This window comes from Sorex fumeus, unplaced genomic scaffold (assembly GCF_029834395.1).
Source record: "Sorex fumeus unplaced genomic scaffold, SorFum_2.1 ptg000008l, whole genome shotgun sequence".
NCBI classification, from domain to species: domain Eukaryota; kingdom Metazoa; phylum Chordata; class Mammalia; order Eulipotyphla; family Soricidae; genus Sorex; species Sorex fumeus.
This window is the reverse complement of record NW_026606065.1, coordinates 73,299,051-73,443,229: the sequence shown is the minus strand read 5'-3', so window position 1 is coordinate 73,443,229 and position 144,179 is coordinate 73,299,051. Positions and strand designations below refer to the sequence as shown.

At 40.1% G+C, this 144,179-nt stretch overlaps 1 non-coding gene and 2 pseudogenes across 1 annotated transcript; all 3 read left to right on the top strand.

Moving 5' to 3' along the window:
• The first annotated feature begins 47,168 nt into the window (after positions 1-47,168).
• On the top strand, positions 47,169-102,842 carry LOC130018228 (protocadherin-8-like; annotated as a pseudogene).
• LOC130019509 (small nucleolar RNA SNORA16B/SNORA16A family) lies at positions 75,595-75,724 on the top strand. Its single transcript, XR_008791831.1, has one exon. It is a non-coding gene; the product is annotated as a small nucleolar RNA SNORA16B/SNORA16A family (small nucleolar RNA).
• Positions 102,843-103,437: 595 nt separating the features above from the next.
• LOC130018219 (histone H3.1-like) lies at positions 103,438-114,547 on the top strand (annotated as a pseudogene).
• The last annotated feature ends 29,632 nt before the right edge of the window (positions 114,548-144,179 follow it).

Below are 144,179 nucleotides of genomic sequence, written 5' to 3'. Positions count from 1 at the left end.
TTGAGATTTTAGCAGCCTCTCTTTACTCGTCCTTCCCAACAGTGCTTCATTGGAGGCTCTTTCAGGGTCAGGGGAATGAGACCCATTATTGTTACTATTTTTGGCATATCAAATACACCATAGGGAGCATGCCAGGTTCTGCCATGTGGCCAGGATACTCTCGGTAGCTTGCCAGATTCTCTGAGAGGGATCTATATAAGTTTTTTAATTTGTTTCTTCATTTGTTTGTTTGGGAGCCAAACCCAGCAGTGCTCAGGGCTCACTCCTGGCTCTGCACTCAGGGATCACTCCTGGTAGTCTTGGTGGACCATATGTGGTGCTGGGGATTGAACCCAGAATGGCTATGTGCAAGGTAAAATGCTCTGGCCTGTCCACCTGTCCATGATCTTGAAATCAGACATTGACTCTCATATTTAATGAAAGTTCACACCTTTACTTTCCTCGTCTCATACAGTACTAACAATCTCCAAAAATGTAGATTACTTAAATTTTTTTCTTGACAAATCAAGTATTGAATGAGGTCATATTATAGATCAAATTTTTATTATGGTTACCTTCATTAAGGAAGAGTGCCAAATATGTTTAAGCTTGAATATTGACGATACTTTATTTTGAAACTTAAAAAAATTGTTTAAAGGTTATAGATATTTTGGACAGGTCAGGAGAACTTGGAGGTAGGATGTCTATTTTGGTGACAGGGGACCATATACAGTGTCAGGAATTGATCCTGTGTTCAATCCCTAACAAGGCAAGCTCTTCACCCCCTGAACTTTTATTCCAACCCCAGAAGATAGAATGTTTTGATTCCAAGTTTATCCAGTTATGACATTAATTCATTTCCTGATTAAAGGAGGAGGAAGAAGAAGAGGAGGAGGAAGAGAAGGAGGAGGAGGAGGAGGAGGAAGAGGAGAAGGAGGAGGAGGAGGAGGAGGAGGAGGAAGAGAGAGAGAGAGAGAGAGAGGTTAAAAGAGTTTTACAGGTAGGAAAAGTGGTGCACTACCAACCAGCCAGCTGGCCAAGTGTGTGAGAAGGCACACAGTCCACACAAGGTGTGAAGTCCAAACTCACAGACTTTAATAGCCTTTTGTGTCAATAGCCTTTGGGGAGTAGAAAATGTTGTAAATAAGGTTCTATTCTGATGGGCAGGAATAGGGAAGCAAGACTTTAATAGAAACAAAATTAATAAAGAGTTTTTAAAAAATCAGACATGAGTCTACGCAGCTGCTAACAAGTTTATTCTGTAACTGTATTAGTAAGACAAATATAAGTAAATAAGAAATGAATATGATAAAATTAATAGAATCATATGGACTCTTAAAAAAAGAAGTATTTCAGTGGATATCTCTAAAAGATAAGGATAAAAAAATAGTACAATTCATACTTAATAATATCAGAGGTTTTTCTTTACTATCTAATATCTGTTTCTGTGTTTACGTTCCTGATTGTCTAAAAAATGCATTGGTTTGTTCAAATCAGCATCTAATCAAGGTCCATACCTGCATTTTATTATTCGTTCTCATAAATTCCTTACAAAATAATTTTTTCTTTCCTATATGCTATTTCCATGACATTTACTTCTTTTTTTTTTCAAAGTGATATTTTAGTCGATTTGTTCCTTTAGGTCTTAAGAATTTTAGCGGAAGAATATGACAGTGTGTCTATGAACTTGCTGATATCAATCATAGTAGGACCTAAATGACAGACTGTTGATGGAATAATGGAGAAACAACTTTACCCACCAGATTTGGAAAGTTGAGAACCACTGCTCAAAGGGCTTTCTTATGCAGAGAAACTTAAATAACAGTGGAGCAGAACACCAGCCTTGTCAGTGCCTCATTATTATAATTTTGATCCGAGCATAATTCTAGGGGTCTTAGAGTCTGTGAGTTTGTACTTCATACCTTGTGTAGACTGTGTGCTTTCTCACACACCTGGACAGCTGGCTGGTTGGTAGTGTACCACTTTTTCTATCTGTAAAACTCTTAAAGATTCCAGTCAATATATCTGAAGTATTTATCCACACACCTACTCTGTAGAGGCATAGGTGATGGGACTCTCAATTCACTCCCAGTTTCAAGCAGATTATCTTTCTTTACATTTTTAGAAACTATTTAGTTCTTTCATCTCTGAATTGACATGATTCTTCTAGGAGCTTGGAAAAGAAATTATTTCTTGACAGGGCCTCTGGGTTCATCTTAACCATAGCGCCATCTCAGGGTGGGGGTGGGGGGTGAAATGTAGGGACAGAGGAGTAGAGCTCTAGTTTCCTCCGCAATTTATGCCCATATGGTAAAGGTAAAGGCCCTCCCGTTGATCGTCGATTTGCTTGAGCAGGCCCAGTAACGTCTCCATTGGAGACTTTGTTGTTACTGTGTCTGGCATATCGAATACGTCACGGGGAGCTTGCCAGGCTCTGCCGTGTGGGCGAGATACTCTCGGTAGCTTGTCGGGCTCTCCAGGAGGGGCGGAGGAATCGAACTTGGGTCGGCCATGTTGGCTGCTTGTAAGGCGAACGCCCTATGAACTAATCAATATTTCTGGAACATAATATTTGATTTTCCAAAACAGGATACTGCTCTTTCTTTTGAAATGCGCTCCTTTTTCACTTCCATTTAAATCTTTTAAAGGTTTAGTTAAGGGATAATTCCTTTCATGAGGTGTCTTTCGAGTTTCTCAACCAAGTATATTTTCCTTTTTATAAACTTTCAAAGTGCCACCACTTAGTGGAACTGCTGAGACTAGACATTGTACATAGACCAGAGTTCTTGTCTAACTAAAGAAAAGAGAAGCACCTCTCTAACTCACAAACAGGAGACAAAAAAAAATAGTCACTAAATATAGTGTAAAATCATGACCTGGAGTGGTAATTTAGTGGCTACAATGCGTGTCTTGCACGTGGCTGACTTGGATTTGATCCCCTGCACCACGTATGTCACCTGAGCCCTGCCGGGAATGATTCCTGAGTACTAAACCAGCAGAAGCACTGATCACTGCCAAGTGTGGCCCAAGAAAAAACATTCCGAACATGTATAATCACAAGTACTTGGTGAATAATACCTCTGTGTGTCTGATTAGTGAGAGGAAATGTCAATTAGTTTAGGAAACTATTTTTAATTTTAGTGATGTCCATATGCAAAAAGGATCATGTTAGAACGGTATTAGTGCTAATGTTCATAATAATTACACTATGCTTTATGCATCAGTCTTTTAATAAAACTTTACAGTTTATTCACATAATCTTTAGAACAAGGCTCTAATGTTGGTACTACTGTTTTCTCCACTATGTTCTCATAGAGGAAGAATTGTGAGATTAAGCAACTCATTAAGTTTACATAATTTGCAACAGAGCTGCAATATTAACAACTACTGTAGCTCTGTAGCACTGTCCTCCCATTGTTCATCGATTTGCTCAAGTGGGCACCAGTAACGTGTTCATTGTGAGATTTGTTGTTACTGTTTTTGGCATATAGAATACACCATGGGGAACTTGCCAGGCTTTGCCGTGTGGGTGGGATACTCTTGGTTGCTTGCCGGGCTCTCCGAAAGGGGTGGAGGAATCTAACCGAGGTCAGCTGGGTTGGCCTCATGCAAGGAAAACGCCCTACCCACTGTGCTATCACTCCAGCCCAACTACTACTGTATGACTCAAAAAAAAAAGTCTCTGTGCTTTAACTTTTGGATGTTTACACTTTTAAGAGTTTTAGTGAAAGGGATATATGAGTCACTTCCAGATACAATTCACAGAACTTGATGTAAACAGAAGTGGGGTGCAAAATATACTCCTTGGTAAGGACATTGCAGATGTATTCAAAACTAGAGTGTGTCCAGGGGAGTTGTCCTTTGCCCCAGAAAGAGAGGCAATTATACATAAGGGCTGAGCTGAGAGTCTTACCGATGATAGAACCACACATGAGAGTTGTGTTGGGCATTATCTTTTAGACGTTGCCAAGAGAATTAGCTATAGGAAGAGACTGGTCTTTCTGGAGGAATTCACCTTTTGTTCTTGTTCAGTTCACTTCAGTGAATCTAGATGTGCAATACATTTTGTGGTGTGGACTTAGGACTTATTAAGAGCAGTTCTGAGGAGAACTCTACATAAAATAGCCATTTATATCATTCCTTAATCATTTCCTTCCAAAGCAACAGATCATATGGCAGCAATGCAACTCTGTTAAACAAAAGCTGCTTGGCATCCTAGCCAAATGTTAGCATGGCATAGCAGTCTCTATCAGCATTTCTCTGAGGGTTTGGGAATATTCAGAGTAGCTCTCCATCTTAAACACAGTGTTTTTTAGCCAAATGGGCTTTCTGAGAAAGGAGAGATTTTAAGAGCTTCTCTGGAGATAAATGAGCATATAATCATCTGCTCTAGGGGGAAATGGTTCCAAATCTCTGGCATAAATCTGGGAAGTTGTTGCCTTAGAAACAACTAATGTTGTGTAACTCTCTCCCCTGGACAACCATTTAGGATATCTGTAATTTGTTCACTTATATCCAGTTTCTAAACCTTTAACCCTAGGTAAAATATTTAATCTTGTTCTCTTGTGAGGGTGATAGCAAATACTATTCTCATGTTTCCTGTTGTCATGAATTTAATGGGCACTGATCCTTTCCTTTCTTAAGTGGGATTCTTAAGAAGATGGTGGAGAAAAGATTCACCCTCGCAGGACCATTAGAGACTTGATGATATCTGTCCTGGTTTGCTTAAGACTCAGGTAACTCAAAGCAAGTCACTTGGCTACATGGCTTCGGGAGGCTAGACACCTCAGTGTTCATCCCCCAGCACTGTTTAGTAGAGGGCAGTTCAGAGGAAAGTCTCTTCTGAAATGTTCACTGTTTGCTTTTTCAAGGGCTCTTCCCAATCTCTCCCCAGAGGTACAGAGTCAGCTACATATTCATACCACAGACTCAATAACACTGAATATACATGATCCAAACTACAACCACCATACTTCAAAATGTGCTTGTCGAGGTGGCAGACTGGGGTGAGGTGGGATGGGGTGGGGTGGGGTGGGGGGGTGGGAGGGAACTTGGAACACTGGTAGAGGAAAGTTGAAACTGATGATGGAATTGGTGCTAGAATAGTATTTGTCTAATGATGGACTATCAATAACTTTTTGCTCGAGCGGGCCCAGTAACGTCTCCATTGGAGACTTTGTTGTTACTGTGTTTGGCATATCGAATACATCACGGGGAGCTTGCCAGGCTCTGCCGTGCAGGCGAGATACTCTCGGTAGCTTGCCGGGCTCTCCGAGAGGGGCGGAGGAATCGAACTCGGGTCGGCCATGTTGGCTGCATGCAAGGCAAACACCCTACCACTGTGCTATCGCTCCTCACAGTTATTTAAATGATACATTTTAAAATAAAAAAGAGAGGGAGAAAAGAGATGTTGTTAAATTATACACAGCCAGACTCTATTTAGCACATTCAGTTTTACTTGATTTATCAAACCTAGGTAGCATTTTGATAAATATGTGACACTGCATAGAAACAGGGGATACAGAGACAAATAAGGCACATTCCTATTTGATAAATGCTCTTAAAACGAATGGAAGAAATAAAGATATAAGCAAATAAGCACCTTTCAGGGTGGAGGATGCTCTAATAGAAGTGGCAAAAGAGGTCTCGGAAAGGGGCATTATTAGAATAGTTGATGACTTGAAGAGGTCAAGTAACCTTCACAAATTGCAGCTTCAGTAGAGAGGATTGAAGAAGGGATTTGTCAGTTGGGCAGAAAGAAGACTATTTCTGGCTAAGACAAAAACACAGAGCAAAAACGGACACCAGAAATGATCTTTTGAACAGAAAATTCAAGGTTTATTTAGGGAATAGTCAAGAAAGGTACAAACATAAGATTTGAAATAGAAGGAAGGGTTGGAGATGAGGCCAGAAGCTAGGAACAGTAGACAGACTGTGAATGGAATCATAGCAGTCTCTGCTGGCACCTACCCTCTTGGCGAATTTAGTTCAGGTAATCTTTCTCTTGAATAGAACCCTGGGATTCTGTGGGAAATCACTGTTATTTCCCTTCTCTCAGAAGCAGCTCATTTTAGATTTGATCGAAAGAACTCCAATGGTAGATGTGGTTTGCATGTGTGAAGTCCTTGGGTTTGATCCATGCCACTATATTTACAACTCTTCACCCTGTACCACTGGGGAATTCCCCTGTAATAATCAAAAACATATGAGAGATTTTAATGGAAACAAGATTCTGGTCCCAGCTCCTATTTGAAGTGCATCTGTTGAGATCCTATAGGAAGAGAAGCCTTGTTCCCACACCCAAGCTTTTATGGCTGCACAGGTAGTAGCCATCTTGTGACCAGGGAGATAGCTGGCTTTGAGACAAGCTGACTCACCAATGATGTTAGATCAGAAAGATGAAAAGTGCATGGAGCCTTGGAGTCACATTCCCCTAAGACATTATGTTATATGAGGTAAGAATTTTATCTCACCGTTCTAGATATTTTGGAATTGTTTTTCAGTGCTGAAAATTGAAACTGAGGCCTTCCTCATACTTGCAAATCAAGAGCTTCACCCCCAGCCTATGTTCTAGCTATTTTGAATTACAGTTTTACTCACTGTATTTGGGATAATTTTTTAAAAGTTGAGGTGATAGAAGACATGAAGTAATTGTGACATAGTTTTTTTTTAAATTGTTGTTGTTTAGAACATTGAGTTCTGTATATCAGTAACTATGTTTCCTGCATTTAAATGCTAGATGTAGCAACTCATTTATTCAACTATCATTTTTTGAACCCATGCCAAGTACTATGCAGGATGCCATAAATACAGTGTCAAATAAGATATGCGAACTCTTGGGAATTTGCCATCTCTTGGTGGAGACAGATGGGTAAATCAGTCTCACAGAATATGGTGGCATGTACTTCAGTAACGGCACACCAGGAGACTGTTATGGTGCTATTGAACTCCTATATCAGTATGATGAGTTACAGAGTGGTAGTACTCTGAATGAATTGAAGACCCCTGAAATAGTAAATCATCATGCAGAGATCTCTGAGTTCTGAGAGGTCCAGAGATACTCTTGTGTTTGTCTTATGGTTCTTCAGACTTTAACCCATTTCTAGGCTTTGGTGCTTGCTCTGTCTCAGCTCTGCTAGGTTTGGTTTCTTGTTGACACTTCTCTTCATTGGCCAGTTTATCTCATCTAACTTGCTTTCTTATTGACTTCATGTATCTAGCCTCCAGACTCTTGTGTATAAGTTCATATAGACTAGATTTCACAGATTTGGGTCCCGATCCTTTGCTGCAGGGTATATTCTTGCTCTGGAGCCATTGAGTTCTGGCTTCTCTTATTTCTCCCTCTCCACAGCTTTCAGTTGGTCTCTTGTGTGGACAATGGCAGTAGTTCTCATGGCATGTGAGTCAGGCCTAGTCTAACTTGAAGGTGATGGAGAAAGTCAGACTGGCTTAGAAAGTGTTGGAGTTTCTCCAACATAGGAAATGATTTTCTTTTTTCCTTTTTGGCTTTATTTTGTTTCAAGACCTTTCAAACTTTTGGTGCAGCTGCCTGGGCATAGCAAGTGTAACATTTGTTAACTACAATTGTCTGCATTATGAAAGATACTGCTTACTGTGAGAAGAGTAACAATCCCCTTACAATTATGCAAAAGCCTTTCCTTTGAGGGTGAGAACTAAAGAAGGTTCTCTGGCTCAAGCAGCCTTCCTGAGAACTGATTAAATGCATCAGCCCCAGAGGATAAAGAACTGGGAAAGGTAAAATGGTTTCTCTGATGGTTCCCTGTAGGTTTAAAACAGCGTAATGTTTACCCTCTAAGGTCACTGAACTTGAAATTTAGTAGGTCGGAGGGGGTTAAGAGAACAACAAAGAAGTGGTAATATTACTTTTTTTTAACCTTACAGAGGTCAAATATTAAGCTGCTCTCAAATATTAAATTTTTAAAAAAGAATAATAACTATTGAGCTTTAAAACAATATAGCTCATTATTAAAAAAATGAGCAATAAAGCTACAGAGAGGGGAAGCAGTGATTTTTCAGGGCCAAGGAGAAAACTCAAAAGGCTGGAAGGATTCTGAGTTTGATCCTGGCCACAGAGGATCATCACTACTATTCCATATTATCAGTGCTTCTTTGTGCAGCTCTAACAGCTTCTAGAAATACCTGTCAAGGCAACAAACCATCAGGTCCAAAAAGCCAAGTTGAGTATTGCAGGTAGCAACCTTTGGGTTCTCTCCTCAGTATTATTGGGCAGCCTATGCCCCTCAAAAGGTGTTTACAAATCTAACCATATAGTAATATTGAGATTTGGGATCCTGAGTGGGTAGGATCTTTCCCTTGCATGCGGCCAACCCAGGTTCAGTTCTCAGCATCCTGTATGGTCTCTTGAGCACAGCCAGGAGTAAATCTTGAGCACTGAGCTAGGAGCAACCCCAGCATTACTGGGGGTGGCTCAAAAACAAAAGAAAAAAATATCAATCAACCAGGACACTGGGCAGCCCACCATCCCTGAGCCTCTTCCTGTTCATCCTGAACGCCATCCCTGGTTTTCTTCTCCTCCCAGGTCAGTCATTATTCGAACCCGGGGCCTTTGTTTTCTCCACATATATGCCCCAAGCATCCTCTAGGACCCTGGGCCGTCCACCACCCCTGAACCTCTTCCTGTTCGTCCTGAACACTATCCTGGGTTTTCATCTCCTCCCAGGTTGTACCCCCCCCCACACACACACTCACAGACCAGGTACTCGTAGGGTGCGTGGCCTCCCTCTGCCATAGTGGGCGTGGCCTCTGCCAAAGTAGGTGTGACCTAATTTCTTCCGGAGGTAAATTACTCATACCCAGCAACCTTGTGTAACATTTCAGTCTCCATACCACCATATCAACATGAAGAAACAATGCAAATCCCCACCACAAGGAGAGGATGATGAAAAGAGTTCAGAAGCTTCATTAGGTGTTACTCACTTAAGGGAGCTTTCTGAGAAAAAATTCAGATATAAAGTAATGAAGATGTTCAATGAACTCAAAGAAACAGTGAGACAGATATCCAGTAAATTAAAGGAGGACATGAAAGAAACCATTGAGAAAATACAGGAAGAAATGAGAGAAGAAATTAAAAAAAGCTACAAAAAGAAGTGTCACGAATAAAAGATTTGGGAGATGAAATAAAAAACTCAGTGTGTGCCCTTAACAATAGAATGGCTACAGCTGAAGACAGAATCAGTGAGCTGGAAGATGAGCTGCACGAAGCGTACAGGCAAAAACAAACAATGGCAAAAGACCTCAAAATAGCTTAAGAGCGAATCAGAGTCCTAGGGGATGATTCCAAGGGGAACAACATTAGAATCATTGGAGTAACATAATGTCAGGGAACAGTCCCAATGAAAAATCCACAGTTAAACAAATCATTGCTGAAAAGTTCCCAGAGCTGAACAATGCAGGCATCCAGATTCAAGGAGCCCGAAGAGTGCCAGCTAAAAGAGACCCTAACAAAAACACTCCAAGATATATCATAGTTAGAATGATGGATGCCATGAATAGAGACAAAATACTGCAAGCAGTAAGGTCAAAGAAGGAAATCACATACAAAGAAGCACCCCTTAGATTCACAGCAGACCTTTCAGAGCAAACCCTCCAATACCAAAGGCAATGGTGGAGTATATTAAAAAAAAAAACCTCACTGAAATGAACGCTTCACCAAGAATACTTTATCTGGCTAAACTCTCACTCAAACTCAAAAGAACGGTACACTATTTTGTGGATAAACAAAAGCTCAGGAACTTCAAAGACTCAAAACCAAACCTAAAAGAAGGGTGAAAGGGGCTACCATAAGGCAAGACAAACCCCTACAAGCACAACAAACCCTTACAGAAAGATGACACAAAACCCCATGACAATAATCTCTCTCAACATCAATGGTCTAAATTCACCAATTAAAAGACACAGAGTTGCAAAATGGATTCAGAGACAGAACCCAACATTCTGAAGCCTACAGGAAACACATTTGAACAGTCAGAACAAACACAGACTCAAAGTCAAAGAATGGAAAAGAATTCTGCAAGCAAACAACTCCCTCAGAAAAGCCAGGGTGGCCATACTAGTACCGACAACATAGATTTCAGGTTGAAAAAGATCAGAAGAGGCAGCAAAGGAAATTTTTTACTAATCATGGGATATGTACAGCAGGAAGAAATCACACTCCTAAATGTATACGCACCCAGTGAGGGGCCAGCCAAATACCTACAACAACTGCTAACAGACCATAAGAAGGACATTGCGAGCAACACAACAGTACTTGAAGACTATAACACTGCCTAATTACCTCTGGATAGATCAAGAAGGTTAAAACTCAGCAAGGAAATAATGACTCTGAGGGAAGAAAGAGAAGACAGAGGACTAATAGATCTATACGGGACTTCATATCCCCCCAAAAAGAATATACATTCTTTTCCAGTGCACATGGAACATTTTCTAGAATAGACCATGTGCTGGGCCACAAAGCATACCTCAACAGAATCAGGAAAATAGCCATTGTATCAACTATCTTTTCAGACCACGATGCACTGAAGATGGAAATTAAACATGTTCAGACACAGAAAACTAAATCAAACACCTGGAAATTAAACAACTCCATGTTAAACAACAAATGGGTCAGGAAAGGAATCCAGGAAGAAATCAGAAGATAGCTGGAAACAAATGAGAATGAAGACAAGAGCTACCAAAGCCTGTGGGACACAGCTAAAGCTGTGTTAAGGGGAAAATTTATAGCTCTGCAAGCATTTCTCAGGAAGAAAGAAAGGGACCACATAAACAACTTGACTCCACAGCTCAAGATATTAGAAAAGGACCAACAAAAGGAGCCCAACTAGGCAGAAGGAAAGAGATCATAAAACTTAGAGCAGATATCAATGATATGAAAACCAAAAAAAAACAATGTGATAGATAAATGAAATGAAGAGCTGGTTCTTTGAGAAAATAAACAAAATAGATAAACCACTAGCAAGACTCACAAAGAAAGAGAGAGAGAGAGAGAGAACCCTAATAAACCGAATCAGAAATGAGAACAGGGATATCACAACAGAAACTAAAACAATTCAAAAAGATCATCAGAGACGACTTTGAAAGTTTGTATGCCACCAAACAAGAGAACCTAGAAGATATGGATAAATTCCTGGATTCCTATAATCTCCCAAGGCTGAATCAAGATCTAGAATACCTGAATAGTCCTATTTATATCAAGGAAATTGAAACTGTAATCAAAAGTCTTCCTAAAAACAAAAGCCCAGGGCCAGATGGATTCACTAGCGAATTTTTAAAAAAACATTTAAAGAGGACTGATTTCCAGTTCTTCTCAAGCTTTTCCAGGAAATTAAAGAAACAGAAACGCTTCCAAACAGTTTCTATGAAGCTTATATCTCTCTAATACAAAAAGGAAACAAAGACACCACAAGGAAAGAAAACATCAGGCCTATATCCCTGATGGACATGAATATGAAGATTCTCAACAAAATACTAGCAAATAGACTGCAACGATTCATCAAAAAGATCATACACCATGACCAAGTGGGATTCATCTCGGGATGCAAGGATGGTTTAATATTTGGAATTCAATCAACATAATGCATCATTTAAACAAAAGAAAATATAAAAACCTTATGATCATATCAACAGATGCAGAGAAAGCATTTGACAAGATCTAGCACCGTTTATGATGAAAACCCTCGCCAAAATGAGTATAGAAGGGACTTTCCTCAACATAGTCAAAGCTATCTACCATAAGCCTATAGGAAAGCATCATCCTCACTGGGAAAAAAATAAGAGCCTTCCCTCTAAGATCAGTGATGAGACAAGATGCCCACTTTCTCCACTGCTGTCCAATATAGTAATGGAAGTATTTGGACTGGCAATTAGGCAAGAAAAAGATATTAAGGGCATTCAGGTAGGAAAGGAAGAAATCAAGCTCTCAGTATTCACAGATGATATGATACTATACTTATAGAACACTAAAACCTCTACCAGGAAACTCCTAGAAACAATAGACTTGTATAGTAAAGTTGCAGGTTATAAAATCAATTCCCAAAAGTCCATGACTTTCCTATATGCAAATAATGAGAGAGAAGAAATCCCGTTCACAATTGTGCCCCAGAAAATCAAGTACCTAGGAATCAGCTTAACTAAGCACGTAAAAGACCTGTACAAAGAAAACTAGAAAACGCTACTTCAGGACATAAAAGAGGACACAAGGAAATGGAAAGATATCCCCTGCTCATGGATCGGGAGAATTAACATTGTCAAAATGGTAATACTACCCATAGCATTGTACAAATTCAGTGTGATCCCTATAACTATACCCATGACATTCTTCAAAGAAATGGAGCAAACACTCCTGAAATTCATATGGCACAATAAGCCTCCACCAATAGCTAAAGCAATTCTTGGGGAAAAGAAAATGGGAGAAATCAACCTCCCCAACCTTAAACTCTACTACAAAGCAGTAATAATTAAAACAGCATGGTACTTGAACAAAGGTAGAGTCGCATACTAATGTAACAAGGTTGAATATACTGACATCTTCCCTCAAACATATGATCATCTAATCTTTGATAAGGGAGCAAGAAATGTGAAGTGGAGCAAGGAAAGCCTCTTTAACAAATTGTGCTGGCAAAACAGGACAGCTACATGCAAAAAATGGGCTCAGATCTCTACCTTACACCATGTACAAAAGTAAGATCAAAATGGATTTAAGACTTCAACATCAGACCGAAATCCATAAGAAACATTGAAGATAATGTTGGCAATACCCTCTGCGACATTGAAATGAACGGTATCTTCAAAGATGACACACCATTGGCCAAGCAAGTGAAACAGAGATGGACAAGTGGGGCTATCTTAAACTAAGAAGCTTCTGTACCTCAAAAGAAACAGTGACCAAAATACAAAGACAGTCTACAGAATGGGAAAGGATATTCGCCCACTACCCATCCAACAAGGAGTTGATATCAAGGATATACAAAGCACTGGTTGAACTCCACAAGAAGAAGACTCCATCAAAAAATGGGGTAACAAATGAACAGAAACTTTCTCAAGAAATTCGAATGGCAAAAAGGCACATGAGAAAATGCTCTACATTACTAATCATCAGGGAGATGCAGATCAAAACAACAATGAGATATCACTCACTCCACAGAGACTGGCCCACATCCAAAAGAACAAAAGCAACTGATGTTGACACAGATGTGGCAAGAAAGGGACCCTCCTTCACTGCTGGTGTGAATGCCTCCTGGTTTAGCCCTTTTGGAAAACAGTATGGATGCTTCTCAAAAATTAGAATTTGAGCTCCCATTTGACCCAGCATTACCACTCCTGGGAATACATCCCAGAGAGGCAAAAAAAAAGTACAGTTGAAATGACATCTGCACTTCTATGTTCATTGCTGCACTGTTCACAATAGCCAAAATTTGGAAAAAAACGTGAGTGCCTGAGAACAGATGACTGGTTAAAGAAACTTTGGTACATCTACACAATGGAATACTATGCTGTTAGAAAAGATGAAGTCATGAAATTTACATAAAAGTGGTTCTACATAGAAAATATCATGCTAAGTGAAATGAGCCAGAAAGAGAGGGACAGACATATAAAGACTGCACTCATCTGGGGAATATAAAGTAACATAATGGGAATCAAACATCCAAGAATAGTTGAGATAAGTACCAGGAGGTCTGCTCCAGGGCTTGGAAGCTGGCAGCACTTGCTGAGGGAAAGGCAGCTCAAAAAGAGAAGGGAACACCAGGTGAAGGATGTTTGGAGGACTTCCTCGGGATGCAAGATGCGTGCTGAAAATAGACTATAGACCGAATACGATGGCCACTCAATACTTCTATTGCAAACTACAAGACCTTGACAGAAAGAGTGAGCAAAAGGGAATGCCCTGCCACAGAGGCAGGGTGGGGCTGGGGCTGGGGGGTTGGGATGGGAGGGCCACTGTGTTCATTGGTCGTGGAGAATGGGTACTGGTGGAGGGATGGGTACTTCATAATTGTATAACTGAAACCCGAGCACAAAAGTTTGTAAGTCTACAACTGTACCTCATGGTGTTTCACTAATAAAATTAATTAAACAAATAAATAAAAATAAATAAAGTAAAAGGCAGCCAATCTTAGAGAGAAATATATTTTTACACACATATATATATGTATATATATATGCACAAAAGTCTCAACCTTAAACAAGATGTTAATGATCTCTTATAGAAGGGCTTAATAATCTTTGGGTGAAATATAACAATCTTCACGCATTTTCCTCTAAGGAAAATTTTTGGGTCATTTTCAGTGATTTTTCATAACAAACAATACAAAATAAGTTATTTCAGTTCTACTTTGGGGCAGGGGGTGGGGTTGGGGATGGAAACTCCTGAAATATGGTGGTGGGAATGTGTCATGGTGGTAGGATTGGTGTTTGAAAATTGAATGTAATCAAATAGTGTGAACTACTCTATAAAAATAAAATTCAATTAAAAAAAAGAAATATCAATCATTAATAATTTCAGGCACCAGGGCTGGTGCAATAGCATAGCAGGGATGGTGTTTGCCTTGGACACAGGTGACCCCAGTTTGATTCCCAGCATCCCAAATGTCACCTGAGCACCACCAGAAATAATTCTTCAGTGCGTCAGGAGTAACCTCTGTGCTTTGCCAGGTGTGATCCAAAAAAAAAAAAAATAAACAAAATAATAAAATGTCAGGCATCAATTGAAGGCTTCTCCTTAGGCAGAACTACAGAGAGAGGGGAAATAACTATGTTCATTTGCAATGGAATAATACTCAGCTAGAAGAGAAGATGAAATGTCACAGTTCACTGCTTTGTAGATGGAAGTAGCTGGTATCATGCCAAATGAAGTGAGTCATGGGGATAGTGACAGAATGCTCTTTCTCATATGTAGAATATAAATAAATATAAATAAATATAGTAAGGGTATCAAAAGTGACTAATGGTAACAGACCCTTAAGTGCATTTAAATGAATTTGTATTAAATATTTTAGTCCACAAACCTAGGAATCCCATTTTCATACTCCCTTTTTAATCATCAAATATCAAGATTTCTTTATTGTGAGGAGCCATGAAGATACTAGTAAAAACCATGGAGATTTAACGTTTTTAAAGGTTTGAATAACTCTTCTGAAGTTGTCTTCATTTTAAGATTTAAAGTTTACAGTTTAATAACTTTAATTTTTAAATTTATTTTTTAAACTGTGAGATACAGTTATAAAGCTATTCGTGATTTTGTTTCAGCCATAGAATGTTCCAACACTCATCCAAGTGTACATTTTACATTTACAAGTGTACATTTTCCTCTCTTTAGAAATTATGGTTTGCAATATAGGTACTGAAAGATTATTAGGTATATCCCTTTACCTACTTTAAGCACTCAGTACTTGTTCAGAGTGATCATTTCCAATTATTGTTGTCATAGTGGTCCCTTCTTTATCCTAACTACTCTATGATAGCACACACTTGTGTCATGCTTCCAACAGAGGACCAGTTCTCTGGGCCCTGTTTTATCTGTTCTTGGATATTAGTCTCATACTATGTTTTTCATATACCATAAATGAGCATAGTCATTCTATGTCTGATTTCTCCTGATTCATTTCACTCAGCACCATACTCTCTATGTCCATTCATTAATAAGCAAATTTTTTTTGGTCACACCTGGCAATACACAGAGATTACTTCTGGCTCTGCACTCAGTAATTACTCCTGGCCATGCTCAGGGGACCATATGGGATGCTGGGAATCGAACCAGGGTTGGCTATGTGCAAGGCAAACGCCCTACCTACTGTGCTATCGCTCCAGCCCTATAAGCAAATTTCTTGACTTATCTTTTCCATGTGGTTGTGTAGTATTCCATGTTGTAGATGTACTATAGTTTCTTTAACCACTTGTCTATTCTCAAACACTTACATATTATTTGGGTTATTTACATATTATAGCTATTGTGAATAGTGCTGCAGTGAATACACAAGTGAAGATGGTGTTTCTGCTGTTAGTTTTTGGGGCCCCAGGATGTATTCCCAGAAGTGGTATTGCTGGGTCAAATGGGAACTTAATTTGTAGTTTTTTGAAAAATGTACATATTATTTTGCGAAAAGCCTGAACCAGTCAGCATTCCCCTAATAATGGGTGAGAGTCTTTTTCTCCCTGTATCTGTGCTAGCACTGGTTGTTCTTGTTCTTGTCAATGTGTGCCAATCTTTGTGGTGTGAGAAGATATGTCATTATTGCTTTGATTTGCATCGCTCTGATGAGTTATGTAGAGCATTTTTTCATGTGCCTTTTGGCCATTTGAATTTCTTCTTGAGGAAGTTCCTGATAATTTATTCTCTTGATTTTCTTGATGGAGTAGGATGTCTGTTTCTTGTAAAGTTCTACCGGTACTTTATATATCTTTGATATTAACCTCTTACAAGATTGGTATTGGGTAAATATTCTTTCCCATTCCGTGGGCTGTCTATGTATCTTGGACACCATTTCTTTTGAGGAGCAGAACTTCTTAGTTTAATGTAGACCCATTTGTTTATCTTTGCTTCCACTTGCTTAGTCAGTGGGTTTCATCATTGAAGATACCTTTAGTTTCAATGTCATGGAGGGTTCTGCCTACATTTTCCTCCATGTGCCTTATGGATTTCGGTATGATTTTGAAGTCTTTAATCCATTTGGATCTGACATTTGTGCGTGGCGTTAGAAAGAGGTCTATTTATTTATTTATTTTGTAGGCAGCTGCCCAGTTTTCCCAGCACCACTTATTGTAGAGTCTTTTCTTGTTCCACTTTACATTTCTTGCTCCTTTATCAAAGATTAAGTGATCATATATTTGAGGGTCTGTATCAGGATATTCTATTCTGTCCCATTGGCCTGTGCGCCTGACTTTATTCTAATTCCTTGCTGTTTTAATTACTACTGCTTTGTAGTAGTACACTTTGAAGTTAGGGAAGGTGATTCCTCCCATCTTCTTTCCCCAAGACTAGCTTTAGCTCTTTGTGGGAATTTATTTTTCCATATGCATTTCAGAGTGTTTGATGTATTAACTTGTGAAAGTTAAACCATCTTTGCCACTGTTGGGTGAATCCTACGTGGTAATGGTGTATGATCTTTTAGATGAATCATTGGATTCTATTTGTTAATATTTGTTGGGGCTAGAACAATAGCACAGCAGTAGGGTGTTTGTCTTGTGTGAAGCCAGCCCGGCCGAGCTGGGTTTGATTCCTCCACCCCTCTCGGAGAGACCCGCAAGCTACGGAGAGTATTTCGCCCGCACAGCAAAGCCTGGAAAGATACCCGTGGCGTATTCAATATGCCAAACACAGTAACAACAAGTCTCAAAATGTAAACGTTACTGGGCCCGCTCGAGCAAATCAATGAACAACGAGAGGACAGTGAGAATATTTGTTGAGGTTCTATGCATCTCTGTTCATCAGGGATGCAGACCTGTAATTCCGATTTTTTTTTTTTTTTTGTGGTATCTCTGCTTTTAGTATCAGAGTAATCTTTGCCTCATAGAAACTGGGAGGTTTCTGTTTCTTCAGTTTCCTGGAAAAGCCTGACAAGGATTGGTTGTAGGTCCTCTTTAAAGGTTTGGAAGAATTCAAACTAGTGAATCCATCTGCACTTGGGCTTTTGTTTTGGGGAATACTTTTGATTACTGTTTCAATTTCCTTGATAGTTATAAGTCTTCCAAATCTTCTTGGTTCAGCCTTGGGCAGTTATAGGAATCCAGGAATTTGTCCATTTTTTCAAGATTCTCTTGTTTCATGTCATATAGATCCTCAAATTAATCACATAATCTTTTGAATTCTGTGCTTTTTATTGTGATGTCACCCTTTTCATTTCTGATTCGGTTTATTAGGATTCTCTCTCTCTCTTTTTTTGTGAATCTTGGCTAGTGGTTTATCTCGCTTACTTTTTTCAAAGAATCAGCTCTTGCTTTCATAGATCTTTTGGATTGTTTTTTGCATCCAGTTCTTTAATTTCTGCTCTAAATTTTATTATTTCCTTCCTCCTCCCTATTTTGGACTCCTATTTGAAGTTATTTTCAAGATCGTAAGCTGTGAAGTCAAGTTATTTGTGTGGACACTTTCTCCCTTCCTAATGAATGCTTGCAGAGGTATTAATTTTCCTCTTAACAATGTTTTAGCTATTCCACAACTAAAATATTGAACCCAGGTCAGCTGCATGCAAGGCAAGTGCCTTACCCATTGCACTAGTGTTCCACAAGTTCTGGTAGCTTGTGTCCTCATTCTCATTTGTTTCCAGGAATCTTTTGATTTCTTTTTTGATTTCTTCTCTAACCCACTGGTTGTTCAGTAGTGTGCTGTTTAATTTCCAGGTGTTTGATTTGATTCTCCATTACTGTGTGTGATTAACTTCTATTTTCAGTGCTTCATGGTCTGAAAAGATAGCTGACACAATTTCTGTCTTCTGGTTTTTTGGAGGTATGTTTTGTGACCCAGCATGTTGTCTAGATTGGAGAATGTTCCATGTGCAAAAGTTTTTAAAAAACTTTCTAAGACTTATAATACTGCAATTGATAAAAGTCATTTGCTACCCCAGTGGGGGAGCGGTTTTCATCTAGCACTGTGTAAGATACTTGAGGTAGAAAGGAAATGAATAAAGACATAGTTCTTGCCCATGTAGTTCAAGGTGCAGTGGGATAAAATAAATGTGGGCAAATTATAATAGTATAATATGACATGCACTTCTAATACATGGTGCACCCAATGAGAAATAGTCTCTGTCAAGTAGTTCATAAAAAAATATATAATTAGTCCTTGAGCATGTCTTAGGAAAGAAAGAGTGATCTTCTCTAGGTTTTTAAGCAAACTGCTTCTTAATAGACTTGCAGGTTTTTAATTTTTCTGTAGGTTAAAGTGGATTTCGGAGAGGTGGGAAGGCACAAGCAAAGCACAGCATAGAGATGGACTGGAAAGGTGACATAGAAGTCTCTAGGACTGTCACTCAGTGGTAGAGCAGCTAAGCCTGTGTCTGTGCATACAGTTCCCAACACTGAGTGCATCACTGAGTGTGATTCCTGCGCAACAAATGTGCTACCTCTGGACATTGCCAAATAACAACAGCAATAACAGAAGAAGGTTTAAAAATGTAAAACAAAGCAGAGGTAATGTGTGTGTAAATTCTCTAGATGGTAGGAGCCGAGGTCCCATTTTTGGTAGTTGAGATAAATGTTAAAAATTGTTAGTATGGGGTGATTGTATAGAAATTGGGCTTTAACATCTGTATGCACATCTGTGCATGTCCCACACCTGAGTGTGATCATGATTTACTCCTGGCTCTATGCTCATGCGGAACATATGGAGTACAGAAGATTAAACTCAGGTCAGCTGCATTCAAGGCAAGTGCCTTAGCCATTGTACTATCTCTTTGTCCTGGTTTTCATACCTTATATAATAGGAAGTGACTACAGGTTATAATGAGGGAGAATGACATTACAGAAGCAAGGTTGTGGTGGATTCGATGCTTTCCCCAGGCAGAACGAATTGCTATATGATAAATGCAATGGCACTAAAATTTATGCAACACCTGTTATGTACCAAGCTCTGTGAAGTTATTGCACTTTGGTCCTTAGGGATATACCCACAAGGAGATTATTTTATTTCCATTTCAAGGCTATGAGAACAGAGGCTCAAAAGATTTGTGAAATTTGACCAAAGTTTCAAAGCTAACATGTGAAAGAGCCTGGATTAGTTTTCCTGACTGCCTGACTTCAATGAACATGTGTTGATCTCCTTCATCCAAGCCATGAGGAGGGACTGGCCTCATGAAAAGTTCCTAATAATTATTATTCTTATATAAATGTGCTAAGATAATATATATATAGTTGGTTTATAGGACTAGAGAAGCAGGATGTGGATGACCCCTTTTGACCCAAGACAATCTCCCAAACTACCTGGTCCCCTGAGAATTGTTGAGTATATCTCTATAGGACACTGAACATTGTTGGGCACAACTCTTGATGCTCCTGAGCACTGCTGGAGAGTGCTTGGTGAGCCATGGGATTACAGATCCAAACAGTACAGCTTTCTTGAATCCCGTGTTGACCAGATGGTCTGGTTGACAGAATTGTTGGGTGGTGGGTGCCTGGACCCTTCTGAGATCCACTTGAGAGGACCCTCCCTTAACTCACTGTACCGTAAATTATGGTGCCTAAGTGAGGACTTTTTGTTTAAGTGCATAGTTCATTCAAGGTATACTGTACATCTAGCATTCTGAATTTGAAGAATTTGTTTTAATTTTTTTTCTTGGCAACTATGGAATAATAGGCTGTGATCATTCATTCAAATGTTGGTTTTATTTGTTTTGGGGAGAAGAAGGAGGTTCGGACCACAACTGACTATGTTAGGTGCTTGCTCCTGGCTCAGGGATCACTCCTGGAAGTGCTCAGGGTACCATTTTTAGTGCTGGGAATTGAACTTGGTCAGTGTGCGCAAGGTAAATTCCCTACCTGCTATATACTGTTTTTCTGTTTCTCATTCAAATACTGCTGAACACTTTAAAATAATGATAGATATTATGACATAATATGGATGATTAGAAAAGGTTCTTGGTTTCTATGGCGTCAGAACAGTATGGTAGAAATATGAGACAGTTGTAGGGGAAATGCTTGGTCAGAGGTGGGCATCTGACAATATCTAGGAGGTTGAGTTTGATCTCAGATGTTGTACTGTGCAAGTGAAAAGAAGAGCAAAGAAAGTCAGGTATTATTAGGAATTGTGTGGCCCTGAGGATGCTTTAGCTAGAGAAGAGCCTGAGTGAAACACAACTCTGGAGTTAGACTGGCTTTGTCCTAGTCTGGCAGATTAAGATAAATGGGTGTCAAAAGTAAGTTTCGTGGAAGGAATAACTTTTCTAACAATGACAAAATGGGCTGCCGTGGGAGGAAATGAGTTCTTAAGATCAGGAATGATCACATATATGTGCAGGGTGACCTTCTAAATAACCGATTCTGTGGTTTTATGGTTCCCTAGGGTCTTGCAGGTGACCATTTTATAAGAGCATGCACCAGTGTCAGCTTCTGGTCCCTTTCCTGTCCTCACAGTCACTTTTCAGTGCAATGGATGCCAGTTTCTGTTCCAGACACCCCAGGGAATGGGCCTATGCCACTTACCTGTATCAATGTCTTCTCTGTCCTTCTCTACCTGACTTTTATTTTTAGGAGATTTTTTTCAGAATGGCAGCTTCTGCTTTCTGTAAACATCATTCTCTTGGCTTCTGTGGCTTTATTCTCCTGCAGCGGTTTTCACTGACACACTGACACTCTTCTTTCTGCTCTGTCCAACTTCTCCAGGAGGGAATGCCCCAGGCTCTCCTCAAGTCCCTCCTCTCTTCTCTCTTTGGATTAACAATTTGTGATGTTTTTAATTTTTGGATTCCTCGACTCCTTTATCCAGAGTTGAAGTCAATGTTTCTTCCCCCTTAAGCCTGGGATGCGCTCAGGGACACATTTCTAATGATAGTGAGATTGATTTTTGACACCAGAGGCTAGATCAGTAGAGACCATGAGCTTCTACTTGAACCTCTGGGTATATTAGTCTTTGGAACCTTGAATTGCCAATACTGATGAAGTGACATTGTGAAAATGCTCAGGCCTCAAGGGAGAACATTTGTAGTACTTTAGGCAGAAGCCCAGCTGTGGACCATGTTTTGTGAGGTAGAAACATGCCTTCTCTGCTCAAAGACTTGACCTCAGAACCAGAGAATTAAATAGTCAAACAGTTCCTGTGTGCCACTAAGTTTGGGGATGATCTGTTATGCAGAAATATAACTGATATAACCCCTAAGGGCTTCATCCAGTAACAGGATTTAAAGTATCACCTATGTAGGCTCATGACTTCAAAATCCACTTTCCAACTTTCATCTCTTCCCAGAATGCCAAACTCTTAAATTCAGTTATCCAAGTGTTTAGTTGTTCTCTAGACTTGGGTGTTTAGTAGGCATTATCCCAAACTTAATATAACTAAATTTTTAAAAGCTAGACTTTAATCCTTGACCTGTAAAAAGTTCTTTCTTTTCCCTTCTCTTTATAAAACTGGTTTCCTAAACAAAATTTCTACTAATCTTGACATTCGGTATAAGGTGGCATCTAATGTAAAATCAAGTTCTGCTCACTTTTTCTACAAAGTATACTGGAACCTCTTGTCTTCTATCTGTATATATGTCCAAGATGCCATAATTTTTCTTTCCATCTACTACAAGAGCTACTTAAGACCAATTTTCCTGCTTCTTGTTCTCTTAAAATGCCTCATCAGCACAGAAGTCAGTACTTGTTATCTATTACTGTATAACAACCTCAAAACTTAGTGTCTTAATGCAACATTTGTTATTCCAGAGGTTTTGTGAATTGATAATTTGGAACGGTGTCCTTTGTCAGTGGGTCTCAAAGCTTGACAGGATGTCATCTGTCTTTAGCCATGTGGTTGTGACAAGACTTAGTTCCTTGGGGGTCATTAGATATAGATCTCAAGCTTCTCCTGGACTATTGTTTAGAGGTTTCCCTGTGTTCCTTGCTACATGGAGTTCTCCATAAAGCACCTCAGAACATGACAGATAATTTTACCAGAGTGAGGAAGGGAGAAAGAAAGACAGAATGAGAACAAGTCAGAAGATTTGTTGACTAATCATGGAAGTGACAGCTATCACTTTTGTTGTGCTCTGTTAGTCATTAGGGCAAGCCCAAACACAAGGGAAGGGGATTTGTCTAAGGCATGAGAACTAAGATATGGGAGTCATGAGGAGCCATATCAGAAAAATGACTGCCACATAGCCCCCAGAGTGATCTTTTATATCATAAATCACAGGGCTCAGGAGATAGCTTAAAGGGCTGGAGTATAGGCCTTATATGTGAGAAGCCCCAAGTTGCATCTCAGGTACCACATGCCTCCCCTGCAGTATTATCATGTGTAAGTCTGGGAGTCCCTGAACCCTGCTATGTATAGCCCTTGAGGCCCCTACATGTCATGGAGAGTCCCCTCCCCAGAATCAAATCAAATCATAGTTTGCATTGAGTACAATACTTCTTCACCTCCAATAGTGGCATACTTATCATTATACATCTGTCTAAATGCATACTTATAGGTGCCCAACACAAGGAATGAATCCAATTGTAAAGTACGTATTTGGTACAAAAATTATGAAGCAATAAGCAGTTGCAACATAATGTACCCTCTGGTGAGTGGTGAGGGATGTTGATGATGAGTGTTGATGTGAATGAATAAGGACAAGGAGATAGGGAAACTCTCTCTCTCTTTCCCTTTTTGATGAACCAGAAACTACTCTATGAATAATATTTTTAAATAGGGAAAAAATCCAATGACTTTTATTGTCGATTGCCTCGAGCAGGCCCCAGTAACATCTCTTTCATCCTAGCCCTGAGATTTTATTCAAGGCTATTTAGGAGAATGAGACCCATCATTGTTACTGGTATCTGGCATATTTGGTATGCCACAGGGAGTTTGCCAGACTCTGCCCTGTGGGCAGGCTACATTCGATAGCCTGCAAGTTTGTCCAAAGTAGTAATGAGACAATAAGATGTCATAAAAAAAAGTTCTGATAAGATGTATACATGTTCCGGAATCTGGATTTTATAGTCTCTGAGTCTTGGCCGCTGATGGGATTACACGGCGCCAGGGGGCCAGGTGGTGGGTGTGACCCCCGCCTACTGGAATTTGGAGGATCTGGGTGGAAGATGCTCAACTCCAATTCGAGTAGGCTTGGAGGTCTGGCCCCGGAACCGCGTGGCTTTGTCCCTCTGCCAGTACCTTCATGTGTGCGGAGAGTGGTCTCAGCATGGTGTTGGCTGGTCCTGGAGGTCTTCGGCTGCCGGAGCCCTGGTTATTGTGTTGAAAATAAATGCCAAATTTTATATGCTTTTTTTTTTTAACAGATGCAAATGTGTAGCCACTTTCTACCTTCCTTACTTCTTGTCTTATTGCAATTAGCCACCCTGGTTATCTTACAGCTCCTGGATTTCTTCAATTACACTTCTTCCTTGGGCTCATGCATAAGACCTTCGTCCCTTTGGACCACCTTCCACTTAGCCCCATCTGTGTAGGGATGGCCGATGCTTCGCACTCAAATCTTGCCTTGATTACCTGCTCAGAGAGGCCTGCTGATCACTCAGCTTTTCTTGTCTCTGTCACATCAGCATGTTTGGTTCGCTGTGAAATCTTAGCATGCTGAAAGTTGTGTGTTTGCGGGCTCTCTGGACGGCTTTGTCTCACCGCCCACGTTTGGTGTTCTTGAGCTGCTGTGTGTAGCCTGGATCAGGACGGCTGTTGGCCAAGGGCAGAAGAAGGAAGAAACGAGGGCTAGGCTGGTCGATATCAATTGTAGTTTATTACAATCGTCTTCACTCCTGTTTTTCTCTGCCTCCTTCTCTCCTGGGCTCCAATCTGGAACCTTTCTCTTTCTGGCTCTGACTCTGCATCTCTGGAGCCTGAGTTCTCTCACTTCTGACTCCCGTCTCTCCAAGCTTACATTTAGTTTATATAGCAATCACGTAGGGTGGTGACACAAAGGTGGGTTGAACATTAACAAATCAACAAAGAGAGGTAAAACCACTTCTCCAGAAGATTAACTCAAGGATAAAATCTCATCTAAAGAGATTACTCTAGATTACTAGGAGATCCGCTCAAGGGTAGGATCCTAACAAGGGTGTGTTCTTTCCTCATCTAGTAATCTACTTAAATAGTTGTAGTAAATCTACTTCTGGGCTGGAGCGATAGCGCAGCGGGTAGGGTGTTCGCCTTACAAGCAGCCAACATGGCCGACCCGAGTTCGATTCCTCCGCCCCTCTCGGAGAGCCCGGCAAGCTACCGAGTGTATTCGATATGCCAGACACAGTAACAACAAAGTCTCCAATGGAGACGTTACTGGGCCCGCTCGAGCAAATCTACTTTTAATATTTCTAGCAATGTCATTCTGTGTGATCACAGTCACTTGATCACTTGATCACTTGACTTCCAGTTAATTGTCAATTTGCTCGAGCGGGCACCAGTAAGTCTCCATTTGTCCCTGTCACGTGCTAGTGTAGCCCAATGCGTCTGTTAGCTCTAGGAACATGAAGAGCCTCAAACCAATCGTTCAGGATCTTGATGAAGTCTGACCATCCGGTAGGTGGGCGACCACGCAGTCTTTTGACATCCCGTGAAATCCAGTCGGTAACAGCTCTAGTCCAGCGGTTGTCTTTAAATCTCATTACGTGACCAGCCCATCTGATTTTTGACACTTTGCCAAACGAGACAGCGTCCCTGATTCTTTCTCTCATTTGAGTGAAATGTAATATTCCAAGCATAGCTCTTTCAATTCCTCTTTGGGAGACCCGAATAGCGTTCTCATCCTGTTTGCGTAGGGCCCAGGTCTCTGAGGCATATGTTAATGCAGGAAGAACAGTGGACCCAAAGAGATGTGTCCAGAGCCAGAGGTTCTTCATCCTCTTAGCTATTTCTTCAACACTCTTGAAGGTGTTCCAAGCCGCTCTCTTCCTCCTGCACAGCTCAGGTGCCAGGTCATTTGTCATATTGACTTCTTGACCTAGGTACACATAGCTGTTGCATTCGGAGATGGTCGTTCTGTTGAGAGAGAATGGGGCATCAGGAACGAGGCTGTTTCTCATAAACATTATCTTCATAAGATTCAGCTGTAGTCCGACCTTTCCACACTCACGGTCGAAGTCAACCAGCATTTGTGCCACTTGACTGATGTTTGGTGTTATTAAAACAATGTCATCAGCAAAGCGGAGGTGGTGTAGTTGCCGACCATCTACCTTCATTCCCATTCCTTCCCATTCCAGTCATCGCATGATGTTCTCGAGGGTGGCACTGAAGAGTTTCGGTGCAATAGTATCACCCTCCCGAACCTTTCTCTTGACATCAATGATTACTTCTTTGTAGAATGGTGAGATCCTGGTAGTGAATCCGCAATACAGCTCACAGAGGATCTTGATGTATTGAGCTTGAATGCTCTGATTGGCTAGGGCTTCAATGACCACTTCTGTCTCAACAGAATCAAAGGCCTTTGTGATCACAGCAAGAGATATAAACATCTCACCATACATTCCGCAGTCCTCAGGCCAGGTTAGTTTTCCTAGCTCCAGTCCCAGTCCCTAGTCTTGTCGTTACTTACTTCTGGATCATGACAGCATTATGATCATGCCCTCAACTTATAGTTGCGTATTGTGGCACTTTGACCTGGTCCATTTTGATGCCAGGGTAGTTCACAGTTTGCCCTGGGTCCATTCAGTCCCTCATTGGGACCCTGCTTTTGGGGTGCTAGGAACTAAGGGCAGCTGAGTCAAGAAAGCAAATGCCCAGGAGTAAATATTATTTGGAGTCAATCAACTCCCAAATTACAAAGCATAATATTAACATTCTTCCTTTGTTCATACAGAAAGGACATTGCTTACAATACAAGTTCAGTGTCCTTAGAAGGATCTGATCTTACAAGCTAACAAAATCTGATTAGGGAGAAAAGGTGATTAACTGGCTGGAGAGGAGAGCACAGAGAAGAGTGTACAGATAAACAGAGGAATGGGAGTGACCCGGGAGCACTAGGATGGGTGTGACCTAAGCTACCTGACAAAGGACAAAACAGTGTTATCCTATAGTTATCCACATCCTCTTACCATTTTTTAATGCTCTTCTTGTTTGTGTATTCATTAAGTAATTTATCTGACTCTCCTCTCCTTTCCCTCTTGCAGAGAGAACGTAGGCCCCATGAGAGCAAGGGCTGTCTCTGTCTCACCGTTATTCCTTTTCTATTCTCAGATTTCCATCTGGGTGCCTATTGTCTTCTGGGAGGTCATAGTTTCCTGGCCACATTCAGCCAGAGCATCCGTGTCCATGGGCATCATCTCACATCTCTTTACGTGAGCAGCAAAATAAACATTGTGCTATATTTATATGTATTACCTTTGTGGAGTGAAACTGCTATGAGTTCACTTCTTGTCTAAAACCTAGCTATCACATGGAACTTGCTTCAACAGCTCAACAAATCACAGATTGGATTTTATATATTGACTAGTTCCCGCCTTGGTTCATTTGCTCTAAATCTTCAGCAGTATCAGTCTCATTTAATAGAATTACCAGAGATTTTCTAATGAAGTTTTAACGGGAATGTGTAATTTCCATTCCAATTTCTGTGTGTAACAGTAATTTCCATTACTAAGTTTATGACAGTAGATAGCAGTTATGGGATACTTACATGGTGGCAGATGCTGTTTGAAATGTTTAATATGCTTAAACTCATTTAGTCATCACAGTACTCCCATTCTACAGATGATCAAAGTGAGGAAAAGAAAGGCATGAAGGTGCTCACTGAAAGTAAGTGGTAAAGCTATTTTAATTTGACCTCACAGATTAGAGTGTCTGCTCTAAACTAGAATACACCTCTCACCGCTCCTGGTTGAGAAGCTTTACAAACCCTCTCTGTCATTCTTGCTTAACACAGGAATAGGTTAGATCCCAGATTCATGCACACTTCCCATGATTATAAAATATGCAGAACTTCGAAGTCTTTTGTTTTGCTACTGTCTTTGCTAATAGAATTTTTTTCTGAGTTTTTGGGCAGGAAAAGTACAACAGGTTGGTTTGACTTTTAAAACAATTCCCTTGTTCCCAGCCCAAAGATGTTATTGGCTCTCAGGGATCCTTCCTGTGTGACTCTCAGGGAACTCTCCCTTAAATGCTTCATAGTCTAGGGCTTGGCCATGTAATGACTTCATTTACCCTTCATGTGGAGCGATATTTGCCTTGTTCCACTCCTTCATCTTCTTCCTCTGCAAATATTTCTCCACACACATTTGGGAATTAGATAGTCATTTCCAGTAAGAAAATTTCTCCTGCCCTATGAAGGCGAACAGGGGCCGACAATAGGGACACCTGTTGCCAAATACTGAGAGGCAGTAAACACCATCCAGCTTCTTATTCCTACCCCTCTGAGGAGAAGCAGCCAGATGTAGAAAGTCAGAAAGGCAAACATGACCAAATAGAAATGATTTGTTGAAGAATATCCGGGGATTCTCAGGTGGACAATCACTGATGTTGTCTCTGCAGGGAGCAGCCTCTCCTGCTGTCCCTACACAGAGGCCCTGAGTCCCGACGCCATTTTCTTCAGAACATGGTCTGTCTTGGGTAGGAAGAATGCTATTTCTTGTTTAAGCGGAACATTCACCTGAACAAATAGCAGATGTTGATGAATATTAATTTGTGCTTAGATTAATGCTTCAAAGTGTCAATTTAATTTCTGGTTTACTATTCAACCTCTGATTGTAATGAGCTACTTCAGGATGTGGGGAGCATACACCTGGCTTGGGGGCAGGGCTGGAGGTTTCCACGGAATAGTGCCAGGTCCCTGGGATGTTGATCTCTCTTCAATGAGACAATTCCAGTAACACACCTAGAGGTCTATAAAGCCACCCCACTGAGCACCCTGGCCCAGTGGAGAGCTGGCAGGTACACACACATACTCTCTCTTTCTCTCTCTCTCACTCACACACACTCACACATATACACACTCTCAGTCACACACACACTCTCTCACATACACTCTCTCTCTCTCACACACACACACACACACACACACTTTCACACATACTCACACATACTCTCTCACACACACTCTCTCTTACACACACACACTCGCTCTAATGCACACACACACACACACACACACACACACACACACACACACACCCTTGAAGAGAAGCCAGGGCTTTAGTGTACCGAGAAGAACTCTGGTTTCTGAGTGAAACTGGTTTCTGGATGACTCCTCATGGTTCTTTGGCCTTACTATGCCCACTCCAGTTTCTGAATAATTGGGATCCTGAGATAGTTCTTTCTACTTGGTGTCAGTCTGGTGCTGAAAGCTAGAGAATGTGCATTCAGAGCCGGCATGTTGACGTGTAAATCTTAGGACTGAATTTCACTTGGCTTAGGCCCCTTTCTTATCTTTTCTGAGCCACAATTGTGAAACTGAGCCTCTCTCGCTTACATCTGCGGTGAAACAGCATTTGATAAACGACACTCCCTCTCCTGCTCCTGTCAGTGGACGGACCCATTCTCAAATCATGCAAAAATTAAGCTTCCTCCTTGTTAGGTTTTCAAATAACTCTCTGTTATAAGTGATTCTCCCTGTTACCTGATTTCCTAATTCTGTCTGCCGTATTAGCAGCTTGGTAGGTAAATATGACAAATGTTTCTATTTTGAATTTTGTGCCGGAATAATGCAAATGCTGTGAGATTTTTCTTTTTTAAAGAATACCAGTGGCACCACATTCCATATTTGTTTCATTCCTCATTAACCTATGCTGCTGCCTCTCTGTTACTTAAACACATTTGAATTGATTTTATTAGCCTAGAAAAATCACCTTGTGGAACTTAGAGATGGATGGAGCTCTGATGAAAGTGCCTGCCTTGCAAACATGAGGCTACAAGTTCCGTCCCTGGTGCCCGGACACCCAGATGACTGTGCTGTGTGTGCGTGGCAGCTCTGTGTCTGTGACCCCAGGCCATTCAGCCATTTCTGGCCTCACCACAGTCAGTGAGTCAGAATATGTTAGGTGCAGGTCCCAGTGAGCAGGACAACTAAAATGGTGTGTGAGCACCTCCACTGGGAGTGTGACGCTCCCCCCACCCCCAACAGAGAACATGTATACAGGCACCACAGTTATAAAAGTGTGATTCCCCAGACGGCACCACAGCCAAATGGAAGTTTACAGCTAGGCATGTATGTGACCCTAGGTCATTATTGCATCATCAACAGCGGAAGGAAAATGGGGACCTGCCCAGCCTGCCTTCTAATTGACCTCATGCTCCTTTCCCCCTGTTCCCCCCTTTTTAAAATTGAATCACCATGAGCTACAGTTACAAAACTTTCATGTTTTAGTCTAAGTCATACAATGACAAGCACCCATCCCTCCACCAGTGTACATTTTCCACCACCAATGTCCCCAGTATCCCTCCTCTACCCTCAATTCCCCTCCACACCCTGCCATGGCAGACAATTTCCGTCTTTCTCTCTCTACTTATGGGTATTCTGGTTTGCAGTACAGATTACAGATAATGAGAGGTCATCATGTTTGGTCCTTTATCTATTTTCAGCACACATCTCCTATCCTGAAAGTTTGCTCCCACCACCATTGACTTAGTGATCCCTTCTCTGTCCTAGCTGCCTTCTCCCTCATCTCATAAGGCAGGCTTCCAACTATGGAGCAATATTCCTGGCTCTTGTCTCTACTGTCCTTGGGTGTTAGTCTCATATCACAGTATTTTATATTCCACAAATGAGTGCAGTCATTCTATGTCTGTCCTTCTCTTTCTGACTAATTTACTTAGCATGATACTCTCCATAGATGTCCACTTATAAGCAAATTTCAGGACTTTATCTTTCCTAACAGCTTCATAGTTTTTCATTATGTAGATGTACCTAAGTTTTTTTAACCAGTCATCTGTTCTCAGGTACTCAGGTTGTTTCCAGATTCTGGCTAATGTGAACAGTGCTGCAATGAACTTACAGTTGCAGATGTCATTTCTACTTGTGCTTTTTTGCACCCTTAGTATATATTCCCAGAAGCCTCACACTCCTTTTGCTTTAATCTTTTATTCTACAGATGCTACTTTTTAAAACTATTATTTTATTTATTTATTATCTCGCCCGCACGGCAGAGCCTGGCAAGCTCCCCGTGACGTATCCGATATGCCAAACACAGTAACAACAAAGTCTTCAATGGAGACGTTACTGGGCCCGCTTGAGCAAATCGATGATCAATGGGAGGGCCTTTACCTTTTTTATCGAATCACCATGAAATAGAGCATTAAAAGCTGTTATGATTGGGTTTCAATTATACATTGTTCCAACACCCATCCCTTCACCAGTGTACATTTCCCAGCACCAATATCCCCAGTTTCCCCTCCCCTCCCTGCCAATTTCCACTCTCACTAGCCTGCTCTTATGGCAGGCAGCTCTGTCTCTCTGTCTCTCTGTCTCTGTCTCTCTCTCTCATGACAGTTCATTATTCTCTGTTTTCTTTGGATTTAGAAGTTATTTGAAGGGCTGGAGAGATAGTGTGGGGGTTAAAATACTGGTGTAGCGTGCAGCTGTCTCCAAGTATATTCCTAGCATCATATGGTCCTTTAAGTACACTGGACTATCCCCAGAGCACAAGGCTAGGTATGGGCCTTGAGCCCAGTTGGTGTGGCCCAAACACTACCTCCATCACCATGGCCAAAATAAAAGTTATCTTAGTTTCTTTGAGCTGTCTTAACGAAGTGCCTGAAACTAGATGTCATATAATACAAATGTGTTGTTTTGTAGTTGAGGGAGGCAGAAGTTCAAAATCAAGGTGTTGTTGGTAGGAACATGCTCCTTGTGAAGTTTGTAGAGAAAATTCTTGGTTTCTTTTCTGTCTTCTAATGGTGGCCCTATACCCTTGCTGCTCCTTGATTAGTGGCAGAAAAGCTCTAGTCTATGCCTCCTTTCCACAGCGTTCTTTCTGTCCTTCGCATCTTCTCTTCCCTGTGTCTTCCTGTCTCCAGATTCCTCCTTTCTGTATGCATGCCAATGATAATGGATTCACTCTCACCTCAATGAGCTCATCATAAAATAGATAAATCTATTAGTCTCTAATCCCAAATAAAGTCACATTTTAACACATGTTAACTTCATATTTGGGTGGCTATGAGGGGTGTGGCAGCAGAAGAGATGCATTCAACACATAGATACACAAATTATCTCTTATTTCTGTCTTCTTGGGACTCTGGTCAACCCTTTTGGTCAACCTTACTTCCAATCAAAATCCACAAGCTGACCTTTAATTTAGTTGCTCATTCATAAAAATATTTAGTGCTTATATCAGTTCTGACTGGCCCTATGAAATTTATTGCCTCATTGCATTCCCCACCCCACCCCCTTTTTTTACTTCAGTGGGAAGGAAAATCAGATTTAACAGTGTTAGGGGTACCATATGCTGCTGGGAGTGAAAGTTGGGTCTCCCACCTGTGAAGTAAGCACTCCAGCCCTTTGAGTCATTTCCTCCACTCAACCTCATTAACTGTTCAAGCATACTAGAAATACATAGGCAACCCATTTTGCCCATTTACAGAATTGAAAATGCAAGCCCAAATAAGCTGAGGTTCTGTTGTCTTCTTAGTGTTCAGAACTCGGTGTTTGAGCTGAGGGCTCCTGACTTTGAGTCATTGCATCAGATCAAATGTTATTGACTTAGCTACTGCCTTTACTTTCTTTTCAAGGGATCTATCTCTATCCTTAACTCGGAAAACCCACCTGCCCTTGATCTTTTCTCTCCCTCAACATTCTCTGATCTCTCTCTGTTTTTGGCTATTCACTGTCTTTGGCCCTTGCCCTCACACTCAGACTAGCAATATTGGGCTCCTGCACACTACTTTCCCCCTCTGCCCTTCTGTTCAAAATCCCTTTCAAGGACTTTGCTCTTGCCTGCCCTTCTCCTTTCTGTTCCACTCTCTTTGTTCTCTGTGTTCTTTAAACACTGCAGCACCAGGACTCCTAGTGTCATTCAACTACACCTAAATTTAGCTGACAGTCTCTATGCATTCTGGACATCAGTGTAGTTCCCTTTTCATCTTGACATTCCTGTTTTTTTTCCAAAGTCATACATATAGCTTCTAATGTGTTTTAAGCAGTCTTAAGACTGTTTAAAAGCTTCATACTGGAACATAGCCTACCTCTAATACTGGAACATTCCCTACCTCCTAGCTCTCCAAACACTATTGGTCCTCTTGCCTGTTCTTTCCCAAGCACTGAGACGTGGCCTCCTGCTCATGTCATTGTTTGTTTTTTTTTTAAACAAAACATACGGGATCTACATATCTAATTTCTCTTCTAATGAGTCTGTGTGGGCCATTTGATCACATTTGAAATATTATCTTACCAACTGGTCAGTTGGTTAGCCATTCTTACCCAGAAAAAGAAAAACTTTGACATTAAATAAATAAACAGAAAAGGTGATTTATTCCCTCGATAAAATTAAAAACAATTTTCAATAACAAGGTTCCATATTTGTTTTTGTCTGTATTATATATGTTCATGTCCCGAGTGTTCTGATCTATAAAGATCTATAAAGTTATAAAAACTTTTTAGGTACTATTTATATGCTGGAAAATGTCAAGTATAATTTCCTTATCTTGTACCTTCCCCAAGATCCAGATTTATATTTTTAGCTGTCTGCTCTCTACCTAAGTGTCCCACAAGAAACTCCCATATAACCGTCCTCTGTCTCACTATCCTTCTCTTGTGGTCAGCATTTGGTCTGCATTTGCTGCATTTGGTGGCATACATTCCACTTCTATGCCACACAATCACTGCACTGTCATTCCTCGTTCGGGATCCTGTCAGTTAATAGTCCTGACATTCTTATTAAGAAATTTCTATATATCTGTCTTTTGTTGATCCCTGTCCTTAATATTCTCATTGCTGTAAATCCTTTAGGCTCTAGAGTCTTCGTTCCAGTCCAAATAGATTTCTTCCCAAACATGAAGGTGATCACATTGCTGTATTAATTTGAAATTATTTCCTCTTCTTGCTGCCTAGAATAGATCTCAAAAATCATAAATCTCTAAATACGTGGTCATAAAGAACCCTCACAGATATTGCTGTCTCTGAATTTCCTTCTTCAAGTTCTATTCTTCTAGCCATGCCCGCAGCTACTCTTAGCAAACTTTTGCTACCTTGGGCTTCTTTATTATATGTTGGAGTCAACAGATCCTTCTATGCCTTTCTACTCAGGCATGTGCTGTTACCTCTTCCTGAGATGCCCCATCTTTCTTTCTTTACCTGACAACCCCCCTGTGTTAGTTGAAGCCAGGACTGGGCTCCCTTGGAGAGTAGGTAGTTCTCACAACTGCACACCCCTAGTGCTTTGTACATAGTTGGATAGCCTGCCAGTTTTATAACAGTCAGATGTTATCATTGCTTTCTTTGTTAGACTGTGAACTCTGAGAAGACAGTATTCCTAGGTTCCTATATAGGCGATGAATGTTTTTGAGTGATTGAAAGAAAGTTTTATAATATCTAACTCAACTCAACATTTTCTCTATTTTTCTTCTTTTGTTTTCTTCTGTAGAAGAGGATCTAATTATTCAGATTCCCAGAAGCCCAAATAAAAGTACAAGATATCTAAGAGTAGAAGGTATTAGCATTCATGGTAGGAAAAATATTGCTGTGGGGAAGAACAGTAACTTCAAATCCTGAGGAGCAAGAAAAATTTTCAGAGTTACAATGAAAAGAGAGAGAAGGAGACAAATATTGATCTCTGATCAAAATTTGCATTGTTTATATAATATATAATATATGCATTAGATAATAACATATATTAATCATATATATACTAGTTAGGATTTTTTAAAAGATGACAGTGGAATAAAACAGTCAGTGTGGCTTAGCATTTCACATTAATGCGTTTCTGGGGGAGGCAGGTGCTAAAGAGTGGCCGTAGGACTTGGGCTAAGCTCCTCACAGCCCCAACTCAATACAGAATTGTTGCATACAGCTGTTGGCATCCATACCATAACATCAAAATAAGTAGGAATGCATTTTATGAACAAACAGGAAAAATATGAAACTATTATAAGATAGAGCATAAAATAGAAACCTTAAGTCTGGAGGCCCAAGAGAAATTGTTCACAAGAGAACAATGCCATCATAGAATCCCACCATCCTCTCCCTCTGATGAAATACCCAGCACAGGGCAGGATGATTCCTTCTAGACTGATGGGAGGCAACTGTAGTATGCACTCTGTCTCCACAGATGAGCTTTACTGAGGAAATGTAAGTATATTTCTTCTGGGTCTGTGTCTGATTAACCAGGGCAGGAAAAAAAAAGTGATGAGGGGCGGGACCCCATCCTCTGGCTAATTAATTAATTAATTAAATCACCAGGCAGTAATTCTTAATTGAAGAACTGTTGCTGAGAAGGCCTTCAGGGGGGCTTTCCTCTCCATCTCCTGCCATGCACACTCTTTCATCAGAAGTTCGGCTGGAAATGATATTACCATACATCCGCTCTCTCAGTCAGAGGTCAGGGGATGCATCTGCCTAAATTGCTTTGTACGGAACTTGGCACTCAAGCTGGAGGCTTTTCAGTGGCAGCTAATGGTTGTCATAGGGAGGAACAAAAAGGGCTCTTGGACATGCTTCTTTTTTAATGTCCAGGGAACATTTCTGGCTTTGGAAAGATTGCTTTCACAGAGCAATTTTAGCCATTATCAACTGAGAATAAAACCTACTTTACGAAATTAAATTAGCCAGTCTCCCCTCTCAGATTCATTTTTCCTCCTTCAGTGTGGCAAAACCCAGCTCTACTTAGCAGGCCATGTAACCTCTCCTACCTCGTTGCGCAAATCATTTAGTAAAATAAAAAGGCTTTAAAAAAGGAGGTTGCAAATATAAACACGAGTGCAATTAAGATCTCAACTTCATTACATTAATATAACTACTTTGCATGGAGTTCATTATGATGCGCATCAGGGTTTTAATGTTTTTCTCCAGTTTAGTGCCATCCTTAGTTGGAAGGAAACACTGGGCTATAGGAAACAATTGCCTCTTGGGTTGGAAAATAGTTTGAATAGGATTCCATTGTGATTAATTAAGCTCACACACGATAAACTAGAAAGAGCTAAACAGTTGTTCCTCAAATTGACAGCATATTTGGCGAACAAAAAAGATTTATAACACTAAATTTAAAATTTCCTGATGAAATAATATGTTATGGAAATTACTCATTTTTCCCTGCCCTGGCAACACGCTTATCCCCCACCCCCATTTAAAGGATAGAGGCACCAACAAGAATGAAGGAAATAGAAGACCTAATGAACAAGCACAGGCCTGATGATATGGATATAAGCCTTTATTTTCTCTTCATTACCCTCAAATTATTTCCCACAAACATCAGACCATTCTTCTTGGAGTCAGCTCTAAATGTGTGCTGCCTTCGTGAGGAGGGGCTGTGTATCTTTATCCCCCGATTGCTGTCCTCCTTCCTGGAAGACATTCTCCAGATTGAAAGGCAGCTCCTTTCTCCTTTCAGTTCATCTGTTGGCCAACTCCATGCCTGTACTCCACTCAGCAGGCCTCAGGAAATAACTGTTGTCAGCCCTGGAATGTACAGCAAACTCCATGAGGGGCATTAGAAGCCTATAACTAGCACATCTAAAAAGAGAGTAATGAGTTTGACTTTGAAAACCATTGTTCCCACTCAGTCTCTCCTTCTCTGCCACTATCTATTTTGTTTTTGCCTCATTCTGTCTCATCATCTCTTTATATTGATGTCTTTCTGTGTGTCCGCCCATTCCGTCCCAGTCCCTCCATCTATGTCCTCTCTCTTCCCACCACCTACTCCTTGGCTTCCTTCTCTTCTGCTAGTTCTTTCTGTCTCCACCCTCCACGCCTCAAAAATTCTGAATCTCGAATTGTAATCAAAATCCATGAAGCCAAATAAGGAGTGATGGAGCTTGTCTCTGGAGAGAGTGTTCTATTAACTGCTAAGATTCAGGAACTGCTATTAATGAACAAAGGCAGCTCCCCTGGGTCATCTATTCTACCCAGGCAGTGCGTTCAAATTCTTTACATTGTGGAAAGACTCATTTGGGCTGCACCGATGCTTCCATGATGGTGTAAGGATCAGTGTGATGTTGATCATTCTCTCTTGGTGCTGTTCTTTGTCCATGCTGCTGTGGTGTCATCTGCCTTGAGCATTATGAGCTGACCCAGCTAGAGTAAGATTTGCTCCAGAGTAGAAGGGAGCATATGTAAATATTCCCTTTAGAAGACACCAAAGGAATATTTTCCCTTAAGCACCTATGCTTGGGAAAAAAGCTGACTTCTCACAGAAGACTGGCAGCTTTCTTATAAAGAGCCTAATGGGCTAAGACACCAATAATCATCCTCGTTTGCTCAAGATGTTCAGGCTTGAGAAGCAGAATTACCAAATCATTTTGTAAATCCAAGGAGTTGAAACATGATAGAAACTTTATTGATTTGGCAAGCTTGCGGTTCCCTTTCTGAGCTTAGGATGAATGTCTGGAATAAATGACTAACAAGCACCTACTGACCGACTGCTGCCACCTGACTTCTGACTTTCTCCCTCTGCAAATTAACACACCTTTACATGCTTTTCAAAACTTTTAAATACTTTATATATGTAATAGAAAAGACCAAAGTGCCCATACCCCAGTTTTAGTTTTCCTTCTACAAGGAATAGGAAGAGGGGAAAGTACTATAAAAGTCAAACTATTGGTAGATTTATTAGTTCCTAAAAATTTACTATTTAATTTAAAATTGACTTTTAGAACTTGGTGCTAGAAAAACAAAAAAAATAGTAAAACTAGGCTTGGGATATCTCATTTTAATCAAAACCCTATGTAATAACTTATCTATTCTTAGTAAAGGACTAGATGGGTAAGAAATGGTGTTGGTGGGCTGGTTTTTGTTTGTTTCAGATTTTGGGCCAATCCTGGTGGAATTAGAGACCATATGGGATGCTAGAAATCAAAACTGGGCTGGCTGCATGCAGGGCAAGTGCCCTACCCACTATTCTATTGCTCTGGTTCTGACATGGTATTTTTTTGTTTGTTTTGAGCCATATCTTGTAGTACCTGGGGGCTTCTCTAGGCTTTGTGCTCAGGGGGTTACTCCTGGTGATGCTCTGGGGACTGTGTGGAATCAGGAATTTAAACTTGGTCTTATTCCATGCAAAGTATGAATTCTTCTGCCTTTAAAAGGTTAAAATCTTCATAGACCTGATAAGATTTTATTAGGAAAGTTTTGGAAAAAAAAGTCACTTTTCTTTTCTACCTATGATAATCATGCCAATTTCACTTCTGCCCCATATAAAGAGTTTCTGAGTAGCGTTTAACAAGCCCACATTAGATCCGTTCTTAGCTTAGAATTTTTGGGGATGAGTCTTCTTGAAAAATAGTAGCATCTAGTATAGTAATTCTCATACAAATTTTATATTTCTACCTCCAAACTTTTAATAGGGTATGTTTGTTGAGTGAATGAACGGATAAATAAATGAGTAAATAGGGACCAGTACTATTTTTTAAATAGGATGTTGTTTAGTTTCCAAATGCTGGAGGATTTATTAACTTCCTTCTTTTGATTAATTTCTATCTTCATGGCATTGTGATCTGACATTTGCCATCTGACTTTTTTTTTATTTAGGTAGGACAACGTTCAATATTCTTTGCAGAATTGGTTTAGATGCAGCAAATCTCTTCAGCTGTTATTTGTCCAAAAATATTTCTATTACTCTTTAAATACATGAGTGGTAAGCTTGCAGGGTACAAGAGTTTTGATTGCTAGTTCTTTTCTTTCAGTACTTTGAATATATCATTCCATTCTCTTCATACTTGTAGTTTCGTATGAGAAAGCTCATGTGAATTTTGTTGTTTCCTTTTATTGAGGCTTTGCTTCTCTCTTGACACCTTAAGAAGTCTGTCAATCTGTCTGTCTCTCTCTGTAGCTCTTGACATTTTCACTATTTTATGACATGGTACTATTTTGTTTGAGTTTATTTTGTTCAACAATCTTTGAGCCTCCCAGATCAGCACACAAGCTCTCTCCTTGGGTAAGTGCTCACCTTAGTTTCTTCTACCAGTTTTTCTTCCCCTTTCTCTCTTTTCTCTCAGGAATTTCTATGATTTGGAGGTTGCTCTTACTATTGTCAATTAAAAATATTAAAATCTCTTTGTTATTTTAAAATCTGTTATTACTTCTTTATTGATGATGTTGAGTACCTTGTCTTCAGGTCACTAATTTGATTTTTGCCCTTTTCCATTCTGTCCCTGAGTCTTGCTACTGTCTCCTTTAACTCCTTCAATTTTGTTTCAGTGAAATTTTAAGTTTTTTCATAAAATTTTCTTCAGGTTTCTCAGATCTTCCAGTGCTTTCTTTGGTTAATTCTGCATCAAGTGGAGTGCTGCTCTGTTGCTGTCCACGAGCAGCATGGAAAGTTCTGATATAACTGGACTTTCCCGGACTTCAGTTCAATTGATTAATACAGCTGAACTTTTACCTTTTCTTTTTTCCATTTAATTTGGTGCTTTGTGAGAACTGATTATAGAACTCTGAGTTGTAGATGTTCTGAGCAGTGACTCATTCCCCGTATTTGCAGTATCAGGCTAGTGCCCATGAGTCTACTGGTTTCTGGAGTCCACAGATGCTTTGAAATTTTTTTCTTTCTTTTCTTTCCCTTTTTTGGTTTTGGAGGACCACATTCAGGATGCTGAGGGCTTACTCTTGACTCTGTGTTCAGTGAGCTATCTTTCCAACTCTTAGCTTTGTGATTTCTTGCAAGATCAATCTAGTTCTGGTAGCTCTGATTTATGTGTACCTTGTTAAAAACAGGATCTGTAATCTCCAAGGCTAGTAGCTGCTTTATTACCAAAGTTAGCTGGCCTGGATCCTGGCCCAGGGTTCACAGTTGCTGGTGCCTGGCAGTTGATAGGGTTTCTCAGTCCAATGAACTTGAGCAGTAGTAACTGGGGCTTGTGGTCTTATGTATCCAATTATAGCTATTTGGCAAGCAGATCTTCTAAGGTATGAGGGATTTGGGAGATTTTGCATTTGTCAGGACTAGTTTCAAGGCAGGGTATAAACAGTGGGTGGGGGTAGGAGAAGAGCTCACCTCTGACGTGTCTGCTACCTTTGTGTCTCAGGGATGACATCTCCCAGCTGTTTGCTTAAGAATGGCTTTTCCCAGCTGTGGCCTACAGGTAATGGTACCTTGTCAATGTTTATATACTGCCAACTCCTAGTTTCTTGCTCACACAATGTGTGTAGGCACAAAACTGAGCCTTTTGAATTCTTCTTTTTGAATTTTTTCCAACTTAGATCAGAGTTTTCGTTTGTTGCACCTGCTTTGGGAGTGCTTCCTTTGATTCTGTGCTGGTCACTGCAATCCTGTGGATTGTGGATAGCTGAACCTGAAGATGGTGGGGTCTGTCGGTGGTGATTGGTGGGCTGTATGGGGTTGAACTGTGGCTGGTTGGTGCTCACTTCCACAATGCTGCTCCCAGTCTGGGCGAGTGTGGTTGTACCATCTCCATCCTTTGCTGGGTCTAAGAAGTCTGAGACTCTGGAGCTCATGAGAGCCAAGACAGAAATGAATTTAAAAAAATTAATTGTTCAGCAGCAATCTTTCTGGTGGGGGTGTTTAAGAGGTAACCCTGCTGAGTGTGACTCCATTGGAACGGAAGCTTCCTAACCAGAACCAGAAGCTGAGAACTGAGACCCAACACTACCTGCAATTTAGCAAGTCCTGTAAGTGCCTTTCATGCAGCTTCTTCCCTCTCAGGTTTGGCATTTTCTGTCAGGAACTGGTTTTGTGGCCCCTTTCTTCTTTCAGTCTCTTAATCTTCACACTTAGAAGTACCCCTTAACTGAACTCTCATAGTTCTGCCTTACATGGAGTTGAATTTTATTGAAGAGATGGCTATTTTCTTGAGGGAATGCTCTCAGTGAGACTCTTTTCAATTTTGATTCATTCTTTGTGTTGGTGCCACAGAAACACTTACAGAACTGTTCCTTTTCAGCCATCTTGGCCCAGACTGCCAGGATTGATTTTCAGTTGTTTTTACAAATATGTCTTTTACTTTAGATTCTGTGAGCTCTTCCAGGGAGGGAGATTCACATCGTCCTTCTTATTTGTATTTCCAAACAATGTAAATAATAGGTACTGTCAAAAACTCTTAAGAATTATATTCATTATCATGCTATTTTTAAAAACTTGAATCACCATGAGATAGAGTCACAGTTACAAAATTATTCATGATTGGGTTTCAGTCATCAAATGATCCAGTACCCATCCCTTCCCGATGTCCCACCACCAATGTCCCCAGTTTCCCTCCTGCCATCCTCCCCACCTGCTGCACCTGCTGCACTGCCCACCCTACCCCAGCCTGCCTCTATGGTAAGCACTTTTCTTCTATATCTCTTTCTCACTCTCTGGTTCGCTTCTGGGCATTATGGTTTATCACACCCTTTGTAAATAGAGAAGAAATGCTGGGTACTTCTTTAGACTAAGTGTGAGGTGACTGTGAACTCATGATATTGTGGATCCTGGTGGGGCAGAGTACCTGAGGAAAGAAGTGCCTGGGAGGGTGGGCAGTAGCAGCTATCACACAAAGAGGAACATGGCAGTGTGTTTCTGGACTAAGGATCCTGCTCTGAGGTATCTCTAGAGAGCAGTAGTTAACGGAAAATTGGGTAAGTGGGGTTTTTCTTTATCTGTTTACCATGATGTGAAAATCTTGGCTGCATCTGGCTACCTTCCAAACAAGAGCACCCCCAGATCCTGGCTGCATAGATCCTTTAATAGTTCCTTGTTGAACTTTATCAGCTTATCTTTCCTTTCGTATTCTCTGAATTTCCCTACAATTAAGGTCATCATGGTTATCTCTTCAGGTTTCTCCCCTTTTTTTCTGTTCTGTTCATAACTATTCTCTTTTATTTGCTTATCTATTTTGGTTTTGGGGCCACACCAGCTGTGCTCATGGATTACTCCTAGCTCAGTGCTCAGATATCACTCCCAGCAGGACTTGGCATATGCAGTGCAGGGAATTAAACCGGGTTGCTGTGTGCAAGGCTAATGCTACCTGTACTATCTCTCCTGGAGCTTTTGTGCCTGCTTAAGACATAGTAGCCAAACTGTGGAATATATGCATTTTTATGGACTAGCAAATTCTTGGGAAATTACTGCTGTGAACAGGCCCTAAATTTTGGTTTTTGACTGATTCAGAGGAATTTTGCCCTCCTTTCCTCTATAGCCCATAGACTGCAATAGCTTAGATCCCTTGCTCATTGTTTTTCCCATGGATGAAGATGCTATTTCTTTTTTTTTTAATTTTTATTAGTGAAACACCATGAGGTACAGTTGTAGACTTACAAATTTTTGTGCTTGGATTTCAATTATACAATGATCAAATACTCATCCCTCCACCAGTGCCCATTTTCCACCACCACGGGTCCCAGTATCCCTCCCACCCCCCATCACCCCCATCCCACCCTGCCTCTGTGGCAGGGCATTCCCTTTGGTTCCCTCTCTCCTTTTGGGTGTTGTAGTTTGCAAAAGAGGCATTGAATGGCAATCATGTTTTGTCTATAGTCTACTTTCAACATGCTTCTCCCATCCTGGGAAGATCCGCCCAACACCCTTTATTTGATGCTCCCTTCTCTATCTGAGCTACCTTTTCCCCGAGCATGTGTGGCTGACCTCCAAGCCACGGAGTAAACCTCTTGGTACTAATCTCGGCTATTCTTGGGTGTTAGTCTCCTATTTTGTTACTTTATGTTCCCCAGATGAATGCAAGAAGATGCTCTTTTCTTAGGGTAGGTTGCCATTGACACTAATTGCAGCTTTCTGAGTCATAGGAAGTATAACTCTTACTTGCCCAGTAGGCACACCTAGCCCTACCTTCACTCAAGTGCATAAGGGAACAGTTTATGGTTACCACCTTCTGAAGTCAGTCAGGAGTCATTTCATGGTCTTGAAAGTAATGGGGAATCTTACCTTCTTGAATTAAGCAATCAGTGCAAATACTTGCCTTATCTTAAAAACAACAACAACAAAAACAGAAACAGAAAAGGACAAGTCTAAAGAGATGCATTTAACACTGCACTTCTTACTTTGATTGTTTGGTTTGGAGACCATACATGACGGTGATTAGGGCGGTGATTAGGGATCATTCCTTGCTCTGTACTAAGGAATCATTCCTGGTGGTGCTCAGGGGACAATGTGAAGTTCCAGTGGTTTAACTGTGGTTGGCTGCATGCGAAGCAAGTGCCTTAATTTCTGTACTATCTCTCTGACCCAACTGACACTGAGAATTTAAGGTCTTCCCTCTTTATATTTTGGATATTCCACAAATATTCTGCTTAAGAGAAAGCAAAGTGTCGGGGCTAGAGTGATAGTACAGCAGGTGGGACCTTGCACGCAGCTGACCCAGGTTCAATGCCCAGTGCCCGGCATCCCATATGGTCTCCCAATCACCACCAGGCATAAATTCTGAGTGCAGAGCCAGGAGTAACCCCTGAGCATTGTTGGGTGTGACCCAAAAAAGAAAGAAAGAAAGAAAGAAAGAAAGAAAGAAAGAAAGAAAGAAAGAAAGAAAGACTTGTCTCAGAGAGAGAGAGAGAGAGAGACTCAAGGGCAAAGTTTTACAAAACACAAGGATTAATGAACTTGATTCCTTTTTAAATTTTCAGGTTTCTTCTTAGACACCAGGGAGGCATCCTTGGCATCCCAAAGTAGAGCTATATATTCTTATTTAGTGTTCCCTTAACACATTTCTCTGGTAGAATCCCACATACCCAGGCCTTGTCTATGAAACTATAGGAGTACTTACTGAGTACTGTGTGCAGGGACTCATGAGAATTTAAGACCTTGCTAAGGACTTGCCGAAGGAGCAAAGTAGACACTGCTTGACCTGTATAGGTGTACATTTTAGAAAAGTCTGCTATCTCTGAATAGATATCTCCCAGTTCACTTGGGTCCATTATGTGGCTAGTTAGAATTGACATTAAACTTTATTATTTTTTTAAACCAAATTTGTAGGCAAACTCTGGAAATGAGCACAGCTTGTGTACTGCCCATCTGTATCATTACAGTGGGAACTCTTTTCCTATTGCATGTAGATGAAATAACAAGTGGTATTTTTCACTGACTTAATGGAATTAGATAACAGTTGGAGAAATTTGTGATAAAGTTATCAGGAGAGTGCACAGAGCAAATTTAAAAAGTTAATATTTGTTCCCCACCCCAAATTTTTATTTAGGCATGATTACTGTTAATAAAATTCAGGCATACTGTGTTCTATTTCCAAACCCACCACCAGTACCAGCATCTTTCTATCAATGACCCAATATCCCTTCCCATTCCCATTCCCACTCCCACTCTAACCCATTAGCAAACCCATTTTTAAAAATTTAATTTGGGTCAAATCGTGTTGACATGTAGTTTTGATGTAAACAGTTATCTAAACTTTTCACCACCAAAGTGTCTAAAGACCTTCATTAATGTTTTTATGTTACTTCCAATCTACCAAAAAGAGTTAACATTTGAAAACTACCTAGTAAACACTATATAACTGTCTATTAAAACAAATATCACTACTGCTGTTATTATTATTTGACACTAAAGCATTATGTAAATCAGAAAATTTTTTCCTAAATCATTTAAATGCTAAACTTCTGTTATTTTAAAGGAAGAAAGAGGAGAGAGAGAAACTTTTATAATTTAGAAGCCCCCAAAATAAAACATGGAAGTACTCTTGGCTCGAGGTTTATTCTATTTAACACCTTTCAATAGGGCAACATCTGGATGTTATCATGGCTTGGCAAGATGAGATGCCGAAATTACAAATTGTAGAAATGCTATGCATTAGGCACTCTTGTCTTTGCGTGTAATTGCCTTAAAGATATAAAAGAGCCTGATTGTAATAACTCCCCTAGTGTAACTGTTCTTCATTTCTATTCTGCTAGAGAAGATAGCAGGAAGTAGTATCACTCTAAGGGTATGAGTAAGGAGAGAGGGGAGCTAATTCTTAAATATATGTGCCCTGCATCTTAAATAAGTACTGAATAACAGAGCAAAAGAATTACTGCTAATCATAAATACATATATATGATTATGTATATATATATATCTTAACCTATTAACTGGAATAATTGTTGCACTCAGATAAGAAGCCCCTACGTATTTCAGGGTAGGTGGCCCTAGGTCAGAAAGCATTTATTATTTATTTTCTAAAGTCCTGTTGCCCAGTGATAGGGATGGAAATTTGGCAGAGCGGGTCTTCCCTTGTCAAGCAAATGAAATGGTTGTTTCGTTTTTAATCTGGATCCTTTGCCCTGAAAGATAAATCTGAAGAGTGCTGTTAAGGATGTGATGAATTGGGCTCTTGTGATGGCTGTGAGAAGGAAAGTAGCTCTAGCTGGGAACGAAGCTGGCGGCCGTAAGGCTTTGAAAATGCCTTTGAAAATGAAGACAACGTGAGCGCCCCTTGTCTGAGAGGACTTCAGCAAGGAACAGAGTTTGTCCCACACATACCTTGAATTCTCCTAGTAGCTTTCTTTTCTTTTCTTTTCTTTTCTTTTCTTTTCTTTTCTTTTCTTTTCTTTTCTTTTCTTTTCTTTTCTTTTTATTGATTCACCATGAGATATAGTTACAAGCTTTCATTTTTGAGTTGCAATCACACAATGATCAAACACCTATCCCTCCACCAGTGTATATTCCCCACCACCAATCTCCCCAGTATACCCCAAACCTTTCCCACCCTCCCATTACCTCCATGGTAGACAATATTCCCCATACTCTCTCTCTACTTTTGGGCATTATGGTTTTTCAATGCAGATACTGAGAAGTCATCATGTTTGGTCCTTTTTCTACTTTGGGCACACATCTCCCATCCCTACCAATTCCTCCAACCATCATTTTCTTAGTGATCCCTTCTCTATTCCAGCTGTCCTCTCCCTGTCCACTCATGAGGCAGGTTTCCAATTATGGAGCAATCTTCCTGACCCTTATATCTACTGTCCTTGGGTGTCAGTCTTATGTTAGGTTATTTTATATTCTACAAATGAGTGTAGTCCTATATCTGTCCCTCTCTTTCTGATTCATTTCACATAGCATGATACTCTCCATGTCTGTCCACTTCTAAGCAAATTTCATGACTTCATCTTTCCTAACAACTGCATAGTATTCCACGATGTAGATGTACCAAAGTTTCTTTAAGCAGTTGTCTGTTATTGGGCACTTGGGTTGTTTCCAGATTTTGGCTATTGTGAACAATGCTGCAATGAACATGTAGGTACAGATGTCATTGTCATTTCTACTATGTTTTTTGCACTCTTGGGATATATTCCCAGAAATGGTATTGTGGGGTCATATGGAAGGTCTATTTCTAGTTTTTGAAGGACTGTCCATATTGTTTTCCAAAAAGGCTGGACCAGTTGGCATTCCCACCAACAGTGAAAGAGCATCCCTTTTTCACCACATCCACGCCATCACTGGTTGCCTTTGTTCTTTTGAATGTGTGCCAGTTTCTGTGGTATGAGATGATATCTCATTGCTGTTTTGATTTGCATATCCCTGATGATTAGCGATATGGAGCATTTTTTCATATGCCTTTTGGTCATTTGTAATTCCTTTTTGAGGAAGCTTCTGTTCATTTCTTCTCCCCATTTTTTGATGGGGTTGGAGGTTTTTTTTCTTGTATAATTCTACTAGTGTTTTGTATATCCTGGATATTAATCCCTTATCAGATGGGTATTGGGTAAATATTCTTTCCCATTCTGTGGGCTCTCTCTGTATTTTGGTCACTATTTCTTTTGAAGTGGAGAAACTTCTTAGTTTCATTTAGTCCCATATGTTTATGTTTGTTTCCACTTGCTTGGTCAGTGCTGTTTCATCCTTAAAGATACTTTTAGCGTCAATTTCATGGAGGGTTCTGCCTATATTTTCCTCTATGTACCTTAAGGATTCATGTCTGATATTGAGGTCTTTAGTCCACTTTGATCTGACTTTTTTGCCTGGCACTAGAAAGAGGTCAGAGTTAATTTTTTGCAGGTAGCTGTCCAGTTTTCCCAGCATCACCTGTTGAAGATCAAGCTTTCCTTGTTCCACTTCACATTTTTTGCTCCTTTGTCAAAGATTAAGTGGTCATATATTTGGGAGTCTGTGACAGAATATTCAACTCTGTTCCACTGTCTCCTAGTTGCTTTTCATCTCTAATTTCAGGGAATGCAATGAATGTGAGTAGGACTGATGGGAAAATGGAATACTTTTCTGACTGGGTTTGTTTTGCACATGTGTACCACGAAGCTTTGGGAGAACATGAACTGGTGTTGTGGCCCAACAGCCTAGTTGAAGATGAGCTTCAGTAAAGGAAGGAAGGTCCTTGATTAACTTCTGGTCAAATGCTGGGTTTATCAAACAGAGACCTGGTCATCTGAGCCCTGGAGAGAGCCAAACTGTGTGATTATGGTTCTTTTTCTTCTTTTTTTTGGTTTTGATTTTGAGTCATACTCAGTGACATTCAGGACTTACTCCTATTTCTGTGCTCAAGAATCACTCCCAGGCAACCTCTGATTCCAGAGGTCATGCCCACAACTCGCCCCTCAGGGCCATCTTACAGTACACAACAACAAAGAAGAAAACCGGCTAGAGGGCCCCACAGTTCCCGGAGAATGTTCCAGGTCCCAAACAGAGCCGATATCACCGGGAGATCACAGATGGGGTAAGTGCTGAATCCCGCCTTCTCCAGATGGAACCCCGGTGACCATGAGCCTGCATGCGGGTACCAGGACATATGTTTCTAACTGCGTGGCTGCTTATGTGGCTGCACGACATCTCCTAATATACAAAGTGATCAATGGAAAGTAAATCATCCAACGTTTCTCCCTGAAAATCAGACTTAACTCTTTTGCAAACCACAACACCCAAAAGGAGAGAGAGAACAGAGGGGAATACCCTGCCACAGAGGCAGGGTGGGATGGGGGGATTGGGGTTGAGAAAGATACTGGGATCCGTGGTGGTAGGAAATGGGCACTGGTGGAGGGATTGGTATTCAAAGTAAATAAATAAATAATAAATAAAAACAAAATATTTTTTCCCTTTTATTTTTTTTATTAGTGAAACACCATGAGGTACAGTTGTAGATTTACAAATTTTTGTGCTTGGGTTTCGATTATACAATGATCAAATACCCATCCCTCCACCAGTGCCACTTGTGACAGAGTCCATCTAAAGACAGAACTTGAAATAGTCAATTGAACAGTGAAAATGTAAAGATGCAAAGAAATGAATAGTCACAGGCATTATCCACTAAGAAGTATAAGAGGAACTCTCCAAAAAATGGAAAAAGATGTTGGGATGAGCCATTACTTCCAGGATGGAGGGAACATGCAGGGAAGGAGCAAACCTCTCTCCTTCCTGCGATCCAGAAGGATTCATCCAAGGACTCATCAAGGATGAGAACTTCCTTGACTCATCCAGTGTGGTCTGATATAGAAGTAGAAGCAGAGAAGTGTCCTGAGGATCCAGCAGCAGGCCAGACTGACCAGCAGGACATCAACTGCTGATAAGAGAGGGTTTTCTGTTGGATTTCTTTGTGTAGTTCACCAACAACTGCCCTTAGATAAAGCAGCTTTGCCTAATGGAGGGAAGAAAAACGTCACCACTGAAAGTCTTTCTCCATCACCCTCTAGTGACAAATCTGACCCTGTGCCTCTTGGGAGTCAGCTTCAATTCTCAGGCCCAGGGCAGAGAAGATGGATGATGCCTGGGAACATAGTGCACATTTTGTGGCTTTATAAATAAGTTGGCAATGACTGTATTACCTCCAGGTGAGGTAAAACGCATGTTTAGAATCCAAATGGTTAGCTTTAGAGTTTAGAACCCACAAGTAGGTAAGTGGAAGACAATCTGAATTTAAGATTGACCTAAAGAAGTCTGGAGAGGGTAGTGGTTGTATGAAGGACTGGTAAGGGAAAACAAATTGGACAAATTGTTTCATGAACCTTGGTCTTGAAAGGTAGCTGCAAAGAAAGAAAGAAAGAAAGAAGGAAAGAAAGAAAGAAAGAAAGAAAGAAAGAAAGAAAGAAAGAAAGGGACATCAGAGTAGTACTTATGAGGCAGCATAGATAGAAACCCACAGTGGGTGAGATGGAGACAGGAGTGAAGAAAACCTCAGGATATCCTTAAAATTGGTGGCCTTCTTTTCTGGGTCAAGAACAGGCTTAGGTTGAGCACATATGAGGATTCTGTTTTGAATGTGTCAGCTTAACAATACCGATAAAAGGAAGTTGAAACTACTCAAAATTTCCTGGTGAAAGCTTAATAGCTTAAAATTGGGGGGGCTACAGATATCTGCAAAAGCTACAAAACAAACATGCAAAGAGGAGAATGAAAGACAAGTTTCCACCTTAAAATAGTTGATTTGTGGAAGTCTGTTACTGAATTAAAGTTCTTTTTAGATTCATTAAAATCTTACAAAATTTCAGTTAAAGTATGGAACTGGATTATTTTTTCTTTCAAACACTCTGAGGTTCTGATTTAAACTAAAGGGTCAGTGTTACAATTGTGTGTGTGTGTGTGTGTGTGTGTGTGTTTCTGTGCTTTTTTTTGCAGTTTTGAACATAAAGAATTTTTTGTATTTTTATGGTTTCCAAATAAGTTACTTTAATATCTATGCAGTAAAGGTAATGTGTTATTTTATTATTGTAACAGTTTACTGCAGGTCGAACCTTGGTTTGACAAACAGATAAATTTAAAGGAAAGAAGTGGGGTTAGTGAGCTGAGATGATCCCACCACCCTGCCCAAGTCAATAGAATCCCCCTCCAACATTCATTTCTTGTGCAACACATCACTGAAGTTGTGTTTCTAGTTTGTGTCTAGTTGTTTTCTGTATGTAAGTCCTGCCTCTTTCATGCTAAATTCCCAGAGGGCAAGAAAGAGAGATGTCGCAGGCTATTTATTCCCCATGGTTCAATATCAGGTGTGCACAAAGACTTCATTTTTACTGTTCAATGAATGCATATTAAATATGATCCTAATCCAACACAGGCCTGAAAGATCCTTATCACTGAGATGGAAAATTCAAGTTCTTCCCCTAGAAGCGCTTGAGGTTTAATGGGAGACGAACATATGGTTAGGTGCTTAAAGTGATCATTCATTTCCTAGGCAGGCAGTTTAGTTTTGAATGTGTCTTTGTACTAATGTGACAGGAAGTGCCATTTATGCTTTACACCAAAGTTTGCCAACCTGACTTGGTATCAGACACCGTCAGGTCTCTAGTAGTGTTTGTATGCAAAAATCAAATGAATGTTCACATATTATATGGAATTATACTGGGGGAAACATTAGAAGTGTCTAGAGCTTTATAAGCTTGACAAGGATGTTGGGAAGATGAACAAGTTAATAATTCATAAAATGCTTTGAAGATAGAAAGTGCCAACATAAGTGCTAATTATAATTATTAGCCCCACGATCTTTCTCTTTTTCCCTTTACAGTTAGATCTATCGTACAACTTCTTAACTTTAAGGGAAATAATTTTTTTTTGAGATGAGCATTTTTTGAGATGAAGTAAAATGTTAATGTATGCATTTATGGAAATACCATTTATTCAATAATTCCCTTTCTCCTCCCTTGAGGTCAGAGATGGTGTCAATCAGCTATTTTGGAGGATGCCTGCGAGTATAGCACACATTTTGTGACTCTATAAGTATGTTGGGAATGACTGGTTTACCTCTCGGAGAGGTAAAGATGTATGTTTAGAATTCTAGTTGTGACTGCAAACTAGTAAGGTTTCAAAAATAAATAAACAAACAAATAAATAAATAAAACCAGTAACTGAAGAGATTTGCATGAGAAAGTGGTCATGCGGGAAACTGTAGTGTCTACTCTACCAGAGATGCTGACATTACTCCAAATATTTTGGTTCTCCTCTTTGGGGATTGCTTTTAGAAGCACTTTTACAAACCATATTAAGAGCTAGTGTCGTTACTTCCTGTCACATCTTATATATGAAAAGAGCATGAGAGACCACAAGTAGGAACTTGCCTAAGGGGAGTTCTCTGGATTGCTATGTGCAAGGCTCAGTGAGTTAATGAGTGGGAAAGCCATTGCAGTAATAGGGAGCACACTGTCCTAATGCAGTCCCATCTAACACTCATCTAAGCTTGAGAAATTTTCAAATACAAACACGGAAAGGTTTGGAGCATTTTAAAATTTAGATTTTCTGTTAAATTTGATTGCTAGGAGGAAAAATTTTAAAACTGTATGCTTAGGTACTTCTGAAGAAAGGATCCAAACAGCTCTCTCTCTCTCTCTCTCTCTCTCTCTCTCTCTCTCTTCCCCACCCCGTCACTCCCCCTCTCATTTCGTTTTCCAATATTTTGATCAAATGCTTCTGACAACACTTTGGCCACTAGGCTTGTTTCCCCCTTTCTTTCACAACAGGCAATGACAACCAGATTATTGTTGGTTACTTTCCTCTTTCATCCAGTTAACCTGAGTGTCGCTAGGAGAGAGGAGGAAAGAGAAATAGATAATGGGTAGTTGGAACATAGACTTGGCCAAATTGTAACTGGCTTTTGTTCCTTGTCCCGTCTCATGCATTTTCTGAGGCTTGTGTTGATTTAGGAAACCTTCTGCAATGAAGTGAAGTTCACAAACCAGTAACTTAAACCACTGGAATTTGTTAGATCACAGTTTTAGAAGCCAGACATCTAAGGTCAAGGTGTTGGTAGGTTTCTGTGAAGGGCTCTGAGGAAGAATCTGTTCCATGCTCAACTGCCAAAGATTCTGTTTCCTTAAGCTGCAAAAATTTTGCAAAACTAAGATTTTTTGATTGTTGATGCCATCATTTACAAGCAGCTGGTCTGAATGGAAGCCAGTTTCAGGGTTTTTAGCTCCTCACTCACATTGGGCTTTTTATCTGTGAGGATTAAATAGAGTTTATCTGTGCCCAACAAAGACAGATTGGCCAGGAGAAAAGGTCCAGAGCCACACTCCCAGGAGGAGAGAGAGGACAGAGCCAGACTCCTGCTGCCTCTCACTGCCTGTGGGACTCAGACTTGGAATCGGCTACATTTCTATAAACATGGAAGGTTCTCAAAAAAGGGAAAAATGGGGCAAAATCTCTTTCTTTCTTCATGACAGCTTCTCTCTCTCTCTCTCAAATTGAATCACCCTGAGATACACAGTTACAAAGCTATTAATGATAGGAGTTTAGTTATACAATGTTCCAATACCCATCCCTCCACTAGTGTACCAAGGAAAGAAACTGGGGACATTTCCTGCCAGCAGCAATGTCCCCAGTTTCCCTCCTGCCCCCTACTCTCTCTCTCTCTCTCTCTCTCCCCCTCCTTCCCTCCCCCTCCTCCTCTCCTTTTGGGCGTTATGGTTTTCAATACAGGTACTGAGAGGTTATCATATTTGTTCCTTTACCTACTTTCTGCACACAGTTCTTATCCTGACCGTTTCTCTTTTATGAAGGCTGCATCTAGAAAATGCAACTTTCCCAGATAGGAGTATTAATGATAGTTTTAGTTGTTCTGAAGGTTGAGAAAGTTCAAAGTGGTCTAAGAGTTTCTACAAATCAAAATAAGCATAGGGTGGCACAAGGGGGGGGTCGGCCTCGCTGTCTTTTTTGTTTCCCCATGACTTCGCATTGATGGTTGAGTGAAGATGCATTTCTGTGTTCCTTGTAGAGCAAGTTGAAATCCAGAGAGACAGAGGGACATTCTTTTATACTTTTGTGGCTGCCTGGAGGGATTTTATTTCTCTCTCTTTTATATAGAAATAAAAATAGAATCTAAAAACGTTTCCATTCTCTGGGGGTAGTTAGGTGTGAAACAGTTTAAAGCCATCATCTAAACAGTTATGACAAAGCTACTTCTTTCAGTGAGGGAAGGTATAATCCTATTATCGTTGTGTGGTTATCAGCGCCACTTGAAATTCCAATTAGTGCAGCTAATCACCATGGGTTTCTCTGGTACTTAGCTGGCAAACAGCTAAGTCTAATTAATACTTTTGAGTGGTGGGTAAATGGCAGTTATTTCACTACTCTAGACACATTTTCTAAGTAAAATTCTGATTTGGGGTTTGTTTCATTGCAAATGGACAGTTTGTAAAAAGGAACAAAAGGAAGAATTCTGCTTGAAACTAACAAAATAAGATCCTTACGCCATCCTGTCAAATCTGAGGGGAACTGGAGGTCTTAGAGAAAGAAAGGCGGTAATTTGAAGACCAGCCAAAACCTATTTCTCATCCATTTATTATTTAAAATATAAATCTATGAAATGAAAGGGACATTATTCACTTAAACACAGATTTATTAAGAGTCATTGTCATTTGACTCATTAACATTGATGTTTTTCTTCTTTTTTGCTTTGAAGGAGGATAAAGTATTAATAACCTGGACCTCTGGGCTTTTTAATTCAAATGGCCTTGAGCCAATGGTTGCTGGCAAGCCCATTATAATCACCTGCTTGATCTCCAGGTGAAATAATACCTTCCTTGTGGCCAGAAGGCATTTAAAATAGGAAAGGGGCTTGGCAACCACAGTCCTTTCAGGCAGAAATTTTCTGTTAGCACCTGCCTCCCAAATCATGGTCCATCATCATCTGGTCTAGTGAGCTCTTGGAGTTGATTTGGCTATGGGTCAGCTTCTCCTGGGAAGCCAGGCTTGACCACATGCCCAAGGTGGACTCATGTGAGTTACATATTCTTTGGTGGAAGAGGAAAATAGCTCACATGACTTCATCAAGCCCACCAAGGAAACCTAAAAATCGATTTTCTGATGGTTATTGTCCCCTTGTCTTCAGAATAAAAGTCCCACAAATTAGATCTGATTTTCTTTCAAGGCTGCCCTCTTCTCCTTCCACCATTCCTCCCCCCCTGCCCCTCCCCCCCCGCAGCAAGATTGGTGGATTCTTATGCTTCTGGCCCAGAGTAACTTGTTTATAATTTAACAATTTCTTTCTTCTCCTTCCCCCTTTGAGAAGAAAAGAGTATATTTGCAAAAACAACTACCAAGTTTTCTAAACCAGAAAAAGGCTGCTGAGAAGAATAATGAACATCAAAGAGTTGCAAATTTCTTTGGTTTGGTGCTTAAGTCTTTAAATGGGCTCTGGTCTGGGAAAAGGGGACGCCTATTTCTAAGACAGAAATTTCTGTTTAATTTTTGGGAATATGGAAGAGCTGAATGTTTACTTGGTAAAGTGCGAAATCTTTTGTAGGTTTTTTGAGTTTCTCAGATAAAGGCAACCCACACCACCATTCTTAGGCAAAGCACTGCTGCAAGTAGCTCTCCCAGGAGTGAAGAGCTGCTCACCCTTATGGAGGCATTATTCAGTATAATTATGGATCTTTTCCCTTCCAAAAATATTTTTTTCTAGAAGCTGCTATTTCAAAGGCTTTAAATTCTGTGTGTCATTATCAAATAATCTTTTTTGTACTGGGTGTTTATTATTGAATTGCAACAACGATAAAGCTCTAGGGGTTTTTGTCTCCTTTGGTATGCTAATTAGCTAGTTTCCTTTTGATCTTTTTCATACTGAAAAGAGTGAAAAGCTATCACGGTAGGGAATCTTAGTGCAGTACATTCATCCCCTCATCTCCATAATCTGAGGATCAGAGGAAGACAACAATTTCACTGCTGAATGAGAGCTTCTAGAGGTTTTAGTTAGAGCCCACTTCTGCCAAATAATCCTGCTGGCATCCAGAGTCAGGGAGAGAGGAGGAAGGCACCGAGGATGGGGGCAAAGACAAATATTTCATCTGGCTGAGTGAGCTCAGTTGCTTTTATTTCTTCTCTAAGCATTCAATTTATGCAAATCCTATGTCATTTCACCTAATTTTTAACTTTGAGATTCCTTTCTCCTGTTGGCACGTCTTCAGTGACAATGATTGAATACTGAGTTAGGGAGAAATGGCCTGAATGTTTGTGGAAGATCTGCAGGTGGCAAAATCTGTTATAATAAGAAGCTGTCTTTTGAAACATGCAGTAAACTCACATATGCTGAGTAACTGAGAAAAACGTCGAGGCTCTGATAGGTTGGATGCATATCTTCATGTGTCTGATTATGTTTGGGAATGGATAGGAAAGAAGGAAACTATTAGACTTTTTGGTTTAATTACTGATTTGGTCTCCTAACATCACTCTTTACCTTTTTATTAAGCCCAAGTGTGTTTTACAAAGCCTAGGAAGTCGAGTGGGAAATTTCACCATGAATATCATCATCAACAATCATCAACATCTACTGAGAATGCACCGAGAATGCACATAAAGTTACATTATGGGACCAAGCAAATGGATATTTAAATAGTTTAATTATGGGAGCTAAATCCAGCACTATTTTTGCAAATAGAAAAAATAATTTCATATGGTTCAAACTATCAAATTTAATTTTTAAAAATGTTCTTGCAACCAAAGGAGCATTGAGTCCTGTGAATTATTCCTGGAACTTAGGACATTTCTAAAATAGGTCTACATTTGGGTTAAGGAAGGGATTTTTTTCTTCTTTCTTTTATTATTATTATTATTTGCTTTGGGGGTCACACTCAGTGATGCTCAGAAGTTACTCCTGGCTCTGCACCCAGGAATGACTCCTGGCAAAGCTTGGGGAACCATATGGGGTGCCAGGGATTGAACCTGGGTCGGCTGTGTACAAGGCAAACACCCTATCTGCTGTGCTATCGTTCTGGCCCAAGAAAGGGGTTTTCTTTCCTCAGTGTTTAGAAAGCAATTTTTACCCTAGAGGGTTAGCTTAAATTTGGAAACTAAAGGAAGTAATTCAAAATCACCTCTTGTAAGTATAATAATATATATCAAATGGGACTATTTTGAGCTCCCCTTTAAATAAGCTAATGTTGAGTATAAATAATGAAACAATTGAGTGGGGGAAGGAGCTATATCCATCTTCAGTTTAGGAAATGCCTTAGAGATGGTCTGGTTCATCCATCCTTAAACTTTACTGAATCCTCAGGGAAATTATGAATAATGCCATTTTGGGCGCTATGCCACAGGAGTTCTGATTAATTCGATTTAAAAAGAGACCTGAAAATCTACAATTTTAATCAGCCTGTCAGATGATTCTGATGCAGTAGGCTGTTAGCCATATTTGGAATGTCCACCCTTCTCTAAGGAGATAGATATTGAAGTTCAATGATATACTCAATTATTCTGCTGCATAGAAGCTGACTCAGACGCAGAACTCTTGGACTACTAGGAGAGACTGAGGAAAGGATTTCTTGATCTGAAGCTGCGTTCCAGAATTTGCAGATCAAATGGCACTCAACCACCTTTTGATACCTGTTATTCTAAAACCCTCTTTTTCTTATTTGTAAATTGTGGGATCACCACTTTGTGGCCATGGAAATTGTTCATGCAATGCTATTAATGATGCAGACAAGAAAAATGTCTAGTTTCTGGCTTCTGGGTTCTTGGGGAACAGAGAGTAAGAATAGCAAGCCGACTACTGGAGGTCTTAAGTGTTACAACAAGTTATTTAGCACTCACAAGAGGTCAGCAGGGGCCTTTGTTCAGGAGGGACCCCAGCAGCTCACTTCCAGCAGCAGCAGCTTCTTTCTTGCTGGCCTCTTCCTCTAGCAGCTTCTCACAGTAGCTTCTTTCTCCTCTGGGGCCACAATTTTAGCAACTCCGTACTTATATACAGAGCGATAGCTGGAGCGATAGCACAGCGGTAGGGCGTTTGCCTTGCACACAGCCAACATGGCTGACCCGAGTTCGATCCCTCCGCCCCTCTGGGAGAGCCCGGCAAGCTACCGAGAGTATGCCAAACACAGTAACAACAAAATCTCCAATGGAGACGTTACTGGGACCGCTCGAGCAAATCGATGAACAACGGGAGGGCCTTTACTTTTACCTTACCTTTACTTATATACTTTAAGTACATAAAAGTACATTATATAGTTATATACTTTACATATATAGTAAAGTATATAAATGTACACAAATATATATATATTAAAGTATGTAAGTATATAACCCCCTGTTGTCTAGTTGGTTATACCAGACATAATTGAGGGTTTAAAAACAGTATGGAGGTGTGTGTGTGGGGGGGTCAGATATCAAAACACTTCTACAATTTTAAAACATTACAATTAAATGTGAGCTAGTTTCTGACCAACCCCTCCTCCCCAAGAAAAACACCAAGAACACCAATTTGATGGGGGGGGGGGGCACCGCAATCTGATGTGTTGTCAGATTCTCTAGATGACCAATAAGATCAGCCTCATAACAATCAAATAGACTGAATAAGGACTAATCGCTCAGACAATATTCATAGAGAAAGTGTCTGTCTCCCTCATTTCCACTGTAACAGTACTTGACACATCATGTCTTTTAAATAAAGATTACCTACTTTATCTGAATCCAAAGATTCCATTGTGAGTCTGTGTAGCTTGTCATATGGGTACTTCTGGTTATATTCCTTCTTCCTTCACTCCTCCCTATGATTTAAGTTATGCTTGGTTTTCCTTTCATGACTCCAGCCATACCTTGGTCTGGTACTGGCAACAGATTAGAGAGTCATTGTTGAAAGGTAGCAATCAGTTAGAATAACTCCCTGGAATCCTCCCTGAGAGGAACAGCTGGGTCTTTTCACATTTTGCCTTTATGCCCAATTAACCCCTAACTACAGTCCTACTGGTTTGTTATTGTTGGGGAAAAAAAATCCTCAACTGTGAAACCAAAGTGTGCAGAGGTGGAAGGTATCTGCATAGAAATTGCCTCTCCATGCAGATAAGGGAAGGCAAGAAGCAGGCTACAGGAAGGGCATCCAGAACAGCTGGTGGCACTGCGCTTGCCCACGGGCTCTTTAGATCTAGCTCAGAAGCCAGAGGCACTAATGACGGTGCCAGTGGGAGAAAGGCAGCATGAGGCATCCATGCAAGGTGCCAACGAAGTACTTGTCTGTCTTCCCCATCTGTTCCTGTCACCCCTACACCAACCCTTCCCCATTTGCTTGCAAGTAAATAGGCAATGGACGACCAAATGCTGCCTAAGCTACCTGATGCTGCTAATTACCATGAGGATTGAGAGCCAATTATTTGTACTAAAGCAAAATATCTTCATGTAGCATTTCAAAAGCATTCCAAACACTGTTTGGTCTGGGGCAGAGACAAATTGAACACAGAGTTCAAACGAAGAGGACTCTTTTTTCAGACACCCATTTGTTGTCTTTCTTTTTTCTTCAGGGTTACAAATGAGGCACTTTATTTTTATTGTGGTTCTTCAGTTGGTAACATTTACAAAAATGCAAGAAGCATGATTGGGTTGGGTAATTCTATATAGCTAAGCTTTGTATGTGTCTTTTCATCCCTGTAAAGTTTACAAATACATATATCTTCCTAGACTAATGGTAGGGTTATATCCTGATAAACCCAATGCAAGCTGACAATATTGTAAATTGAGCTGACAATATTGTAAATTGAAAGTGTATTTAATACACCTAATATAACAAGCATCAGAGCTTAGCTAACTCTACCTTAAATTTCCTCAGAACACTTATATTAGCTTGCAGCCAAGCAAAACCATGTAACACAAAGCTTACTTTATAATAAAATGTTGACTATCTTGTGTAACATACTGAATACTTTATGGAAAAGGAATGACAATACCTAGAATATCATTTTTTGTAAAGTCTGTCTTCCCTTCTCTTTTTGTTGCCATGGTTGTGTCAACTAGGGGGGGGGGTCTCACACACTTGGTTGCAGTACTTAAATATACTTGGCTGGGGTGTGCCAGAAATTGCACATCTTTATAGTTTTGAGGATCCCAGTCCACAGTGTCCTAGGAAGCACCCTCAGAGAATCTGGTGTGAACGCAAACTTGTTTGCAACACAGGTGGCTTGGCCTTGTGCTTTCAATGCATGTGCTTCACTTCTGAGCTCTTCCTGGGCCCTTGAGAGAATCTTGGGATTCTGTGGCTAACTGCAGGCTGTAGCTGGCTGCCACTGCACACCAACCTGAGGATCATCCTAATTATCACTAGCCCAAGAAGGACAAAAATTCAAAATTTAAGCTAAAGTTTCACTGACTGCATATCACCCCTGCCCCATTGTCAAATTGTAAAGTCCTAAATTAAATCATAGTATATAGGCACCTCTCTGTGTATGTATATAACTGTGTATGTGGTATATGCACATGTAATAGAGGAAGAGTGGTTAGAGGTGTGTGTGTTGTGTGTGTTTGTGTGTGTCTGTGTGTGTGTAGTGTATATGGTCAGATTTGCAAATTAGTCTGTTTTGATTCTCAATTTGAATTCCATAAGCATTTCTCTATTCCATTTCTTGTGGTTGATAGGGCTGGGAAAATTGCTCAAAGGACTGGAATACCTGGGTGGCATGGGGAGCCCCCGGTTTGCTTGTTGGCACTGCATGGTGCCAGGTGGCCCTGGAGAGCCCAGAACTGTTGAGCCTGAGCAGCACCATCTAAGTATTACTCTGAGTAGTGCCACAGTCCCCTGAACTCTGCTTGGGAGATTCCCCGACCCCCACAGAAAGATAGATGATATAGAGGTATTATGTGATACCTCCGTGAAACACAATTGTATATATATTTATTCAAACGTTTGTTTGAAATCTACTGTCAGACTTCATTTAACGCAAATGATTGGACAAAAACCCGTGGATTAACTTTCTTTAGTATAAGTGAAATGATGCTTACATAAGACAAATGAAGTATAAACCTGAAATAATTATCTGATTTTCTGGTCAAAACATTTCAACTCAGAGAAAGGTAGGCTTTAGGTTATGAATTATACATATTTTCTGCTGCTCTGATTTGTGTCTTGGGACAATTGCTCCCTTCTTCCCCTTTGTTCACTGGCATAGGCTGAGTCATTGCACTCTGGTGTCACCACGGGACAGAACAAAGAGAATTTATATGTAAAGTATGTGCATTATTTCAGTCTCTTCTGTAAATGAAGGAAGCTTTCACGCTGAAGTTAAGCACCTGGAGAAAAAGGAGGCTGAGAAATTCATATCTTAATGGGTGGAAACACTGGGGAAAGGCTTTTTCTTTTCTTTTCTTTCTTTTTTTTTCTTTTTTTTTTTTTTTTGGTTTTTTGGGTCACACCCAGCATTACACAAGGTTACTCCTGGCTCATGTGCTCAGGAATTATGTGCTCGGGGGACCATATGGGATGATAGGAATCGAACCCAGGTCGGCCATATGCAAGGAAAACTCCCTACCCACTGTGCTATCACCTCCAAGGCTGAATTTTCTTGGGCACCCTCCAAGGTTCCTGTTGTTCCTCTAGAGGACAGGACCACATTATGGAGCTCATGTCAATGAGAATTTGGCCACCTCCATTCAGTCATTTGTTCCTTCTCGCTGGTACGAATTCTGAGCTCTCAATAACAAGTAACCACACAAGGACCTATCCCTGTGGGCTTTCGAGTACTGCTAATCCTGTGGCAGAAGTAGAAAGGGTTTATTTATCATGTTGTTCAGAGAAACAACCGAGATACTTAAAGTCTAGAAAAATGCTGTTTTTCATTGTGCTAATTATGTACTCATGGATTGACTTTCTGAGATTTAAAAATATTGAGATTTTGAAGGCAGAGATATGGTTTAGTGGTACAGCACATGCTTGTATGCAGAAAGTTCTCCATTCCATCTGTGATAGAGAAAAAAGAAAAAAAAGAAAAGAAAAGAAAACCATCAAGACTGTTTCTGACAATGTCAATACCTATCAGGTCTCCTTAGTACTTAGCAGAAATTTGCACTGTGTGTTAGTACTTAGTAAACATGAATTTGATTTATGGGACTTGAGTTGCTTCTGATAGCTCCTATAACATCAAACTGGTGAAACTTTTAACCCCAGTGGATTTATTCCTGAGTACCTGAGTCCTTGAATATTGTATAAAAAATTTGCATTCAAAACTCAGAAGCTTAAGAAGTTATAGTTTACTGAACATTTAAGTAGGTGAGTCTGGATCCCTCTCCCATGCCCAGGACTCCCTCATCCTACTCCACATGCCTGGTCCAGATTTCTCTAGCCTGGTCCTATCCCTGTGCCATCTGCCTGCCTCCTCTGTAGGATGGCCTGGTTTTGTCCCTGTAGGATGTATTGGACTCTGTCCAGTGTATGTGTTCCTGGTCTGAAGTCTGCAGCGGGAATCCTATGACCTATGTCCCCCTGCTTGGGCCTGCTGCTCTGTAATCTGATGTTGGAGCTCTTTAGGGCTGAACCCCCCAGCTTCTATTCATCCCCTTGGCTTTCCTTGGCCTGCAGCCATGACCACATGCATGTGGATGATGTTTTCTGTTGTTCATCTGTACATAGGTGAAGGAGCAAGGAGAAATTTTCCTCGCTGGAGGTTTCCTTTTGTATCTTACCACATCCCACCCACCATGGTCCTGTTACCTGTTTTGACTGGATATATTTTGGATAGGTAAGATTTAATATGGGCAATTAAATTAACCAGTTTTTCTGGCAGACCTTTCCTTTAAATCCCAATGTAACAAAACTGAGCCACCACCAGCCAGGTACCCTCTATTGTCAGGTGAATATTGGGTAACAGCTGTTCTCAAATGAACTCTGTGCAGAACTGCTTCTTCGAGTTAATCAGGAGTAAGTATGTCTGTGAGTTAGAGAGAGAGAGGATAAGGAAAAGAAAATATGTAGGTATATTAATGGGTCCACGAACACCTGTGTGTGAATGAGCAGGTGTGTGAGGATATGTGAATATGTGGTGTGTGCATGCGGGAATGGTGTATTCATTTTTATAGGCTTCTTCATGCCCCACAGAGAATTGAAAGACTTTGCTAGGGAAAGTTATTCAAATCATACAGCAATTTAGTAATTTCTCTAAGTGAGTACATATCTAAATATACTTTTGAATAGGGACTTATTGAAAAGAAATAGGCCCTTTCCAGTAAGCTTTATGTTCCCATCATCCTTTGTGGCAGCACTTGGACAGTGTCCATGGTAATCTGTGCAGTGGTCCATGCAGTGTTCACTTTAAATTAGTCCTTTTCAGTACAGCATTGAGTGGCTGCTCATAAACAGGATTGAACAGTTCCTGAGTAGGAGGAGATTCCTCAGTTCCTTACCCATCTGATCTGCAAAACTGATGTGGGTGTATAACATTTTTGCCTCGAATATAATTATAGAGCACATGGGAATATTTCAGTGTAAATATTTTTATATTTTTCCTGATGGAAAAAAGTGACTCCTTACCAAAATGTCTTTGGAAAATTAACCAAACAAAATAAATGTTTAAAATTTATTTTTCCTATAAAATTCCTCCTTCGCATTATCTCTATTCTAACTACTCTTTGAGGTTATTCGTTCCAGACCAGTTTCATAACTATTACTTTCTGATTCACTTTCTAATTTTGTACTGGGTCTTTGTGACCTGTGCAGTGAGTGGCACTCTCTTTGTTGTCAAATATCTGGAGGCTTGATTTGTTAAAGTGTTACCAGATTTATTCAACATATATTTTATTAAGAAAATTTTGACACCCTTTATAATGACAAGTCCTGGGAGAAATGACAAATAAGCCAGGGACACTCAAGACATTTTCAGTGGAGTGGAGAGAAGAAAAACAGTCTCCAAAAAAAGGAGAGATTAGGTAAAATGGAAATGAACACGAAGAAGGGAGAAAAACATTCTTTTCCTCTTGTTAGGAGATCTTTATGGGAAAAAAATTTGTGTTGGAGTTGACACTTGAATAATGGGTAAAAATTTGTCATGAGTCAGTCTAGCGAGAGGAGACCTTTCCAGGCAAAGGTCTGAAGTTATGAAAATATACCCAATTGTTAAATGTTCACCACAATATAAGTGGTAAGAATCAAGATCTGGTGGAGAATGTGCACTGGTGGAGGAATGGGTGTTTGATTATTGTGTGATTGTAATTCAAACATGAAAGCTTGTAACTATATCTCCCTATAATTCGATAAATTTTTAAAAATATATATAAAGAAAAAATATATAAAGAATCAAGATCTGTTTGTCCTTGTCTCCTTTATTACTATTCTCATCTTGCCATTTCCCCGTTGGTCTTGTACCTGATTTTCTTTGCTAATCTCCTGAATCAGGTAATTCACTCAATATAAAAATACAAGACACTCTAAAAAAAGTAACTCTGTTCTTCTTATGTTGATTGTTACATCTTCCTTGCCTAGGACAAGTGGATTTCCTGGTTTAAAGGGTTTTTTTAACCTTCTTCCTCTTAGACATCAAACAATATTTTGTATTCTCCAAAGCTACTTCCATGCAATAACCCTGAAAAAAGAAACAAACTCTATATTCACATAGAAAAGACAAATAGTTTGGGCAATCCATAGTTCTAGCCAGACCTTATATTAGGCTATGTGTTATTGCAAGATGGGCACATGAAGCCAAGTCTACTTTGAAATTGGTCTCCATTTGCTTTCTTATTTTATTTCTGTTTTTGAATTGTGAAGCTTTGGGATTTAAGTACCCTTTAGATAGTTCAAGATGGGGAAACACAATAAAACTAAACAAAAACAAACCAGAAGAGCAACAACACCAAGGAAATGGAAAAGCCACCTTGTCTGATATTGCAACAAACTTCATCCTCTTGTGTATAAGAATGGATGCCAAAAGTGCTCCATTTGTAAACAGAAAGTGAAGATTTATTGGAGTAAGGTAATGAAGGTTTAGCTACATGAGGTGAGAGCAAATATTCTTCTGGAAACATCAATGGCATTCTGTTCTCTTTTAGACTTGGACTGTAAATCTGCAAAGGTCAGAAAATGGCTTCCCTTCAGCCTCATTTTAAATGTTTAAAGATGTCATTTTGCACCAATTTTAGTTACAGTGTTATATAGCAAGCAAGGCTAAGTTGTGGTCGAATTCCTGCATAAGTCTTTTGATTTCTGTCTTGGTTTATATAGAGCAAAGGGGTCAATTTATGACCCCAGAGATGATCTATTTTTGTACAAACATCTGTTTTGTCCCCTTTTTTTGTGTAAATGGTGGTGTCATGTGTAGGAGATAGTTTGCGTATGGTAATAAGCAGAGAACTATCTCCATCTGTCTATGGGAACTTGTAACTCTTTTTCACCTTTTGTCTCATTCTATATCTTATAATGTTGCACATGTGAGAAATGTTATGTGCAGGCCTTAGATTGGTGAACATCATTTACTTGATGCCTCCTCTAGATTCCATTATCTTCCACATGTCTCAATTCTGTTTTGCTAGTGTAAGAAGATTCTGTGATTGAGTTGGCAGTTCTAATTAGTTTAAGTTAAATTTTTACTAAATATGCAAGATTTCATATTAGTTATATGAGGCAGTGGAAGTGAATGGACTAGGGTTGGCTAGAGGGGTAAAGGAGAGAGCATTGTGGGCACAGATAAACTAAAATTGATCTTTCTCTACAAGGATCCTAAAATTTTGAAGGGAAAATGTTGGCATGTGAACAAGGAATGAAACAAGTTTTATAGTAGAAGTATAAACACAGTGCTAAGGCAACCCACAGAAGGGGAAAGCTTTAGAAAAGCCAATTTCTCTTGAGCTGTAAAAATCCTTACAAACTGGAACTCATTACTTGTAGCATGATATATTCTCTGGAGCTGTGACACAAATAGATCTTACTCCATTTCACATGTATATTTCAAAATTGCCTCTGGTTTTGGATTTTTGTGGCTATGGGCTTTATAGACTGTCCTGGTTTCAAGGTAGGTAGTACATAGTTAAGCAGTTATAAAAATAAAAGTGGTTATGGAATCTCAACTTTTTAAAGTTTCCATAGTTAGGAGAGCGTTGTCTTGCATGCTCTCTTGAAGTTTGCCCTGTATGCCTTTGAGGGTAGTAGGATAACACTGTTTTGCCCTTCCTGTATAGACTCAGATAGTTTAGGTTTATTGGGTTGCTCCCATCACAGTGCTCCCATTCCTCTGTGTTTATTTGTAACTTCTTTCTTTGTGCTCTGTTGACTTGTAAATATTGTTTTCCTCTTCTCCCTATGCAAACTATGCAAACTATGTCCTTTGCATAGTTTATTCAGAGCAATGTCCTTTTTGTATGGACACAAGAAGACATGCTTTTGGTTTTTTTTTTCATGATTTTTTTTTTATTATTATTAGTGAAACACCATGAGGTACAGTTATAGATTTACAAATGAAGACATGCTTTTGTAATGTGACTCTCAGTGATATTTCCCTCCTGGGCATCTGTTCTCTCACCTAAGCCTCAGTTGCCTTTACTTCCTAGCGCCCCCAAAAGCAGGGTCCTGAGGAGGAACTGGATGGAACCAGGGCAAGCAGTAAGCTATGTGCTACACTGGCATCGAGATGGGCCTGGCCAAAGTGCCATAATGCTTAACTATAAGTTAAGAGCTTTGTCATGGACAAATGCTGTCATCATCTAAAAAGTAATAACTAGATATGGACCCTGCTAGGGTTAGGAATGATTAATCTAGCCTGAGTGCTGTAGTCTGAGTCTGTGGCAAGATGTTCCTAGGAGAGCTGCCCTATAAGCCTCAATGTGATCTCTTACTGTGTCCATAAAAAAATAGCTAGTATTGGTATGTTGATAGTTATTGGACTGAGGAAAGGAGAAAACACCTTAGGAGGTATTTTTCCCTTGGGCAGTCAGGAAGGGCTTTAGAATACCTATTAGGTGGGTCCTCAGGATGGGCTTTCTTAAGTTGATTTGACTACTTGACGGGGTGCAGTGTCAGCCTGACTGCAGGGGAGTTGGAGACAAGAGAGCGGGAGAGAGGAGAGAGAGCAGGGTGGCAAAATGGACTGTGTAGAGGCTAGCAAGGGGGAACACATGCTGGAGAGAACCTGGGCTCTCCATAACATAAATTTCTTCTATGGGATAAACTTCCTTGTAATAAACTGCTACTCAGATCAACCAGCCTGGCCCTTGTGTCTCTTCCTTTGTCTGCCCTTGGCCAACAGCCATCCCGATCCAGGCCACACACAGTGGCTCAAGAGCACCGAACATGGGTAGTGAGACAGAGTCGTCCAGAGAGCCTGTGAACACACAACCTTCAGTGTGCTTTGTTTTTTACAAAGGGTGGCTCAGGAAGTTTGCATTCATTCACTTTCATTCTTACTATATATTGTTTTATTTTTAAAATGTAGTCAGTGTGCAATAACAAAGTTTTTTTATGATTATATTTCAGGCATACAGTGTGTAAACTGATCCTTCATCAGTGTCCAATCTTTATGGACATTCCTAAAAACTCTAGCAATCAAGCTTTTATTTGACTCAGTAACCCTGCTTCTTGAAATATACATCAAGGACCCAAAATCAAAATGGAAAAAAGACAGTTGTACCACTATGTTCCTTGCAGCTCTTCCCACAATAGCCAAAATCTGAAAAAAACATGTCCAAAAATAGATGACTGACTAAAAAGCTATGGTATATTTACATAATGGAATATTATTTAGTCATAAAAAAGATAAAGTCATAAAGTTTGTTGCTATGTGGGAGAGACCTGAATAGTATTGTTCTGAGTGAAGTTAGAGGGAGAAAGACTGACATAGAATGATCTTTCTCCTTTTTTTCTTATAAGGTTCAGACCCAGTGATGTGGCAGTAGATACATGGGAGGAAAGAGGCAAGCTGAGCCAGGAATAGAAATTAGAAACTTGAACATGCTAGGTATATGCTTTCTCTCATTCTAGCCATCTTCCTGCCCATGGTATCTTCTTAATCATGAATCTGCATGCCTCATTGTAAGCAAATGGAAATTTTCTCTGTTTGAATTTTCCCCCTGGAAACATAACCCATTCTTCTCATCAGATACTATAGAAGACATTTGACTCAAGAAATTTAAGGTAGACTCTACTTTCCCTGTATGGGTCTATCCATTCTCAAAGTTCTAATAATAATTATGGATGTCTCTTCATGTACTTAAGCTAAATTCTCCCAAGTTTTATTCTTTATACACTCAAATATCTACCAGCTATCTTTGCTTTTGGGGGCTCAGTAACAAATCCATCAATCCTATGATTAAATTAATGATCTGTGAGTCTAAATCATGCTTTCCTGTTTTTGGTGCTCTCAAGCCTCCATGTATGGACTGGATCAGGATGGCTGTTGACAATGGGCAGGCAAAGGAAGAAATGAGGGCCAGGCTGGTCGGTATCAATTGCAGTTTGTTCCAATTTTCTCTCCATTTTCCTCTGATTCCCCTTTTGCCTCTCTTTCTGGAGCCCCCTCTCCTGCTTCTTGCTCTGATGACTCACTGGCTCTTTTTCTGCCTCCCCTTCACTCTTATCGTCTTATACATAGAGCATTCATATAGGGTAGTGCTACAAAGGTGGGTTGAATAATAACCAATCAACAAAGAGAGGTAAGACCACTCATCCAGGAGATAAACTCAAGGATAAAATCTCATCTAAGGCGATTACTCCAGATTACTAGGAGATTCGCTTAAGGGCAGGATCTCATCCAGGGTGTGTCGCTTTCTTCTTTTCTCAGCTAATAATCCACTTAAATAGTTGTAATAAACCTACTTCTAATATTTCTAGCAATGTCATTCTGTATGAGCACAGTAAGAGATATATCAACTTAAAGTTTGGTTCTTCCTGAGGACATCTCACTATATATTCCAGACCATGGTCCTCAGACCAGGTTAGTCTTCCTAACCCCAGCAGGGTCCTAGTCTTGTCGTTACATTTGGGTCATGACAGCATTTGTCCATGACCATGCTCTCAACTTATAGTTGAGTATTGTGGTGTTTTGGCCTGGCCCATTTTGATGCCAGGGTAACTCACAGCTTGCCCTGGGTCCATTCAGTCCCTCATTGGGACCCTGCTTTTAAGATGCTAGGAACTAAGGCCAACTGAGTCAAGAAAGCAGATGTCCAGGAGTAAATATTATTCAGAGTCAATCAGCTCACAAGTTACAAAAGCATATTAACTGTCTTCCTGTGTCCATACAGAAAGGACACTGCTTTAAGGTAAACTAAGTTCCCTGTGGCAAGACTGAAAGGACAAACCCAATGCTATCCTACATTACCCAAAACCACCTATTCACTGAGGATAGACAATTTGTTACTTGTCCTTTAAGACAACTTGAATATCTCTGGAAATCCCTCCTCAGTATTCAAGATACACGGGTACTCTCTGTGGAATTCCACACAAAGACCTGCATCCTACAACCCCCATGCACATCTTTATCATTGCTCATTTTTAATGATCTATTATTTTTGGTTCCTGTAGTCCATAAACTCCTTGAAAAAGTGACTTGTTTCTTCATTGGTTCCATAATTCAACACCAAGTCAGAGTCAAACACTCAGTAAATGCTAGGGACAAATTTAAGAGGTGATATTAAACATCTTCAGAGAGTATACATTATACTTGACTTCCTGAGATTCAGATATAATAAAAGCAACTGGGCGCATTCTGAGGTTGCAGTATCCCATGGAAGTGTAGTAAAAAGAACGCTCTGGCCAGTGTGGTGGTGTTATGACGTGAAATTATTTCTTACAATTAGACTTAATTCAGACTTTGTGTCACTAAGTAGGATGATGATGTCAATGGTATGACCTATTTCATCCATTCTCTGGGTCCTTTCTAAACTTGAAGATTTTCCTCTCCAGAGGGGGTATATTTTATATTAAGTTAAACATTTCAGTTTTTAAAATAATGGTTTAGAAACAAACAGCTGATAAAATGCCACAGAAAATTATGTTAGGTACAAGCACAATATTTCTGAAACTTCATGAGTTCTGATGGCAGCATCAAGGACAAGGGTTTACTTAACACAATTAAGACAGAATACAAACAGGGACTAGTTTTTAAAAAGTTGAGAATGTTCCTTTAGGGCTTCACCTAAGAAGCATCATTTTGGTGAAGTTTTCTGAAGTTTTCAAATGAATCAAAATTTTTTCTCCTCTCCTCCTCTTGAGTTAAAGGAAAGGTCCTCCGTGCCCTCTAGTCACTGCTATGTGAGTGAGAGTAAGGAGAAAGTGTGTCAACTACCAGAAGGATTTTTTTCTGACATCTCATTCTCATGGTTGGTTGAGCCGCAGAAACTTGCCCACTCCTCTGTCACCATGGGAATAGAACCAAATGCAGAGAGAGTTCAACCGGTATCCTTTGGATTTGGAACCAAAGTTGGGTCCTGAGTCCAGCTTGGAAAATCCTAAATTCAGGAGAGGCCATGTCATTGAATTTCAGACCAATGAAATAGGGAAACAGAGAGACATTTAAATTTTAGAAAAGGTAGGTGACAGCTTTTTATTTATGGATCAATTGAACACTCTAGTAAGATCCAAGTTAAGTTAACAGAATCTTGAAAGTACTCTGCTGATGAGGTTTGCTTGCCAAATAAGGTGATCTCAATAAAAAATCTTAGTGTAATATACTACTGGAAGAGGGAGGTGATTTGGTTTAGAAATACTTTTGGACGGAACTGGAGCGACAGTACAGCAGTTACGGTGTTTTCCTTGCACGCAGCAGATGCAACTGACCCAGGCTCAATCCTTGGCATCTCATATGGTCCCTCGAGTGCTTCCAGGAGTAATTTCTGAGTACAGAGACAGGAGTACTACCCGAGCATTCCCAAATGTGATAGCTCACCACCTCACCCCCCAAAAAAGAAACGCTTTTGGAGATTTGTATGTTTGTGTGTAAGGGAGAGATAGACAGAGACAGACACACAGGGAGACACAGAGAAAGAGACAAAGAATTGAGAGACAGAAAAAGAGAGAGAGAGAGAGACAGACAGACAGACAGACGGACAAACAGAAATTTAGGGCTCACCTTTTCCCTTAACTCATTCTTAGCCTTCATTTGAAGAGGGAAAAACAGCTAAATGGCTATCAATGGGTTAGGTAAAAATAATAAGAAAGACCTAGATAAAAACTGAAAAAGTACAAAAATATACATTACTGAAATTATCAGGAAACCCATTGTGCTCAGTGCTATTGATGCCCTCCTAGATCTCCTTTTCACCGAATGCATAAATCTGCCAGCTGCTGTGAATGGTGGCTGCTAATAGCTCACAGCTGCTCTGTGCTGCTGAGACTTGCCCTTGGCCAAACAGGAGCCACTTTATCCTGAGCAATGAATCTCTTCATTGCTAAATCTAAGACATCTAGGATTTTATAGGAATGGTCAAATTTTCTGTTGCCGCAGGATTTAATGTTAAAAATACTAGAAAATAATTTTGGAGGGGTATCAATTCTTGGCAATGGTGAATTGTTAAAAAGATTAGGCTGGTAAGATAGTACATATAGCAGGTAGAGTGCTTGTTTTGCACATGGCCAACTGTGTTTGATACCCAGCACCCCTAGTACTCCTGAACACAAAGTCAGGAGTAAGTCCTGAGCACCGCTGGGTTTGGCCACCCCAAAATAATTAAAGACAAAATATATTGTATGAAAAGTGTATTTAAAGCATTAGAGAGATACCAAAGCAACTACAACCTGAAGAGCCAAAATCTTGGAGAGAAATTTGAAATTTTGATATGATTTTCCCTATAATGCATTTGCAAGTCCCAAAGAAGCTTCACAGAGGATGAGAAATAGGGTAGAAATTAACATCTGAAAGGTTGAGAAACCAAATAAAGCTTTTCGTGGTCTCATGGGATTGAAGAGGGAGAAGTTGGCATTCTCTTAGGACTTTATATTAGGCCCCTGGATGGAGGAGAGAGGGTAGCTCAGAAACAGACCTGCCTCACAGATCTGAATCCAGATTTAAATCAACTTATTTTTGATCATATGAAGAAGAACACTCTCTATCCTATCAGAAGCAAAAGTAAATTTTGTCTTGAAGAAGTTGACATCCACAGTTTGAAATTATTTCTTCAAATTTTTATATATGATATCTGGAATTCATTAACAATCACCAGGCAGTGCCAGGAAGAAGCATATGTTTCAGAAGAGCAGGAGAAAAAGCACCATAGAAACAGACTTGGAAGAGACCCAGATATTGAAATTATCTGATGTAACTTTAATAAACATGATGAAAATAAAAGACAAGATGGAGAATTTGAGCATATAATAACTTTTAAGAAATACTCAAAGTCGATTCTCAAAAAATTAGAAATTGAGCTCCCATTTGGCCCAGCAATACCATTCCTGGGAACATATCCCAGAGTACAGTATAGTCGAAGTGACATCTGCACTTGTTTGTTCATTGCAGCACTCTTTACAATAGCCAGAATCTGGAAAAGACCTGAGTGTGCAAGAACAGATTAAAGAGTAACTGGTTAAAGAAATTTTGGTACGTCTACACAATGGAGTACTATGTAGCTGTTAGAAAAGATGAAGTCATGAAATTTACATTACAAGTGGTACTACATGGAAAGTATCATGTTAAGCGAAATGAATCAGAAAGAGTGGGATAGACATAGAAAGATTGCATTCATCTGGGGAAGATAAAGTAACAAAATAGGAGACCAAGATTAGTACAAGGAATTTTACTCCATAGCTTGGAGGCCAACCACACATGCTAGGGGAAAGGGGAGCTCAGATAGAGAAGGGAACACCAAATAAAGGGTGTTGGGAGGATCCTCCCAGGATGGGAGAAGCGTGTTGAAAGTAGACTATAGAAAGAACATGATTGCCACTCAATGCCTTTTTTGCAAACCACAACATCCAAAAGGAGAGAGGGAACCAAAGGGAATGCCCTGACACAGAGGCAGGGTGGGATGGGGGTTATGGGGGGTGGGAGAGATACTGGGACCTGTGGTGGTGGAAAATGGGCACTGGTGGAGGGATGCGTATTTGATCATTGTATAATTGAAACCCAAGCACAAAAATTTGTAAGTCTACAACTGTACCTCATGGTGTTTCACTAATAAAAATTAAATTAAAAAATTTTAAAAAAGAATAAATAGTGTAAGACTGATACCTCTTTAATAACTACAGTATGAATTGATATAAGGAGGAAAGATTTTATCTTTCCTGTTATTTTGACTGATATAATGAATAAATGGACATAAAACATACTAGTGAGAGAATAAATAATTTTCTATGTTCTGACATCTAACAGATAATGCGACTTATGAAAATGATAAAGTATCCAGTTTTTATATATTTTTGTTTCCATATGTAATCATGCAACTGAGTCTGGAGTCATGAAAAATCCTAAATATTTGCCTCATATGGTTCATGTAACATATTTTGTGGGTCAGGAAAACTCCTACACATTTGTTTTAAAATAAAGTTTCTATGACTTATGAAAAAATGAAAGAGTCAAAGGAACTATAGATCTAGTAGAGTTAGGGCAATTACCTTGCATGTGGCTAACCCAAGTTTGATTCCTGGCACCACATATGATCCCTTGAGAAGAACCACTAGGAGTGATCCCTGATTTCTGAGCCAGGAATGAGTTCTGACTATCACTGGGTGTCTCCCCAAACCCATTATTTAGAAATACCAAATTAGTAAAATTGAAAGTGAAAAATTACTGTAGCACTGTAGCTCTGTCTTCCTGTTGTTCATGGATTTGCTCGAGCGGGCCCAGTAATGTCTCTATTGTGAGACTTGTTGTTACTGTGTTTGGCATATGGAATATGTCATGGGTAGCTTGCCAGGCTTTGCTGTGCGGGCGAGATACTCTCGGTAGTTTGCCAGGCTCACTGAGAGGGGCCGAGAAATCGAACCAGGGCCACCTGGTTCGGCTGCATGCAAGGCAAGCGCCCTACCCACTGTTTAATAGTAGATAAAAATTTCCTGAGCAAAATAGTGAACAGGAAGATAGGCTATAAGAAAACCTCAACATTGGGCTGGAGAGATAGTACAGCTGATAAGGCATTTGCCTTGCACTCGGCCAACATGGGTTCGATTCCCAGCATCCCTTATGGTCCCCTGAGCACAGCCACGAGTAATTCCTGAGTGCAAAGCTGGTAATGACCCCTGTGCATTGCCGGTGTGATCTGGGAAGAAAAAAAAAGAAAGAAAAACTCAACATAAGACAAATATAAGGCCTAGTGAACACTTTGACCATATTTTTTACTTAGGGGCTCATTTAGAACCTCTGAATGAAAGGAGGAAGAGATTGCAACAGAAGTCCCATTGTGGGCTTCATGACCAAGCATTCTACAAAAATTTAAAAGGAAGTTAGAGTCAAGGAACACTAAAATCCCTGCTGTGACTGATTTCTCAACATTGGCAATTTTGGCAGACCTACTCTGGAAGGCAGAGCCCCCTTTCACACTAAATACTGGACCAGAAGCCTCGGGCTACCAATCCTGCCTTGCAGCTCAGACTCAGAGAGGGGGGTTTGCAGCTGTGTGAGTTGCATTCAACATGGAAAGTGCCTGAGGTCTCTAAGCCACCAGAAAACTCTTTTCCAGAGTAGAGAAGGAGCCACCACCTGGCTACCTAAGGTCAGGATGAAAGTTTCAGAAGGGAAAGCCTCTCCCTAACCTTTCTCACTCAACTTCAGTGATAAACCTCCATGGCTCACAGTTCCTCAGGATACACAAACTTGTCCTGTAGCTCAGTCCTTGCTGTGGTAGAACAGGCAGGGCTTTGAAACAGACCAGCCTCAGAAAGAACCCTCTTCTTTTACTAGAAATCCAGGCAAAATCTCCAGAGTAAGCACTCACAGCAGCAGAGACCCAGCTGGGCTTAGAAGAATGACTTGGAACCACAATTCTTGAGCTGAGAGTTAGGTCTGGTTATCAGAGGAGAGGGAATTGTGAGAGCTTTCATTCCCAAGCTGTCTCTGCCATCCATGGCAGTGATTGAAGAACACCCAAACAGACTTACCCCTCTTTTCCCAATCATCTGAAGATCTGAGAAACAAACTCTTCAAACCAAGAGCCCTAAGTATTTATTCTTACTGGAAAAACATAGCAAATGCCAAAAAAGGTTAAATGTTGTAACAGTGAATGAGAAAGAAAATGCCTCACAATCAATCATAATGACATAGAAATGGGGAGCCGAACAGACAATAAATTTTAAAATTACCATTGCGAAGAACATTAATGAGATACATTAAGTGACCTAATACAGATGAAACATAAATGAAATAAAAGAACTACAGGGGCAGAGAGAGGTCACCACCAGAGCTGGGGTATAATTCCCAGACACTGGCTATGGAAAAAATTGAAAGCCTCCATGAAAATAGTAACAAACAGGCTCAACTTTTCAAGGTGAAGAATAGATAAAATTGAAGATAAAATTCCAGTAGTGACTCAAACGGAAGACCAGAGAGAAAAGAGATTTAGGGAAATTGAAGGTACCCTCAAGAGCTATCAGACCACATGGAAAGAAAACACAAGAAAATGGGTACAAAAGAAGATAAAGAGAGGAGGAACAAATACTCACAGATTAATAAATGAGAACTACCAAACCTAAGGTAAATACTAGTTATAAAAATCATAAAAGAAACTGATGGAACCTATCCTAAATGCAAAAAGACCTACACCAAAACATAGTGTTGTGAATTTATCAAAAGTCACTAGAAAAGAAAATGTTAAAGACAGTTGGCCAAAAAATATGTAACATACAAAGGCACCCTGATTAGACGTTCATAATATTTCTCAAAAGTGCTACAGGAAAGAGTAGGATGATACACTAAAATTCTAAAATATTAAAACCTTGAAATCAAGAATATTTCACCCTGGAAATTACCATTAAAATATAATGGAGAAAACAATTTTATTAAAAATTAAAATAAACAATTTGCTGCCCTCACATGTGTTACAGGAAATGTTTAAAGTTCATAGAAAGAAAAATAGAATCTCACATATATGGTGATAAATTGTTTTTCACAAGAAGAAATATAAAAATTCATAAATGAAGAACAGTACATCCAAAGGGAAGAATAGAATAGATTTTATTTAGTCAAAAATCAATGAGTCAGTACACACACACACACACACACACACACACACACACACACAATTTAGAAACATTGATTCAAACCTCAAGCAAGCACAAAACAAAAACCAAAAATCTGACAGTCAAAGAAAAAAAGGGAAAAGATGAGATAATCACTAGAGAAAACTACTCAAGTGAAAAGACAGAAACGAACAATTCATAGAAAATGTAACACTAAAAATACAAAAAAAAAAACTGGAAAATGAAAGATAGAATGACAGTTCCACATATCAACAATAACCCTAAATGTGGATGGTCTTACCTCATCAATCAAAAGACAATCTAGAAATATTTAAAAAGAAATCTGGATTCATCTATATTGTGCACATGGAAAACTCCTATAAAATATTAGAACAAACATGAATTAAAGTGAAAGGCTGGAGTATATTTAAAGCCAAAAAAAGCAGTAACTGCTATCCTGGATAAAGAAGTTGTGGTTTATGTAACTCAATGGTGTACTATTCAGCTATTAAAAAAGGTAAAGTTATGCCTTTTGAGGAACACAGATGGAGCTGGAGCATATCATGTTAAGCCAAATAAGTCAGAAAGTGTAAGTCAGTCACCGAATGGGCTCACTTTTATGTGGAGTCCAAAGAATCGAAGCAAATGCACGAGAAAATGTAAATTAGGCTCTATGAAAAACATATAATGCACCAGAGGGAAGTTGTGAGAGGGGTTGACAGAGTGGGTGGTGGGGGTCATTATGGCAGGGGTTATTATGACATGAGAACTTTGGTGGTTTGTGATGTTGTGGTGATCTCTAAGTATATCACAATATGGTGCTGCACTCTGGGATTCTTAGACGAAAGCAATGATAGATCAGAAAACTTCGGGTTTCAAAATTTAAGGCAGAAAAAATAATGCCAGACCTCTTTTTGGTAATTTTGTCATCAGCTGCCCTATGTCATAATAAATAGTAGAGTGAGCTTTTTTCTAAATGATGCATGCTTTGTAGACAGAAGCATAAAGTTACAGGGAAGAATGAAAAGCGATGCAAAGGGTAAATATATAAGTGAATCTAAAAGAGTTTTCAAAGTGTATCATAATAATATATCGTTTTATCAAGTTTAAGAACCCATAGGACAGAAGCATCATGAAGTTATATTCTCCACTGGTCCTTGTGTTATGAACTGGTGAAAGTTAAGGATACATAGTAAAAAGTATAGTAAACAAGATAATAAAAGGAAAGTGAAATAATATAAATAATTAAAACCAAGAGGCCCTATTTAAACATCAGTCACTTCCACATAGCAGCTAGACCAAAAAAGAGATGAGAGTAATATTTTCCTCGATGGTCAGCATCCTTTGATGTAACTGATCTGTTCATATTAGGAAAAGACAGTTCCTACCTACTATATCTCAACTATAGATACAGGCCCTTATTAAAATTGACATTATTTCCAGAGACCAGCAGAAATTTTCTGTTGATAGAGACTGGCACACATTTACTAGAATGAGGCTTTTGAGAAGTTGTTTGCTGAAGCTATAGGAGTGTAGAGGGGCAGCTGGAAATGTGTTGGACATTTGTTCTGTAGCAATCCAGGAACAAGTGGCATAGGCCTTAAGAAAGCCAATGCATTGGGTCATTGCTTTGAAAAGTTTCTAGCATCATGGTCCATCAAACTTTTGATTCTGAAGGTCCACCAAACCTTTGAAGACCAAATAAAAAGGACAACATCATCATTCAGGACTTGTTCTTAGTAGTGTCAGTTGAAATTTCCAGGATGATTGAAGTTAAAGTTTCTGGTGCATAGAGCTCTCAGAAGTGAGGGAGCATGCCCATTTCAAACCTAGTTGCCCCCATGTTTCTGGGATATCTGATACTGATGAATCTGAAGATACCAGGTTGTTGCTGGAACTATGTGTTAGAACAATAATATCTGTGATTAGTGAAATTGTACTCCTCTGTTTTTATGAATATGCAATCTTGGGATAGAAGCCCTATGGGAAGGGGCAAGCTTGAAAGACAGCAAGCTTCTTGGTGAAAATGACCTTTGTTTTTAGACTAATGTTGGTACCTGGTGTGTAAATGACCTATAAAAGGCCCTGGAAGCAAGCATTTAATTAAGTTATTTAATTAACTAATACAACAAAATGAGGCAAAGAATAAAAAGTGAGAGCAAAGGGAACATGGATCATGAGGAATAAAGAAAAGATGGTAAATTTAAATCTACATACAACAGTAAGTGCGTTCAAAGAAATAATAAATACTCCAATAAAAATACAAGTATTTTCAATTGGATTTTAAGGAAAATGTTAGCTTACAGTAAACAACCAAAAAATTAAGATGCAAAAAGGTTGACAGTAAAAGGATGATGGAGATTTTTCTTATTAACAATAGCCCAAATAAAGCTGTTTTACTAAACTAATAACACACCAAGAAGACATTAAGAAAGAAGAATTATTAGAATATTTCAGAATAATAAAATGCTTAATCTTCTGGGAAAGAATGCTGCTAAATATTTTATGGCTATAATAACAAATTCTTATAATTTATAAAGTGAAACTGATAGAAACAAAATCAAGGAAAAAGCAAACCCAGAGGCTGGGGAGATGATCAAAGGGTTAGAGCTCATGTTTTACATGTGGAAGTCCAGGACTTGGTTCCTGGGAGTGATCCATGAGCAATGATCAGGAAATAGCCCTTGGGTATTGCTAGGTGTGCCCACCCCCAAACCCAAACCAAAACAGAACAAAAGACAAATCCACACATTTTAAGAAATTCTAACATACCTAATATAATCTAATTTAGAATATGTTTTATATAATTTGAGTATAATATATTTTAGTTTCTTTTAGCCATTGGTTAATAAGAAGAAGAAAATAGCTAGTAAGGATATCAAGGAATTGATGCCATGTTTGACATATTTGACTCAGTTGACACCCATAAAATGTATCCAATAACTGCAGTGGAATCCCTCAAAAACCTCAACAGATTTTCAAACATCAAGATAATAGAGAGTATGTTATCCAGCCACAGTGGCATTCATCCAAACTCAATCATGAAAAATAACTAGTAAATTCACAAATGTCTAGAAGTGAAGACATAAATACATTATCAAAGAGACCATGAATCAAAGAAGTCCCCATGGAAAAAATATCACACGGCCATAACTGCTACTACCAAGAAGGTCACTAAATACATTTCATAAATTCTCTTTTAAAATCTCTTTCTTTTGCAGTTTTAAGAAATTTTGCATCTGTGATTTTTAAAAAATGCCATGATAGAATTTTCTTTAAGAATTGATCTTAGAGTTTGTTGTATTAATCTTATAGATTGAATGGTCAACTTAGTGAGACTTTTTGAGACAAAAATGAAAAATTAGAAGCACTGAATACTGTGCTCAGGGGTACAAGTGGTATTTCTATCATCCCAAAGATCTGTCAAATGTCTTTAATCCTTTTCTTTTGTTATGTAAAATGTTACCCTGGCCTGGAAAAATCTGGCAGATGTTTAGGAGCACAGCAAGGCTCTTTCCACCATTATTTAATCAAGCATACTGTGCAAAGTAATTAAGAACTCTGCTATCTGTTTCCTCAAATATGTAGGAAAGGGATATGTAAACAAAATGAGACAGATCAGATGTGTGTGCTTTCAGAATAAGGGCAAAGATTATTTTTCAATAGAAACAGTTTTTTTAACGTGTAGAGTTTCAAAAGCTTGCCACTTCTTAGGGAACATTACATTATTAAATAATAATAATAATATCTATTAGTTATGATGGAAGCTGATGTTTTTCCTGTTTCAAGCTCTTTGATGAAGACAAGAGCCTTCCCATGTGAAAAAAACATGAAAGCCTTGTCACACTGGAGAGCTTAAGAAGCCCACCAGGCTAAAAGACATGCCATAGTTCAGTGACTGTGCGCAGAGGGCCTTACATTTCCTTTGCACATTATTGCAAATCAAGTGTCATAGATTAATTATAAAAGTTAAGTGTGTAGAGTTAAGGAGCTTGTTGATTCCTCTCACAGCCCTCCCAGTGCTTTAACTTCCAAGGCAAACCAAGGCTATCAGCAGCCGAACACTTGCTCCTATTGGAAATGCAAAATTCTACCTTAAAGTGAGGATGAAGGGGCTGTGTTGGTAATATTGTGCTCATAAAACAAACCTCATTCTTTCCCAAGTAATTGGCTTCCTGCTGACAGGAGCTCTAAAGAGATGTCTGACAAGAGTGTGAATTGGTGTGTTAGTACCTTTCATATGTATCTCTCCCCATGCCCTGCTCATATTTCTTCCTGTTAGTACACCTTTCACTTGGTAAAGATGAATTTGGATTTTTAACGTCATCTTGTATAGATTTCACAGTGATTTGTAGCTGAATAGACTTCTTGTGGATTTGTAACTAGAAAACTCATGTTAGGTACTAGGTCACAGGAACTTCTAATGTCCTGGAAGTCTGAGTAGCCCCAAACTGCCCGAGGCAGTTGCGATATTCCATTTCTGGTGTTCCTTTGTTTGCTCTGAAAGAGTCTTTCGGTTTCATAAGTAGTGGAAGATACTTTTATTTTCAGTGTAATTTGTCTATGCTGTTACAGAAAACAATTTGATTATTCTTTCAGATGGTTTACACCTTTTTTTGGAGGGGAAGTTATGGGGAAACTCGAAAGCATAGATCAGGGAACCTGGAGCTCTCTCCCTGTGTTTCTTGACCAACTTGGACCATGGTTCAAGGTGAGGACCTAATGAGGATGCCTGGTAATAATTGGGGGCTCATGCAGTGCTAAAGATCAAACCAGGGTTGGGTGCATGCAAGGCATGTACCTTCACTGCTACACTTTCTCTCCAGCCCAGATCTTCTTTAAGGATAGACTTTGGTAGCAAAACACAGTTGATCCTAAAGTGCTGAGACTGCAGTAGTTCTAAGTATCTACCTGCTTACCTCTTAGCAGGTAAATATATGAGATTAAAATCACTTTTGAGGATCATTCCCATGGGCAAGCAGCATTGGTGTTGCTGGAACTCCTTAGTTTCAGAGTTGACTCAAAGAGTGGAGGCTTCAGAATGCTTTTGCTTAAATAATGTGTGATAAAATTCAGAAATGAATCTCTGCATCTATACTTCAAATACCACTCATTATGCATTCCCTCCATGAGCTGGAATTAGTGTATGAAATTCTTTCTCTCTGAAATGAGAGAATTCCAGATGTATGTACTTTGCATCCTCTTCATTAATTAGAAAGTTCTACATTTAAAACATGTGACTATAATACATATATTTTAAATGTTTTTATTTTTAAAATGTTTCCATTGGCTGGGACCCCCACATTATAGGGTTGTCAGGATCTACGAGGCATATCCACGACACAAAGATTAAGCTCAGAACCTCACACTTTGCCTTGGTACCTTCTAAGTCACTGAACCATTTTCCTCACTAGGGATCCCTAAGAGCAGAACTACTAGGGTTGTCTCAGCATTTATGTATGTATAGTGTGAACATGGGGTAAAGTAGGATGCTCAGATTTAGAACTCATGCCCTTGCACTTTCAGGGAAAGCACTTTAAGCAAACATTAGACATCAAACAGTCCCCTGAAATGCATATTGAAGTTCATAAAAGCAGGATTGTATCACATGAAAAGCAGAGTTGGGATAGTACTGAATAAGAACACATGGGTATAATAATGGCAACACCTGGATTCTAAATCTCAGTTCCCCATTTACTTGTTATGGGACCTACTTAAAGCAAGCCACTTGATATTTCTGGATCTGTTTCCTCAAGTGTAATGGAAGGATTAAAATGAATGTTAAGAGACCTGTGAGTTTTAAAATTATGCCTAGATAACTTATCAGACTTGAATTTGTATTTTGTAAAGAACGAACATGTATGGACAGGGTTAATAAAATGCACATTTGCCAGTCTTATGGCACACTACTCCTCCATTAAAATGGAGACTTGATAGAAACAACCAATGGTGTTACCTGTACCTGTAGCTAAATGAAAACTGTACTTAAAGGGATTGGAGCCCTGGCTATGTGTGTCAAATTGCTAAGGTGGAATAAACCTTAGGAATCAGCAGTCCATCTTTCTGATTTTATAGGTTATTGTATCCTCTGATAGAAAAAGCACATTGTGTTACGGAAGAATTGCTCTAGAAAGATGACACAAATGCACACGGGCTTAGGGGTATGATTAGATATTATAATAAATGTTGTAGAGTATTACAGTAATGGCACTGATGAATCATACTTTCTATATCCATACCCTCTATTAGTCCTCTACCACACGACTCTGGGATTGACTGTGTGACTTGCTTGGCAATAGGGCATTAGCAAATATGACCTAAGCAGAGATTTAATAAGGGCTTGTTCATCAGGGCTGCTACAGCTCTTGCTGTTCTTGGGAACACAGCCATTATGTGAAGAAGTCTTCAGCTTGCTTGCCACACTAAAACCCAGTTGATACCAGTACCAGTCATTTGATTTGTGGATACAGCATAGACTAACCAGCTCGACAGGTGACTATAGGAATAATTGATCCCAGGCAAAAACTGAAAAGGAACCAGCTATCTGAACTCATCCCACACGACTGATGAACATAATGAGAGCAAATAAAATTAAGGTTGCTTAAGCCACTGAGTTTGGATAGTTTAATCACAAATCACAATCACAAATCATCCTGTTATTCGTCAATTGCCTCGAGCAGGCCCCAGTAACGTCTCTTTCATCCTAGCCCTGAGATTATATTCAAGGCTCTTTAGGAGAATGAGACCCATCATTGTTACTGGTATTTGGCATATTGGGTACGCCATGGGGAGTTTGCCAGACTCTGCCGTGTGGGCAGGCTAGAGTTTAATATGCAGCAAAATATACTTGACACAAGAAAAGAATCTCCAAGATAGGGAGAGAGGAGGGAAGTTGTAGGAGGAATTGATGGGTTATAAGAAAGTGGAGATCTTCATTATTTTCTTCCTAAATGTTGGGGGTTAAAGATCTGTGTCTAGCACCTATGTACAGATCCTTATTTTCTAGAAACTCCTTCACACTTGTCTCTCAGGTCAAGCATAACCGATTTCAGGAAAAAAACAAGCTTAATTTAGCACACTGGTGGATTACTCTAGTATGCTTCCCTTAATTATAATTTTTCCCTTTTCGATTGCCATAAAGATCAGTTGATTTTGACTTTTAAAATTGATTTAGTAGATGGCCATTGGTAACAAATTTTATATAATATTGTGAATATGAAAGAGTTTTGGGGAAAGAAGTGAAAAGATTTTAAAATGGCCAAAAACAATGATACTTTCCAATTGCCTATATTCTATATGCAACCATCTTATTTTAAACTCTAGTTTGAGAAAATTCAAAGATCAATTTTTTATGGTCACACCTGGCAATGCACAAGGGTTACTCCTGACTCTGCACTCAGGAATTACTCCTGGCGGTGCTCAGGGGACCATATGGGATGTTGGGAATCGAACCCAGGTCAGCTACATGCAAGGTAAATGCCCTACCCACTGTGCTATTGCTCCAGCTCCTTAATAATTAAATTTAATGTTTCTGATATATTCCTCTGGCAGCACAAGTCAGAGTTTATATAAAACAAAACTGAGTACTTTTGCATTTTGTTATAAATTAATTTAAAACTGAACAGTATATGAGGCAATTATTTTTAGGTTTGAACAAGAGGCACAATCTCTGAGAGAAAGATATTTTTCCCATTTTCACTTGCTCTTCACCCAGATTCTAACTTGGTACAGGATGATGGGGACCCTACAGAGTATGGTTGTCTAGTAGTTAGCGAAGGAGAGAGATAAAGATTTGGGGCTTTTGGGGTGGATAAAATCTGCCCTATGGGAGCATTAGACACACTCTAAATGAATGTTTCTGGGTGATGAGAGAGGGAGTAATACAGACATAACACATAGGACTTCTCATGAATGCTTAATTGAGGACAGAAATACCTCTATGTGTGTGGTAAAAAAAATCACATAATGCTTATTACTATAGAACTAACAGTAAAGCAGAGATAATGAATGGTTTAAAATTGTTTAAGGATCTTGGAATTATAATCCAGCCCAAGGAGACATTCATCTGAGACCCATGAAATGTCATATCTTAGAAGAAAGGATCGTGTCTTGTACTAAAGTTGACTCTAGACCACCTTTGCCAAAATTCTCAGCAAAGATAGAGTTTAGAAATAGAATGCTCTAAATTAAAGGGTATGAGAAATGAATAGAACTTTCCATAGCTTGAAACCTAGGCTAAGAAATTCAGGTTATAAGACAGTCATTGGCCTGAAAAAGACATCAAACTAGTAAAATATAAACTGTTAACCCTCATTAGTAAAGTAAAGTAAAGTAAAGGCCCCTCCCGTTGATCGTCGATTTGCTCGAGCGGGCCCAGTAACGTCTCCATTGGAGACTTTGTTGTTACTGTGTCTGGCATATCGAATACTCTCGGTAGCTTGCCGGGCTCTCCCTCATTAACATAATGTAATTTTTTTAAGAGGAAAAGGTTAGTAATTATTACAAGTATAAAATTTTATTAGGCTCGAGGCATCATGTAGGGATTGAGATACTTCATCACGGTCACGGTCCTCCCGTTGTTCATTGATTTGCTTGAGCGGGCCCAGTAACGTCTCCATCATGAAACTTGTTGTTACTGTGTTTGGCATATTGAATACGTCACAGGTAGTTTACCAGGCTCTGCCGTGCGGGCGAGAGACTCTTGGTAGCTTGCCGAGCTCTCCGAGAGGGACGGAGGAATCGAACTCGGGTTGGCCATATTGGCTGCATGCAAGGCCAACACCCTACTGCTGTGCTATCGCTCCAGCCCAGGGATTGAGATACTTGCCCTTAAAAATATTTTTTTTTCTTTTTTATTAGTGAAACACCATGAGGTACAGTTGTAGATTTACAAATTTTTGTGCTTGGATCTCGGTCATACCACGATCAAATACCCATCCCTCCACCAGTGCCCATTTTCCACCACCAGGATAATATCCCTCCCCCCATCCTCCCATCCCCCCATCCCCCCCTGCCACTGTGGCAGGGCATTCCCCCCTGTTCTCTCTCTCCTCCTGGGCGCTGTGATCAGCCAAAGAGGCATTGAGTGGCGAACATGTTCAGTCCAGTCTACTTTCAACCTGCATCTACATAATGTAAATTTTTTTAACCAAATCAAATCCACCTTGATGCTGTGGTGTTGAGCCTAGGAATCTAAAGCTTGTTTAACATTTGAAAAGTGATACATGAAATTCACACACACACGAGGAGAAAGTTCAATACCCATGTATGATAAAATCTCTCAGAAAATTAGAAATAGAAGAGTTTTTATTGATACTTTGATAGTGAGTGTATTATATATACCTATTGCAATTTTTATATTCATTTGACATCCTCTAAGACTTAACACATGCCAAGGATATATGTTCTCACCACTTCTGTTCAATATAGTAGTTGAGAGTCTAGTCAATGAAATGGAGAAAGTAGAACAAAGGGATAAACATTGAGAGGGAAGATGTAAGACTGTTTTTATTCACACAAAAAGAAAACATGGAAAAAGATGATTACATAAAAAACCAAACTGGAATGAATAAATATACTAAAGTCGCAGTATATATCAAAGTTTAAAAAATCAATTTGTTTTGGGGCCATACCCGACAGAGCTCAGCATTTACTCTTGGCTCTGTGCTCAGGGATCCTTCTTGGTAGTGCTTGAGAAGTCATATGCAGTGTCAAGGATTAAATCGACATGCAAGGCAGGGTCCTAATACTTGTGCTATCTCTCTGGCCCTCAACTCTTTTTTTTATGAACATCAAACAACTATAAAATAAATATTAATAAGCATTTAAAATATCTAGGAATAAGACCAAAAGAACAAGGATGTATTTAAATACACACGGCAGAGTCTGGCAAACTCCCTGTGGCGTACCCAATATGCCAAATACCAGTAACAATGATGGGTCTCATTCTCCTAAAGAGCCTTGAATAAAGTCTCAGGGCTAGGATGAAGGAGACGTTACTGGGGCCTGCTCGAGGCAATCGATGAAATAAATGTAAGAAAAGATATAAATGATATCTGTACTAAAAATTAACATTCCTGAGAGAAATGTAAAATTTGTAAATAAAGAGATATGCCATGATTATGTGTTGGCAAACAGTACTGTTAAGATGTTCATTTCCCTCAAACTGAAATACATATTCAGTGAAGTCTGAACCAAAATTATGTAAGTCTTGTAGAAATGGGAAGCTTATTTTAACATGATGCAGAAATGTAAATAAACATAGAATAGTAAATATACATTTTTGAAAAATAAAAATAAAGAAAAAGAAAAATCACCTTCTCTAAATGCAACAGTAGAAAGACAAATTGAATTGTCAGAAGAGTAGATAGTGCATCAAGAACAACAAAATCATATTTTTATTTAAAAATATTTTATTTTAGTTACCATAATTAAAAATATTGTTTATAACAAAATGTCATGTACACAGTATCCCAATCCCACCAGAGTGTCTTCTTCCTTCTTTCATTGTACCCCCCTGGTAAAAACACTGCCCCTCACCCACCTCCTCCTCCTACCGTCTCCTTACCAAGATATGCTTCATTTTGTAGACCAGTTCTCAAGTTTGCTGCCTTTAGCCATTTTATTTCCTTATTATGCTTCTTTATATCACAGATGATGGCAACTGATTTTGTTCTTATAGCCAGGTAATGTTTCATTGTGTGTGTGTGTGTGTGTGTGTGTGTGTTTGTGTGTGTGTGCGCGCGCGTATAGTTTCTTTATCCATTCACTTTTTTTCTTGGACACTTGGGTTGTTTCCAGATTCATACTATTGTGATTAGTGCCTCTGGGGTAGATATCTAGAATTGGAATTGCTGGATCATATGAAATCTCAATTTTTAGCTTTTATTTAGCAGTGTCCATGTTGTTTTCCAAAAAGTTTGAGTAAGTAGACATTCCCATCCCGAACCCTCCTACCCCCACCCTGTCACACAAACACACATCCTCACCAATACTTGCTTTTGCTATTTTTGATGTGCGTCAATATCTCTGATGTGGTATTTCTGACTGTTGTTTCTATTTGCATTTCCCTGATGACAAGTGATTCAGAGCATTTTTCCATATACTTATTGGCTAACAGTATGCCTTATTTGAGGAATCTTCTGTTTATTTCTTCTGTCCAGTTTTTGATGGGATTGGTTGTTTTCCTAAATTTTGCAAGTGCTTTCTTTGACCTTCAATATTAACCCATAGTCAGATGAGTAGTGGGCAAATATTCTCTCCCAGTCTGTGGGGTATATTTTAATTCTAGTCATAGTTTTTTTTTGTGGTGAAAATGCTTCTTAGTTTAATGTAGTCTCATTTGTTTATGTTTGATTCTTTTTGCTTAGCAAATGACACTGAATCATTGAAGATATCTCTAGATTTATTGTCATTAAAGGTTCTTCCTGTTTTTCTCAATATAATGAATGGATTCTGGTCTCATGTTGAAGTCTTTAATCCATTTTGAATAGAGTTTTAGGGAATTCAGAAGTGTGGGTCTCCATCCTTAAGTGATCAATTCATTTAAGAAAATGTAATTTAATTGATTATAATTAAAGAAAGGGCTAGTCCTCTTTTGTACCGGACAACTGGATATAAATATGGGATAAACTTCAGCTCTCTACTCTATACCATAAGGGAGATTAATTAAAAAATTCATAGACCTAAATGTCAGAGCTGAAAACAAAACACTTTTAGAAGATAAGGTATAAAAATGATTTTAGGATAGGAAAATATTTTCTAAGTAGGACACAAAAACCAGTAATCATCAAATTTAAAAATGATAATTTGAACTTCATCAAAATAAAAAAGTCTAAAATCTTCCTCAAAATGTACCATTAAGAAAATTAAAAGGTTAAGCCAGAGAAATAGTACAGCAGATAGGGCACTTGCCATTCATGCAGCTGACCCAGATTTGATCTCTGGCATCCATATGTCTTCAGAGTCCGCCTTCAGGTGTGGCCCAGAAAACCAACCAACTAATCAAACAAAAAACACAAAAATGGAACAAATGAAAAGGCAAACTATTGTTCATGGAAAACATTTTGTATCTGTATACAGTTTCACTTTTTACTCAATTTGGTGTGATTCAGTTGCTTCTTTTTTGGGGGGGCGGGGGGGGCGTCACACCCAGCTATGCACAGGGGGACCATGTGTGATGCTGGGAATCGAACTCGGGTTGGCCACGTGCAAGGCAAACACCCTACCACCTGTGCTATTGCTCTAGCCCTTCAGTTGCTTCTTTTAAGATCTGAAATGCTAATACCATTAAGTAATATGGAACACATCTGAACCCCCAACACTCCATAAATAACAACCAAATCATACTGATAAGAACTTTATAATTTTGGATAGCAGAGGAAATCTGTACCTGGCGAATAACTTGTAATGAAAGTATACAAAAAACTCTTGTAACTCAATAATAAAAATATAAAAATATTCACTAAAGATGAAAAATAGTTCTTAACATTTCACAAAACAAAATATATACAGAACTTATATACCTTAATAAGATATCAATCTATCAAAACAAGGAAAAGAACACACACTCTTTCTGAATACCTAAATGCATACACATATACATAAAATTAGTTTTCTTAAAAGATGTCCAGTAGCCTATTCATCAGGGAAATGCAAGTTACAGCCATAATGCAGGCCCCGACAGGAGTAATGCCTCATCTTAGAGCCAGGAGTAAGCCCTGAGCACCACCATATGTGCCTCCTTTCCTCCCAAAAAACCCCAAATAACAACAACAAAAACCCCACAGTGAGATAACTCTTCATATAAACCTAAATGTTAAAATACTATGAATATTTAATCTGGGACATGGCTCAGTATTAGAGTGCATGTTTATATGTGTGCGAACCCTGTGTTCTATCTCTGGCATTGATAAAAGAAAGAAAGATTATAAATAGCAAACATCAATGAGAATGTGGAACGACTGTGAAGTCTCTTTCACTGTGAAAGATAAAAGGGCACAACTGTTGTACCAAATTTGTGGGCTGGGGAGGGTACAGTGTTTAGCAAGTAAGGTGCTTGCCTTGCATATGACTGACTAGGGTTTGATCCCTTTCCTGAGCACTACCAGGAGTGGTCCGTAGCAGAGTCAGGAGTAACCACCAGTGTCTCTGCCCCAAAGAAATGTTTTTCAGTTTCTTAGAAAGCTAACCAAGGACTTACAATAATACCCTCAGCTATTTTATAGGCTGATGCGCCGCCTACTGCGCTAAGAAGGCTAGGGCGTTTGCCTTGCACGCAGCCAGCCCGGCGGAGCCAGGTTCGATTCCTCTGCCCCTTCGGAGAGCCCGGCAAGCTACTGAGAGTATCTCGCCCGCATGGCAGAGCCTGGCAAGCTACCCGTGACGTATTCAATATGCCAAACACAGTCATAACAAGTCTCAAAATGGAGATGTTACTGGGCCCGCTCGAGCAAATCGATGAACAACGGGAGGACAGTGTTTACAGTGTTTTATTTTATAGGCATGTATCTGTCCTTCATTTAAAATAAAAAATAAAATAAAAGCATTCATCAAAAGACTTGAATATAAATGTTCATAGCAGTGTCATTTATCAGAGGGAAAAACAGTAAATAATTCAAATGTCCACACAGATGAATGATAAAATATTTGTAAAGAGAATACTTGGGAGAGACAATATAGGGGTTAAGGTTGCATGTAGCTGACTGACCTGATTTGATCCCCGGTGCGCTCTCTCTCTCTCTCTCTCTCTCTCTCTCTCTATATATATATATATATATATATATATATATTCCAGAAGGGCCAGTGCACCCCATGCCAAAGCTGCCTCCCTGCCCCTGCGAGCTCCTGATATGAGGTTCAGAAAGCAAGGCAGCCAGATGTGAGAAGAGGGATGAGATCCAGGAGGCAGAGCCTCCGTGTGTGTGTGTGTGTGTGTGTGTGTGTGTGTGTGTGTATACTGACAGGAGTTTTCCTTGAGCATTAAGACATAAATAAGGCCTAAACACTGCCAGATACAGCCAGAAAACAACAACCACAATAACAACAGAACAATGATCAGCAATAAAGAAAAATTGGTAATTGGTGCATAAAGAAGACAGGCAGATGAAAAAAGATATTTACGCTTCTATTACATTAATTTTGGAAACACATGAAACTACCCTATAGTGATGAGGAACTACCTGGAATGGAGTTGTCTGCCAAGAGACAATGAGGAGACATGTTCTTGTTTGAATAAATGAAAATGAAAGTCATTTTTAATATAGTTAGGGTAACATGGCTATAATAGTGTCAGTGTTTATGATTTTTCTGTACAAAATTCCTTTACCACCAAAGTTGCCAAGACTTTCCACCACTGTCCTTATGTCACTTCCAGTTCAAGATATTTTAAAATCTAGGTGCTGTGATTTACAATGCCATTTAGGAGAATTTTTTCATGTTCCATCACCCCACCTACTAGCTTCTCTTTGAAGAAGGAAACTTTCTTAGACTCAATGGGATTAGTGTACAAGTTGAGTGAGGTTGTGATTTTATTGAGCTGTGTACATGAGATATATATTTTTAATGCACAGGAATAATTTTTATTGCATTTAGTTACAAACCATTGATAAAAATGACAAAACAGTATCAGCAAAAATAAAACTACGAGGAATGTCTCATTAAATGAGTCTGTTTTACATTGTTTCTTTTTTAGAGTAGAAGAAAATAATTTATTACTTATCTCCATTCAGTTATAGAGCATATAAAATAGTGAATTGCGGTATCCTAAAATTTAAGGAGAGTGGATTTTTCAGCTCAGATACAAGATGATCAAATCCTTTCACACTAACACATTTAAACTTCACAAAGGAGATATAGAAGCATTAATTTTTTATTAAATAAAATGAGCCTGATAGAGGTTAAATAATTTGCCTACAGTGATGGAGAAATGAAAGCTGGGATTCTAAGGCAGATATTTTGGTGCTAAATTGAATGTTCTTTTCAGTATATTATACTGTTTGTCTTCTCATGCATCCCTTTGAAAATATTTTCAATAACCAATGCTAACAATGTTCTTTTCATTGCTAAGCTTTAAATTGCATTTCCTTTGATGTTATTAGATAGAAAAAGGTCTATTCACTTGGCACTGAGTGTCCTCCCTCTCTCCTCCTTTCGCTACCCAGAAATCTTCTCAATCGCTAGCTTACTGAGATGAGTGGATCTTTATCTTCCTTGCAGGAGGTACGGAATCTTTGAACAGTCAAATTAAACTGAATCTTATAATAGCATTTTCTGTCCCAAACCTGCATTGCTGATGAGAGTAGAAATTGGTACAATATTTCTGAAGAGCAATTTGGCAGTAGATATCAAAACTCTCAAAATCTGGCATACCCTCAGGCTGAGCAATTATCCTTCTGGATTATTGGACTTAGTGCCAAAATTTATCTTATGTCAGTTATCAGAGATGTATATATGGATATATGCACAAGAATGTTCAACACAAAATTATTAACAAAAAAATAGAAAGAATATAATTGTTGGTGCTCAGACTATTATTTTACTTTCATTATCCTGTGTTCTCTTCTTCATAAGAGTGCTAGTGTGTAGATGGGCAAAATGAGCCTCGATAAAGCCCTCCCTCACAACTAGGTGTGATCATTGAAACTGTCTCCTTGAAAGATCACTTTTTTTAGAAAAGTCCTTTTTACCTCCTCCCTTCTGACTACCTGGATTGCAGAGGTAATCACTGGGGTTGAAGCACACATTTGGAATAAGTGACCACATGTAGAGATGTTGAAATTGCAAGATACAAAGAATCTGATCCTGGCACCATGTAAACCTTGATGTTTATTTCAATATCAAGGAAATTAAATAAAATAAATTCAATCTAATTTAAGGTACTGCATTTGAGTTTTCTTTTCATAAGCAGGCTAACATTATCCTAACAAACACAGCTTTCAACAGCAAAGGAATGGTTAACTTATGTTCTATGTGTCAGGTTTAGTGCCAAATAACTAGTAAAATAATATCAAATGAGACTTTCTATTTATGTGAAACTATTTAGCAGTATAAGGATGAGGTAGAGAATAGGCCACACTCAAAAGAGGATATAAACAATATATACAAGTATCATGTTGTGTTATATTGTATCACTTTGTATATATTGTTATTATATTGTATACATTGTTATTAAGTTGATGAGGCCAATAGAGGTATGTTTATGTGTTCACATATGTCTATATTCAATATCCATATATATGCACATACCTATATACATGCACACACACACCAATGCTGACAAGGTTAGTTGTTGGTTTGTTTGTTTTTTAATTTTGGGTCATACCTGGCTGTGCTCAGGGTTTAATACTGTCTCTGTGCTCAGAGATCATTCCTTAAAGGACTCAGGGAACTGTATGTGGTGCCAGGGAATTAGCCCTAGTCTGCTGCATGCAAGACAAGCCCTTACCTACTATATTGTCTCTGGATCCCTTGCATATATTTTTATGTGATATCCTTTCTTTGTTTTTTCTCCTTGGACATACATCGCATTGGCTATAAGGAGAAATAGTTGTCAAAATAAGTCTTTTCCCCAAACAGAGCAAGTTTGTCATTCACGAATTTTTAAAGAAAATGGTTATAGTAATGTGGAGAGAAGCAATTAAATATTGAGGTAGTTTGTCCCTTTGTAGTGTGCATTTTAAAATATGTTCAATTGTTGCATATCTTGCTATGTGAATGCATGAATAGTTATTATTACTCTTTAAAACTGCATGTGAGCCAATATTTAGTAGATGGGTGAATATATGTACTTAATAGCTCCTACTCAAACAGAATGTGAAGCAGAGGAATATTCTAAAGATGACATCTAGTGGTTGCTATGGTAATTTAATGGGCTGTGTTTTAGTAATCTTGTGCCATTTTCTAGAGTTGTAATTGGCATATTCTGAGATTTGACATATAGGAAGGAGGCAGAAATTAGTGTTTATTAGTCCTGGCTGACGCTATTTATGGCTACAAATGCATTTCTAGAGGTGTTGTCAGAAATGACAGTAATCTTTAAAGTGGGTGACTGAATCGCAGGGTAGGGGTCTTGAAAACAGTCCTGAGAAGATGCCCTATGACAGATCTCCTTTTGGGAAGAGACTGCAGCCTTGCTGACTTAGTCTAGACGCCATCAGCCACACTAGCTTAACATCAACCATTTTGAGCATGATACTACCTAGCAAATTCTTTTGTTTGTTTGTTTGTTTGTTTGTTTATTAAGGGAGGACATATTCTGCAGGAATCAGGGCTTGCTTCTGGTTTTGCTTTCCATGATCAATCCTGGTAAGGCTCAGAGCACCATATGTGGTGCCAGGATTAAGCCCGTGTGTGGTCTTCAGAGCACTGTATGTGGTGCCAGGATTGAACCCAGCAGCCATGTGCAAAGCAAATGGCTGCTGTACAACTGCTCCAGCCCACCACCTAGCAATTTCTAAAAGTATAGTATGTCCTTCTTCTAAGAGTATACAAACAAGTTTCCAAATAGAATTATGGTTTTTCATAAATTTTTTTTTACTCTGGCCCTGATAAGACAGAATGACACAAAAGTGATGTAAGTTTAATTAGTATGGTGTGTGGTGGGGGTGTTCTGTGGAAAAGTCAAGTGGGCCAGGTTCTAGGAAGAACTTTTCCTTAAAAAACTGCCTTTGTGCACAAGTCTTGCTTCAGAAAGAGCAACCAAGGAGGCGCAGCAAAGGCTGCTGTGAACAGAGAGTTCCTTAGAAATGCAGAATTACAGGCTTTCCCCTAGACCTACTGCCTCTGACCTGCGTTTTAGCAAAATCCTCAGTTGCTTTCCAGGGACAATGTTTGGAAGGCAGCTATGCTCACCACCATACCACCAACACGACAACAACATTTGAAAATTTAGTACTGCTTTAAAGAATGTAGGGCTTTTCCAGGACACATGCAGAAACAACAGCACAGTGGGTGCAGCAAACCACAAGCAAAGGAACAGTGTTGGAAGGGATATAGCAGTTCAGGGAAATCTCAGATCTGGGTGAGCTGTAGCATAAACAGCAGTGTGCAGTATGCTGAGTAGTGGGAAGAAAAAACTGAGCTCTTGGAGAGTCTTAAGAGTTGCTTTTTACTCTAGAATAGAGGCTCCCAAAATTAATTTACCTACTGCCCCCTTATCATAAAAGAAATTACTCATTGCCCCCCCCCTGTGAATTTGCCTTCTTTAAGACAACAAACTGAAAATACACCCCAATTGTACTATAGGCCACTATTCCCCCCACCCCATTATTATAGCACCGGTCCTCTAGGGACCATTATCATCTACTTTGGAAAAATCTTAGAGGAAATGCGAATAACTAAAGCTTTTTTTGATGGGAAAATGATGTCATGATAATTTTAATAGCCGTTTTGCATTTTTAAAGTGTTTAAGCTTTATGATAAATTTAGAACTTAGCTTTTATATAATATGCAATTCCACCCCACACTTCCTTGCATCTTTACACTGCCAAACAAATCTGTCACTAATAGGTATTAAATTTATGGAGATTATTAAAAGAGAATGGAGTGATTCCTAAAGGCACCTAGGAACACTTGAGTTTCTATACCCACCATGCATTCAACACAAAAAATCTGATGGCTAAACTGACCCAGGAAATGTAAGAGAACACAGTAGCTTGTCCTTCAGAAACAGAAGGAAGCAAGCAAATGAAGTCTTGCCCACATATTCTGTCCTTTATCAGGCTCTCCTTTGCACTCTCACTCTGAGAATAGACATTAAATCTCCTCCCTCAGGCACCTTTGATGAAGTTTCCATGAGCAACAGAAGCTAATTTTTTTTTGTAAAACTCACAGCTGCCCAGAATAAGGGAAATTCACAAAGCAGCCAGGAAAAAGAGAAGCAGATAAAAGGTGAAGTCTCATGAATGAGGAGGAGCCTTGACTGGTGTGGATTCAGCAGAGAGATGAAGATTTAGAAAGAGTGGTTCAGCAAGGGAAATCTTCATCTGTGGGCTGATAACAGTGTTGCAGAGACAAAACGAGTCAACCTCCGATCCTATGGTTGGTTGACAGTCAAAGATTCCTCGATCAGTCTGTCAGGACACAGAATGTTTCATATTGGGGTAGATGAATTTATCAGAAGGTGAGCAAGTGAGAGAAGGAAAAGAAAAGCATAAATGTCCAAGCTTTCTTGCTCCTGTGCTTTGAGCCCTGCTAACTAGGTCATTCTTTCTTCTCCCCAGTTGGTCAGTTTCCTCAAGAAAGCTCAGAAACCAATTACAATGCAATTGCTTGCTTATGTAACAAGTTAAATCTGGGGAGGATTGCATTGCTTTTCATCAAGATTGGGTATCTTAATCCAGGTTCATAATCTGATGACCTGTCTGATACGCCTAACCAACCCAAACAAATCTAATGATAACGATAATTTAAAAAATGCCATTTGGAAAAGGAAAAATCTCACACAATGGCCATTGTCCTTAGCATAAAAACATATCCTTGTTGGTCAGGAGACAAGATTCCTTATACTCCCTGAAGTGTGTGTTCCTAGAGCAGCCAAGATAGCTGCTTCAGAGTTTGGACAAAAGGATGGTCTTTCTCATCCTCTTCCTTTGTGATGACATCTGACTGGACATTGGCTGGTATTTAGGGGCTTTACCAAGGCAACAGGTATTTATTTGGGGAAAGTGATAGGATGAGACAATCTAGTGTTGGTAAGCTTGGATTTAATAATCATCCAAGTACCAAAGGTGTGTATGTAAGAGGTGGGGGGGGGGCAGGGGTGTTATATGATATGCCCATGAGGTATGCAGGTTCCAGGATTGAATCTCCAGGCTGCATGGCAGAAGAGGACCCGGGTTCTCCCTCCCCGGGGCCCCACCCACCCAGCAGACTGGCTGTCATGCCCACAATTTGCCTCCAGGTGCCATTTTAGCGCACCAACAGCTCTGGCGCAGAAGCTCCCACTTGAATCCCAAAATGGATTAGTGCCATACAGAGATGTCTCTGGAAACCAACCTTTTATAATCTAGAAATTTACATTTATAATCATGGCCATGCGAGCTCTCATGATGTTCAAAATGAGCAGTGGAAAATAAATTATCTAGCATCTGCCCCTGGGAAGTAGGCTTAAATGGTGGTGGGAAATTTCAAGCAAAACATCACTGTCACTGTCCTCCCGTTGTTTATCGATTCGCTCAAGCGGGCCCAGTAACGTCTCCATCGTGAGACTTTGTTGTTACTGTGTTTGGCATATCGAATATGCTATGGGTAGCTTGCCAGACTCTGCCATGCAGGTGAGATACTCTCGGTAGCTTGCCGGGCTCTCCGAGAGGGGCGGTGGAATCAAACTCAGGTTGTTCATGTTGGCTGCGTGCAAGGCAAATGCCCTACCCTAAGCAAAACATAAATGCCCAAAATTATAAAGACTATTGGGGAAGTTGTCTGCCATAGAGGCAGGTTGAGTACTGAGATGTGAAGGTGGAGGGGGGGATACTGGGGACATCAGTGGTGGAAAATGTGTACTGGTGGATGGATGAATGTTTCATCATTGTATGGCTGAATCTCAAACATGAAAGCTTTGTGACTCTATTTCATGGTGATACAATTTTTAAAAAAAGTAATGTGGAGTTCATGCCCAATTCAATCAGCTTAATCAATGACTGAACAAATAGCCGTATTCCTACATTACTTAAAAAAATAAGAATGACAGCGGTAGGGCGTTTGCCTTGCACGCAGCCAACATGGCCGACCCGAGTTCGATTCCTCCACCCCTCTCAGAGAGCCCGACAAGCTACCGAGAGTATCTCGCCCGCACAGCAGAGCCTGGCAAGCTCCCTGTGACGTATTCGATATGCCAAACACAGTAACAACAAAGTCTCCAATGGAGACGTTACTGGGCCCGCTCGAGCAAATCGATGAACAATGGGAGGACAGTGACAGTGACAAAGAAGTGGCAAAGGGCAGTGGGGTGCTTCACAAGTATCCCACAAACATTAATAAGCCCTTTAGGCAGTATCCTGGGCACCATGATGCAAACTTGATGTAGATATTGTTAATATCTGGAAGGACTCACAGTGGAGGTAAGAGTTATCTCTTTAAATAAATGACATTGTGATATGCAACTATTTAGAACAAAGGGTATAGGGATTTTTTGTTTTGATTTTTTTTCAAAACTACACCAAGTACTTATTGGGGGCTTTTTTCATTTTCAACATTTTCTTGCTTAAAATTCAAAACAAGGGACTGGACAAACAGTGCAGTGGTGCTTGCATGCAGCAACCTGAATATGATCCTGAATCTGGATACTATATGATCCCTGTAGCATACCTGTGGGTAGAAACAGGAACACCACTGGGTGGGATCCCAAAATTAAAAACAAACAAAAATTTAAAACTCAAAACAAGCCCTTAAGGTAGACATTCTTCCCTATAGACATTCAGATTTGGTGGTAAGAAGTCTTTTATCTTTGCTCCTTCAGCTGACTAGGAGTAGGAGTTCTTGCTATTTCTAATTAGGCATACTGTAACCATTTTCTAAGGCATGAAAAGCTTTAGAGCCATTTATTTGTATAGTCTTCTCCATCCCCTAATAATTCTCCATTATGAAATCTTTCCAATTCTCCTTTGCAATGTTCTTCAGATTTTGATCCTATATTTTTAATTTATGGTTCAGACCTTTGACATCTTGTACCTAGATTGCAAGGTTGCCTTAACTGCTCTCCTTGTTTCCAATTTATCTTAATTCATTCCACTACCAGTTGGGTTTTGAGGTATGAAGAAGTCATTTATCATGTAAATCTATCTTGATCATTTATTTGACAAATATTTATAAGCCATTTATTGTGCTGGATATGATTTAAAATGCAACTAAAACACAATCGTCTCTGAAACTTTCAAATATGCTCAGGCAAAGTAATTGTTTATATTATTTATCACAATCAAATATATATATCAACACCCCATTTGTCCCACATACCCCAATTAAAATTTTTCCACCCATAGACTTTCTCACTAACATCTTAACAGTGTCTGAACTATTTAGCCTCCAGATCTTCATTAATTGTGGCATCTATTATCACTCATGACATAGTGTCTCCTGTAAGCCAGGCTCTCTAAGCAGTTGGCCTACTCAGTCCTAGTAAATGACCATTCCTGACCTTTCCCGTATCTTGTTCACATTATGTGCAAGTTCTCTCTATTCCTAGAAGCTCTGGCTGACTGAGTTCCTGTGAACTTGGAGACCCCTTCTTGTTTGTGCTTTACATAATTCTGTCCATGTCATCATCTGGTTCCTATAACCTTCCCTGAACTCTAATGGTTTTATTGTTTTCAGGGTTAAATATTTTTTTTCTACACAGGGACAAACTTTACTGTATCTTTAATACTTGATCATCTATCTGTTGATGAAGGGCTCTGATGACTGGTGAGGACCAACAGTGAGACCAGGTAGGAACAGAGAAGTTCAGCTAAGAAGAGAAATGAAGATAAGAGTAAGGGTGAGATGACAAACTGCTTCCTAATATATATTCTTTTACCAATCTCTTGCTTTGCTACATTTTCTGATAGGGGCAGGCCTCATCCCTACAGGGTGATAAACATACAAAGAATGACCCTCAAACCATAACTGAAACCTAGCACTAAAGTCTATCTTGTTGGTTTACTTGGGATTTGAAACATCCCTGAACATAAATGAAAAAAATGCTTATTTTAAAATAATTCATTAATTCAATATCCCTCATATAGCATTACTTATAAAATCATCAATTTATATAGTACTCTAAGATTACATAGTTTTGTAATAACCTATTAACATAATGATCCTACAGAAAATTTCTTTAAGTGAAGATAACATCATATATATCCTTGTTTTATGTTAAGAGGAAACTGTGATTAATGTTGATAACCTATATTGGTTCTCTGTGATTTTCTCTAGGTTAAGTTACTTGAGTCATTGATAAAATATCATTTGTTTCCATGCTATACTTGTAGATGGTATTTTGGCTGACTTCAGGGCTGAATTATTTTCCCTGAAATAATTTTACAAAAAAAGAACAGCAATCCACTGATAACTTTTCTTACAAATGACTGCATAGTCATGACCTACAGATAAATTGATTATGCAGCAGGATAACAGGAATATGAGATAGTGACACTTCTTATAACTCTGGGCAATTCCTCTCTGTTGTAGGGGCTCAGTCTGCTGAATCTTTTCCAAGGTATGATTTTAAAAGAGGGGGAAAAAGCTGTTAGGTTGATTTGTTTTCTTTCAAACAGTCTTAATAGCTTCAATTTCTAGAACTTGCTCCTTGAAGAGCAACATTGCACTTGATAATATTTCGCTCGTATGTCTCCAGAATGTTTGTTCAGTTGAGAAATGAAAATGGGTCTCGGTATAGTATAGAGTGATTTGTTCAAAATGGTATAAAAACTACTTTTGGGCCAGGGAAATAATAGTTCAAGGTCTTATAAAAGGTGATGTCCACACCATAATCCAGCTATGCTTGCATATTAGGATAGTTCCTCTGTTTTCATTTTTTTACCCTGCCCACCCCCTACCTATTTTGCTAGTTTATGTAATGGGGAAGAGAAATATGCAAAGACAAAGCCACTTCTGAATTAAAGACTAATTTTCTCCTCGTGTTTATGGTGAAAATTAGTTCTCATTCATAGTCCTTTCATGTATAAGGAGACACACTGGTGTTAGGTACTTAGCAAAATAGAAAACTTACTTAAGTGATTGAAATACAAAACCTGTTTTATAGATCAGGTATCCTGTGAAAAGTATAATGCAGTATGTCTTGTGCTTTTGCTGTAGGAAGTTCACCACCCCTAAGGAATTCACCACTCCTGCTGCTACCAACCCCTTCCCTTTCTCCCCCCCCCCCCCCATCAAAATGTGCAGGAGCAACAAATTGCTGCCTTATCTGCATTTTGTTTGTTCGGTGATGGTACTCCCATCCCTCACCCCCTCATTTCTTTTGCTTTCTATTTGATTCCAACAGAGATCAAAACTACATTTTATGAACTTACAGTTTGGTAATCTTCTGGCAAGCGGGGGAAATAAGCAACATAAAGCAAATTCTTGCCACAGTGCTTTTAATATTGAGACAGATTTTTATCTAACAGAAGCAACAGAATGGAACAGGACAGCACCAGCAGCTCAGGGCTGTAAACACAGCTTCCTGATGACACATCCCTAGGGGGATGGATCATACAGTATCTATATTATTCAGCTTGTCACTCCAGTGGCACAGAACTGATTTTTTGACTGGGAAAATGTCTCTTTCTTGAAACTCCAGCTGTCCTTTATTCATAAAGCAGTGTTTTAATAAGGTGTTTACTAGAAAACAATGCTAATGCTAATAATGAACCACTAGCAATAAAGCATATTCCTTGTCATATAGGCATACTTGTTGCCAAATAGCTGGAAAAATGAGAAAAATTAAATCAAGCACTGAAATATCATAGATGGATGTTTCCAAACACAACCGTCCAGATGTTTAGCATTATGGAGGTGATATGTTTGATTGCCTGCCTTTCCCTTATTTTAGTTGGATCTTTAGATTTTCTATAGAGTCATAGACTATTCTTTGTTTTCAAGATGCTGAGCAATTTTTCTGTACAGCAACATGCTGAGTTGTAGCAGGCCTACAAGGGATTGTTTGAGTGTGATGAGGGAGAAGAGGAAGAAAGGAAACTTGGAATGTGGTTAAATGGGTCCCTCTCCTGGCTAATGTGCATAAAAGCATGCATCTTTTTTTCTAAGGCACCAGCTAGATCAATTTTCAGTCGAAGAGCATATTGGAATTAAGAAGTTGAGATGACGGATTAGATCATCTTGTTTGTCCTGAGACCCAGGAGCTACTGTTTCTTTGGGACAGTTACCCGGTTATAAAAAAGAAAAGAAACCATCTATACCATTGAGAATATCAGGTTCAAGAATTTTCCTTGGCCACACCCAGCAGTGCTCAGGGATTCCTCCTGGCTCTATACTCAGGAATATCTCCTGATGGTGCTCGGGGGACTATATGGGATGTCCAGGATTGAACCTGGCTCAGCTGCATGTAAGACAAATGCTCTATCTGCTGTAGTGTTGCTCTGGCCCCAGGAAATCTGGTCTCATTAAACTGAAGCACAGTTATTCCCTTTTTCAGGTAGTGTCAGCAGATAAAGATAAAAATATAAAGTGAACAAAGTGAAACACTTGCTTGTTTTTTTAGGATCTCAGAGTACATTACCAAAATCAACACCTTCTTCCCATTACACCTCTCTGATAAATTGGTTATTGGTACTTATAATTAGAGTCATTGCCAAATGCTCCACTAAATTAAAATCCTGCAAATTAATGGTCTCATCAAAGGTAGGCTCCATTTCAGAGCTGGATTCATTCATACATCCTGGTACTAAAATAAATGCAAGTCCCTTCTAAGAGTGAAAGGGAAAAAAAGAGTCATTTACTGACATGCCCCTGCAGGAATCAATAACATTACAGATCATGTAGGAGCCAAGAATAGCTGGGCATATTAATAACTCAGCCTGTTCATGGATTTTATTCAAGACGACTCGTTAAGAACACTCGGCTCTGATGACGACTCTGTGGCATGAGGAACAATGTCATCATTAATATGTGGGGCTGTTTAGCATTTAGAACACTTCACCCATAAAGAGAACTTAACAGGACTATTTATTGTGCTTTAGACAGATGGTTTAATGTTTCTATGGCCTTCAGCCTATCAGGCCACCCGTGGTTTTCTTCAGCCAAGGGCTTTTTTTACAAATAATTGGTCTATAGCAATTTTCTAACAAGACTGCCTGCAATATATTTCCCTAAATCTTTTTCTTACCCTTAACTCTCCCTTACAGAGGTTTGTGGTTGACAAATCTCCCTGACTGACACTGATTCCCCACATATAAAGAATTACTGACATAAAGGGAGATGAAGGGACGGAAATTTCATCATTAATGGATTCTGTGCTGCGGAGAAGCTATTCAGAAATGATTACTTTGAAAACAGTCCTTCCCTGATTAGATATTGCTTCGCTTTGGAGAAGCTACTCTCCCAGAATCTTTCAATACAGGAAATAGGCCAATATAGATAGAGAATGGTGTGGGTGGCAGAAGGATGCATTCATTTCAAAATGGCAGACGACAGAGTGATTGTGTCTGAGAGTACTGAGTGTGTTTAGGATGGGATAAAAAGGTCTTCCGGCCCTAGGATTCCCACCATAAGAACATAGCACACAGAAAAACAACAGGTGTGAGTAGCCCATAAATCCACAGGGATCCCAATGACCCCTTACTCAGCCCTAGCCATTGTCCATTTCTCTGAACCCTTCTGAAGTTTTTGATGGAACAGTTTACACCACTTGGCTGGTAACCCTTCAGGTGGACCCCAGGTGGATGCTTATTTGCATATCCTCTCGGTAACCTCTCTCCTTGGGATCAGAGAGGCTAGCCTAGGGCGGAGAAAAGCGATTAAATTCCTCTCCTGGGGTTCAGAGTGGCTAGCCTCAGGCAGAGAAAAACGATTAAATTTGGTGTGTGAGAGATTACCTAGGGCTCAGGGTGATCAGATGCACTTAAAAGGGCAACAGCCTTCTGACTTACACGCACAAGAGGGTCATTGAGGCCTGGGAGTCTGACCGCAGAGCCTGCAATTGGCTTGTCTTTGCTAGGAAGAGGCCTTGCTGGAGGCTCAGACTCCCCACTGACACTTCACTCAGCGCTCCACTGGAGTCCCTGCTGCTTCTGTGGCTGCTAGCGTTGCCCGCTTCTTGCAGTGAAACGGTCAATTTCCTCACCGAAGAAGGGGAGGAGGAAGCCCCTGGCACGGTCATAGGTGTTCTGGCCTAACACCATCCGTTCAAATCTCTGCCCGACGCACCAAACCAGTTCCACCTGGTGAAGCAGAGCGTGAGTAGAGGACGCGGGCCTGGACCGCAGTGCGTGCTGGCCTTCGTGTGGTCAGCTTCTCTCAGGAGCAGTTCCTAGGGCTAATGCACGTGAAGGTGGAGGTGAGAGACGTCAACGATCACGCGCTGCACTTCCCTGGTTCGCAGATCCCGGTGGAGGTGTCAGAGACCGCATCTTCCCGGAGGTGCCGGTGGACAAGAACGTGGGTGCCAACCGGCTGCAGAGCTTGTGCCTGGCCGAGCCGCACAGCCCTTTCTACGTGGAGCTGCAGACGCACGCAGACGGCGCCCAGTGCGCCGACCTGGTGCTGCTGCAGGAACTGGACCGCGAGAACCAGGCCATCTACCAGGCCTGGAGTTGGTAGCCCAGGACGGCGGGCGCTCCCTGCGCTCAGCGTGCGGGTGCTGGACGCCAACGACCACAGCCCGGCCTTCCCGCAGGGCGCCGTGGCCGAAGTGGAGCTGGCGGAGGACGTGCCCGTGGGCTCGCTGCTGCTCGACCTGGACGCGGCCGACCCCGACGAGGGTCCCAACGAGGACTTGGTGTTCTCCTTCGAGGCCCGCACCCAACCCGAGACGCGCTGCCCTCTTCCGCCTGGACCCGCGCTGGGGCCGTCTCATCTTGGCAGGCCCGGTCGATTACGAGCTCTAGGACACCTACGAGCTGGACGTGCTGGCCCAGGACCGCGGCCCGGAGCCCCGCGCCGCCACCTGCAAGGTGATCGTGCGCATCCGCGACGTCAACGACAACGCGCCTGACATCGTCATCACCCCGTTGGCCGCCCCGGGTGGGCGGACGCCGCGTCGTCGGCCAAGCCCGGGACGCCCGAGGCCGGCGCTGTGTCGCTGGTGCAGGAGAGGTCGGCGCGGCAGAACCTCGTGGCGCTGGTCAGCACCTCGGACAGGGACTCGGGCGCCAATGGGCAGGTGCGCTGCGCCCTCTACGGGCACGAGCACTTCCGCCTGCAGCCGGCCCACGCGGGCAGCTACCTGGTGGTGACCGCGGCCGCCCTGGACCGCGAGCGCATCGCCGAGTACAACCTGACGCTGGTGGCCGAGGACCGCGGCTCCCCGCCGCTGCGCACGGTCAGGCCCTACACGGTGCGCGTGGGCGACGAGAACGACAACGCGCCCGTCTTCACGCGGCCGCTCTACGAGGTGTCGGTGCGCGAGAACAACCCGCCTGGCGCCTATTTGGCCACTGTGGCCGCCAGCGACCCCGACCCGGGCCGCAATGGCCAGGTCACCTACCGGCTGCTGGAGGCCGAGGTGGGCCGCGCGGGAGATGCCGTGTCTACCTATGTCCCGGTGGACCCAGGGACGGGGGAACTGCGTGTGCAACGGAGCTTTGACCCCCGAGGAACTGGAGGAGTAGCAGCCGGGGGCGCTCGACGGCCGCTTCCCAGAGCGGCTGGGCCATACTCAGGTGCAGCTGCACGTGGAGGGCCAGAACGACCGGGCGCCTCGCTGCTGGCCCCGCCTCTCTTCAGTGACCCGATCCAGGTCTCTTTGTCCCGGTGCGCACCTGGTGCAAGGGGGCGTGGAGCGCGCGTTCCTGTGTCGAACTCCCTTATGATCTTTTCGGTAGCCACGGAGGCACCGGGGCGTTAGTGGTGCACCGTCGAGGACGAACTGCTGTTGCAGCGCCATCTGTCCCCGCAGTCAGCCGGTACGCTGACAGTCTTCTCGGAGCCGGACTGCGCTCTGTGGATGCTCTTGTGCATGGACACTTTGTTTCCAGGGCCAGCGGATTGGCCGCCACCTGGCGGCCAAGTGATGTTGCTGCTCCTTCTGCTTGCCTGGAAGCCGAGGAAGCGGCGAAGTGGTCCAGGGTGCTGGGAGCAAGGAGGCCGCTTGGTCTCTCAGCGGCTGTGGTCACGCTTTGGACAGCGGCCGAAGCCTTCAGTTTGCAGCCATTGTCTTTGTGACCTGTAACTGGGTGGATGAAGTCCAGCCAGAGAGGGTGCCACGTGAGAAATGACTCGTCTAGCTAAAGATGCAGAGCATCAAGGGCCCACTCTGGGGGTGTGGCCTGAGATTCCCTAGGGAGACACCGTCCCTTCTCAATGCTGCAGAGACCCAGGTGGGCCACTCTGCAGGAGATGCTCCAATCCAATCCCCAATGGTTCCCAGAGGAGCGGGATCTGGTGCGCCAAGGTAGCGCCATTCAGCACCCACTTGCGGAGCATTTGGAGATTTGGTTCCTATGGTGTCTGGGACTTCAAATGGCTGGGTTTTAGGAACTTTGAGCGAAGGAAACCTCACTGATGAGGAGAGGAGGACTGGTGAGCAATGTGTTTTGCGTAGGTTCGTGTGGGGTAAGTGCACTCTGGGTCAACACTGAGTTCACAGCTGCATCACGCTTCAAATGCTGTGGCCTCCAACTCCTCCGGATGAAGGATAATGTGTCCGCTTGTCCCTGTTGATGCCTGAAGGTGAACATTACTAAATGGTTTCTAAAGAGGGTTCACTCTATTTTAAAGAGGTCTTTTTCATCCTCCATCCTAGTGCAAAGAGTCATAAGTCTGCAACTCTGAGGCAATTTCAGGATATTTATCACCATCTCTAAGCGATATTTTTGATGTTTTGTACATTTTTATGGATAGCAGAGTCATCTTCTCCTTTTCACTTCCACAGCACATTCAAATCCAGAGGAATTTAGTGTGAAGGATAGTGAAAAAAGAGTCGGTGAATTGAATGACAGCAGTTCTGCTATCAGCAGAGCGGGCTTCAAGAACACAGGTTCTCCAGTGATTACAGAGAGAGAAGGTAAGTTCAAATCGTGACTTTGAAGGGTTTCCTTTCAAAGTCATCGCAATGCTGTATACCGGAGTGGTAGAGAAAAAGTTGGACAAGTGATCTCCACTCTGTGTTCCCAAACTGTGGTCTGCAGAGTGCTGCTGAGTTAAAACTTTGGAGCACTTCTTATTTAAGCTTATTCTATGTATTTTAAACACTTTACACTTATTGACTTTTTATTCCAATAATTTTATATTTTCTCTATTTCTAGCAGTGATAGCACAGCAGATAGGGCATTTGCCTTGCATGCAGCCAACACGGCCATCTCGAGTTTGATTCCTCTGCCCCTCTCAGAGAGCCTGGCAAGCTACTGAGCGTATCTTGCCCGCAGGGCAAAGCCTGGCAAGCTTCCCATGACTTATTCAATATGCCAAGTTTCCCAATTTTACTGAGCCCGCTCGAACAAATCGATGAACAATGGGAGGACAGTGACAGTGACAGTGACTCTCCATAATAAATGTGGCAGGAAACCAATGAATGGAGAGTTTAAATGCTTGCCCTAATGTTGGATTTAAGGGTTTGTAACCCAGTATCTGACTCAGAAATTACCCACTTTACACTGTCTCTATTAACTCACTCTATAAATGCACATGGATTAATACATGGAAAAGAAGTGTGATTTTGTGATTATTAAAACTAAAACAATGTTATGACTCGAGTACTAAGAATGACTTGCTAATGTGGGACTTGCAGAAGGAAAGAGTCTGTGAATAGCTACAATTAGGCATGACTTCCCTGATGCCTTTTCCAGTTTTTGATTCTGTTTGGCTTTGCTTTGTTTAGAGAATTTAACATCAATATGTCAGTCTATTCATTCTATCTCCTGTGATGCTGGAGGGTTTTAGCTCCTATGCTACTGGAGGTTTTACTTATGCTTATAAGGTTTACTTATAAGGTCTTACTGCACAAGGTTTGTTTGCATAAGGTAGCTCCTAAGGGGAAAAGGCATAATTAATTAGAAGGCATTTTAATGGTGACCTCCATGAGACTAGAACTAGATATTTAGTCCTTTAGACAATGTACCTTACTCTCAAAGATGTGTCTGAAAGATATTACAGATTCAAGCTCTTCTTTACCATAATGGATATATATATATTTTCCCAACCTGTGTTTAATTTCTTCAACTTAAAAATGAGATGACTTTTGGAAACCTCTAAATCTGGACTTCCCTTTTTGGGGGTCAGAGGCATTACTCAGTGTTGTGGGAGCTACTCCTGGCTTGGGGGTTGCTTTCTTCCAGCTGTGCTCAGGGATCAAATCCTAGCCTTCCATCTTCAAAGTATGTGTACTTGACCATTGAGCTATTTCCCTGACCCCTTGAAAGTGTTTTTTTTTAATATTCTCTAGTTTGCAAATCCTGCTCCTAAAACAGGGCGCTTAAAATTGAACATGGTGTTGTGAAGCCAGCCACTATCACCTGAGCTCCACATTCATACTGTCTACTCAATAGGTTTTATGTTCAAAGTCAATTTCTAGACTTGTCTATCTCAAAACTTGGTCTTCTTCCAATATCAGTTTCTTAATAGATGACACTGTTCACTCAAATGCATGCTCTGGCCAAAATCCTTTGTGCCTTTCTTGACTTTTGTTTCCCTCCAAACTTCCAATTCATTAGAAAATCCTATTGGATTACTTTGAAAATATATTCTCAGTTATCTTTTCACTAACTTGGCTATGGCTACTCTATATCATTTCTTACGAGGACTCCTGTAGTGCCTCAAAACTGACCTACCTCCTTCTATCTGTCTTACACTCTGTTTACTGGGGTTGGAGGTGGAAGAAGATTGGGTCATACCCAGCAATTCTTAGTGCATACTCCTGGCTCTGCACTCAGGAATGACCCCTGATGGTGGCTGGGGGATCATATGGGATGCTGGGGATTGTACCTGGATGGACCGTGTGCAAAGCAAACACCCTACCTTGTGTACTATTGCTCTGGCCCCTCTGTTCATTTTTGAACTGGTGTGAGTCTCTAACTTCATAAAAATGATCACATGACTCAAATCTTGAAGATTTATCTTCAAAAATGATTTGCGAAATCCTTATGGTGTCCCAGTTACAATTGTGTAACAAAAATCTTCAAATGGGGCAATATCAGCCAACCATTTTATTATGTGCTTAGATTATGTGGATCCATTTGGACAGAGCACATTCATTTTACCAAAAAAGCAAGCTTCTTACCAAAAAATGTAGCTGAGTTTGGAGATGAAAAACTTTGATGGGGCCTAGAATCATCTGGAGGCTTATTTAATTACTTGTTTACCATGTGGACTAGGATGACTGAGAATCTAGGATTGCTGGCTTGGGGAGTGAAGGGGGCCTAAGTGTGCCCTTTACACATGTCCTGATTCTCTTACAGTTTGAAGGTCTCAGGAGATGATGTGGTAGCTCAGAGTGGCAAATATGTATGGTCCAACAAACTCATCATAAGTCAGATCTACTTTTAAGACCTTGTCTCAGAAGAAAAGCCATTTCCATACTACTTTACTGTTCCAAACGTTGGAAGCCCACCTAGATTCCAAGGAATGTGAAGAAAATCATGCCTTGACACTAAAAATTATTAAAAATTGTTAAGATTATGTTTGTAAACTGGCCACCCTTGACTCATGGAGTCTTAGATGATCTGACTCCAATCTGCTTCTCCAAATTGAATTTTTACATTTTTTCCCATGAAAATTTAGATCATTTCATTACCTTTATTGTTTTTCATTTTTTATTTTAATGAATCTCCATGAGATAAAGTTACTGACTTACAAATTTTTGTGATTACGTTTCAATCAAACAGTGTTCAAGTACCCATTCCTCCACCAGTGCCCTTTCTCTACCACCAATGTTCCCAGTGTCCCTCCCACCACCCTTTCTTCTCCCTGCCTCTATGACAAACACATTTCCTCTTACACTCTCTCTCCTTTTGGGTGTTATGGGTTTTGACATCTGCACTTGTATGTTTATTACAGCACTATTTACAATAACCAGAATCTGGAGAAAAAAAAAACGGGTGCCCGAGAACAGATGACTGGTTAAAGAAACTTTGGTATATCTACAAAATGGAATACTATGCAGCTGTTAGAAAAGATGAAACCATGAAATTTTCATATAATTGGATCAACACAAAGAGTATCATGCTAAGCAAAATGAGTCAGGAAGAGTGGGACAGACACAGGGTGACTGCGCCCATTTGTGGAATATAAAGTAACACAATAGGAGAATAACACCTAAGGATAGTAGAGATAAGGGCCAGGAGGATTGTTCCATGGCTTGGAAACCTATCTCATGTGCTGGGGGAAAAGGCAGGTGGGAAGGAGAAGAGACCACTAAGTAAATGATGGTGGGAGGGATCGCTCAGGATGGAAGATATGTGCTGTTATTAGACTATTATGGACCAAACATGATGGCTGCTTAGTGCCTTTATTGTAATTTTAGTAAAAAAAACCAAGCACACACCAAGTATATTTATATCTCAGGACTGAAGGTTTTCCTTTTTCTCTGATAAGCTCTTTCTTGAGATATCCACGTGATGTGCTCTCTACCTTCCTCTGACACTTTGTTCAAAAATTCATCACTTCAGAGGTCTTCCATTCCTCATCTCCCCACTCCTCCCCTACTGTTTTATTTCCCTTCACATTATTTTATGTAGTTATTATATGTTTCCTGTTTCATGTTAAATAGCCAGCATCGAAAGCATATTGAGATAGTTATTAAATAGATAAAATGAAAGGTGTGATCTAACCAGATATATAGTTTATATCTCTCTCTCTCTATATATATATCCTATATAGCTCTACGACTTTCTCATGACAACTTTGCAGTTCACATCAGGGTGAAATGTGTAGGTGTTTTTGTAAATTCTGGAGTGTAGCTTTACTTTCTGAAAAACTTTAGCGTCATTTAAAAACTTGACAATTTCACAGTAAATTAATTTTTCCAGATCATTTGATGTTAAATTACCCTTTTCAAAAAATATCAAGTTCCTTGAACACCTACTATTTATTCTCTGTTTAGAGAATTATCAGTTTATTTTTGTCTTAATTCGGCTGCTTCTTCATAATAACAGGCAATGTCTCTTGAATCCATGCTAACTCAACGAGCTGCAGCGTGCACAATAATGTGTTTAAGGTAGTGTGTTCAACCTGAGAGGATATAGGCTCCTGGGCAAAGCAATCATTTGCCTTTCAGGTAACGTTTCCATTAACCTAAAGTCAACAGCAACATTTTGCTTATTTATTAAACATTAACACGTTCACTACCTGGGTGCTTTACAAATATTACTTAATTCTCATGATAATGCTATTTAGGTATGTACTATTATTTAGTGTCAGGAACAGTTGGGGACCATCCTGTTAATCGTTGATTGCCTCGAGCAGGCCCCAGTAACGTCTCCTTCATCCTAGCCCTGAGATTATATTCAAGGCTCTTTAGGAGAATGAGACCCATCATTGTTACTGGTATTTGGCATATTGGGTATGCCACGGGGAGTTTGCCAGACTCTGCCGTGTGGGCAGGCTACATTCGGTAGTTGGGGAATTGAGGCATAGAATTGTTGGAGTAGTCTGTTCAAAGCTTTAAGGGCAGAGATGGGTCTCCAATTTCAGAAGTTCAGCTCTGGAGTGCCAGAATTTTCTTTATTAATTTTTGTTTGTTTATTTTTGGGTCACACCAGGCAATGCTCAGGGTTTACTTCTGGCTCTGTTCTCAGGGATCACTCCTAACGGGGTTCAGCTAGGGGGACCATATGGTGTGCCATGGAACGAACCTGGGTTGGCCTCATGCCACACCAATACCCTACTATATTACTCAAACTCCTATATTAATTTTTCATATTATGTTCATAATGTTTTCTAGTCGGTAATTTCAGTGGAGTTCCTAAATCTACAGAAGATTTTTTAAGTTATGTATCTTCTATAGATTTAGGAGTTGATTTACATTCCTAAGGATAGTTCTAATATTTGATGTTAAACAAGATATATGATATAATGTATTGTTTGGTTTACATTCTAATTCTTTTATTTTTTGTTCATTTTTGTTTCTGTGCCACACCTGATGGTACTTGGGGCTTACTCCTGGCTTTGTGCTTAGGGAATCATCCTTCATATAGGGTTTTGGGAATAGAAGCTGGGTTGGCCATGTACAAGGCAAGTCCCTACCCACTGTATTATTATTCTAGCCTTATACTCCAGTTCTTGGTCTTGTATTCTTATAAATGTTTTAGTATGATTATGGAAAACAAAAAACATGGCTGATGACAAGGGAAATTGATTAGATGTTGCTGGCTGATAATTAGAAATTTAGAGAAGATATTTTAAATAATTTTTCCATCTTTTGGTTAGAGCGATAGCACAGTGGGTAGAATGTTTGCCTTGCACATGGCTGACCCGGGTTCAATTCCTTCATTCCTCTGGGAGAGCCTGGCAAGCTACTGAGAATATCCGGCCCTCATGGTAGAGCCTGGCAAGCTCCTCATTACGTATTCGATATGCCAAAAACAGTAACAAGAAGTCTCACAATAGAGACGTTACTGGTGCCTGCTCAAGCAAATAGATGAACAATGGGAGGACAGTGACAGTGACAGTTTCCATCTTTTAACAGTGAATGAGAATTAATTAGTAAGTACACAGATAGTCTTCAGAAAGTTCATTTTTAAATTTTAGTTGCAAACAGTTCTCCCTCTGACCCAAATCTCTGTTGTGAATAATTAAATTTACTGGCTGGATTAAATTTACTGGCTCGAGTTTTTTCTATTTTATTTCCTCTATGTGCCAGCAGGTGGAGATATAAGTTATTGACAGAAAATTTAGAAAAAGAGAAAAATAAATAAAAGCTAGGAAACCAGACCCTGAAAAACTGAATGCTGTTTATATTTTAGAGTCCATTATTACATAGTATTCTGAATGCACAGCGGGTAGGGCGCTTGCCTTACATGCAGCCAACATGGTCGACCCGAGTTCGGTTCCTCCGCCCCTATCAGAGAGCCCGGCAAGCTACCGAGAGTATCTCGTCCACGCGGCAAAACCTGGCAAGCTACTCGTGATGTATTCGATGTGTCAAACACAGTAACAAGTCCCACAATGTTATTGGGCCCGCTCAAGCAAAATTGATGAACAACGGGAGGACAGTGACAGTGACTGATTTTAAACTACTCCATTTCGTTTCCAAGTTGTTTCAAATTATTTAATACAAAAATATCTTAGGGGTCCTCAAAGATTAAATCAGAAATTTGAAAGCAATAAGAATCACAAAGATAGCTATAGAATTGTGCTTTCTCTATGTACCCTCTACACTTGTAGCTCCCAGAGGAGAAATGTGATTTTTCATCCAGAAGAGCCAGAACTCAAAAAATGTTATTTTCAAGTTCATGCCTCCCAAAGCGGAGGGTGGTCAGATGTGTGTGCAAAGGCTCAAAGCTGCATGACCACAATGACACCTTCCCCTCTTCCAGGATAATGATGAATTAGATCATTCTCAGTGGCTGGGTCAGTATTACATACCTCACAAAGAGCTGCTTCATTCAGAAATGAAGCCACTCCTATACGTGGCTAGGCTTTGGGGAAATGTACACATTTATGTTCCTATCAAGTATTTCTAAGCTAAATTACATCCACAAGGTTCCTAGTGTTGATAAATATTCCCCTAAATTATGTCAACAATCAGTATCAGAGCACATGATGGTTTTACATAATCCAGGATATTTCACCAAAGAATCTTAGTTGTAGTCTCAGTGCCATGAATATTATTAATCAACATATATTTTATATTCTAGTATCATTTATGAATATAGATAAAATTTTCAGTGTAGTGTTTATTTACATTAAATGTGTGTAATTCTACCTGGAATATAACTTGACTTTGAATAGCTTTAGGCTGCATTAAGAAATGGTCCCTGGGGTTAGAAAGATAGCTCAAAGGGCAGAGCACATGCTTTTTATGCTGGAGGCTGAGGTTGATTCCCAGCATCACATAGTCTCCTGAGCACTATTGGGGAGTGGCCTCTGAACACAGAGCTGGGAGTAGCCCCTGGATCATGCTGGGTTTTGGCCAAGAAGACACAAAATGAAATAAATCAAACACGGACTCTAATTGTCAACCTAGTACAGGGAGAAAGCAGTTGTGGGAATCAAACCATTTCTCTACTGTAATATCTAAGAGGGTTGCGGAGGGCCCAGTGAGTATGGCCGTGTCAACTCTGGCAACAGGTGTTGATAACCGTGGAGGGGACTGATGATGCCAGACTTTCAGGCATGGAGCCATTCACAGCAGTAGCTGCGTCAGGTTGGCAGGGAGTCTAAAGGTCTAGAAGAGTCTCAGAGTCTAAGGGTAGCACTGCGCTGTAGTACTGCCCTCCTGTTGTTCATTGATTTGCTCGAGCGGACACCAGTAATGACTCCATTTTGAGACTTGTTATTGTTTTTGGCATATCTAATACACCACTGGGAGCTTGCCAGGCTCTGCCGTGCAGGCAGGATACTCTCATTAGCTTGCTGGGCTCTCCGAGAAGGACGAAGGAATCGAATCTGAGGTGACCGCATGCAAGGCAAACACCCTATCTGCTATGCTATCAGTCCAGCCCAGAGTCAAAGGGTATGGATATAATTCCCAGTAGGACTTCTTTTGCCTGTTACCAGGAGGAAACTGAGGCAAAATATTGGGTAAAGCAGGAGGAATTAGATCCACAAATGCAGTGACCAAAGGCTGTAATGCAGCTGGGCCTTCTTGGTGACTGACCATATTTAGGGACAGAAGACTAAGTGGTGGGATGAAGCAGATGGATTGTGTCTTGTTTTCTTCAAGGTTGGCTCCCACTATGAGAAGAATTGAGTCTGCAAGAATAAGACTTTGGCGTCTCTGTCTGGGGACTGAGGAAATAGTACAGCAGCCATTAAAACATGAGCATTGCTTATGCCTGACCCAGGTTCTCTCTCTGACATGGGAACGCTGTCAAGTGTAGCCCTGGAGGTCCCAGCACTACCGGGTGTGACCAGTAGGACATCTTTGGGCCTGAGTGCTGAACTGCTGCTTCATTGATTGAATATGGCTTGGAGTGGCCCCTGGGCCTCCTAGAGTTCTCTCCAACCATAGAAGTCTCCATTTAGAAGAAAGAGTCAAGTCATTAAGAGCTGATGGTCAAATTCTGTGCAATAACCCTTAGGTACAAATAAGTGCTGAAATTGAAATGAATTGAAATGAATCCTTGAAAACTTTAGGTCCTTGGTCACAGGAGCCACGTTTCTGTGGCAGCATTGACTAATACTTCAATTTTTCAGTAGCCAAATGTGGCTAGTGGATCCACTATTGGCCAGAATATTTCAAAAGAACTTCTGGGGCCAGAGGGTAGTACAGCAAGTAAGGTGCTTGCCTTTCATACAGCTGAACAGAACTAAATTACCCAGCACCCCAAACCTGCCAGGAGTGATCCTGAGAGCAGAGCCAGGAGTTAGCATTTCTGGATATGGCTCCAAAACAAAACAAAACAAAAACAAACAAAAAAAACCCCCCAGAAGCAAACAGCCTGTCCCTCAAAAAAACTCACTTCAATCATTACAATTCTAAGCACTACTGTAATCATCACAATTCTAAGCACTACTGTAAGAAGGGGGAGATAGGAGGAGACCCCCAGGGACTGTAGGTGCTGAGTGATCCACGTTCTTGCGTAGCACACATATTCTGAGCTTTTTTTTTTATCTCTTGTCTGTGTGTTCCGGTTCTTGACAGGTTTTTATTAGTTTGTATAAGAGTCTCAAAATGAAACAAAGCATTATATTATTTATTGGAATATATTTGAAATGTCCAAAGACATGAAATCCCAATAGAAACAGAAAACCTTGTGGTTTTCTGCAGGCTTGGGAAATTTCTGAACTCCTCTGCCATTCCAGCTAGCGCCTTCAATTTATTGTCCTTATATTCAACCCTATAACCATAGAGATTTTGCAGCAGTAGCCATGATACAATCCATCTGCAATTACTCCTAAACCCTCCCAGGAAATAATTCAGCCATTCTCAAGATCTGTAATTTATTTTTCAGCCATGCCTACGCAGGAAGCTAGTGAGCCTTTATAACTCCGCTAGCTGTCAGCCTTCCATAGAAAACCACTGTGGGGGAAATTGGTTTCTGAGTTCTGGAATGTCTTCCAAGTTAGTGTCTGTCCCACATGTGAGCATCCAGAACAGGTTGTGTAGGCCCCAGCCAGACTGCAGCCTGTGAAGTGTACCGGAGGTCACATGAGACAAACCTTTAACATTAAAGCAGACACCTGTCAGATTACATGGGATGAAATGTGAACATTGCAAGAGAAATTAGGTAATTTGAGTCTATGGAAAGCATTCTTTTAGTAACTATGAACCTAAACTTTGCTTCAACTCTGTAAAGAATTAGACATGTTTTTCTCAAAACCAGATTCACATTTAGTTTCAATGTTAGTTTTTCTCAATTCTGATTCTTCAAGTAATTTATAAATCTGCACATCTTCCCTATTTTTGATTGTGTTCTCTGTGAGAAATTATAATGGTCAGAAGTTACCAACAACTTCTGTGTGAGGATCTTTGCTAAAAGCTTAGCAATAAATGTTTGTAGTTCATAGTCACCCTAAGAGGCAATGATGTTTTTGACCCCTTATATAGGTGAGGAAACAGGTTTTAAAGAGTTTGAGGTTTTAAAGAGTTTGATTTGTCTGAGGTCACACAGTGGATGCAATAATTTAGAGTTTAAAAATTGTGACATAATCAATATAAATAGTATACTATTACTATAATTCATTTTATACTATATAATTATAACATATATCATTATATAAAATATAATTATATATAATTACGTATAATTATATATAAAATATAATTTTTATTATATTATCAGTGTGTAAATTGTTACAGCAGGCCGGTCACCAGGAGCTTAAGTTCGGTAGACTGGAAACACCTGCATGGACAATTAGAGATCGCCCCAAAAGCCTCCATTTCCCCACTGAGAGCCTGGCAAGCTACTGAGGGTATCCTGTCTGCAGGGCAGATCCTGGCAAGCTCTCCATGACGTATTAAATATGCCAACAACAGTAGCAAAAATGGGTCTCATTTCCTTAACCCTGAAGGAGTCTCTAGCTGAATTGGGAAGGATGAGAAGGCTCCTACTAAACAGACGGCGCCCAAGTCAGTTTGGCGGGAAAGCACCCAGCAAGCAGCTAGCCACCAAGGCGGCCTGCAAGAGCATGGCAGCCATGGGCGGCGTGAAGAAGCCGGACCGCTATCGGCCTGACAACCTAACACTGTGTGAGATTCGCTGCTTCCAGAAGTCCACTGAGCTGCTTATCCGCAAGCTGCTGTTCCAGCAGCTGGTGAATGAGGTCGCGCAGGGCCTCAAGACCGACCTGCATTCCCAGAGCTTGACTGTCATGCCGCTGCAGGAGGCATGTGAGGCCTACCTGGTGGGGCTCTTCAAGGACACCACCTTTTGCATCATCCACACCAAGTGTGTTACCATTATGCCCAAGGACATCAATCTGGCGCGCTGCACCTGTGGAGAGAGGGCATAAAGTTGATGATGCCAAAATCTCAGGGCTGGGACAAATGGAGACGCTACTGTTTCCCGATTGCGCAAATCAGTGATTAACAGGATGACAGTGCTACAGTGCAGTGCCAATAAAATATACTATTTTCTGATATAAAGATAATATTAATCAAGTAATGAACTTTAGATTTAGAACTGGATGAAAATTTGCACCTATATGTTCATGTAACTGCCACCCAGCTCAAGCTATAGGAAACTTCTAGCTGCTTAGAAAGCTTTTTTATCTCCCCAGATTATACCGCCTTCTTAAATAACCACTTTCAAACCTTTTCTTTCAACATCTATTACTTTGTACTATACTTGAACTTCATGCACTTGAATCATAGAGCATGTTGCTGGTGTCTGGCTCAGTAATATATCTATAGGCTTCATCTAGACTGCCTGTATCTCTAAATGTGGTGTAGTATTTTTGTCATACATTATTATTTGTGGAATTATTCATCAATTCTATAGTTGACTGCAGCAGGCCAATTTCAAGGTTTTAGCTTTTATGGAGACTGAATTAGTTTATACAGTTTTGGGTAGATGTAAACACTCATTTTTTGTTGGTCAGATGCCCGGGAGAAGGATTGTTAGGTCAAAATGCTGCTAAACATTATTTTTCCATTCAAGCTCTGGCTACAATTGAGCACTTTCTGTCATCATAATTAATAACAACAGGGAAAGTTTTATATTTGTTCAACAAATAAAAGAGTTTTAAAAATTATCATTAAGTAGCTGGTGGATTACAATGTAGTATAATATTTATTAGTAGCTTCTCTTTGAAAAGACCATGATATTCATCTTTGACAGATTTATTTTGCTTATTGAAATGTGTACAGTAAGAGGGGAGTTAGCAATTGATTATTCATTTACTTGTATACTGTAATTAGCTAAGGAAGAAACAAATCAATTTAAAACTAATTTCCATAGTCTACACATGTACAGAAATTGATTGCAGATTTGAATTTGTTGAATAAAAAGTGAAGCTAGCTAATTTCAATTTGTATTCCATTGAGTAAATGTCAGCTATTGATTTCTGGTGGGTTACTACTGGTGAGGCCATATATCTGTCATTCTTTAAAGGCAGCATAGCACAATCACGGTGCAATTTAATTAGCTGGGGGCTAGTCATTTCACCCGCTTGAGGAAGATGAAACATTTAGCCTGAGTGAAAGGGAAAACCTCAGTCAACTGCCTGCTGTGTCACCCACTTTCAGAGGCTTAGTCATCTTAATTTAATGTCCATTGATTCTTATTGTTGCATGTTGTTCCACGGGGCCCTTTTGTAATATGGTATTGGAACATTGGGTCAAACAGACTTTACAGGCTGAGATCCCTGACTTTCTTGAATTCTTGACAATGCAACATCACTTTTTAGGGGAATAATTTGACCTGTGCGTTACAGGAGAGTTTTCCACAGTGTCCCCGGTTTTCTTAGAGTAATTCAGATAGCCTTTGCCATATGGGATTTTATACTTTGACAAATTGTGTTACTTCCTGACTTGGCATACAACAGAATATGTAATCTTGCACTGTACTTTAATACTACTATTTACATAAGAAGTGACCTGAATTATCAGTGAAAAGAATAACTTCTTTCTCAAGAGAAATGCCCAACCTCTCTGTTTTTTAGCACAGCGGGTAGGGCATTTACCTTGCATGCAGCTGACCCGGGTTGATTCCTATGTCCCTCTTGGAGAGCCCGGCAAGCTACCGAGAGTATCCCACCTGCATGGCAGAGCCTGGCAAACTCCCCATGGCGTATTCGATATGCCAAAAACAGTAACAACAAGTCTCACAATGGAGCTATTACTGAAGCCCGCTCGAGCAAATCAATGGACAACGGGAGGACAGTGCTACAGTCCTACTTAAAATAGTGATACTTAATTCATAGAGATTTTGTAGTAATTAATACAGTATGTTTATAGCAGTGCTTTCCATATAGTAATCAACAAATACTTAGTATTATCATCAGAAATGTTTTGCATTTCCATTTGCCTTGTATTAATTGGTGTAGATTTTTACTCAAATATTCTTAAATATTTCTCTCTTTTTTTGCTTGTGTTTGGTGCAATTAGTGTTTTCCTTCGGCCTTTTGGTTGCTTATTATTATTATTACTCATAATAGTTTCTGGGCCCCAGACAGCAATGGTCAGAAGCTATTTCTGATTCAGTGATCACTCCTTAAGGTACTTGGGATCCATATGCAGTGCTTGAGATCCAACTGGGGTCATCCAAATGCATAGCATCTGTCTGTAGTATCTCTCCAACCCATATTATTTTATTTATTTATTTATTTTGCTTTTTTGGGTCAGACCAGGTGCTGTTCAGGGGTTACTCCTGGTGGCTCTGCACTCAGGAGGTGATTGGGGGACCATTTGGGATGTGGGGATCGAACCCTGACTGGATCGAACATGATGTACTATCACTCCAGCCCCCTTATTATTGTTTCTTAAAAGAAACCTTTAAATAAACATAAAGTCTCCTGTAAAGCACACTATTTTTGACAGTGACATGTGCCGCTGATAAAATAAAATCCTATACTAGAATCACTTTTACAGTTATTCTTGTAAAGTTAAGAATAGTCGTCTTATAAAATTGGTCTTCTCTCTTATAGCTACATTTCAAGTTAGTGGTGAGCTTGATAGGTGCCTGGGGATATTGAAATGCAAGGATCAGAATCCAATAATATAAATGCAATGAATCTTTAAGAAACTTTTGAAAACTCACTGAATCTTGGGATACCACTTTTACCTTCTTCGGCAATTGTTACTGTGCCATTTAATACAGCTGGTACGCACAACGCACATTGCTGTTGTAATACCTTACAAGAGGCATGAATCAATAAAATTGTAAACAACTGGCTTCTGTCTCAGGCCACTGTAGCTGGAGAGATAATTGATAGTAGACCCTTTAGAAAAATGAAGGAGAGTCTTCTAGAAAGTACTTAACTTGAAACTTGAAGGATATTTCTTTTTAACCTGAAGCTGGGAAACCTGTAGAACTTTTCCACTTAAGGCCCAGAATATATTCACAGACTTCCCTATGTGGCATATATTTAAAAAAATAACCTGGGCACTGTAATTGATAATAATGTTAATAGTAGGATTTTATGCATTAAATGTTCAGGACATGTTCCATCTTGCTGCTGCCTTTCCTAACAAGATAAGCGAGTTCTTCATTTTATTAGGTCTATAGGGCTGAAAGTCAGGGCAGTTAATAACCCATTAGGGCAGTTTCTATGTTCAAGTCCCCAGGACCATCTGAACAGTCTAAGTGCATGTTTAACCATGCGAGAATGTGCTCTTTTCTCTAGCTGCCTGTCCCTCATCCATCATCACCATGGAATAGACACAGCGGGTCTTGCATGAAGAGGAGCTTTTCCCCACATCTCCATGGTGCTTTCTCTGAGACAGGCTTCTGTTCAGGGTCCTGTTGAGATTTTGATTAAAAAAGACAGAGATTGTACAACTTCCATTAATGTTCTATTTCTCCCATAGCAAAATTTGGGTTCTTGCAACTTTCTCAGGGAATTAAATTTTTCATGTCTGTTGGCAAATTCAATTTGAATTTTACATAAAACTCAGAAAACAGTTTGTGGCCTGAGCAGGAGTTATGCTCGTAATTCTATGATCATTTTAGTTAATTTGAATGCTTTTGTGACCTAGTCTCTGCTTCTGTAACACACAAGTCACTGCCTTTCTATAATAAAAGAAACCACTTTTGTAAAAATTAATAAAAAGTACTTGATATGTTTAATTTTCCTTAGCTCTCCTTTCTCTGTTATGAAAATATAGTTTGACTTATTTTCACAAGGTTTCCTAAAAGTAAATGAAAATTATCAAGTGGTATTTTGATCATTCTCAGTGCATAGTTAACTAATGTCAGGTAGCACACCAAATACCTGAGCAGATTTATGGCTTCTTCCCTGATAGTATTTGTGCGTGTCTGTGTATGAGTGCCTATTTGCACGTGTGTGTGTGTGTGTGTGCCTGTATGCATATGCATGTGCGTGTGTGTGTGTGTATAACTCAGTATCCCATCCTTCAAAGCTCATGTATATGGAAATTTTTTTTCATGAATTCAGGGACTTATTTATGCAGATAATCCAAACGTTTCCTCCCTTCTCCTCTCCCCTCTCTTCCTCCTGAATCCTGTTCCTTTTTCCAGTAGCATTACTCACCAGCATTTTTCCAGTACTGGAACTAGAGTAGTAGAGTGAGGAAACACAAATACATGAATTTGACTTCTTTTTTGATTTGAATGCTGTACAAATGCTATAGAAAAAAATAAATCAAGTAACCAGTATAAAGTGGAGGGCTATAGTTTCTAGTAACCATCTTTTTTTTTCTTCCTTGAGAGATAGAGGAATTTATACAGAAATGAGAGTGAATATATATGCTTCTTTTCTCCTCTGAATCCAAGTTTCCTCCCTTCATGTAACTATTTTTTCCTCTGTGATCCCAGGCAATCATACTATGATGCCATGCAACAGTTGCCTACATTCTCTCAGAAAAAAAGCTAAATCTTTAAATTGTTGTCAGATGCCCAAGTTTGTGTTTTTACAAAGATTTAATATTATTAAGTATAAGTCACATTTATAGATGTCACCTAATCATGAACACATAGAAGATATAAACAATCTAGTCTGTGCCATGAATTTTGGTCCCAGTTTTCTTAATCAGCATCCTTAGTTGAAACTCAAACTTCCAAAGGAAACCGTGGAAGAGATTAAAAGAAAAAATGTTTCAAAGAGTTAGATGTTTTAGCTATAAAAATTACCTTAAGAGCAAGAGATAATGAGATGTTGTTCTGCCAATCCCTAAAGTTCCTTGACATTTAATAGGACATATGTGCCACCCTCCCCCTTCCCCCCCAACTTTGCCAGTATAAGACTTTGCTCCTTTCTGACGCACCTGCCTTGCCCCACAGAGAAAGAGACAACTGAGCTGGGGACAGCAGGTGGCTCAGTTTTTCATCAAAGCCCCTTACTGTCCTCCAGTCTTCTGAGTCATCAGCTCTGTGCCGGGTGGTTTCCCCCACCTCCCTCAAACACTTGAGTCCTCGAAGCAGCCTGGTGAGGTGATGGGTTTCCCCACTAACAGTGTGCTGATTATTTCTCAAGGTAGAGATCATTTCTTACTCAGCTTTGTAGGGGCCGTGGCTGGGCATTATATAACAAAAATTCAGGTTTTATATAGAATATGTTAATGTTTTATTTTAAAAGCAAACCATATTGGAAGCAGAACATGCTTAAGGAAAACCAAGCTTTATTTCTTCTTCAGTAAAGGGTAAAGGACAATGTATAGTCAATGTATAGTGCTTTACCCGCTGTACTATCTCTCAGTCCCAGTTGCTTTTTGATTATCAGTGTGTTTTATTTGTGTGTCAATTATTTTATCAGTGTGTCAATTATTTTATCAGTGTGTCAATTATTTGTGTTCCAAACTTTTAGACATAAGCCCATCCCTGGGAATGTGATCTTGTTTTGAAGGCCTATGCAGTTTGTATAGGAATTGTCCTTGAAATTGCTTGTATGAGCTTGGCTTGGAAGCCTTGAAATCTTTGGTGATAAGTATTGTTGGTCTGTGCATGTCAGAATATGCTTGATGCTTCTTGTATCCATGTTCAATCCCCAACCCTCACATAAAATAAAGACAAGGAAAGATACGGAGGAAAGTGACTTACTTGGAATACAAATTATAAAATTTTCAGATTGGGGTTTTAATCCATGTATGTCTGATGTAAAAGCGCAAACATTTCTTACCTTGCCCCATTTTTTGATGAAGTCACTAATTGTGTTTTTTGGATCTGGTAGTCTTTTGTATGTAGATCAGTAAATACAGACGCAAATGAGCCACATGACATTAAACAAAATGTTTCATACATGTATCTCTAAGCACAGTTACATTTAGGCTGTAAGTCACTAAACAGTTTTCACACATATATTGTTACACACAGTACATAGTCAGAGATCAGGGTTATTCTCTTGTCTCGGGATCAGTCATGTTAATAGGTGTTAGAAAAATCCCCAAACCAAAGTGTCCCTCCCCACTCCCACACCAATGCCTATATTGTTTTTGTAAGTCTCCCTGGCAAGCTGGAAGTAAATTACTTCAAGCACTTCATTTAGGGAACTTTTGACTACCTGGTGGATATATAGGTTATGCATTTTTCTAGAAAACCTACAAAGTATCTGAATCATATGAATCTATTTTTTTGATATGCATACTAGAATTAATTACTCTATGATTTCAAGAACTTAACTTTGAACTAGCATTTGGATTTATTTTATAGGCCAACACAGGAAAACATTTGTCGATATAGAGATAGAAAAGTCATTATATCTAATATCAAGGATATTTTTCTCTATGTCTCTTGCTTTAACTTGCTTTCAGTTTTGTTTTATATGTTTTCAGCCTATGCTATGTGAATGCAAACTTAGAATTGTTTTATCTTCCTTGTGGATTTATCCTTTATCAATATAAAATTTTATTTATCTGTAGTAATGTTGCTTCCATTAAAAATATTGTTTAAAATTTAACTTACATAAAAATCAACATAAAATTTACCTTTTGTTTATTTGTTTTTAGACCACATCTAGCTTTACTCAATGTTATTCCTGTCTCTGTATTCAGGGAACACTCCTGGTGGAGCTCGGGGGACTACATGGGATGTTGGGGACGGATCCTGGGTCAGATGTGTGCAAGGCAAGTGCTTTACCCACTGTACTATCTCTCAGTCCCAGTAAAATATACCTTCTTAACCATTCTCAGTATTACACATAGTCACATTATTGCTTTAATAGTTCCATACAGAGACAGGAATAACATTGAGTAAAGCTGATGTGGTCTAAAAACAAACAAAGGGTAAATTTTATGTTGATTTTTACATAAGTTAAATTTTAAATTAAGTATGCAACATAGTTAAAAAATCATTTTATAACTGTAGTGCTAGAATTTTCAGTTCATTTATATTTTTATAATTACCATTCGTTTTCTTTGTTCTTCATTACACCATTAGAAATAATCAAGTTTTTATTTTATTTGCTTTCATTTTTGAGATACGCCTGGTGGTGCTCAGGAATTATTTATGATTCTGCTCAGGAATCACTCCTAGTGGGATTTTGGGGACTACATGGGGTCAGTTGTCTGCAAGACAAACACCCTATTCACTCCACTGCTCCTCTAGTCCCTAAACTTAACAAGTTTTTAACAAAGTTATCATTCTTTTTTTCTTTTTATATACCATTTTATTATTCTTTCATTGTTTTTCCTAGAGATTACAGTACTTGTAAGAATCTACCCTAAAGGCTGGAGATATAGCTATTTATTATTCTTTCATTGTTTTTCCTGGCTGGAGCGATAGCACAGTGGGTAAGGCATTTTCCTTGCAAGCGGCCAATATGGCCAACCTGAGTTCGATTCCTCCGCCCCTCTCGGAGAGCCCAGCAAGCTACCGAGAGTATCTCACCCGGCAAAGCCTGGCAAGCTACCCGTGATGTATTTAATATGCCAAACATGGTAACAATTGTCACAATGGAGACATTACTCGGACTGCTCGAGCAAATCTACGAACAACGGGAAGACAGTGACAGTGACATTGTTTTTCCTAAGGATTACAATACTTGTAAGAATCCTGAAGGCTAGAGAGTTAGCTAAAAGAGTTGAGGACATGCACGAGTTCAATCCCTATCATTGCATAGTCCCTTAGTCACAGCCAGGAGTGTTTTCTGAGCCTTGAGCTGGAATTTGTGCTTGAGTTCTGCCACAGTGGTACAGTGGGTAGGGAACTTCACATGTAACTAAGCCTGGTTTGATCCCTGGTACCCTATGTGGTTCAATGAACACTGCCAGAAGTGATCCCTCAGCATGGAGCCAGGAGTAAGCTCTGAGCACCGCCAGGTGTGGCTGCAAACCAAAAAAAAAATTTTTTTTCCTTTTGAAATTTTTTCCTAAAAAATATAAAAATGCAGTTAGCATTGATCTCACTCTTCTGTACTATAATGTATTTTAATTCCACACTTACCTTCATAAAATTATTGTTTTTGTGAGTCTAGCATAATGATGCTTTTTGTTTCCAGTTTTTTATTTTGGCCTGAAGTACACAGAATAATTTCTTACTCTGAGCCTCCTAGCTATGACTTGCCTGTATTTAATTTATCTGATATTGTCCTTGCTTCTTCTTTATTAAAAGAAAAACTTATCAAAGTATGATGTATGCACAGAAAAGTGCATGCACAATAAACATGCATATATCTCAATGCATTTTCAGTGTCGGAAAGCATCTGTGTAATTGGGTCCTGACTCAAGAAAACATGATCCGCAACTAGGAGACTTCCAGGCTCCTTCCCAGATATTGATCCTACCAAAGGGTGCTACTCTGCTGACTCGGAACATCAGAGATTTCATTGAACTTTGTATTTTTCTTTTCTTTTTTTTTCTTTTAAATATTTTATTAACAACAAAGTCTCCAATGGAGACGTTACTGGGCCCGCTCGAGCAAATCGACGATCAACGGGAGGGCCTTTACCTTTACCTTTACCTTAAATATTTTATTGAATCATAGTGAGATACACAGTTACAAGATTGTTCATGATTGGGTTTCAGTTATATAATGTTTCAACATTCATCCCTAGTACCTTGATCTTAAACCAGTGATACTAATTGAAGCCTGGCCTCCAGAACTATAAAGAAAAAAATTGTATTTTGGTTTTGAGCCTCACCCAATAGTGCTAAGGACTTACTCTTGGCTCTGTGCTTAGGGATAACTCCTGGAGGGGTTCATGGAATGATACATGGTGCCAGGGATTGGACCCAGGTTGGCCTCATGCAAGGCAAGCATACTACCCACTGTACTATTGCTCCAGGCTCCAGTGCATATTGTTTTATTTTTATTTTTTTATTAAATTTATTTTATTTATTTTGAATACCCATTCCTCCACCAGTAACCATTTCCCACCACCACGGATCCCAGTAACCCTCCCACCCCCCATTCCATCCCCATCCCACCCTGCCTCTGTGGCAGGGCATTCCCTTTTGTTCTCTCGTTCCTATTCGGTTTTGTGGTTTGTAAAAGAGTTAATTCTGATTTTCAGGGAAAAACTTTGGAGAATTTACTTTCCATTGACCACTTTATATATAAGAAGATGTCGTGCGACCGCTTATGCAGCCGCGCGGTTTGCAGTGAGAGTCCTGGTTCCTGCATAAGCGAGCTATGCTTATAGAGGCTCGTGGTCACCGGGGTTCTCTCTGGAGGAGGCAGGATGCGGCACCTACCCCATCTTGGACTTCCCGGTGATCTCGGCTCTCTTCGGGACCGGGAGCATTCTCGATAGCTGTGGAGGACCCCCCCCCCCCCCCCCGCCACCCTGCGGGGCCTTTCTTCTCTGTGGCTGTGTGCTGTAAAGATGGCGCTGGGGGGCGGGTTGTGGGTGTGACTTCCGGAGTCAGAGGTTACCTGGGTTTCGGGGCAGTCCCAGCAGTTTGCAGTGAGAGTCCTGGTTCCTGCATAAGCGAGCTATGCTTGTAGAGGCTCATGGTCACCAGGATTCCCTCTGGAGGAGGCGTGAACTTTGTATTTTTTATTGTGTTTATGTGCAATCTCTGTGACTGAGTTGTTTTGTCTTATTTTTTTCTACCAACTTGTCTTTGTGAGATTCACTTATATTACTAGATATATGTGTATATATGTGTATATATTTATATATATATGAAATGAATGTAAACTTGTACTGTATTCCATTGTGTGGATATACCAGTAATTGTTTATTCATATTACTACTAATAGAAATTCCACTAGTTGCCATTTTTGGTCAATTATGTATTGGGAAGCTGTGAGTATTTTAACTACCAAATTTTGTCCTCCTAGCACTCAATTTCAAAAGCTCCAAAAAGCTTAAACCATCCTCACATCAACTCCAAGCACAAAGTGTTATTTAAATATAATTTGTACTAGATATAGACGAGGCTCTGAAGCTGTGAACCTGTGAAACCAAACAAGTTAATTTGTGCCTCCAAACTATGGGGCAGGCAGAGCACAGACACTGCCATTCCAAAAGGGAGAAATTAGAGAAAAGAGATGATGTCCCTAAACAGGTCCAAAACCTAGAAAAGCAAATTTCATAAGATTTTCAGATTTAAGAATCGTCTTCTGGGGGCTAGAGCAATAGCATAGCAGGCAGGGCATTTGCCTTGCATGCGGCCGACCCAGCTTTGATTCCCAACATCCCATATGGTCCCCTGAACACTGCCAGAATTAATTCCTGAGTGTAGAGCCAGGAGTGACCCGGGTGCATTGCTGGGTATGACCCAAAAAGCAAAAAAAAAAAAAAAAAAAAAAAAAAAGAATCATCTTCTTGGTTTGATGCAGGAGATTCTCACCATGGGGGAGCAGTCTCCTCCACATTGCTGACAGCTTCTCTCTTCCTTAGGGTCTGGTTGCTCGTTCAGCTGCCATGACTTTGGGTGGTGGCTCTGATTCTGGGCCATCTGGTGGCAGCCACATGGCCCTCTAAATCCAAGGAGAGGGAGGCCTCATCCTCCTTGCCTTTACTGCTACTGAAGTTGGCAGTGTTAGTCCTGCCCATCTCTGAGTCATGGATTAGTTGTCTCTTTGAAGGTTCACACATACTTGCCACTAAATATTTGCTGCTAAGTAGCTTTATTTTTTTGATCCTGTAGAGACACAGAGGTCTTAGGTCATTTTGCTCAAAATCTGTGCTCCTTAGTTTAAGCTATAGTGATATTTTCCATGTGCTATTTCATCTCTAGTCTGGCTTCTAACTGAGATGAGTACTTTAATTCAGGGATAATCTTCTTATGAAATGACTGCACTGCCACAGTGTTTATGGGCTCTTTGGAATAGTGCTTTCTCGTTCTTTGTAATATGGGTAGGCAAAGAATTTAATTTTAGTTTCCATTTGGCTTAATAATTTCCTTAATTTCTCTTTCTTCTTTCACATTTTTTTTTGCTTTTTGGGGTCATACCTGGGGATGCACAGGGGTTTCTCCTGGCTCTACATTCAGGAATTACTCCTGGCGGTGCTCAGGGGACCCTATGGGATGCTGGGGATCGAATCTGGGTTGGCTGCATACAAGGTAAATGTGCCCTAATCCGCTGTGCTATCACTCCAGCCCCTCTTCCTTCACATTTTTACATAAGCAGAATGACAAAACCAGTTATGTTTTCAGCACTTTGCTTGGGAATCTTAAACTAAATATGCAAGTTATTATCTGTAATATCCAAGTTATTATCTGTAAATTAAGTATTCCACAAAACACCAGAACACATTTCAGCCAAGTTTCTTTCCACTCTGTTGCAAAGATTATGGTTTTCCCCATTTTAGTATTAACATGACCTTCACATGTCTGAGATAGTGCTAGTATCACCCACTTACTAACCCTCCCCTCAAAACTCTTCCATCCTTTCTACCTATTTCCCAGATAATTGCAGTCACATCCACAAATGGAGGCATTTGTTTGAGCAGCACATGCGTTCACGGATCCAGGATCTGTCTCAGTCTACCTCGGCCAACATATCAAAATATCTGACTCAATGGTTTTCAGCAGTACAAATGAATTTTTTTCTTAGTCCTTGGGATAAGGTTCCAGAATTAGGCACCAACAGGTTTGCTTTTGTCTCAGGTTTCTCTCCTGCTTTTGGAATGACTGTCTTCTTCCTGTGTTCTTCCCTGGCCTTCTATGTCTCAGCTCAAACATACCTGCTGTCTCTTAGTTCCTAATCTTAGTGAATCAGGGCTTCACCCTCATGAGTTCACTTAATTTTACTACCGCTCTAAAGGCCTTATTTTTCAAATGCAGTCATATTGGAAAATAGGGCTTAACAAGAGTTAGGTTGGGAGACCGGAGCTACTCAGTCACTAACAGGACTCAAGTCATATATACTTTTCAGATAGCTATACAGTAGACCTATATTTATTGAAGAAGCACAATTTCTCGAAGAAATGGATCCTTCCTGAATTTCAATTTGGCCACTATTTATTGGGTGATTATTTCTGGGTCTGTGACTCTATGAAATCTGACATTCTATGACTCTCCATTTTTCAGTTTGTCTATTCCTGCAAACAGACTCGATAGTAGGCAGAAATTCCAGTTTTTTAGAAACATTATTTTAGTTATCTTTTACTCTTCTCATTTTTATAAAAAGCATCTGTGAATTTTGTACAAGTATTGGTTTGAATGTTGAATTTCATTGTATTGAATTATAAATTGTTAAAAATATCTCTCATTCAATATAGAAGTAATGAATATATAAATATATCTTTAATTATAAAAATTTCATAATCTTTTATACTGCTATTAAAAATATGTTTTACAGTTGGTAGCTGTTTCAGTTCTTAAACTGCTGCTATTCTATTATCTTCTGGATGCTATCATTTTAATGTCAAGAATCAATCCGATTATTGCTTTTGAAGGTAATGTACTATATTTTCTTTGATACATGTTCCCAAGTTTTCTCTTTGTATTTGTTATTCATTGATTTTATTATGAGAGTTAGTTTCCCAATATTTTTTCCTCTGTTGAATCATGCCTCCTAGTACCATTGCTCTTATTCTGTTCCTCTCCATTAATCTATAGGAGCCCTTTAATGCACTTTTTTAAATAAAAGTTTTCTTTAATTTTCTTATTTCTTATTTTTTGGTCACACCTGGAGACACACAGGGGTTCCTCCTGGCTCATGCACTCAGGACTTACTCTTGGTGTGCTCAGGGGATGCTGGGAATCAAACTTGGGTTGGCCGCATGCATGGCAAATGCCCTACCTGTTGTTCTGTCGCTCCAGCTCCATTTTAATGCACTTTTGACCAGTAGAATATAGTTTTGTTGATGAAGAATCATAAATATCAACTGTCAACTAAAAGGGTATGAAAATAGTTACAAAGGGAAAGAGAATCTGCATCCCCTAATCATCCCACCCCTTACCTTTTCCTTAACTGATGTTTTTCAGGTGACTGGTTGGGTGGGGGTAGGGATTTTCCTAAGCTTTGTTGTCATGCCCACACATTCATTTTTTAATTTGTGGTGCTTTCTGGGGTCACAGTTCCTTGAGTTGCTCTGTGTGTACATGTGCTTGCAGGGGATTGCATTCTCACTGGCACACACTCTGGTCTTGGGATTTACTCTGGGTTGTTCTCATGCACGTACATGTGCTCATTAGGAATCTCATTCTTTCCTGTCGTGCATTCACCTCTGTTTTACAAGTTGCGGTGGTCACACATACCTGGCTAGTGTGGCTGGAAAACACTTGTGGTGGTGGGGATCTCAGACAGCAGAGTTTCCAGGCTCAAAGAGCAGAGCTACCAGAATTGAGCATGTTGTATAACTGGGCACTTGAACTCAGATCTATAGCAGTTGTTTTAAGAATTTTGCATATATGTTTAAGAGTGTGAACTCATTATTTATTTATTTATTTTTATTAGTGAATCACTATGAGGTACAGTTACAGACTTACAAATTTCTGTGCTTGCATTTCAGTCATATAATGGTTGAGTATCCATCCCTCGAGGTAAAGGTAAAGGCCCTCCCGTTGATCGTTGATTTGCTTGAGCGGGCCCAGTAATGTCTCCATTGGAGACTTTGTTGTTACTGTGTCTGGCATATCAAATACTCTCGGTAGCTTGCCGGGGCTCTCCGAGATCTTATCAGAACATCTTTTTATGATATCTTATTATCTCATTCCTACTCTGGACAAACTTGCAGGCTATCGAATATAGCCTGCCCACAGGGCAGAGTCTGGCAAACTCCCCGTGGAGCACCAAATATGCCAAATACCAGTAACAATGATGGGTCTCATTCTCCTAAAGAGCCTTGAATATAATCTCAGGGCTAGGATGAAAGAGACGTTACTGGGGCCTGCTCGAGGCAATCGACGAATAACAGGATGATGAATGAATGAATGAATGAATGAATGAATCCATCCCTCCACTAGTGCCCATTGTCCACCACCAATGGTCCCAGCATCCCTCCCACCACCCCCACCCTATCACCTCCACCCCACCCTGCCTCTGTGACAGGGCATTCCCTTTTGCTCTCTTTCTTTCCTTTTGGGTGTTGTGGTTTTCAATAGAGGTATTAAAAGGCCATCATGTTTGGTCTACAGTCTACTTTCAGCGTTGCATCTCGTATCTCAAGCAGATCCTCCTAGCACCCTTTATTTGGTGGTCCCTTCTCTATCTGAACTGCCTTTTACCCAGCATGTGAGGCCAGATTCTAAGCTGTGGAGTAATCATCCTGGTACTTATTTCTACTATTCTTGGGTGTTAGACTCCTGTTCTGTTACTTTATATTCCACAAATGGGTGCAATCTTTCTTTGTCTGTCCCTTTCTTTCTGAAGAGTGTGAGTTCTTTCTGATGTACATATCTTTTCATCATTAAGAAATTAACTTTGCTGTCTCTTATAACTCCTCCCCCCCAATTTTTTAGCATGATACTAGTGTGGTCACCGTGGCCTTTTTGAGGTGGTTTGCTTGAAGAATTGTTTTCCAACCTTTGACTTTGGTTCTGTATTTGTTCTGACTGTTCAGATGTTTTTCTTCCATGCAGCAGAGCATTGAATTAAGTTTTCAAATCTACCCTGACACAATGTGTCTCTTAATTGGTGCATTTAATCTATTAACATTGAGAGTGATTATTGTTATGGAGGTTTGTGCCACCTTTCTGAAGGAGTTTGGCATGTTTGTGGAGCTTGTCTTGTCTTAAAGTTGCCTATTTAGTTCTTCTGTAATGATGGTTTTGAGTCGATGAAGTTCCTGGACTGTTATCTGTGAAGCTGTGTATTGTTCCTTCACATCTGAAGGAGAGTCTAGCTGGGTAAACTATTCTTGGTGAGGCATTCATTTCATTGAGCTTTTTTACTTTATCCCACCATTGTCTTCAGGCCTAGAGGGTTTCATCTGATCTGCTGTAAATCTTAAGGATGCTATTTTGTATATAAGTTTCATTTTTGTGCTTGATGCTATTAGTATTCTATCTCTATCTGGTTTTCATCTTCTGATCTGGATGTGTCTTGGAGTATTTTTTTTTAAATTGAGTCACTCTGAGATACGGTTATAAAGCTGATCACGGTTGGGTTTCAGTCTTAACAGTGTTCCAATCTTTCCACCAGTGTATATCTCCCACCATCAATGTCCCCAGGTTCCCTCCTGCTACCCTCCTCACAGCCTGTCCCTATGGCAGGCATTTTCCTTCTTTCTGTCTCTGTTTCTATTTCTGTCTGTCTGTCTGTCTCTCCTCCCCCCTCCCCCCTTGGGGCATTATGGTTTTCAATACAGATACTGAGAGGTTATCATGTTTGTTCCTTTACCTGTTTTCAATATGCAATTCTTATCCAGAGTGATCATTTCCAACTATCTTTGTTATGGTGATCCTTTCTCTATCCCAACTGCCTTCTCCTCCAGCATTTGAGACAGGCTTCCAAACTTGGACCAATCCTCCTGACCCTTGTTTCTACTGTCCTTGGATATTAGTCTCATATTAGGTTTTTTTTTTATTCCACAAATGAGTCCAATCATTATATGTCTATCTCTCTCCTTCTGACTCATTTCAGTCAGGATAATATTCTCCATGTCCATCCATTTATAAGAAAATTTCATCACTTCATTTTCATCACTTCATTAATACTATATAGCATTCCATTGTGTAGATATACCATTATTTCTTGAACCAGTTTTCTGTTCTTGGGCACTCATGTTGATTCCAGATTCTGGCTATATTGAATAGTGCTGTAATGAACAGAGAAGTGCAGATGGCTTTTTTGCTGTGTGCTTTTGGACCCCCGGGTTATATTCCCAGAAGTGGTATTGCTGGGTTTTATGGAAGCTCAATTTCTAGCTATATAAGGAATGCCCATATCGTTTTCAAAACAGGCTGGACCATTTGGTATACCCACCAGTAATACCCAGGTGTTGTCATTTATAATGGATGTGTTGGGGAAGATACTTTGTGTTGTGAGTTCTTAGATCTTCAGATTGAAAGGGGATGTACTGAAGGGGTTGAATTTGTATCTGACAAGCTTTATATACAACTGGGCCTGACTTAAATACTATTATATGCTTGTATTTTTATCATGAGAAATTTAGAAATTAGCAAGTATCTCTGAGGGGGGCCCTAGTACAAAGTGTTTGCTTGCTTCCCCATACTTATATTTTATCTAAGCTCTAACTATGGTTACTCCAGCTTCTTTTGATGCTAACAAGTACATGTGTTTGCATTATCCATTCTATCACTATTCTTAGTTGTTAGGTCATTCTACTGTTGCAGCATTCAAGAGGTCCAAGTCTCTCATGAGGCTGCTTTTTGAGAAACTAGGAATTAGTGGTGTTTTTTTTAAAGAATTGAAAGATTTTCTCCCTAGCCTTGGAGCCAAAAAAGTGCTTCTTCTAATAAGCTAGTGCATTAAAAAAAAAGAAATAGACAAACGATACAAATATTATGTTCTCTTTTTTTCATTTCCATTTTATTTTTAAACAAAGATATAGTAGTTCACTTAAATTTTTTCTGTAGGAAAATAAATGGTCTTACATGTGACCTTTATTACTTATCAATCCTATTTTTGTCATCTTTTAAGAACATCTCTAGATATAAGTGGTATCTAAATTAAAAAGTGATAAAATTTTGTTTCTGGGCCACAGTCTAGAGTGCTAAGGGCTTACTCATGGCTCTGTGCTCTGGGACCATTGCTGTTGGTATGCAGTGGACCATACTTGTTGCTGGGTTGAACCAGGGTTGGCTTGCATGCATCCTATCTGCTGTGATATCTTTCTAGGCCCCAAATGAGAAAATTTTGCATTTGAAATTTGTAGAAGTGAGTAGAAATAGCCATTACAGATGACATGTTCCTATAGGTTCCCCAAAGTGACAGAACTGATGCTTACATAATCATGTAATCTTTTAATCAAAATGAATATAACATCAAATTATTTGATGAATGTCCAACATTATTTCCTCAGTACAAACTGTTCATCCATGGGAATATATGATAAACCAGGATTTTCAGGTAATAAATTTCTTCTTCTCAGACAGTAAAGAGATCGCCAGATGCCCTAAAAAATGGTTTTTAAATATCAGGAACAAACAGGGATGTTTATACTCTTTCTAGTGTTTTACTGTTTACACTTTTTGACAGCCAGATCATGCTAGTTCAAACACAATAAACTGTAGTGCAAACAGAATGAGAACAAGGTATTGTTTAATTCTGTTCATTTGTCTAAGGAGTAAAGTCCTGAGCATAATAGCTTTCAAAGCATGTTAATTTCAAAATCGAATTCAAGGCATCTGTATGTGCTAAGTGCAAAATAGAGAATATTGCTAACAGTAATTCCCCTGATGTCTTACTGAATTTTTCTTTGTCTTCATTCCTTTACTCACTATGTGCCATTTTATTTCTTATTTTGATAATCAAGTCAGTGGGCACTGTATTATCAGTGTGGAATTACAGTCAGGGGCAATAGTCAGATATTAATCAACTACTGTATATCATGGGTACCAATCAGTTGATAAATCTGAACACCAGCTCTGGTTACAGATTTTTTAATATTGAAAATAAGAATCCAAGACATAAGCCTACTGCTATAGTTTGTTTCCTACTAGATCATATTGTCATGATCAGACTGCATTTTCCCTTTGTCTTGAAAGTTTTAATTTTTTTCTGTTGCAAGATGTTTAAAACAGAAACTGCCATAAGTGAAAGGCTTTCTTAGTACAATTTATTTCCTTTCATGTTACAAAAGAATTGAGAAAGAAAACATTTTATCTTATCACACTCCTTGTTTTTTCTTGAAGGAAGTCTGCAGGGGTAATGAAACAGTTGGTGACTTTTGAAGAAGAGGAAAGGGAGCAAGGAGATAACTCAAAATTCTCCATTATCATTTAAATGGAAACAAAGTATGTGCTTGTATTGATGAAAAGAATGTGTTTTAGGCAATATATATATATATATATATATATATATATATATACACACACACCCCCTCCTGATGTAGAAAAACTATTTTCTATTTAGTGAGATAATTTGCTTGAGGAAAATTTAAAATATTGAAAGGAAGAGAGATAAATTGAATTATATTGTGTGTGGCGGTGGGGCTGGTTAGGTGGTGGGAGGGGAGTGGAAACTGGGTACTTTGCTTAGGCTCAGGATTTCATGACCAGAAAGAGAATTAGATGCCACTGATAGGCAGTTCTGTCCCTCCCTGTTTTGCCTCATTAAAGGAAAACCCAAAGACAATCCCTTGTCCAAAATGGCGCCATCTATTACTGACTGAAAGAAGTCCAGAGGTAGAAAGAAAACCTAGTTGCTGAATCAATGAACATTTTTCAGTTGTTGGTACATGGCTTCAAAGTAGCCAAACCCTATCGTAACAATATTGTAAGTCATGGTGCCTAAAATTTAAAAAGTTTTTCAAAACCACATTTGATATTCAAATATAAAATTTTCATATTAAAATCAAAGTAATCAATCAGCTTTTATTATATAAATACATATTTTATTTTATATTATTATTATTTGCTTTTTGGGTCACACCTGATGATGCATAGGGGTTAGAATTTTTTTTAATGCGCTAGCTAATTAGAAGAAGCACTCTTTTAGCTCGAAGACTAGGGATGCTGGGACTCAAACCCAGGTCAGCCGCTGGCAAGGCAAACACCTTACCTGCTGTGGTATCGCTCCAGCCCCTAAATACATATTTTAAACTTTGGGAATATTGTACTTCCTGAGAGATCCGGCTGATCCTCCTCTTGCCCAAATTCACTATGTGAGATGTGTCTCCCTCAAAACTGAGGGGCAGTTACCCCTCATCCCACCTCCTCTATCAACTGATAACTAAGTAATTGTTCAAGTCACTGCCTGCCATAGGGAATTTGAGATTGGTCTTTCTTTTCCCTCCAGTCCTCATTTATTTTTAAGTAATTGCTGTACTTAATTTTTTTAATCTGTGGAAAAAGACATTTACCATGTTAACAATTTTGAAATGTACAGCTCAGTAGTCACTGAATACATTCTCATTATTGTGCAACCATCACCACGATCCATCTGCAGAATCCTTTGTCTTGCCAACCTGAAACCCTGGACTCATTAACAAGTCTCCAAATGTACTGTAAGCTTTATAGCGTGAGATGGTACCATGCAGAGGGAAGTGAGGTAAAGTTATTGCAGGGAAAAAAAATCCCAGTAGCATATGAACTTCAGGCTCCTGGTGTTTGGAACAGGGGTTATTTGTAAGAAAGAAGCTAAGGATGAAGTGCGGAGGGAGATGTACCTGCTACGGGAATGTCCATATCTGCTACTGAGTACAGCAGGGTCATGCTAGCATCAATGATATTGACGGAGATGCTTTCACAGGCTCTTATTCTTGCCCTAAGTCTCTGTTGGTTGTTTCTGGGACCCTCTTTCCCCAAGCATCTTCCACCTGGACTCAGAATCACTTTCTCCCACCCTTCTGCTGGTGATTTTATCTAGGATTCTTGAGCCTTCTGCTGATTGCTGTGCCCTTTGCCAGACTATCCTCTGACCTCCTCTGAGGCTGATCAACTTTCCTGTGACCTGTGTGGCAAAAGGGAGAGCAGGGAAGCAGGGAGTGACTAGGAGATCTCTTTACATTTCCTTTCATGCAATGTGTGTGTGTGTGTGTGTGTGAGCGCGCGTGTGTGTATGGGTGGGAAAGAGAAGAGAGATGTGTGGGGGGTGGGTAGGAGTGGGAAAGAGAGAATGAGTGAGAAAAGGAGAGAGAGAGGGAGGGAGGGAGGGAGAGAGAGAGAGAGAGAGAGAGAGAGAGAGAGAGAGAGAGAGAGAGAGAGAGAGATCAGTGAGACTGTATTTGTCAAGACCAGAATTTTACAGATTCTCCTAAACTCTGTTTAACTTATATCCTAAACTCTTCCAGTTTTTTTTGGGGGGGGGTCACAGTTATCCCTCAGGTTCAAAGGCAAGCACTTGCCACCCTAATCCTTATGATTTGTCTCTTGCTCTATTATAAAGACATTATTATTAATTTGTTGTTTGCTGTTATTTTGTGAAATTAAAAACAAGTCTGAATATCTATATCTAAATCAGTGACATAGGAACGTTCCTATAAAATGTGAGGAATGGGGCTGGAGAGATAATACAGGGGGTCATGCACTTGTCTTGTATATAACTAAACACAGTTTAATTTCTGATACTACATACTGTTCCATGAGTGTCATCAGGGCTCATTTCTGATCAGTGATCCAGGAGTAACCCCTGAGTACCATTAGTATACCCAAGTCCCCTATAAAGATCCTTCCAAATGTGAAGAATAAAATCTATCAGAGAAAAATCTGAAAACAAAACTATCAACCGTGTATATATCTCATAATGTCCAAGGCCTATTTATCACTGAAGAATTTCTTCTCAGTCTAAATACTTATGTTTTGAAGAATAACTATATTTTTTTGCCAAACCAGGTGGTACACATGGCTGATTTCTTGCTCTGACCCCAGGGATCACTCCTGATGGTGCTCGAGGGAACATAAGGGATGCTAGGGATTGAACATGGGTCAGTTGCAAACAAGGCAAGCGCCTTAACTGCTCTATGACTCCTCTGGCCCCAGTACCTGCATTTTTGGAAGGCTACTATTTAAAAACTTATGATGCTGGGGGAATAGGAAGAGGGAGGCCAGAATTCGATCTGTTGCGAACAACCTCAGAGTCATTAGAACATGAAGTCCAGATTCCAGATCGACTTCTTCAGGGGCACTCATATCTCTAGAGCCTCAAATGGGCTTCTCTACTAAGGCCAGAAAGACCAACTGGCCTGCCAGAAATTGGGTGTGAAGATTAGAAACTCTGAACATCAGAATCTGTGCAGATCCAGCATGGCAGGGAGAGTCACCGGGGATTAGCCTTGGAGAAGACCCACTGTTCTTCCAGGGCCTCAGCCTGCAGAATCTTGCCATGTAACTTTTCCATTAAAGGGAAAATTGGCAGAGTGTGGAAGTTTGAACCACCTGCTCCCATCAGTGGAAATCCGGGAAAAGATGTTTCCACTATAAAGCCAACACCAGCAGCAGAAAAGTGCAGCTGGGCTTTGAGGAAGGATCTGGGAGTAGTTGACAGTAACCAAGTTCAGATAGAAAACAGATTTGGTAACAGGAGAAGGGAGACTGACAGATTTCCCACACAGGCTGCTATTCCCCACTCACACAGCAGTTGCCCCACCTACACCCTACCAGATACACACAGATTTACTTCCCAGATATATGCAAGTTCCCAATAAAACACGCATACTAAAAAGAACTGTAAATCAAGATTCACAGCATCTTCTACTGGCAAAACAAAGCAGATGCCAGTAAATAAATGGTTAGACTTGGTGACAGAATGGATGCTGAAAATTCCTCAGAAGTTTCTCAGAAATGGGGACATTAGAAGGCAATGACTTGATTTGTTTGCATATTCTTGGGCCTTCCAAATGGTACTCAGAAGACCTCTGAGATATTCTCTGCTAATTGACTAGTGATTTTATGTGACCCTGAGATTTTCTTCAGGAGAGTTGGGTGTTGAAATGAGTTTAAACTAGTCCATCTTCCTTAGAGACCAAGGGATGTGCCCAAGGTCAGTGATCATACTTGATCACAACAGCATTGTGTGCCCATACTGTGCTGCAAACTCAGAACCAGAGTAGTTTCTACTTCATTACCCCCGTGATCTCTTCCCTTCACATAGAAATGTCTACACATAGACCATACTCCAATAATTTTCTAAAATGTCATTAAAATTGAGAAGATACTTAAAAGGACATATGAGAAGCCACATTCAACAAGTACAGAAATAAATTAGAGATGAGAAAATATTAAAATATCCGACCTGCGTGGGTATCTGCATAATATTTAAAATGATCTCATCCATTTAGTTCTAGTGTTTGATGTCCTAATCTGAAATGTGAAAAATGTTCTCATGGAGAGGCAGGCGAACTGAAGAAGGATATTTTAATATACAGTGAAATATAAATTAAAAAGCTCTCTAAAGCTATTAGTAAAAGTACTGAAATACATTAGCAGGTGCATGGGTTCAACTTTGGATGAATGTTCTTTGAAATAGGATTCATCACTAAAATTAATCTGAGAGGCGTCAAATCTGTGCTGGGTTAAAGAGGTGACAAATGGGAAGATTTCATTGAGGTTCCAAATTGTAAAAGGCTCAGAATTAATAATCCTCTGTCACGGAAGACCTGAGAGCACAGGAGTTTAAGAAACTCACATCTTGTGGGAAAGGGTGGCAAAGAAATCTGAAATATTGCTGTTGAAAGGAAAGGTCTGGACATCAGTTGGATGGATTTATTTTTAAAAATAACTTCAAGAAGACCGTGGCTAAACATGAAGCTAGGTGTCTGCAGGATTCATGTTAGCAGAGCTTATGTATTTCAACCCTTTGGTCAAATCCTTTCTTAGACTGCAGTAAGTATTGTACTTTCCCTCCCCAGGTCTTTAATTCAGAGCTTTTTAGAGCTGGTGCACTTTAGAAGCATCAGTATTCCTTCATCAGGGGTTTCTGTTATGGATTGTCATTCAGATGGACTCACATCATGAAAATGAGCATGGAGAGAAGGCGGGGGAATGTTATACTTCAACTGTCAAATCATCTCCTTGTCTCACAAGTAACTAGAATAACATATTTTGACTTTTATCAGAAGGACGCAAGCTGTGGCAGTTCAGAGGCAGATTTCTATGTTCCAGATGATCAGCTTAGCATTACCCGCTGCTGGTGGTGGTGGTGGTGGTGGTGGTGGTGGTGTGTGTGTGTGTGTGTGTGTGTGTGTGTGTGTATGTGTGTGTGATCATCTCAGAGGTGAGGCAGACAGTCACCTGGCACACCATTTGATTACACCTGGGAACAGTGAGGGAGGATGCAGGTGACATGTCTTCTGACTCGGCTGACTGTAACTTTCTGTGAGGAACAAAGCTGCAACTGCGGTGTGATTTGGCTACCCACTCTGCCTTTATGATTTCATAGGACAAGTGACTGTTGCCAACAGGTGGCTGCCAGAGGGTGGCACCCCAGGGACTGACTTGTGCCCCGCACTCTTGAACCTCTTGAGTGGAAACTTCTGAGACCTGTGGGAGGACTCAGCAGTCGCCCATCTTCAAATGAGTGTTTAGTGCATCTCCTGTGAGTACCGTTGTCTGCAGGATTCGCAGGAGTCTTTAGAAATTGTCTAAATTGCTGCTATGCCAGAGTTCAGTCTGGACTCCCGTTGTATCTGGACCCTGAGTTTCACTCCCTCCACCCACATATACTTCTCAGTAGGGTTGAAAGAAAGAAGAGAGAGATGGAGAACTAGGGGTGGGGAAAATAACAAATAAATGTAGAAACTGGAGAGATAGTATGGCGCTTAAGGTGCTTGCTTTGCTTGCAATGGATCCAGGTTCCATCCCTGACACCTCAAATGGTCCCCTGAGCATTTTCAGGAGTAATCCCAGAGCACAAAAGTATCTCTGAGCACTGCTGGGTGTGGCTGATACCCCAATTTCCCCCCAGCCCCCCCAAAACGTTTAAAATAAGTTTTTTATGTCTTGCCCACTTTCCGCTACCCACACCTTTCATCACTCAGACCCTTGAGTTTCTAATAGGAATTCGATATACCATATTCCCAAAATATAATTCTCAGTCTCACCGCCATTGATCCTGTTATTGTACCCTCATTGTTCTCATGTTAATAATGGAACCAGCTTCTTGCAGACTGAACCAAAAAATAGTCTAGGTGTCACTTTTGGTAACGTCAGTCCCCTTGCTTGCTTGCTTCCTTGGATCTGGGAAACGAATGATTCTTCTGTATTTTGCTTACTCTTGTCTTTGGTTGGGCATTGCACCTGCCACATGCTGTTTACTTATCTCTGAGATATTTCAGTCAGTGTCTGGACCTGGAACATTTTTTATCGAAGCTGGGTTCTGAGTTGCCGTTTGGCTCCAGATGCTTCTTTCTTATTTGGAGGACATTTCCCCTATTCTGGGTCTACAGTCAACTTTCTTGGGTTGCTTAAACATTCTTGTCATGATGCTTGGCTCATCCTGCCAGGATCTGGTTTTCCTGTTCAAAGATTGAACATTCCTATTAAAGATTTCCTTGGTAGAAATGATATAAAGTGAAGAAGCAATTACCACCAATTTATCTAAAAAATTTTTTGAGCATTCCAAGACAAAAAAGTAACTTGCTAAACCATACGAAAATAAAAAATAAAACCTAAAATAGTATTTATGTAGAGTTAAAGCAGGAATGGTACCTGGGTGAAGTAGTTCCAGGGACAGGAACTTCACAGTGCCACTCTTTCTGCTTGGGGCGCATATTGCCTCTGGAATAACTGCTGCAAAAATGCTGACTTGCTATATCCCCTTCACTTTTTGCCTTATTTTGTACAAAGTGAAAATCCTCTTTGAATTTCTTTCAGTCTTTTCAGAGAAAAGAAGTCCTAATAAAAGCCTTTCATGAAACTGGTAGCACATGGATTTTTCAGAAAGTGGGGGAGACCTGTTTATTGTGGTCAGGGGAAAGGGGACATCAGCATACATGACAGATGTTGAGTAACCTGCATCTCCTCTCCTTTCTGAGAGTCCAGCTTTGTTCTGACTATATCCTGGTATATTGGCTCCTGCTTGGCAACGCAGAGCCCTTAGAAGATGCTGTGCACCAAGGCCTGTGAACTTTTCTTGTGATTTGCATTATTATTATTATCTTTGTCATTTTCAATGCGATCTTCACCTAAAATAAGGTCACGATTGCAAAATATCTTCCTGCTCCACACACTGGTCACTAACTCTGCTGGAATAAGTTTCACCAAGAATTTTGCATGGATGTGCACTTTCATTATTCAAATACTACTTCCTTCCTCCGGACATCCCCCACTATGCCATCTACTTATTTTGGGGATCTCCCTAATGGTGCTCAGCAGGCTTGGAGACCCTGTGAGTGATTTCTAGGACCGTCCAGGATTGCACCAAATAATGCTCAGGGGACAATGCCATAATGGAAATTGAACCTGGACCATGTGCATGCTAGGTAAAGTGCACTCTCTAATTACTCTCCTATCTTCTGCTTCCCTTCCACCCTCCAATTTAAAGTTATCTGATTGAAAGTGCTCCTATGTGATTGCAAGCATGTGGAATTGTTTTTCTGCTTGTGTCTTCCAAATCTTAACCTTCAGGAGAGCAAGTATCTCCATCACAGCCCCAGCACTTAGAGTAGAGCCTGTCCCAGAGTAAATATTTATCCCAATATTTTTTGAATGAAGAAATGAACAACTTATAGTTAAGGCAAACTTTCAGTTCTTACAATGTCTGACTATGACAGTAATTGTCTATGATGGTGTTTGAATAATTAATTTTTGTAATTTTTAAGTTCTGGCAGTCATAGAGATAAATGGATTTCAGGCTTCAGGAAAGAAGACCGCATTTCCCTTCAGGAAAGAAAACGGAATTTCCCTTTAGTCTCAGTGAAAGAAGACATGGATTTCCCTTCAGGAAAGAATTTTCTTTTCAACTGCAAGGACTGCAGTTAGCTAACTGGCTTGCATTGCAACCATCGTCTTGTTATCACAGCTCCAGGCATTGCAGCCACCATGCTCCTCAGCTTGGAACTCTGAAGCCAGCTCTTCCTGGGCAGTTGATGTAACCAAGTAGCAAGTGGGCAGCAGTTGCAGGGCTTATTTCCTCCTAATATAGTAACTTATGCCAGGAAATCCTTGATATGGAGTGTCTGTGGCCCACCACTGTGTCAGGTACGTTCTCCCTACCAAATCCTCAGTCTCACTTCCTCTTCTTTGTCTTTTTCAGGGCATGGATGAAGGCTTTCTCTTCCTAACCTGCTTCTTCCCCCTTTTAGCTTTCACGTGTGCAATGTTCCAATTTAACTTCTTGTGTTCCCTTGGTCCCAGTGCCTGCTTCTCAAAGGGTTATACTCTGTTGGAATTCGGGCAAAATTTTAATGAGAGCCACTTGGACATTGCCAGTAAATAATGGCCAAAGGTTACCAGAATTAACTTTGTTGTCTACAGATATCAAACTATCTTAGGGTGTTATTGCAGACATAAAGGAAATTGTGTTGTGCTTTCAACTGGCAAGAGGCTTAAGCCACTATAATTTCAAAGTAATACCACTTACCCGAATGGTTTGTTTGGGGTCACAGAACTTTTGTACAAATGTTTGTTGGGGATTCTTTTATGGGGCAGGAGGAAGTTTTGGGTTTTGGACCACACCCAGCAGTGGTCAGGGCTTACTCCTGCCTCTGCACTCAGGGATCACTTCTGGGAGGCTCAGGGGATGATACGGGGTGCTCGGGTCAGGCATGCACATAGAAAGCGCCTTACCCTCTTAACTACTGCTTTCCCCCCTAGTTGGGAATTCTTTGATAAACGAATAAAAACACAAGGGTAGAAGAAAGTACCAACCATGTATTAACAACCTGCTCTGTACTAGACTGATTGAAAGAATAATTTTTCAGATCTTACTCAGCACAGTGACTTTGAAAGTGGGTAATGGCTTCATCATTTTTATAGTAGAGGGAAATGGAATTTTCTATAGATTTAGTAGAAAACTGCCTTTGATATAAGTGTTGAATTCTAGAATTTACACTTTGGTTCTTTTTTTTCTGTTTGTTTACTCTAAAGACCTTAAATTTTAAATTCACCATGCTACCTTCTTTTGGAAGAGCTCTTTCAATTCAGAATTGCATAGTGGCAAACAAAAGGACCAGATGAGATTTGATAAACCCACATCCTAGAATAAAATATTTACAGCTTATGATCAAAAATTGAGCAAACATATGCAATATGGCAAACTGGATGCAATCCATAGTATAGCTTTGTGTTAGTTCCAATCTTTTCACTAACTGACAAATGGAGCTCTTAGTCAAAGTGGCTTAGCAAATTATAATTTTTGGGTCTTTTCCAGATCCTCTCTGTTTTGATTTTTTTGTCTTGGTTCAGCTGTGGATGCTGTGGATTGGCCTGTTCCAACCCCCTTTAAACTGTGTCTCCTTGTCCCGAAGAGGATAGAAATCTAACAGTCGCATTTCCTTTCTTTTTTGGTGGGGTGGAGGGGGCCACACCTGGCTGTACTCAGGGCTTACTTTTGGCTCTGTGCTCAGGGATCACTCCAGGAGGAGTTTTGGGGGACCCTATGGGATGCTAGGGATCTAACACAGGTTGGCTGTGTGCAAGACAAGTGCTCTGCCTGCTGTGCTATTGCTCTGGCTTCAGTAGACTCCTGTGCAGCTGGGACCTGTATGTTATGAGGTTTCACTAATCAGATGCACACATTTGGAATGAAACTGTTTAATAATTACTGATCTTGATGAGGCTTCATGACTTAGGTATGAATTTCTATGTACACATCTCTCTTGGTCATTTAGTTCTGGGATGTGATTTTTGAGAATTCTTTAAAGATCACCCAAAATGGTCTGTCAGTGTCTTTTACATGATCTGGCTTTTGGGCCACACCTGATTGTGCTCAGGACTTACTCCTGGGTCTATCTGCATTCAGTGATCTCTCCTGAAGGGGCTTGAACCCAGGTCAGCTGCATTCAGGGTAAGTGCCCTTCCAGCTGTAATACCTCTCCCACATTTTCTGTTCTGCTGCAGAAATATTTGGAAATTATTAATTTCATCAAACCTTTGACATATGCATCAGTCCTCTTGCCAGAATTTCTCACAGTTGCTTGATCAGCTTTTGCATGGATATATTCCAGGGATTGGGGGCCCATTGCTTTGCAATCACCCATTCTATTTTAAGATTTTGTTGGGGGGGGCAGAGAAATAGTAAAATCAATAATGCTCTTGCCTTGTATGCAGCCAACCTCTCTGGATTCTATCCCTAGCACTGCATTTGTCTCTCAAGCACCTCACAGAGTGATTCCTAAGCATAGTGTCAGGCGTAGCCCTGAGTACAGCCAGGTATGGTCCCCAACCCCAGATATAGTTTTAAAAATTTTTAATTATTTTATGATTCCTTTGTTAGAAGAAAAAACTACCTGCCTGATTTCATTCTTGAGTTCTGGCTAATTAAGTGTTTCATTTCTAAATGGTTTATTTTATGTCTAGAGAATCCATCATTCTAGGCATTCCAGTGATTCATGCCTTTATTTAGTACCCTTTTAGGGTTGAGAGGAAGGTAGGCATATTACACTATCACTTTGATTTATGCATATTAATAATGAGATATAAAATAATTATAAGGTGAGTTATCACAAGCAGTTCTGTAGTCGGCATTGTGGTTGATATGACATGAAATTGAAGTGGGGCCGAGAAAAGTGGCAAAGGGCCTGTGTAAGGAGCCTACCTTCAGTTCAGCTCATGATACATCTTTTTCAGATTGTTATTCATGAAAAATTCCCCCCATATGCAATTATGTTGAAACTCAAATATATGAAAAATAATCATAATTTTTTTCATTAAGTATATAATAGAGTTCGGATTTTAGCCTCGGTCTGTCTGATTCCAAAATTTGAGTTCTTTCTTCTGTTCCAGAAGAACATTTCCAGGTCTTACTGCACACTACTGAGTTTTAAAAAACATTGTTCGTTTAATAGGAAATACACATGGTCCTGAGGCTGAAAAGATAATACAGAGGGTAAGCACAAGGCTCTTTCCAACCCTGGTTGGGCGTTCTGTCTGATTACCCAAGCACCACCAGAAGTAAATCCTGAGTGTGGAGCCAGGAGTAAGCTCTGATTATCACAGGATGTGAACCCCGAACTGAAAAAAAGTTTTAAAAAAGGAAAAAGAAATACACATAGTCCAACAATTAACAATTAAGAATTGAGGATTTCTTCTTAATCACTTAACTTCCCGTTAATCGTCGATTTGCTCGAGTGGGCGCCAGTAACGTCTCCATTTGTCCCTGTCGCATGCTAGTGTGGCCCAATGGCGTCTGTTTGCTCTGAGAACATGAAGAGCCTCAAACCGATCGTTCAGGATCTTGATGAAGAAGTCTGACCATCTGGTAGGTGGGCGGCTACGTGGTCTTTTGACATCCCGTGGAATCCAGTCGGTAACAGCTCTAGTCCAGCGGTCGTCTTTAAATCTCATTATGTGACCAGCCCATCTGATTTTTGACACCTTGGCAAACGAGACAGCGTCCCTGATTCTTTTTTTTTCCCCCTTTATTTTATTTTATTTTATTTTACAGTTGTAGATTTACAATTTTTTGTGCTTGGGTTTCTATTATACAATGATCAGATACCCATCCCTCCACCAGTGCCCATTTTCCACCACCATGGATAATATCCCTCCCACCCCCATCCCCCCCCCCCCCCCCCCCCCCCCCGTCTCTGTGGCAGAGTAATCCCCTGTGTTCTCTCTCTCCTTTTGGGTGTTGTGGTCTGCAAAAGAGGCATTGAGTGGCAAACATGTTCAGTCCATAGTCTACTTTCGACATGCATCTCCCCTCCTGGGAGGATCCTCCAAACATCCTTTATTTGGTGCTCCCTTCTCTATCTGAACTGCCCTTTCCTCTAGGATACCCGCTGGCCTCTAAGTTATGGAGTAATCGTCCTGGTGCTGTTCTCAGCTATTCTTGGGTATTAATCTCATACTTTGTTACTTTATATCCCCCAGATGAATGCAATCTTTCTATGTCTATCCCTCTCTTTC